At 33.7% G+C, this 144,179-nt stretch overlaps 4 protein-coding genes across 7 annotated transcripts; 2 read left to right on the plus strand and 2 right to left on the minus strand.

Moving 5' to 3' along the window:
• Positions 1–25,796: 25,796 nt before the first annotated feature.
• On the minus strand, positions 25,797–28,907 carry LOC128176330 (uncharacterized). The gene is made up of 4 exons (XM_052842581.1): positions 28,575–28,907; positions 28,216–28,431; positions 27,491–27,697; positions 25,797–27,175 (listed from the first exon to the last, which is right to left on the minus strand). The coding sequence occupies exons 1-4, from the start codon at positions 28,854–28,856 to the stop codon at positions 26,987–26,989; spliced, it is 894 nt and encodes a 297-aa protein (XP_052698541.1). The 5' UTR covers positions 28,857–28,907; the 3' UTR covers positions 25,797–26,986.
• A 2,220-nt stretch (positions 28,908–31,127) lies between these two features.
• LOC128178653 (inactive polypeptide N-acetylgalactosaminyltransferase-like protein 5) lies at positions 31,128–40,160 on the plus strand. Its single transcript, XM_052845918.1, has 14 exons — positions 31,128–31,424; positions 33,088–33,233; positions 33,549–33,650; positions 33,923–33,993; positions 34,101–34,178; positions 34,695–34,816; positions 35,325–35,412; positions 35,910–35,991; positions 36,528–36,631; positions 36,756–36,879; positions 37,210–37,302; positions 37,562–37,775; positions 39,178–39,294; positions 39,628–40,160. The coding sequence occupies exons 1-14, from the start codon at positions 31,278–31,280 to the stop codon at positions 39,784–39,786; spliced, it is 1,647 nt and encodes a 548-aa protein (XP_052701878.1). The 5' UTR covers positions 31,128–31,277; the 3' UTR covers positions 39,787–40,160.
• A 5,772-nt stretch (positions 40,161–45,932) lies between these two features.
• On the minus strand, positions 45,933–77,930 carry LOC128176168 (estrogen receptor beta-like). Of its 4 annotated transcripts, none has more exons than XM_052842275.1 (10): positions 77,863–77,930; positions 69,245–70,225; positions 65,107–65,333; positions 64,274–64,384; positions 60,598–60,711; positions 56,457–56,581; positions 55,690–55,870; positions 51,653–51,794; positions 51,051–51,181; positions 45,933–49,307 (listed from the first exon to the last, which is right to left on the minus strand). In XM_052842275.1, exons 2-10 carry the CDS (start codon positions 70,168–70,170, stop codon positions 49,030–49,032), a joined length of 2,235 nt encoding a protein of 744 aa, XP_052698235.1. In that variant the 5' UTR covers positions 70,171–70,225; positions 77,863–77,930; the 3' UTR covers positions 45,933–49,029. The 4 variants fall into 4 exon arrangements, with proteins under 4 accessions (XP_052698235.1, XP_052698237.1, XP_052698234.1 ...); XM_052842277.1 differs by lacking the exon at positions 77,863–77,930 and adding an exon at positions 73,941–74,076; XM_052842274.1 differs by lacking the exon at positions 77,863–77,930 and adding an exon at positions 73,739–73,934.
• A 44,827-nt stretch (positions 77,931–122,757) lies between these two features.
• Positions 122,758–133,434, plus strand: LOC128177740 (uncharacterized). Its single transcript, XM_052844572.1, has 2 exons — positions 122,758–122,922; positions 132,967–133,434. Exon 2 carries the CDS (start codon positions 133,085–133,087, stop codon positions 133,430–133,432), a length of 348 nt encoding a protein of 115 aa, XP_052700532.1. The 5' UTR covers positions 122,758–122,922; positions 132,967–133,084; the 3' UTR covers positions 133,433–133,434.
• Positions 133,435–144,179: the final 10,745 nt, after the last annotated feature.

Genomic DNA, 144,179 nt, shown 5'->3' on the forward strand with positions numbered 1-144,179 from the left:
TATCAAACGACCGTACGTAAGCAAATAAAGTAATTACGTCAGCTTAGAAATATTTATTTCTGCAAAGTTTTGTACTATGCATAGTCGAAAACCGAAGGCTTCGCATTTCTTATCATCGGTGAGAACAACAAGACCGACTCTGGGTTTCCAATGATGAGTAAAATGTATCACGGATGTGTTTCCATCCGGTTAAAGGGATTAAAATTTTTACCACAGGGAGATGGAATACCGTAGCATACAGAAAAATTGACACAATTGAGTTTAAGTTACTAGCTACTAAAAGTGTCAGACGTATGGAGAGAGCTATTGGAAGACCACCAAGAACAATAAATCACAGAATTTTTATGTAACAAAATGCAGTCGTATTTTGATGAATGCGATTCGTATGACACCAAAGATAAAAAATGAGGAATAAAAATACGGAATCGGCATTTCATTTGAACTGTAAAATGTTTTAAATTAAATGCACGAAATGGCTACAATTAATTATGAATTATTATGCAAAATCATGCTATTTTCAAATAAAATTTTTATAGCTTTCGTTCTTGTGATTGTATTGATTGCATTTTTTTAAACTATGAAATTTGATTTTTTTTTTAAATTAACACATTTTCAGTCTGTGACAAAATTAAATAGCTTTACAATCAAGTTATGTTTTTTTCCTTTTCATTGTAAAATGGTTGTTTCATATTTTTAATTCAATAGAAAAAAAATTTAATGACGTTGATTTTTTAATACAATTTGTATTGTAGTGGAGATACTATATTGAACTCAACATTGTATTTCTTAGTATGCCACATATTTCGATGTAATGTTTACAAATTGTGCTTGTTGTATTAATGATATCTTTTCCATTGGTCCATGATGCACAAATTAACTATATTTTATTCACAGGATTATATCTGAGAGATTATACTTTACACAGAACTTAAAGTCAACGAAACTCCTACCTTTAATAAGCTACTGTGGTTTCATCAATGTTCGTTGAATACCAATTTCGTAGCTTTTGTTGTTAAGTTGATCCACGAAATCTAATGTTAATCGAAGTGCACTTTCTATTAACATTTTGTATTGATAGGATCATTGACAACGAATTTACGTATCCTTGAAACTGTGAATATCATCGAATCTACGAAAATTGATGGCTACAAATATTTATAAAACCAAAGTAGCACAGTGTCAGTGGGATATAGAAAATGCTATAGAAAATGGCAAGTTCCATTTATAAGGTTTATTTTTTTTTATTAACAGAAATATTTAACTTCATTAGTGTCGTATTTGCAACTGTAATATTATTTCTTTATTCTCTGAAGAAAAAATAAAACACTTTCATAAAAAAAATAGTTCAGCAATTATGTCGGTCTTTCAGTGATAAAATCCTATAACGAAAGAGAAATTTTATATATCTATTAATCTTGCTGTGTCAGTTCTAATGAGAAAAAACAACAATAGAGGAGTAATTATTTTGGGGAAAAAAACGTATGGATGAACTATTTTCTGATTTATTTTTCAAATTATAAGTGAGATAAGCAAATGTATAAGGGATAAAATTCCCGCAATGAAAACAACTATGTTGAATTGAAAAATATATTTTAAAAAGTGCTGCTCGCATTGTAACGTATTTGTTTTTTATGTATCCATACGAAAAATAGAAATGATTTTGAACACTACATCCTGCTATCTTTTTTGTTAGAACAAAAACCTTGCCCTTTTTAAAGTTTAAAACATGTTCAGAAGAAATTGATTAAAAAAGTGTTTTAATACTCCGTTTTGCAATTGAAATCCTGTATCTTTGATATGGTTCATAATTGTGCCGTCTCTTTAGTAGCCACCGTTATTATTTTTGTGTTTTCGTAATAGCGATAACCTGGTTAATCTGTTTGTTACAAATCGGTCTTGTTAACAATTTGGGCATTAGGGTATTGAAAGGATTGATAACACAGAACTGTAAAAAAAAGTCTTGATATGTATTTCGAAAAATCCACAATGCGCAATAACTCTGCAAAGCTTGTCTTGTCTTTTTATTTACCAAATCGTGTACACTGAATTAATCAGTAAAAACAATAACTCTTCTGTGGATCTGTGAGGCAATAGTAGGACACTTCATTTAGATTCTTTTTAACTTATTTGAAGGAATTATATGACTAAAACATATCTTAAAAAAACATAAAACAAAATAAAATCTAAAACTTAATTTATTTGGAAAGATATACAAGTAATAGTGTTTCTGAAAACCCCTTGAGACAAAATGAGTATTACATTTTTAAATCTAAACTTTGAAAATATACAATTTTTTTAAGCAATCATTAGTCTTTTCAACAAAAGTCAATACTGTTTTAAAAAGCGTTGTTACATTGCACAAACTGGTGTCTCCGTTTTATTGCCGTCACAGGTAAGCCAATCCGTCTGGTTTATCTTCCCCTTCTTCCTTTGTTTTTCCTACGTCTCCACTTCTCTCTCAGTTTTCTGAACCCCTTTTTGCCAGCTTCCCAGGCAACTTTTCCAGCAATGAAAGGAAGAATTGCATCCGCGCCTGGAATCATTGCTGCAGTATTCCGGGAAATCAATTCACTTCCGCTCCATTTGTTGGCGAATCTTCCGATGTCCCCAACGAAAGATAAAATCAGAAGTAAAAAGACGGCGTATTCGTGAATCTTCATACTTTTAATCTGTTGTATCAAAATATGTTCTCTTTGCCTGCCCGTCTCTATTCCTCTTTCCTATTCCACTCTCATTTTTATCTCTTTATATAAGCGCCTTTATCCGGATGTCGTTAATAATCGTATATAATTAGAAAGTGCTTTGAATAAATTACAAATGATATGATACTTTATTATGTATACATGTATTAAAATTGTTTTGTAACTCTGTGTTAAAACCACAATTCTGAATAAAAAAAAATTTCAGCCAATATATGTTGTTTACGAAGAATTTCATTAAACAGAGAAAACCCGGTCATATTATCATTGTTTACCTTGTCATTTTTTTTCTCAAAATTATTGTTTGGAGCTTTATGTAATTTTTTAAACTTGAATTTATTTAGTTTTTCTATCTGTAAAAATTTTTAAATATTGTCATTAACGCATGTTTAGATCTAAAGCTATGCACTCAAATAAAGAAACCATCTTTGAACAGCATTGAAAATAAATTTAAATTGTATCTATAAACTCAAGATGTAAATTAATATAAGTCTCGGGAAAATGAACTCTTTGTTGGAGTATGAAACCAGTGTGTTATTTTTAAAACAATTTGAAATTGTTGACGTCATTTTTTGTAAAGGTTTCTCATCTGCCTAAATGTAGAAAACATTTTCTATGCCAAAAGTGAAAGATGGAGATGAAACCTCGGGGAATTGAGGCAATTTGTCGTCTTTGTCATTAAAGAAGTAAATGATTTTGTGGTGATAGCACGGACATCTGCTTCAAAGCACTGGTATAGCGCACTTTGAAAATTACGCACCTTGAAAAATGTTTTCAAAGTGCGCTATACCAGTGCTTTGAAGCAGATGTCCGTGCTATCACCACAAAATCATTTACTTCTTTAATGACAAAGACGACAAATTGCCTCAAAGTGCGCTAATTTTGGGACCAAGTCAACGCACATTGAAAAAAATTTGTTTTGATATCGTTGATATTAACACACTTTGAAAATAAAAATGTTCAGAGTGTGGTCGAAATAATTGATTTCTTTATATACATGTGCAATACACGATTGTTTTCACCTAGTTTAGATCAATATGATATATTTAAGAAAGAACCTATTGTATTCTTATCTAAATTGGTAAACTGTTTTCCGATTATTTTTTCTATTTTCTCACAATCGTACGTAGTTTGACAATTTACACATTAAGAACAACTTGGGAGATGAAAAATGATAAAATTACTTTTACAGAGTGTTTATGAAGATAAATGTACATGTATAACATATTTCAACTGTCCTCAATTGCATGTGCTTATAAACAAGCACGATGTGAAAGAAAAACTACGTTAGTTATATATATAAAAACAATGTGATCTTTTAGCACATCAGTGCGAGAGAAAAAAACCACACTCTAACGCTTACTTTTTAATTAATAATAATTTAATATACTCAGTATTTGTCAAAGTAACTTTTTTAAAGTAACGAACTCGATCATTTGATTTGAATTTGAAAACGGGGTTCATGGGATATTTTCCATTATCACTACACTTAACTTATAACTTCCGTACTTATACATTTACTCCATTTTGCTGACTATCATATGTGTTGGATGGAAAGATGAGAGGTAACGGGCCCTCTTCCTATAGTAAATTAAAGAACGGCTTGCCATTGACCTGTATCTGTGGTTAACTCCACCTCGCTCCGTTCTCAAAGACAGTAAATTAGATTCACAAGTGTTAAGAAATCATCATTCTATCATTAGATTAAAATTGAATTCAAAAATATGTTATTTATACATAAATTTTCAAAGTGCGTTAGGTATCTCGATGGTAAAAAAAATGTTGATGTATCTTCATAATGAAGTAAACGCACTATTTTTTATATTATCCGCAGTACGGAGATTAGCGGAAAATAATTGTCTTGTTGATTCGAGTAGAAAATGGTATCCAATGAAATTCATAGTTACGAGTCACGTGGTGACGAGTGTATGATTGGTGTTTGATTAGCACGAGAAATCCCTTCTAGCTCATCTTCTGACAAAGACGCATCAAATTTCCATCAATAAACATTTTTATTTTTTTATTTTTCTATAATTTAGCAGTTTAGAATTTTCATATTTTTGTCGCAAAGTCCATGCAAGACGGCGCGCATTTGCGACTTTGACATGGTTTGGGACACAGGTTTCCAGAGATTTTTCTATTTAATAGTTATTTTATTTTCTGGTTTTTTTTCTGGCCGGTCACGTCGTCGATGAAAGGATGAAATATTTGTTTAAAAAAGGGTGAGGCAGTGATTTTGTATATTACATTATGTGTAAATGATACATTTTTGATATTGTTCAGCTTAAAAATAAACTTCCGGCTCCCCCTTATGCATTCTGGGCTAGTCGGCATATACATATTTGCTTGTCAATTTTTATAAGAATAGATAAGACCAATAAAATTCCAAGTGCGTTTAGTTGGTCCAAATGTTAACGCACTTTAAAAATAATTCGAAGTGCGTTGGTTTGGTCCCACCTTTAACGCACTTTGATTTTTTTTCAAAGTGCTTTGCCACAAAGCACCATATATTTTAAGTTGTTCATAACTAAATTATATGGCTGTAATAATTAATCAAGACACGAGTATATTAAACTATTTTATTTGTTTACCAAACCAATTACATATTTGTTTATTTAGAAGACTGTTATTATAAAATTTATTGGATTGCGTTTTTAAAGCAAGATTGTCATTTATTTTTTACAAAGTCTATGATACGTCGACATCGCAATGATATTTTATCATACGCCATAAAGAGGTTCGAACTAACTATCAAATAACCACTGTGAAGCATTTCAAAATTCTCTCTCTCTATCTCTCTCTCTCTCTCTCTCTCTCTCTCTCTCTCTCTCTCTCTCTCTCTCTCTCTCTCTCTCTCAATAACACATTTATCCCACTTCTACCCAAACCTGATTTGTATACATTCTTCTAATGTCGTCCTGAATGACAAAGCATCAAAACATGTATCAAATGTAGTGCAACTTATAATCTGAATTTCATCTTTACTCACTTTTAATTAATTAATCAACATTGATTTTGCATCATTCATTTATGATTAAAGGGTCTGAACAAGACAGAGTAGTGGCATGCTGTCTTAACTGTCATGATAAATAACCTATACATGTACTTCTAAACTGACCAATTATCCTCACAACCGAAACCCGGGGATCTTACCTTACCTTACCTGATTTTGAAACGATTGCTATCTTTTCGACTGAGTAATTCATTAACCGGTCAGAAATTCAAATCCTACAATAATTTAAAAAAAATTACGTGTAAGAATAAATGAGAAAAGTATAGAGAAAAAGTCAAAATACATGTATATTCAATCAAAATTAGATTGGATGTCATGATTTTTTTTTTAAATTTTCAAAACTGCTAACCGACAAATCAGCAAAAATGTGCTGCAGCGAGTGAATAGGTAATATATTCATTATTATTTTTAAAAGCCATGAAGTATTTAGAATGTGAGTGACAGTCTTATCTAAAAAAAAATATAGAAGACATTGTCTACAGAACAACTAATTATGATACTTGTATACATATGATTTTTAATAAAAATATAATGGTCATTGTTTATAAATAACAATTATATTTATTCTCAGAGTATATTCAACATATTTATAGTTACCCTATATATATATATATATATATATATATATATATATATATATATATATATATATATATATATATATATATATATATATATATATATATATTACATCTTCTTCGTGATCACAAAGGATGGATAAATATCTATCTACGAGTATAATTTTATACAACATTATATGATGGATTACATTAATTCTTCCTTTGGAAGTAATACATTTCCATAGAATATTTATTTAGCAATGATCTTTTATAGAACATACAAGACATTTCCACGATTAAAAAATGCCACTTTGGCTCGGTTAACGTACCCGGCACAGTTTAATTTACTTTCGGATTATATTTGTTATGAAGCATAAACATTTATATTTCTAAAAATTTTTAAAAGGAGGATTTTTGATGCAAGTTTGAATTTCCATCTGAAATACATGTACATACATGTAAATACATGCATTAAAGTATGTAATTTTTGAAAATAATGATAATCATAAGTCAAATTTATATGATCATGAGATTTACGCACACAACATTAAATCTAAAAAAGAATCCCTTTCAATGAGTAGCATGTTGAAGAATAGTTCAAATATACGAAGTTTAAGGAACACGGTCTTCCCTTCGACCAATGTTTCGACTCCAATTTCCCTGAATTTTCGTAACAGGTCTATTATAATTATTTCTACATTTTAAACATAAATCCATCTAATTGTATATATCACAAAAAAGTCAACACTAAATCGCTGTAAAATCATGTTCACAACGTCTTCATTCCGATAATCTGTTGATTCGTGATGTGGGATACTATTTAACTTTAGGGTATTTTTTAATAAGGGTATTGCAAAAGTTTGATTTAAAAAATAACAATAAAAGCAACAACGGGAAAGAATGACTTTATTCTGAAAGACGTAGTGCTTGAAACTTCCGTTAGAGAATAAGAGTATTTTAAATTTTAATCGAAAAGAAAATACAGTTTATAGCTGAAAAGATTGTACTTATACAATTGAATCATAAGTCTTTTCGCAAATAGTCAATAATGTTTTAAAAGGCGTTGTTACATTTCACAAACTGGTGTCTCCGCTTAATAGCCGTCACAGGTTAGCCAATCCGTCTGGTTTATCTTCCTTTTCTTCTGTTTCTCCTACTTCTCCACTTCTGTTTCAGTTTCCTGAACCCTTTCTTCCCAGCTGCCCAGGCAAGATTTCCAGCAATGATAGGAATAATTGCATCGGCACCTGGAATCAATGCTGCAGAATTCCGGGAAATCAATTCACTTCCGGCCCATTTGTTGACGAATCTCCCAATGTCCCCGACAAAAGATAATATTAGAAGTAAACAGACAGCATATTGGTGAATCTTCATCTTTTTCGTCTGGTATACCGATTGGAATACTTTGTCTGCCTTCTATGTTCTTTATCTATTCGCATTTTTCCCTTTTTATAGCAGTGTCTTCTATCCGGATGTCGTTAAATATCGTATATACTTAAAATGTGCTTTGAATTAATTACGTATGAAATTTTCACTCTTAAAGTCTATATCAAACTGTTTGATAATTTTTTTAAAATAAAAAAACCAAAATAAAAAACCACAAATTCTGATGATTTTTTTCTCTTGCCACTAATATATAATTTCATCAATCCGAGTTATATTCAATTTAAATACTATAATTCAGACATGCTTCTTACACAGGACCGACCCCCCTTAAATAGGGGACATGATTGTTTTTTCAAAACGTTTGTTTAAAGTAGTTTTGTGCGATGAATGTATACATTAGATTATAAATATGTCATAAAAGGAAAATTCAAAGAAAAAAATATGAGTAAAGTCCCGGGGGTCTAGATACTTGGGGTGGGGGATGGAAAAGGGGAGGGGTCGGTCCTGTCCTCAAGCACCTGTGGCTTCTTATGTGAAATGCATATTAAAATGTTCAATTTGATAATGTTTTTTACAAAAACACATCATGAAATAAATTACTGTAAATCAGATCATATTTAATTTTATAACCAATAGTAATTTCAATATCATATAAACAATTATTGCATGCATATCCTCATTTATAAATTGTAGCATTTTCGAGAATTGATGCGTAAATAAACATGATTTTTAATTAGGAAAGGGGCGGATGTTTATCATTTGCAACGGGTTATGATAATAAAAAATTTATTAATGAATTTTAAAGAAATTAATGAGACACGAAACAGGACCCTTTTTGACAGAAAATTAATTACATATTACATGTTTCAATAAAACCAATAAAACCTTATATCAACTCTACATCAATATAACATATTTTAAATGATAAATTAGAGTCGATTATCTTCAACGGTAATTACAAATAGTTTTGACAAAAAGTGTTTTATGCTTACTGAACTTTTCAACATATAAGTTTAAAAAAAAGATTAATCCTCGAAAATGTGGTGCAGTGATTGATTAGGGAATACACTTAATTATCATTTACAAAAAGGACAAGGACAGCGTTTAGACTATGATGTAATGGCTTTTTTTTTTTACAGAGAAGAGAGGTGTTATATTCATGAATAAATATCACTCCCGTTGATTACAATTTTAACAAGCTCGCTAAAATGTTGAAACTTTTAGAAATACTATTACTTTACTTTTGTTGTTCGTAAAATTATAGAATCAACGACAAAAATAAATAATCTACAAAGTTACGGCTTAAATGTGCGAGGTTAACCAATGACTTTCTTTCATAATTTTAAAGATTTTCAATTTTCAGTTTAAAGTTTGCAATGTGCAGTTTTAAATTATTAAAAAGGGCATTGTTCGTACTTGTGAATGCAATTTGCATACAAATACAATATTTTAAATCTCATAGTATGTTAACTTTTTTTTATCATACTTAAAAACTCATGTACCTAATAAGTGCATTCGTACCTAAGATTTTCCTTGATAGCTTTTCTTTACAGGATAATCTTTACAAAATGTTCTTACTGTAAGTGTATCTAGAACAGGATGTTAAAAAGTAAGGTTACAATTAATCAAGAACCTATATAAACGTTTTAAAAATGAGAGTATCTCAAGTAACAGCGTGTAACTAAAGAGCTTAAAGGTATTTTTGTATCTTTTTACTTGAAAGGTGATTTATTTTAGGTAAAATGTAGAAATGTGGGCCGAATAAATTTACATCTTTAAAGAATGGCTCTTCTGATGGTTAGGACCAAACGACACTAAACATCGTCAAACTTTCTGTGCAATAAATGATGCTGCTTCAAACCTCTATATCAAGACGGTGCGAAGCATTTAGAGTTGTGAATGCAGGTCACATTATGGTTGTGTATAGAATGTGTGACCAATTTAGTAAATCATATTTAGACTATCAAACTACCGCACTGTAACGTAAGCAAATAAAGTAGTTGTGTCATTTTAAAAATATTAAATATTTTTGCAAAGTTTTGTACAGTGCATCGTCGTAAACCAACGGTCTCTCTTCTCTTAACAAAGGTGAGAAGAGCAAGACCGACCGTCAGTTTCCAACGATGAGTAAAATGTATCATGGATGTGTTTCCATCCGGTTAAAAGATTCAAACGTTTACCACAGGGGGAGGAGATCCAATGAAATACAGAAAAAGTTAACACGAATGAGTTTGAATTACTAACGACTAAAATTACGTGTCAAACGTATGGAGAGAGCATTGATATGACCATCAAGAATAAGGACTAAAATTGTTTCTTTACGATCAAACATGTTCTATTACCAAACAATGAAAGCCAACGTTTTCTAACTTTTAAAAAAAAATCACAGAATTCGGATGTAACGAAATGCAATCACATTTTGATAAATTAGAAATTTAATGAAACTTATGTTTTAAAATGAGGGATAAAAGTCCGTAATAAGCACATTATTTGAACTGTAAAATCAAGTGTAAAGCAAATGTACGAAGGTCGCTACAATTTTCATACAAAATCATACCATTTTCACATACACCTTTTTTTTTAACTTTTCTTCTTTGTAATTGATTTGATTAAATTTTATTAAACTACAAAATTGAATTTTTATATGAAAATAAGTTAAACTGTGACAAAATCAATTTGAACAGCTTTGAAATCAAATTAAGATTATTTTTTTTCAGTATGAAAAAGACCATCACTGATAAAAAAAATAATTGCATGTATAGTGTGGTAGCCATTGCCCACTCATAAATATATAAATGAATTTGCATATTGTACGATACCTCTGAAAACGTACTAGATATTAATGAATTCACACTTTACGTGCTTCAACAGATATGTTTTACGGATGCCAAATCTATCAAAAATGTATTCAGTAATATTTAGGAAAGTAGGTAAAAGCACACACTTTTCACATGACATAGATTGAACAGATTTCATTCAAGATATCAATGTCTGGCGCTGATTATTCAAAACTTACTTGCACACTGATTTATTACACTAAGCGTGTAATTTTATTCATACACTTACATCAAATTATGGAATAATAATGAATAATGAAAACCAATGGTTTAAATAATATCACATGGTTATTTTTTCATCTTGTAAGCATTTGACTTTTATCGAAAGCAAATTGTGGTAAAAAGAAAATCTGTTTTCCGATCGCTTATCGCGTCCACATATATGAATATATTTAAACATTTCATTCTGTAAATTTATGGAAAATCGGATCATTCCATTTCTTCTGACCCCATTATGTAATTAACCATGGTTCATAGATCACTGTGGGTAGTTCCAAGGATAAAAAACAGAATCCCACACGTCGTCCGTGTTTACCACCTCCTTAAACAATAAAGCGCTTTCTTTGGTTATCCATGTGGGTATGAATGAAGCATACCGATGCAATTTAAAATTCTTAATTTTAGATTTTGAAATTATTAAGAAATCCAGTATAAATCATTCGTTAAATTGAAAACGGCCTGATTATTATGACGTTAGAGATTTAGTTTTGTATCATAGCACCTCCTAAATTTAAAACCATTCATAAACAATAGGTTTTTTTCTTTAGTTTTAGTGTTGGATTTCAAGTCTATTTATGCATGTTTTAAAATGAAAAAAAAAATCATATTGTGAATTTTATATATTTCACATTATTGCAGTATATCAAAGTGTTTGCACAAAATGTAATTTCTCTGACGTACAATTCATACAAAACAGGCAGTTACATGTAACTCAAATGAATCTATTCAATAATTAACTGAGAGAAAAGTATTATTCAAACAATCGTAACATTTCAGGAATGTGGTTGCAGCATGAAAATTCACCACACTTTATAACCGCCATCAACGTCCTTTCTTGTGATTCTTCTTTCTGCGTTCTTCTGCCCGCTTTTGATCTCTCTGCTTCCTTGCCTGTCCTTTCTGGTGCTTATCACTGGTGCTTGGTCGTGAGTTTTTCTTGTGCTCGCTTGGAGGCTTTTTCGATTGTTTTGGTTTTTTTCCTCGTTTGCCCTTCTTCAGAAGTGTTGAGATTATGCGCTTTGCAAACGCATCGGCTCCTGGAATGAACAATGCAGAATTCTGGGAAACCAATTCATTACCGTTAAGTGTGTTGATGAGTTTCCCGATGTCTCCGAAAAACCCAAGGATCAGGAGCAATACGATAATTTGTTCGTGGAGCTTCATATTTATCGTAGTTTTCACACTCTATCAAATATATGCATTCCCCCTCTCTCCTCTCTCTTAATTCATGTGTCTCGCTCATTCTTTATATACTAGTTTCATCTTGCCGAATGTCATAAATAAATTTGTGGTTTTCATTAAATACAGATTTTTTAAAAGGATATTTTTTACATTTCAAATCTGCGTTTGTGTCCCATATTGAGGTTACAAATATGCATGCAAAATAAGTATTGTTTTGTGTTCCAAAACTTTAAGAATTTTTTATTTGTTATTTTTTTTTTGTTAAACGTCCTTCCATAATTAATCTGAAAAGCTCGGTTGTTTGATGTCAATTTTTTTTCTTCAAAGAAATGCTCAAACTAGCTATTACTCTTTACATATTAGAGGTTTGCGAAAATGCAGTTGATTTTAATAGTTTAATAGTACACGTAGTAAAACCTGCTCAGTAAGTATTGTATTAAGTGTAATAATGTTAGAGAAGCAATGTCTCCCAACATCTCTAAGAAAAACAATACTAAAAGTGTTTCTCAACGTCCAAAATAGTTTTCATTAGGCAAACGCACTATTGATATTTTACATATCAAATTGAGACACAACCATTTATTGAATTGTAATTTGTATAGCAGAAACATTATTGAATCATCTAATCCCTTACCAAAATATTGACCTTCTGGCAACACATTCTGGCATTATTGCAGCAATACTGCAGCAACATTCTGGCAACACATTGCGGCAATGTTGCTGCAGTAGCGTTTTTCGTATGCAAATGAGATTGCGGCAATATTGCCAGAAAGATGTTGCCGCAAAAGTTTTGCCGCAACATATTGTTGCGACAACACCTTTCTGGCAATACATTGCGGCAATGTTGCTGCAGTAGCGTTTTTCGTATGCAAATGAGATTGCGGCAATATTGCCAGAAAGATGTTGCCGCAACAACACCTTTCTGGCAATACATTGCGGCAATGTTGCTGCAGTAGCGTTTTTCGTATGCAAATGAGATTGCGGCAATATTGCCAGAAAGATGTTGCCGCAAAAGTTTTGCTGCAACACATTGTTGCGACAACACCTTTCTGGCAATACATTTGCATAAGAAAAATGACATTGCAGAAATATTGGTTAAATGCATTTTCTGTCCTCTGGCATCAATGGTACAATATATGCAATATTTATAAATAATAAATGTATACAGTAAATCAGTCATGTATATTATATTAATCTACAACCAAAATGAAAAAAAATCTTTAATTGCCATTACAGTTTTATTTTTTTAAAGATGCAAAAAGGTTACAACAAGACTTACATTTTGCATTACATTAAATTTGGACTTTTCAAAAATAAAAAATAGTTTGTGATTACACAATATTAAAGAAGTAAAAAAAATATGTAACATGCACAAAATAAGTATTGAATTAAAAATATAATGTATTATATAATATTGTTATATGCAGTAGTATATTCTCACTATATAACTCTATATAAATGAATAGTCAATAATTGTGATATTAGCTCGTCCGAAAAATATTGACCGGTCAATATTTTTTTGGTATTGACCGGTTAGGAATAATATCTAGAGAACACTCCCTCTATTTCAAATAATCGCCTCTGATTTGTTGATTTGTAAACGATGACGTAAATAACCTTTCGCGACTCCAAAACAAGATGACGTCATAACAGACAGTCAGTCAAGGCAAGTAAACCACGAACGCGCAATGCGACGGATTGCTATCATAACGGATATAAGGATTTGCAAATTACTGTGAAAGAAAATCAGGTAGAACATTTGTACATGTATGTTAATTCTTACCGTTACGGTTGGCGGAATATCACCAGTCACCGTTTAATGCGGAGGATATTTTGAAAATGAACTTTGCACAAAATTGAATTCGTAAATTCTTTGTTGAGCTGAGAAAATTACGGCGATCTGTTTTCAATTAATTTCTTAAATTTTGGTTTGTTTCTTCATATAACAAAACAAATGTTGACTGTGTTTTCGGGCAACATTGATTATATAAGCCCCCTTGGGACGAAAATATTGCCCTCCGCTTCGCGTCGGGCAATATTTCGTCCCTCGAGGGCTAATATAATCAATGTTGCCCTCAACCCCAGTCAATATTTGTATAATATTAGAGACCTGAAACTGGAATTTCAACATGCTTATAAAGGACACCAGTTAAAATTAATAATCTTTAAATTTAACACATTTTATAAATACAATAAACACAAATATGATGAATAAATCATGATGAAACTTGACTAAAAGTACTCAGCCAATCAGTGACAATTTATTGCTGCAGAATAACATGTATTGCAGTTTGATTGACACAACGCGCACAGACGGATTGACACAACGCGCACAGACGGATATGGACAAAAGTTCACTGTTTACCGTAAGCAAAGCTCAAACCATGTACCGGTAGTTCACAAGTCCTGCACAACCACTTGCTGTATTACGATTGATCAAGGCATTCGTCCTAGGCATTCCAAATGTCCTTTTTTGACAGTCTTGTGGGCATTCTGATTTCACACATAAACAATCACAAAAACAGCTATCAGAATATCACAACAATATCCACATTGGAATTCAGCACTGTTGTGTATATGTTCCTCTACATATTCTTAAACAAATTATGTCATCATTCTTTTTTGGTTGCCAGTTGCACCATTCATTTAATCTGTAAGGTGACAGCTTTTTTCATGGTTTTCTTCAGGTCTGTGTAACCCAGGGCAGACCTACTGGGAAGATAAATGGATTTCATATAAGCACATTGGCAATTGTTTTCATATTTTAGGCAGTTTCAAGGGGGGTCAGGGGGGTTCAGACCCCCTCCCCCTTCAATTTTTTTTAAATTACATTATAAAATTGCCAAAAATATGCCTCGGACCCCTTCCCCTGGCAAACTCAAATAACCGTCGGACCCCCCCCCCCCCCCCCGAATAAAATTCTAGATCCGCGCATGGTTCTTAAACAGTGTTGAAACCATTGGCGCAGTCTTTCGGTTTATTTTCTTATAACAAACATGTTTAAACTGCCATTCAATGAATATATTTTAATTGCTAAACTTACTTTTAAAAAAACGTGCTCATGCAGATGGTGCTGGGGATGTCAACACTCGATTCGTTCACACAGATTCGTCCTCAGTTCAGCCGTTGATTTATTTTTTACAGATAAACACTCCATTGACAGTGAGGTTTTTTTTAACCTTGTTTACAGATAATTCCCGTATTTCATTCATTTCACCATCTCCAGTGATTGCAGGAGGCTCGATGGCAGACAACATGGCAGCTTCGAATGCGAAAATTGGCGGCTAGCGATTTGATCGACCAATCAGCGCGCGCGAAACTTAACATTGAAACGAAAGTAAAAGTGGAAACAAACAGCATACGAAAATTTTTAATTCAACATGCATCGAGCAGTTTAGATACTCAAATCTAAGTAGACTGATATTTTAACTTAATGAAAAAGAATATACCATTACAAAAGAACAGACAGGTGGGTATTCACGTAAAACATGAGTTTGGGGGGGGGGGGGGGGGATTCAAACTGTCTTTTATAGTGAAACATCGTAATTAACCATGCATAACAGTTATATGCCATTGAAGAGAATATCACTGGATTTTTTTTAATTGAGACTTTCTTAGAATAAGACTTTAATCATAAAATATTTATTAGATTTAATTTTTTCGACTTATTATTATTTTTGGGGGGAAAAACATGTATACAAAAGCAATTCATGCAATTATAATTGACAGATTTAGACTTGTGCTGAATGTGTAAAATTTTATAAGTCTAAATTCTGCTAAAGCTTTTGCAAGCTCGGTAAGCATTATAAATCAGAGGAAAAAAGAAAAGTTTGTGGTAAACTTCTGGCAAATTTTGAAGTGTTATAACTGAAATCATATCTAAATAATTGACAATTTTTTAACCCCCCTCCACTGCTCGGCTTCTCCTTAAATTTTAATTAAAGCAGATTTAAATCAAATATGATGCCTAGCAGTATTGCCAGATCGAATTATATATTATGTATAAATTAGTTCATGATTTAAATGATCAAATACATGTAGATGTTACCAGAAAATTATTTCTGGCAGTATGATACTGAGTGTAGCCAGAATATTACCAGAAGTTGTTGCAGCTAGTGGCAATATTCTAGGTGCATGTTAATATAATTTTTTACAGAAAAAACTCTAATAGTATTGCCAGAATGTTGCCAGAAGTTATTGCCGCTAGCGGCAACACTCCAGCAGTATTGCCAAAATGTTACCAGAAGTTGTTGCAGCTAGCGGCAACATTTCACTAGTCTCAAAATCTGGTTTCTGGTAACAAAAATGTGTTGCTGCAATATTGCCGCAATATTGCGGCATTGTTGCAGCAATAATTTTACTTTGGTAAGGGATTGTATTTGTTTTCAAAAGAAGGACGTTTGTTACTTTTTTATTGTATGCAAAAATTATCTAAATGCAAGAAATAATCTATTTGATTTACTTTTTGGTAGGGTTTAGGAAACCCTTTAATTAACACACATTTGCTACTTTTGGGTAGTAAAAATTTGTATTATAATACAAACTGCTAAAATGATTTTTCAGCTGTTCAAAACTTTATTAAAGAGTCTGGGAGATTAAAAAATAATTTTTTCTTTTGTTATTGTTTTTTTCTATACCGTATATCAACACTATTTACCATATTATCACGATTATTTTATAAATGCATATTTATGAATATAATTATTATAAAGTCTATAATTGTAGGTTTCATGAATTATCACTATGACAATTGTATAAAATACACATATAATCACTAGGAAAAGAACATGTAAGTTGAAAGAATTTGTTTCCAATCATCTTGTGTAATTAACACAGTAAAATATGTTCAAATCAAATCAGTAATGTTAACCAGAATTTTCAACCCTGATATCAACAATTTACGAATTCACGTTAAAAACACAATTTGTTTATATTCTAGTCTGAAAAGGCAACTTGTCGCCTTGAAGAATATACGTGTAAATTTACAACAGGAAAAATAGATAAACTTAAATACTTTTGAAAAGAATGACTAGCACTGGTTTCAGCGTTCAGTGAGTTATCATGCATTATTTACAATCGTCAAATAATGAGTCGGGTTATACTGTTTACTAGTAGTTTATAATGAGTTCCAGCTGTGATAAACTAAAGTTGACATTGTATCATGGATTTTACTTTTATTTATTATCTTTTTCTTCTTAATTTGAGCGCAATTTTAACCAAAATATTTTCATGGGGATCGGATATGATTATTGTTTAAGAACCGCTTTTGAGAGGATCAAGTGTTGATTAATATCACTTACTTACTTGCTTATCTAATTTTACGATTGTCGAAAACTTCAAATGTCTAAGGGTTTCAAATAAATTAAATTTCCTCATCTGTCCTCTTTATATTATCATTTACAGACATTAAAATAGTTGAAAGGGAATTAATTAGCTAGGAAATTTACTTAGGGATTACCCCTGGTATCATGATCTGGGCTTTTTTTCATTTGTCATTTTACACATGTTACAGAATTTTTGTTTTAAAAGCTGTTGAATTTCTTATGTACGTCAGTCGGAATCAGACAGCCGATCTGTATCAAAATTCCTGTCAGATCCATGATAAATCTTGGAACGCTGATTGGACTTTCCTGAGTTAATTTTGTCATTTAGAGGGTCACCATCCAAGCGTCGATTGAGCTGTACAGTTTTCCTTATTGTTGGTCCTATCTTTATGTCTGTAATCGTCCCAAACCTTTCTGTACGGGACATTACTGGAGAGCCTTACTGAAATTTCGTTTTGATTTTTCATATTCTAAATTTTTTTGAAAGACACCTAATAAATGCCAAGATTAAAATGAACATATTGTAATAACAGATAAACATGTCACATAATGCTTAGTGCTCCTCATCGGCACAATATTTTGGAAAACTAGAAAATGAAATATCACAATTTACGCAATCATATCTTCATTTCGAATTAAAACTCGATCAAACTATATTGATGAATAATTAAAATTATATAAATGTTTAACATGTTAATTAATGCCTATGTGACATCGCCGCATCAATTAATTAACATGAAGTTTTACGTTTATAGTTCAAAATTTCAAAGATATTTTTGCCACACAATAGCACCGGTAAATTCTAATATGAAAGAATAGACGATTTTCAAAGAACTGCAAATGTCAATTAATGGAATTTTCTATAACTATCATTTTATTTCTGTGTCATGAATGGTAAACTTGTTTTGGGCACTTGTGAGGCATAGCACCAAATTGCAGAAACATCAAAGTTCATTATAAGTTATTTGTAAAAAAAAAATCGACTATCCCCCTATGCATACATTAAAGAGCAAAACAAAACAACAAAGAAATCTTATAAAAATGAATCTTATACAAATGGTGTGAAGTTAAGCTAGAAAATCAAAAAATCGATCTAAAATTCATACATTATTAACTGACGAGAAATGGTTTACATAAGCATGTTTTTTTTTCTTTAAGGCTCCGATGTGACTGTTGTTTTGACAATTTGAAAAATTAACAATGAAAAACCATAAATTTGTTTTCTGGAACAGGATGTAATTAACCCTGGACATGACGCAATACATTAACATATACAGTTACATAAAACGGCCAAAAAATAATAATGATAAATTTCAGAATTTCTCTTTTTATTTTGTATGTACTTAATCTTCCTATAAGTACTCTTTAATTAAAATTCCTTTCTTGCCAAGAAAAAACCAGTTACATGGGATATACAAATTGGTCATTATTTATGGTAGGGCTACACTGTTTACATTCATTTAGGTCCGCCCCACATTTAAAAGCTATTAAAATACACGAGCGCATATAGGTACATTTTTTCCTCTATACATAAGATTTCTGTTTTTTTCCTTAATGTAATTTGCATCTCCCATATTTTTCTTAATTTAGGCAGATTTTCATTACTGGTTTTTTGATTAATCCTAATGCAATATACATAGGAAATTACCTGACATAGGAAGGAATTTAACTACATGTAATTTTACTTTTAATTAAGAATTCTTTAGACGATGGAGGTAATATTCACAGTCGATGGAAAAAAAACTTCTAAACGACGGTTGTTTTAATTAAATATTAGATATGATATGTGTTTGTCTCGACTTACGGGATGTTAATAAATTCATATGTTGAGGCATTTCATGATTAAGTAACGGCTTCCATAGTTCAATTGAAATGTTATATATTGTAACAAGGGTCGTTGTATAAAAATTTGTCCTGAGTATACATGCATACTCCATTCCACCAGCCTGAAATTCTGAGATGAAGTGTTTCTGAATCAAAGCTGTAGTTGCCTTTTACGGACATTTTTACCCACCTCATTCTGTAAACAAACAAACAAAAATACCCTGAGAATATTTTATTGGGTAACAAAACATTAAAAATAAGACCTCTGGTAAATTTTTCTTGATATTACCCAGTCTCTAGTTACCTAATCATAAAACTGATATTGAAGCACTTTTAAGATATTTTTTTTTTCAAACGCAACCTTCTGTACATGTATGTATGGGATTGGGGGGGGGGGGGGGTATGTGAAGAAGACCCAAAAGGGTCTAGATGAATTCACAGGTGTGCAACAATATTCTACCACAACAAATGGATTAATACAAGAAAATACATGCATTAAAATGATAATTAACGATCTATTTTTTTTATTATGGCAATGGCAATGTTTGCATTGAATCAACTTACATGTACATTTGACATATTTTATGTTTTAATTTATAGTTGTTTTAAAAATAAAGTCGAATGTTTTCTTTAAAAAAAAATTACACTAGCTGCTTGCTTGATTCTGACTATTGTTCTCTGCTTTTGATGTAACACAAACTAATAAAAGATTGTTCATTAAACATGGCTCTCATTGTTATAATTCTTAATAAATATTTAACTGAATTACAAATTTAGAATATTAAACAGAATTAATTTTGAGTTCTAAATGTAAAATTGTCAATCAATTCATAACTGTCGACTTTGTTTTCCTCATAAGATATACTAGGTATGACCTGCGTTTGATGTAAAACAAGCATTGCAATTCGATAATGTCTTGAGAAATTCTGAATCATCATTGATTTTTTAGTTTGGATGGCTCCACGAAATATTTACAAGTCGATATCACAATACATGCAACATAAAAAGTTCGTACAAAGCCGCGAGTCAGGAAATTTTCCCAAGGATTTTCTCCAAGATAGGATGTTGTTCGAGGAAAATTTCACTGAATACAAATATGGCTTACATGTACTACAAGGTTTACACACAATGAGTTTTTAAACAAATGTGTTTTTTTTTATATACGTGTACTTTTAAGTACACGTTAAAAAAGACGTAAACAAAACTCATTTTCATAGACTGAGAACTATAATCTTACTAGTTTCTATTGCATAATCTTAAATTAATTTTATAATTTTTGTAATGAAAGATTTGGAGTCTGATTACAGCATCAAAATGGTAATCTTATTTAATTTTTCCTATTTATACATGTACCTTTTTATTTCTACTTCAAATAATTTCATGATGAAGGTTAGGCATATAAAATTCCAAACTTTCTGTTATTATAATTATGAAATTATATCAATTTACGTTAGCATTTAGTTAATACAACTAGAAATAAGCATGTAGTTCTTCTTAGTATGAGAGAGGTAAGTTTATATAGACTAGTTCGGAAAACAATATATACTCAAATACATTGACAAGTTTTTAGTTCAAAGTTTCAGAGATATTTTGGCCACACATTAGCGTCGGTAAATTCTTAAATGAAAGAATTGGCGATTTTCGAAGAAATGTAATCGTCAAATAAAATTAAAGGAATTTTCAATGACTATCATTTTTTTCTGTGTCATGAAGGGTAAACTTGTTCTTGGCACATATGAAATTTAACCCCAAACTATAGAAACATTGAAGTTTATTGTACGTTAGCTGTAGTACATTTCTATTCACCCTATGCGCACATTAAAGAGCTAAACATAAACATAATAACAATGAATTTGTAATACAAATGGTGTAAAGATACGCTAGAAAATCAAAATAGATGTAAAAGTTCGTACAATGTTAACTGACGAGAAATGGTTTCAATAAGCATGTTTGTTTTCTTTTAAGCTCCTGTGTAATAGTTGTATTCCAATTTTAAAAAATAAACGATGTAAAACCATAAATTTGTTATGTGGAACAAGATATAATTAACTCTGGCCACGACGCAATATATTTACATATACGGAGTAGGTGTGAAATACAGCCCCCATAAAACGGCCAAAAAAATAAAACAAAATTCAGAATTCCCCCTTTTATTTTGCACGTCCTTAATCCTCCTACATGTTCTCTTTAATTAGAATCCCGTTCTCGTCAAGAAAAAACAATCACGTGGGATATACAAATTGGTCATTATTCATGGTAGGGCTACACTGTTTACATTCATTAAGCTCCGCCCCACATTTGAAAGCCATTCAAATACACGAGCGCATTTAGGTACATTTTTCTCCTTTTCTTTTCCTTCATACATAAGCTCTCTGTGTTTATTTTTCTTGACGCTATCTCAAATTCTAACTTAAAATTCTACTACAACAAGGGATTGATATAAAAAAAAAATGATAATAAACGATCCCTTTTTTTTATTATGGCAATGTTTGCATGAAATCAACTTACATTAAACAAATTTTGTGTTCTATTATATAGTTTTTTAAAAGTATTATAGTCGACTAGTTAGAAAAAAAAACCCACTTGCTGCATGCTTGATACTGACTATTGTTCTCTGCTTTTAAATTTGAGATATAACATAAACTAATTAAAGTTCCAAGTTTTTGTCGATTCACCTTCAACAAAAAAATAAATAAATAATTCTAATGTGTGTATTAAAATAGATTGTTGATTAAACATGGCTCTCTCTCTCTCTCTCTCTCTCTCTCTCTCTCTCTCTCTCTCTCTCTCTCTCCTACGTGAATGAGAAACAGGATGTAACAAATGAGACGATGATTAATCATTGTTATTATTCTTTATTAATGTAAAACTGAATTACAAATTTAGAATAATAAACAAAATTTATATTGAGTCCTAAATGTAAAATTGTCGACTTTATTTTCTTCATAAAATACCCTTGGTATGACCTGCGTTTGATGTATTAAAAGCCTTGCAAATCAATAATGTCTTGAGAAATTTTAAAATCATCATTGACTTTGAGTTTAAATGGCTCCATAAGATATTGACAAGTCGATATCAGAATACATGCAACATAAACAATTTTACGAAGCCGCGAGTCAAGAAATTTTCCGAAGGATTTTCCCCAAGATGGGATGATGTTCGAGGTAAATTTCATTGAATACAAATATGGCTTACATGCATACGATTTACACACAGTGTGTTTTTAAATAAATGTGTGGGTTTATTTATATATGTACTTTAACGTATACTTTTAAAAAGACGTCAATCCAGCACCTGTAATTTTTAAAGAATAACATATGTTGTTTTTACTTCAACAAAACTCATTTATATAGACTAAGAATCATAATCTATGTGCATATGCAACTTGATTTTAATTATTTTTGTAATGAAAGATTTAGAGTCTGAATATAGCATCAAAATGATGTAATCACCAAATCAAATTTTATATGATTTTTTTTTATATTTATACACTTATTTTTACTTCAAATAATTTCATTATGAAGGTGATAGATATAAAATTCCCAACTTTCTGTTATTATATTTAGGAAATTATGTTAATTATATTACTCGTCCTGGGCATATATGAAAATAGCATCAAACTATAGAAACATTAAAGGTCATTGTAAGTTAGTACACTCCTATTCACCCAATGCACAGCATAATAACAAAGAAGTTTTATAATCAAAGTACTGAAAGTACTGAAAAGCGCTAACCTAGCTTGGTTCTAAGAAAATTTACTGTGTGCAAGCGTAGGCGGAAATGAGCCTTATTGAAATTTTGGTTTATGTTTAATGAATATCAATTTAAAGTATCGAAGGCCAGATTTCTTTAAATATATGTTACTTTCTTAAGATGATGTGAATTAAAGCTGAACACGACTTGTATATGGATACTTGCCTGAAAAAAGATATGTTAAAATCACAAATTATACCTTTTGAACAGTAATTTATCACAGTTTTTGACATTTTCTTGCAAAGAATCGATTTTATTTTTCTATATTTTAGCTTCTGAATACGCACTATATTTTTTCATCACTGCGTAGCATCCCGTGCTGATATACGTAAGCCCCGCAAACCAATCGTATCTACTCGGCCATTTCCGCCACCCAGATAACTGGTTCCCTATACCTCTTACCAGTTTAAATGATGTATATTTCTGCTCATAGAGGGCAGTTATTCCTTGCACCGGAAATAGGAGTCTAACGACAATAAAGCGCTGAGCTATGCTTAGCGCTTTAAAAATGAAATTGTTGTACAAATGGTGTAAAAATACGGTAGAAAATCAACAGAGATGCAAAAGTTCATACAATGTTAAATGAAGAGAAATGGTTTCAATAAGCATGTTTGTTTTCTCTTTGGCTCCTGTGTGATGGTTGTTTTACAATTTAAAGAATTGACGATGAAAAACCTTTAATTTATTTTGTGGAACAGGATGTAATTAAATCTGGGCACGACGCAATATATTTACATATACGGAGTAGGTGTGAAATACGGCCCCCATAAAACGGCCAAAAAATAATGATAAATTTCAGAATTTCTATTTATTTTGCACGTACTTAATCTTCCTACACGTGCTCTTTAATTAGAATCCCGTTCTCGTCAAGAAAAAACAATAACATGGGAGATATAAATTATTATTTATGGTAGGGCTACACTGTTTACATTCATTTAGCTCCGCCCCACATTTGAAAGCCATTTAAATACACGAGCGCATATAGGTACATTTTTCTCCTTTTCTTTTCCTTCATATATAAGCTTTCTGTGTTTTATTTTTTCTTAATGCTATCTTAAGTTCTAACTTAAAATTCTACTACAACAAGTGGCTTAATATAAGAAAAGATAAAAGATGATGAAAAAAACGATCTATTTTTTATCATGGCAATATTTGCATGAAATTAACTAACAAATTTTGTGTTTTATTTTATTTATTATTAGTAGATAGTAATTGATGGTTATTATTATTATAGTTATTTTAAAGTATTATAGTCTACTGCTTAGATTAAAAAAAAATTTTACACTAGCTGCATGCTTGATACCGAATATTGTTCTCTGTTTTTGAGATATAACCTTTAAAAAGACGTCATTTCAGCAACTTTAATTTTAAAGTTTGTTTTGTAATGAAATAATATATGTTGTTTTTACAACAACTCATTTTTATAGACTGAGAGTTAAAATCTAATTACTAAGTAGTTAACCCTTTGCTTTGTGCATAGGCATCTTGATTCTAATAATTTTTGTAATGAAAGATTTGGAGTCTGATTACAGCATCAAAATGGTAATCTTATTTGATTTTTTATATTTATACATGTACACTTGTTTTTACTTCAAACAATTTCATTTTGAAGGTGATACATAAAAAATTCCAAACTTTCTGTTATTATAATTATGATTTTTTTAAAAATTAATTTACGTAAGCATTTAGTACATACGACTAGATGCATGTAGTTCTTCTTAGTGTGAGGGAACCTAGTTTATATAGACTAGTTCGGAAAACAATATATATTTAAATACATTTAGGTCGTCATGTGAATTTTTATAGCGGTGTCAATGACTTGATAAGACCTTTAGCTCTAATTTAAAATTACATCCTGTTGTTCAAAATCATTGGGAATTCTACGAGTAGGTTGCATCGAGTGGGTGGTCATTTCAATATCTGGATAATGATTTTCCAAACCTATGAGTCATTTATTTAATTAGCATATTCTGTTGACGGGAATTAGATAAGATTCATGAGCGGATCCATCACTTTTTCTCCAGAAAGGAGGGGGGGGGGGGGCGAGGTATATTTATATTTTCCGGGGGAAGAGGAGGCGAGGCATATTTTCACTAATTTTCTATTATTTGTATTAATTCAAAAAATTTGAATCCACGCAAGGAATTATCATTATAACATTAGAAATAAGATAAAGGAATAATATCAAGTGAAAATGTGACAACTAAAAAATATTTATGTTAATGGATCATTAGTTGGGACAAGGAGCCCTGCGTCTGAAGAAATATAGAAATGACTTTAGGACGGTCAGTAAGAAAAGGAATTTCTGATGCAATGATACACTAATGATATTTTTCTTGATAAATGGGGGAATTTTTAAAACCAAATGTTGAAAACAACAGACACCCTACGATCATTGTCAATACATGTATGACCGGGCACCGGACATCACAGAAGCCTGGCAGCGCCACCTTACTGGAGCAATAGCAATATTACATTTCATTCCAGCTGCAGCTTTGAGTCAGGTGTGGCCAAATCGAGGCTGTGGTTGTCTCTGAAAGACACGCGCTTTCAACGTATCTTTCGTGTAGATTTCGAATGAATGAAATTAATTCATTTTGTCACATAACACCTTTTCAATTACTGTGTTTTCTAATAGTGAACTTTTTTTTAATTTCAGCGCTGCTTATCAATTTAATTTTTTAGTTTTGCCATTCGACAGTAGAAATCATATTTTGTCAAAGCGGTGCATAAAATAAGATCTTGGGTGGGCTATTCTTTTACTCAAAATTTGAAAGAAATAAGTTTGGGCTGGGGTATGAAGGAGCTCAAGGTTTTTCACTGTAAGCTTGTTCTTATAAACAGAGAGACCTATTTTGAACTCACACACAAACACACACACACACACACGGATCAACCAGCTATCAATTTCTTTGGATGATGCAGTATATATCCCTGAGCAAAAAATGTGTACTAATTTTGCTCAAATCTAACTTTTATAAAGAAAATAAACCCCAGTCTTTTTTTTTTAATAACACATACTTTAATTTTTTTGTCTTTCTAACAAGACATAATAAACCGATTTATAAAATAAACTGGGTAAAAGGATACTAACAATGCTTCAAATTTTTGATTGTTTACACTGCTACATGTCAATAAGAAATGTAAAGAATAACTTGAGTATATACACATGCAAACATATAAGCAATACCATCATACATTGTGATATAATCACTTATGAATACAAGGCTATATAATAGAAGTAAATGGATTTTTTAAGCCTTAAACTTTGCTCTCCAGTAATAAAAAAAGAAGACACTAATTCAAGGAGCTTGAAAAAAAAACCAACAAAAAATTAATGAGACAGAAATTGCACAAAACATGAAGAATGGTGTAAAAGGAATACCACACTAAAAAAATTATTATATATGGTCTTAAATGTAATACAAAAAATGAAAGAATAAAATTGTTGCTTAAAGAAGCTGAATAGGTAAATAAATACATGTACTCTTACTATATTGACCCATTATTCATCATACTCTTCATGTCTAAAACATGATCTCTGTTAACTGTTACTCTACATCAACTTTAACAACACTACGATGATTTTCTTTGGGGATGGGGTGGGGGTAAATAAATCCTGATGTTATCATGTGTCTCATAAAGACTTTAGCTCTACTATGCTTATCAACTTATGCTTAGATTAACTATCATGTGTGTTATGATGTATGTATGTCATCTGCCAACGTTTTTTTATCATTATCATATAAATATTTCTGTTATTGGATTTAATGATGTATTCTGATATTGTACTGTGCAAGTTTATGTTTGTAATGATCTGCCTTGTATACTGTGTACATGAATTATCAATCTTGCAGTCTATAATGAATGAGATACATGCGCTCCACCAGTCACATATTTTACACATGCTTTTAGTAAATCTATATCAAATGTGTATTGCATTTAGATAATTCGTATTTAGATAGTTTATTCCCTTACATCATCACAAAGAATTTCAGTGTAACATGGAATGTAAGACTTCATGCAATATGCTAACGTTTTCCAAAACTAATGATTTTCTTAAACATACTACCGGTAACACACCAAATAACATGTACATGTAAATTCTGGAGCAAATTTCTTCCCACCCTTTCCCATGTTATCACATACATACAAGCACTCTAGAAAAAAATCAATCCCACATGTCTGCTCAGTTCATTTTCCTTGACCACACAGTGCAGTGAGCCACGGTCCACTGATTTTTTCGAGCAGTTTCCCGGATGAAGAAGGGCATGTCGCAGGACTCCAGTAATGAAAAGCTCGGCCCCAGCTCTTTCTTCAGAGTGGCGAATCCAGTCACCGCCTGGCCATCTTTTTTATATCCTCCGAGCCAAGTTTCCTGTAAACAACAATATATTATTCAGCAGGAAACTTTTCAAGATACTTTAAATCTATGGCTCAATTACAAAAATAGTCTTATAACTGTTAGGTTTCATTTATGGCAACTTGGTTTACTCATACATTATCAGAAATTTACATTTTTTTGTCAGAAACATAAAATGATGGTTTGTTTGAATGTTGGCAGCATGAATTTACTGTATAGTAAGTTTAAATTTCACAGAAAAACAATGATATTTTAGAATCTAGAATCTTATTTTCTTAATAGAGACAGTCAGACCAATACATAAACTGCAGCATGGTACATAACTCTTACTTTATCTGTGAACTCCTCTAGCCATGTATATGGCGACGTAATAATCAGGATTCCTCCTGGTGCCACTAAATCAGACAAACGCCGCAGGAAGTTGTATGGCGCATGTAGACGACAGATCAAATTGGCAGCCAGAACACATCCAAATGACCCAAGGTCATGACGAAGGTCGCAGGCATCTCCTTGCTCAAAAGTACATCTACCTCTCTCCTATTAGCAAAATAACAGTTCATAACTTTTTAATCAACACCACCATAAAAGAAAACCAAACAAATCTCAAAATGAGTCAAACACACAATTTTAAAAAAGCATTTTCCACAAGGTTACATGTAAATGTTTCAGTAATTGTGTAAATTCTCAATTGACTAGGACATGTATTAAACATTCTAGTTGAAAGCCAAAGTGACAATGGAAAAGAAAATAATGTTGATGCAGATTCGAGACAAAAAAAAAAAACAGTCATGCTTCATGTATATACTTCAATAAATGAAGGTTTAGACAAGCGAATTTAAACAAACTCTTCTCCGCTGCATTTCCTTTGAATGTAAAAAGTAATGTGATATTTTGGAGGTCTATATTCTCTTTGCAATTTTGAGTTAGACACAGATGTTTAACTTGTTTTGTTTTTAGCAATATTATGTGGAGGAAAACAATTGTTACGTCAGAAACAAATGCCTGTGATCTCTCTCACTTAATCTACTATGAGCACACTGACTCTAAATTCTTACAATTCCGTCTGACACTTTGGCAATAAGAGGAGTGACAAGGTCCCCTTCCTCTTGTATAAAGTAGACTTTCTCTCCAAGGTCCCTCATGTGTTCGCATGCATCCACAAATGACTGGCTGTAATCAATGCCGATTACTTCCTGGAATTCACAAGCCAGCTCAAACGAAGACCTTCCAACTGCACACCCTATGTCCAGTGCTCTATTCAAAGTTTTCGTCTATAACATGTACAAGCAAAACATTCATTAAACTTGAAAAAAACATCATTATTTATTTCATATGCATGGCATTTAGATACATAAGGTTTGTCTTAGGACTATTATTTTAACTGCATTTATCAGAAGTAAATAGGAATCACAACCTTTCCGAATCCTTTAGTATGTTTCAAACACATATCTGCACATCGTTTAGGAAAATCAAGGGAGTCCTTGGGCCCAAAGTCATATTTCAGAACTTCTTCTTTGGCCCCATAGTGGAAAACCAGGTACTCGTTCAGAAGTTTTTGCGACTCGTACACAGAACTTATGTTGCGCCTCCTTCTCTCGCGCAACCATTTATACGTTGAAAAAATGGCAACTCCTGTCGTGCAGACAAGCGAGCCCATCACGATGTATTTGTGGTCAATTCCCATTACATACGGCATGGTTGCTGAGTCGTTCTTTTTCACTAAAACAATCCTAACGTAAAGTTAATGTAAATAGCCGAGGTGTTCCAAAAATATTTCGGTACCTACTACTTTTGGTACTCGGGTGATTCACTCCGATGACGCAATCGATAAGAGTTCTAAAGAGGAGTCTTGGTAAAATGGGTAGGCAAACCCGGGCCAGGGCAAAATAAAAATTTTACGGATTATCTAAGAAGAAACTTGACTTAATAATTCATATTTAATTCCGTTAAAACACGTGAAATACTAGTTATGAATTAACATAAAGTAATCATTCTGCGATTAATAATTGGTTTTAAGAAAAACCGGGTCATCAAAACCGGATCCAATCACCCGGCACAAACTCAAAAATTCTGAAGTGAGGATATTATGTTAATTAGCTATCACAAATATCGTGACATTGCCAAGAATTTGAAAAAAGTGATTAATAATCATTTTTGGTTGTTACACATTTATTTTTTCATTTTGAAATTAATAAAAACATATATTTAAAGCACTATTTTTATGAATAATAGTTTTTTGTTTATTTATTTATTATTTATAAGATCTTATTGTTTGAAAGAGGGATGCATCATATATATCTCAAGTCGAAAAATAACAGAAATATCACGACTCAGTATTACTAGTACCGGTATATGAATTTACACTCGTTTCATATTCATAAAGAGACGAAACGAGTGTGAATATAAAATGCTACCGAGTCGTAATATTTCTGTTATTTTTCGACTTGAGACATATATGAAGGGTTAATAACGATAATAAATTTTTGAAAAAATAAAGGAAAAAATTGGATAAGGGAAAGGGGGGGGGGTGCACGGTCCTGTCCACAAGCACCTGTGGGTTAGGGTTGTGGTTAGCTAGGGTAAGGGTACATGTATATAATTTGTTTAAGTATAAGTAGGAATTTGGCTTCGGACACATGCGATTGTTTCTGTTAAAAAAAGTTCACCTTATACATGTAGCATACTAGCATAATAATAACATGTACGTTTTAATTATTACACTATGGGTTACATGTAACAAGTAAATGTAGTCAAGGTAAAGGGTTATGGTAACCATTGTCATATAACCGAGGTACATGTAACCAAATAAAATAAGACCCCTTTAAATCAAGAAAATGACTGTCGTCACTGCTACCATAAGTCCCGTCCCCCCCCCCCCCCCCCAAAAAAAACAACCCAAAAAACATACCTGTACATTTAAGAAATAAACAACGTTATTTAGTGAACATGGCGTTATGAATAGCAATTGCTCTGTTGGCATATTCCATGATGCGCGCTAGCGCATCATGGAAAATATGCCAGCAGAGCAGTTGCTATTCATAACGCCATGTTCACTATATAATCGTTGTTTATTACTTATATTTGCATTTTACCACTTGCAAATACCCTGTATTAGCCTAGACCTTGACATTTAGCTATTACATCAAAAGTAAACATTCAGACTGTAATGTATCTTTTTAATTCACATAGATTTGTTAACAGAATCAATGATATGTTATAACAGTAATTCCTTTAAAATGTTATCAAAAACATGTTTTAATATTACATGTAAATACGTCAATTCTAATGGAGTTGGAGAAAAACACATGATGTATCGTATAGTGGTTTAAATCTATAACGTCATTGAAAAGTATATAATATAACGTTACACCTTTATGACGTCATAGTATACTGACAGAGCAATTGCGATTAGGCTATAGAGAAATAATTGCAGCTCCTCCGTATGGGCTTACAGTGGGAAACAACAATAGAAATGCAAATATAACCATTGTAATAAGACCTCCTGCCAAACAGGAAAAGGTCTGTCAACTGTAAATTACGCTCTGTCACTAAGCAGCTAAGAGAAAACAGCTGTAACCATTTCGTAACTGGATGAAATAAAACTATATATAACTGGGTTGTGAAAACAAACGTTTATGTCATTTTATTTGTTACCTTAGTCACTAAATCAGAGTCTTATTACTGGTTAAAAATGAAATGAAGTAAAAAAAAATCAGTGACTTTTTTTTGGACAAACGTGATTTGTTACAGAATAATGAACGTGGAATCAACCTATTTTGAAAAACATTCGTTTAGGGTAAAATATAGATAATGTTACATATCATTGTTTAAGTCTAAATCCACTGTAAGCGTAGAGAGGTGAAAATACGAAGTGAAATTATACAGTACGGTAGCGAAACAATCTGCTACCGTGTTGTCTAGTCCCCCGCGTTATTTTTCGGAATATCCTTTGGAGTCTTTAATGTAAGTATAAGAACCAGTTTAATTGTGTGATGTTGACAACATCTACACGTTGCGAAGTCGCAATGCCGCGAACAGTGAAATTGGAAACCTTGTTATCATATTTATCAGAAAAATCGAGTGACGCCCCACAGAGCATGATGACAATAGGAAAATAATGCGAAAAGTTCGCCGACTTTTGTTCTTTGTTTGCATTGCATTCTTAATTATAAGTGGATTTTACATTTTTAATGGCGTTTTGCAGAGTATTTTTGATGCACGAAATGGCGTACACATCATCACTGAAATCGATCGCTTTGGAGAGGTATTGTACTCGTGGTTTTAATTTTCTGACATTGGCATGATTGTGTTAATCAAGCTTATCCACGGACGTATAGTGTAACGTCCCTGGCATTTCATGCTTTTATGTTAGATATCGTTCAACTTCCTTTTTTTAAAAGCTCACCTGAGCCGAAGACGGAAGTAAACTTGTCTGATTAAATTTTGTCCATTGGCTTTTGTAGACTTATTCTCGTTGTCTTCATTCTAAGCTTTTAACATTAGATCTTCTTCTCTAAAACAGTTGGACTAATTTCAACAGTTCAACTAAACTTGGCACAAAGTATTACTGACGGGGTGATGGGGATTCAAGTTTCTTCAAATAAAGTTCCACAGCCTCTTAAGAGGAGATAATTTTTTATTATTGAAAAGTTGGTATATTTAAAAAAAATCTTCTTCTCAAAAACCATATGGCCAGAAAAGCTGTCTTTTGTGTAGATAGAAGCATCCTTGGGTATTGTGTAAGTTTGTGTTTGCTCAAATCATGATCCCTAGGGCTACAAATTTTTTTATGTAGGAATATATAGAAAACATCTTCAAAAGTCTTAATTCACTAAAATCATATGGCCAGAAAAAGAATAAGAAATGCTTTATGACTTATTCCCAAGAACTGAAAGAAGTAATGGAGCTCATATGAGCTCAAAACATTGCGTGCAATGTTTAACTTAAGAATAATTTGGAGAAATATTTGAAAATCTTTGAAAATCAAATTATGCTCTACCAAACTGTCGAAATATTTTGTATTTTAAACTCTAAATTAGATAGTCTAAAGCTATTGCTCAGGTGAGCAATGTGGCCCCAGGGCCTTTTGTTAAGTTATGCATCACACAACCATTTTGGATGACAGTTATCTGATCAGTACGATTGCTTGTAAAATATTCCTACGTTAGATTGCCTTTCCAAATTTATTTTAATGCTCAACAACAATTGTCCAAGGCGTATTGCACTAAAAAAACACTTATGGTTCAAAATCATTTTCGCTAGGTAAGCAGCTGCATGTATCAGTAATTAAACCTGGAAAATCTCTCTTCAGATGATTCAACCTTCATCTTCTTCTATTTTTTTAAATAGATATGTTGACTTTTTCAGATCAGATGATATGTTGATACAGTACTAACCAGACCCAACCTAACACCAGAGTAGACCCCGAGTAAACCCCAGGTTTACTTTCAGGGCTTACTTGGTGGGGTCTGCCTTTTAAAAATTTGTATTCACTCGGGGTTTACTTTAGGTCCATTTGGGGTTTACTTTGGTTTTTACTCGGGGTTTACTTTTGGGTCCACTTAAAGCACTGAAGTGTGAAGCAGACCAGTTTTTTTATCTTACTATGTTACCGCCTGTAAGCCCCACCTCTTGTATATTCCAATTAAATACACATGTAGGGTTTGCTTTCAAGGGTCTACTTCTAATCAGGGTTTACTCTCTGTGTCCACTCTGGATCTACTCTTTGTTTAGTTGGGTTTACTCTGGGTTAACCCTGGGTCTGCTCTAGCAACCCGAATAATCCCTGAGCAGACCCAAAAGTAAAGCCAAGGTTTAGTAGGGGTCTACTTTCTGTTAGGTTGGGTCTGTTAGTTGTGTACAGGACATATTCTGGACACATACACATGATTCCTTTATATTAAACAAATGAGCAATTTCTTTTTCAGGTTCACTCTATTCCCTTAAGGAACTTCAACCCGGACAATTTTCTTAAAAATTACAGAGAGGAAAGAAACAAGGACTATGGCTATAATGTCAACAAGAGTTTTAACATACCTTGGAACAGAACAGTCGCCGATCAAAGACCACAAAGGTCTAGTTTATAGAGAAATCTCAGTTCATAATTAATTTATAATTAATGTAGGATCTACCATAATTTGTGAGGGTATTTGATTTTATCCAATGTTGGTAGTAGTACCTTCTTTTTTTTTTTTAAACATTAACACCAAAATGAAAAATTGTGAAATAGATCTGCAAAATTTATGGTGTAATCAGACTGAAAACTAAAATTTCTGGAGTCAGGTACTTTTTTTTGAGTTGGTTTGTACAGGACAAACATATAAAATATTAGTTGTTTGATTTTTTTAAAGTTCCACAGATGATATTCATGCATTGCTGCCTTTTTCAGTTGCAAATACGCACTAAGACCTACTAAGGCTCTGCCCACTGCCTCCATTATCATTGTTCTCCAGAATGAGGCTCCGTCTGTTGTACTCAGGATGGTGATGAGGTGTGTGCTGGGTATCTTCAGGGTACAGCGTTTATAACTAAAATTGATATTCTCTTTGCAGAGTTACATAACTTGTATATAACTGTGGTCCATGTGACTTATGGAAATAAAAAGCAATCAAAAATTGAAAATTGGAAATAAGCATAACAAAAATTTTTTTTGTCATGTGTTGGTTATAATGTGTGTGTGTTGTGATAAAAATCATCTAGCTATGTGTACAGTTTAGCTTATTGCTGAATGTATTGAGGCAGCTTCTTTCAATCCTTTTGTAGCATCCTGAGGCAATCGTCACCAAATCTTGTGAAGGAAATTCTTATCATTGATGATGGTGGAAGAGAAACTGGTATGTTTACAGAACCTTAAAAGACCTTCAAGCCTAATTTTCATTTGAAATGTAAACTGTGTTAGAGTGTAACCATGGTAACAATGATCTTGCTTGATTTCTTACAGATTTTTATCACAGATCTCTCTCCACAATTCCTAAAGTGTCTGTTTATGCAGACCATAAGACCATTCCTGAAGGAAATGGTAAATCTTTGTTTTATGAAATTTCTGTTTCTTTTCTACAATACATGCAGATGTATACCAGTACATTTCTATATCTTTTCTGCAAAATTGTAAATTCTTTTTTATGCGAATACTTATGTCTGCTATTCTGCAGTTTTGTATCAAATCGATAGAACATAAGATTCGAAGCTATGAATTTTTGTTATAATATTACTTAGTTTTTAAAAAAGATAAAAGCGTGATTTTTATATCCAGGATGGATTCAAGCAATTTCACGCAGAACCCTCTATTCCTCACAATAATTTTATAGGAATCTACGGTACATGCAGATGTATACATGTATTTTGCTGAACCATGGTGTAGGTCATCATATTAGAATATGATTTGATCAAGTCTTGATTAGGAGAGTAATTGTGGTTCATCAACTTAAAAATTTGTTTTCTCTTATTAAAATATTGCACTAGACCAATGATGCAAAAAAAAAAACCCAAGAAGATCAAGAATCTGGTTGCTTTATGGACTTTGTTTTGGTTATAGGTCCAGTTGCCTCCCTTTTAATCGGAGCAGAAAAAGCTACAGGGGAGGTGTTAGTTCTCATGAATGGAGCAGGGGAGGTAAACAATGGTTGGCTGGAGCCTTTACTGGAGAGAATCCAAGTGGTGAACTATTTGTCATGTTCTCTAATCAATCATTCAATTAATTACACATGTAATTGAGTTATTAATCTGATTACTGTAAAATAAATGATTTCCTTGAGAGATTAATTTTCTGATTTTAGCAAAATACTGAATACATGGTCAATTTCAAATAATATCATTTTTATCTTATCACAAATCCCTTCATTTTAAGTACATTTGCTGGAATAGTTGTAGTATCTTTAATTGATACACTATATGATGAGCTTTTCATAGTTTATATGATATATAAAACCCAAAAGCGAACTTTTTAGAAAATGGAAATGAATTCCCCTGGAATATTTATGCTTTAAAAATAACTGAAGAGTTGAGAATTTAATGCAGTTTCTAATTTTGTCATGATTTGAAATTCTGCATCTTCACTAGTCAAGGGTTTCTGATCCGTGCCACTCCTCACTAACCCGTGGCTAGTGAGAATGGAATTTCTGAGGCTTTAGTTTACAGCTTGTATTGATTAAAACTTTTCCTTCAGAGGAAAAACGTTGTTGTGGGACCTGTCATAGATTACATCAACTCAGAGACATTTAAGTATGAGTTCACCAGCACCAACCAAAGGGCAGGTAAGTCAGTCAGAGCATTAGTTTACATCATTTATTCAGCATAACTTCTCGGGCCTTTTCTACATGCAAAGAACAACCTTAAATGTTTTACATAGACAGCCATGACAACCTCCTTTTTGTTTAAAGTTTGATATAAATACAGATCAGTGTATACTCTCTCTCCCTCCCCCCCTCTCTCTCGCTCGCTCGCTCGCTCGCTCGCTCTCTCTCTCTCTTATTGTCACATTACTCATTTGGTAAAAATATAGTTGGAATGTCAACAAGTACATGACTGTATTGCTTGTCTAATATTTTCTTAGTTGATCATTACTCGTTATAAGGTAAAGAGAGAGGGAGAGGAGGAAGATAGAGAGGAGAGTATACACAATAAACAGTACTTGTAAAATGATTTAGATCCCAGTCCTTTTGAAAATATATCTTCATCAGAAGCCATTGAATATTCCAGGTATTGAAATTGATAAAGTCTTCAAATTTATTTTTTATTCTTCTATTATCAGTTTTTGACTGGGGTTTATCTGTAAAATGGCAACAGCTGACAACTGAAACAGATATGATCTTCAAGAAAACTGAACCTATTGTGTGAGTTGAGTCATATACCGGTATAATTTATATTTTTGCATTTATTACAGATTCAAAAATGAAAGCTTTTCAGCACCAAAATTTATTTATGCCTCAGAATCCATCTTTAACATTATATGTACTAGTTTTAAAAAAATAAAGGATTGATGAAAAAATTGAATTTAAAAGAAGCCAAGTGCTATGAATTAGAAAGAATTTTTTTTTTCAAAATTAATAAAGGTATAATCAAAGTACTGAAAGTACTGTTAAAGGTAAAAAAAAAAACATTCACATTTCAGTCGCAAATCAGAAACCTAAGAAAAGAAATTTGAATAGGACAGGAATAATAATATATCCAGTATTAACTAATTTTAATTTAAAGATGGAAAAAGTTTTGACTCTTTTCTTAAAAATTGATTGAATGAAGAGTTTTGACTATTTTCTTAAAAAAAAAAAAAATTCTGAAAAATTGGTTGAATGAAGAGTTTTGACTCTTTTCTTCAAAAAAATTCTGAAAAATTGATTGAATGAGGATACATGTTGATTTATTTTTTAAGAACACCAGTCTTCGAAGGAAATGTCATGGCTGTTGATAGAAAGCACTTTGAGAGGCTTGGCAAGTTTGATCCTGGTCTGGAAAACTGGGGTGCAGCAAGTCTAGGTAATCAGGTGCTGTGTTTGTAAAACTCTTGCTGAATGTACGCTACAGAGAAACTGGTGACTTGTAATCCTTCAAATTTTATTTCAAACACCACAAGTTTTAATCACTTTGATAAACATTCCAGAGCTGTCTTTGAAATCCTGGATGTGTGGAGGTACGGTTGAAATCCTTTCATGCAGTCATGTGGGCTTCATAAAGAAACACAAGAGATCTGCAACAAAGAAGAGCAACTCTGTCTCTGTTATAAGGTAGAATATATCAATGTAACAGAAAAACGTTCAACACCAATTAAAATAATTTCAAATTTATATAGAGGGAACAAGATGAGAGAAAAAGTTGAGCTGTATAAAAGGTGTCCCCATATATGTACCTGTAAGGTTGTCCCTACAATCATGTTTAGCAATGTTAGATTTACAGAACTTTTTTGCAGTGCTTTTGAAGTATTATAGACAAATAATGTATGAAGTATAACCTCTTTTTCATTTAAATGATTAGAAGTCATGGATGTTTTTTTACTATTTGTTGTTGGATCTTAAGTTTAAAGTAATAGAGCGAGGATTCTTTTTTTTATTTTTCAGGGATTTACGAAGAGTAGCGGAGGTATGGCTGGATGGATATAAAAGATTTTTTTATGCCAACCGTCCTGCAGCGCGGATGACTTCCCATGGCAGGTATATGGCGGTATTTGTGTCAGACACACATGCTCCCAATTGCTTAACTATCTATTAAAAAAGGACAGTTCTAAAATTTTGAAAATAATACTTTTTCAGTCAATACAGCAACTATTTTCCATGTCTCTTGCAACAATGTTTTTTCTTCCTCTGAAATTATGAATAGATGTAGCCTTGTCATGGAACATTTCATATTAGAGGGTGAAATTGGCCAATGATTTTTGTTGAAACTGAAAAAAAGTTTGGTGTTGATCTGTAGTATGGCTGAGAGGAGGAAGATGCGGGGTCAGATGAAATGCCACTCGTTTAAATGGTACCTTGATAACGTCCTCCCGCAGTTAAAGCCCCTGTCTGACGATGACTTTGTTTATGGGCGGATTAGACAAGGGACAGACATGTGTATGGACATTGCTCTTGGACATGTTCCTGTGCTGGCCAGTCTAAGCCAATGTTCCGAGGAGAAAAACTCTCAGGTAAAAAGTGGCCACTGTCTGTTTGTCTGTTGAGTGTTGTTGACAGTGATAGAAACTTTTTCTAAAACCATTACATTGCTGACTTTTATTATAGGGAAAGACAACATGCCATAGCATAGCATATATTTACCTTTTCTAAGGCCATAACACAGGATAAAGCTTCACCATTTTGTCACCTTTGAGTTACCATTCAGTCACATTTCAGTTGACTAAATGGCAGAGCTTTTTCCTGTGTACAAAATTAATTGCTTGGTTGTCAGGCTAATATTTTTAAAAAATAGAGATGGCATGGTGGTGTTTTATTTTCTTGTTATTTCATTAAAAAAAATAGATGCAGGATTTATTCCTTTATTTTTACAAGTTGGAATTCTTATCATAATACAGAAAAAGCGATGTTTTAATGCACATAGATAGTTACCTTACATTGAATGTGACGGTCTTAGATTTATGAGCTAGCTCAAACTAAATGAAGTAAACGAATCATCTTCAGGAAACATCAAAGCTACAAGTTTTGACAGAGCCCTGTGTTAAAGCACAATAAAACACTAAGTATAGTACATTAAGCTGCACAAACTCCCCTTCTATATGCAATTGAAATTGAGCAATGTTCCTGTTCGTATCTAAACTGAAATCATTGCTGTCACAATCGTAACTTGAACACAGCATGTTGTAACTAGATTCAGAGGCCATTGCAATGTTTGCAATTATGTTCTTTATTACATCAAGCATTTTACAGACTTGAGTAAAAGTGCAGTCCTGATTCTGGATATCTTTCCTGGAAATCACAAGCACACTTGAGAAATTTCAATTACAGATAAAAATATGCAATGCGCAATGTTAAATCAGATGGGGGCGGCCTGAGATCTAGGGAATTAAATTTTATTGCTTTACTGGTGTACTTATTATGACACAATACAAGTATTTTTAAGATTTTACTCTTCTGCAAGTGATTGAAAATTAAAAGCGAACAAGACTTGATTTACATGTTCATGAAGATCTTCATGTTAAAGATGAACTTTTGTTGGCAATGTGAATAAAAATGTACATGTATAATGCTTTTTATGAAAATATATTTATCAGGTATTTCAACAAAATACTTGTATTACTATATATATATATGTGCAAGTGAAATGTTTTCTGATGGGAGATAACTCTTGAATGTCTAACAACATAGGAATTTATCACGATTACTAAGGTTCTACTCTTTTGCAGTATATAATACTAATCATATTGTAAAATAAACTGGGAAAATATTACATATCAGCAATTGTTTCATATACATATGTCATTTAATTATCTATCATCTAAAACCTTGGCTAACTGTATGCCCTGCAAAAGAGCAGCTAGTTCCTAGGTAGTACGTGATTGTAATGGTGAAAGGTTTATAATATCTGATTTGTAGGAGTGGACTTGGAAGAAGAAGGGGATGATCAAGAACCATGGAATGTGTCTGACAGCTGACCTAAAGGAGACCCATGGTTATGTCCTAATGCAGTATTGTAACGGGGCTACTTCACAGGTAAAATCTAACATTATACCTTACCTTAACTTAATAACTTATAGAACTGGATAGTACATGTGTATAAAAAATGAATAGTAAAAAAGATGCAAGATCAAGCATAAGTACATTTTCCTTCTTGAAAATATTTTAAGGCTGTCTTATTATTTTGTGGAGCTAGCATAACTAACTACATGTAGCATTTTTTTATGGCAGAAAAAAACCACATTTCAACTGTTAGAAATTAAATGTTAATGAAAAAATTGTAAAATTCTAATGAGGCTTTATACAATCACAAGAATCATTTGTATCCATTTCCATCTTTCTTTAATTTTTCATTTCCCCATGTTTTAGCTGTGGTTCAGACAGAATGATTTGATTGTTCATGAGGTGACCAAGCAGTGTATTGACAGTCACAAGGCAGAGATGGGTCTGGTGTTGTCGGAGTGTGAGGATTTCATCCAGTCTCAGAGGTGGACCTTGCCAAAGGCGGACGACGTGACCAGTCAGTAGTGGAAGGAGAGGAGGGGGGCTGATAATGTGTTAAAAATATGATCAGTCAATACATGTATAGTGGGTTGGGGGGAGGTTACAAAGTGTAAAAGATGTGACCAGCATATACTGTAGATTCCTTATTTTACGCGAGTACCTATTGCCGTGACTCGATTGTTTTGCATCAAATCGTGAGAATATAAAATTGCGAACGCTAATTTTTTATCATAGTTCCTTATAGTTTACGTCTGTCCAAAAAATGAAAGGGAGACTCTCACGATTTTACGTGGATATTAATTCCTTGTGTTTAATTAGGAATGTACAGTAGCGGAAGGGGATGGGGTGACAATGTGTAAAAATATGATTAGTCAATATATGGGGAAGGGGGGGGGTTTACAAGGTGTAAAAGATGTGACCAGTCAAAAAGTGGAGGTTGGAGGGGGGGTTTCATTTGATGCAGAGCATTTTTTTTACTACAAATTGTGATACTGGGATGTGTGTGTGCATGCATGGGTTCAGGAGGATGGGGGAGGGGGTTGGTAGAGGGGGGGGGGTGGTTCTGTATGTATAAGAGAATTTGTGTATGGATGTAGTGTGACTTATTTATATAAAAAAGAATATTTTTTTTCTTCAAATTAATCATGCCTCTTTAGTTTTGTAAAAGATACTCCTCTGCCTGTGCAATAATTTTTAAGAGATCAGGAATTTTTTTAACACTTTCCACCTCACCATTCATTAAAATAGTTTTCAAGATTTCAAATCAAATGTTTAAAAAAATCAAATATGTTGAGAAATAATATTTTAGCATATAACCTGCTTTGTCTGTTTTGCTAAAGATATAATCTGATATTTCATTTACAATGAAATATACAATAATCTTCAATAAAATTTTAACTTTAAAAAGAGAAAATTATTATATTTAATATTTGTTTTGTTATTTTTCCTTATCTTTAAAGGTTTTTTTCTTTAACAAATTTTAATTACTGTACATACAATACAATATGTAGAATTGAAAGGGGTTCCTTTTTAATGTATGTTTTAATTAATTACGGAGAAATCCAGATAATAAAGACATGAACAACAGTATTTATGTTTTTAGAGTTATCTTTCTTTGATCTACAGTCTTAAAAAAAGCTGACGAGGGGATCAGTATCATGTAAATCTACACAGAAACACAATAAAAATCAATTCCAACATGTTATTTATAAATTAATATATTTATAAAGTGATGTGCATGTTTAATGTGACACTGTGTTATAATTTCTTATTGGGATGAGTTCTCTTTACGGGTCGGCCGTGACAAATGAAACTTTAGGCGGGAATGTTGCCATGGTAACATGTGGGAGAAAGAAGAAGCTGTCTTTGAAACAAGTACATTTTTCCGAAAGTTAATTTATACATGTATATTTTTTTAATATCAACAAATCCATCTTCATAATGCGTGATTCCTTATTAAAAATGGGAGGAAATTCCTTAATTAGAATGGGAGGAAATACCTACAAGGTAGAATTTTCTGTACGTGTAAATTTGAAAATTCCTGATGTAAAGGTATGCTGAGTTGCATGACTTCGATCAATATATTGCATAATGTAAATAGACTGAGATGGATATTGCGTTAAAAAATAAAGAATTTGGTTTGACTATTACTACATGAATAATTTTATGAAATAATGTTGATATTGTTTCTTAACGGATTTGTTGCGGTACATACCAGAAATGGGTCTCTGAAAAGAAGAAAATCTATAAACTGATACCCAGAAATAAATTAATTAATTTTTTTATAATTAAAAATCGTCTGTTATTTGCATTGTTCGATGATTTGGTTTTTTGTTTTTTGGTTTTTTTTTTTAGATTTTTTAAGCATATACACTGGTTAGTTTTATTGTGCTGAGAGTGTAAATAGTCCGTTGGTTAAAATATAAATAATTGTATAATGCAATTTTATTGAATGAATAAGGTTTTTAGGTCACCTGAGTCACTCGGGTGACCTATTGCAATTGGTCTTCGTCCGTCGTCGTGCGTCATGCATTAACAATTTTAATTCTTCTTGAAAACTACAAAGCCTATTGTTACCATATTTGGTGTGAATCATCTCTATGGTAAGAGGAATCTAAATTTTGCAATCATGGCTCTACCATCCTTAATATGCAAAAAAAATCAAAGTACTGAAAGTACTAAAAAGCGCTAAGCGGGGAAGAAAGTTTTAAAAATATATCGATTGATATGAAAATACATGTAAAGAATCATATAGTTCGTTATTGAGAAAAATGCACTTAATATGTAAAATTGAAATATAACAATCTGCCTTAAAGCATGTTTAAAAAGAGAATGCTTGATTGAGATCATTTGTAGTAATTTCATAGCTTTGCTAGTTAGTTTTAAACAGATTTCGCTACTGTTTAGCAGAGCTACAGAGTGCATGCTTCTTGTAAAGTGTTTTTTTACTGCGTAATTTGTCCATACTGCACATAAATTAGATCATTAAAAAAATCATATTTGCAAATTAAACGAGGTTAGCTGGTATCACTTTATACAAGTTATTACATATGTGTATTGTAGTATTTCAAGTAACGACAAAAATTCTGCATTTTTATATAAAACATGGTGTTCATAACTGAAAGATATTACAATTAAAAACACTCAAAATCTATTGATGTTGTAGAATTATTTCAATTATTAGTAAACACATAAAACACAACTTAATGCATATACCATCTTTTTTCTCTCGAAATAAATCATCATGATATGGGTTTTGGAGCACCCGTATCTGATATAAAATAATGACATTTAAATGAAACTTATTGTTAATTTAATACTGGTAGAACAAATGCATCTGCATGCAGGATAACTTCAATTTAAATAAGTTCTCCCTACTGCAAAGTTATGATATTTCAAGATTACGTCATCTCCAGGGTACGACCTCTCAGCATCCGCCAGTAGGTGGCGGTATATAGAAAACGCGAAAACGAAAGTGGAAGTAGGTTTAGAAATCTGGCGACAAAAAAGCGCTAAAGCTATGCTTAGCGCTTTAAAAAAGAGGCCAATTTTTCAAAACTCATCTTAACATATGTGAGGAAAGGACTGAATGCATGGTTATCATGTCCATGAAGCCCTCGACCAAAATTGAGAAATTCGTGGCCCCTGGGTCAGGGGTTCGGGATCTAGGGTGGGGCCAATATGGCCATATAGTATAAATACATTAATTATGAAATCTTTTTCTCTACTCCAATACATATATATATTTGTTAAAAACCAAATGCATGGTTATGATGTCCATGAAGTCTTCTACTTAAATTGTGAAATTCATTACCTCCGTGACAGGGGTTAAGACCTTAGGGCAGGGCCGTTATAGTCATATAGTGAAAATGTATTAAATCTTAGAAAATCTCATTCTTTACTCCCACACATGTGGGAAATAAACTGAATGCATGGTTATGATATCCACGAACTCCTCTACCTTAATTGTGAAATTCATGGCCCCTGGGTCGGATTCATGCCGTAGGAGGGGGGGGGGCAATATGGGCATACAGTGTTAATGACCTTTTTCTCTACTTTCACACATCTTTAAGAAAAACAGACGTCATAATGATGTTAACCTTAGGTAGTCCTATACTAAAATTGTAAATTTCATGTCCCCAGCTAAAGTATGGGTTTTGCCTTTATGTGGGGCCAAAATGGATGTATGGTGTTAATGCATACAATGTTTAAAAATTATCCACCCACCTCTAAGGAAAACTGAATTCATAATTCTATAGACCAGGAAGCCCTCTACCAAAATTATACATTTAATGTCCCCAAAGGTAGGGGTTCTGACTCTAGGGCAGGGCCAAAATAGCCATATAGTGTTAATGCATTTAATGTTTTAAAAAATCGTCTTCGATAAAACTGACTGCATATATAAAATGAAAAAAATAAAGCCATCCATCAAAATTTTTAATTTCATGTCTCCCAATGTAGGGATTTGAATCTAGGACGGGACCAAAACACTCATATAATGTATAGGGTAGGGATCTTAATGCAGGGTGCGGCCAAAATGGTCCGTAACGTTACCAATTAAGTTTTTACAATGTACAACTTCACAGCATTTATCAGGGCACCGCATGCCTTAATTTATGCACCACAAAGTAGAAAATTAGAATTTAATGGCTACCAATTTTGTGTTGATCGATTTATGTTCAAGTTACAAAACGAGGAAATTGATAAATTCGTTATAAATAATTAAATTCGCGTTGTTGGTTTGCACCGAATATACTGATGTATAATTAATTGTATGTTTTATCGACTGTCGAACAAATTTTTTTTTCCGGAATACAGATCCGTGTATTTTATGACATGTCCATGAAATTATGGAGAGCATTTGATGCATGTTAACGAAGCAAGAAAAATAAGTGTTTGTGAATACCGCCGTTATGCACTACATATTACATGTACATGTATGTGTAACCTATGAAATTCCCAATTGTTTTTAATTATTTATCCTTTATGATATATATATATATATATATATATATATATATATATATATATATATATATATATATATATATATATATATATATATATATATATTTGATTTCTGTGCTCGAAAAAATTGTATTCATTGATGGCAAAGCTTTTAGCCATTGTTTATAAATACATATATGTATTTTAATACTGAATCAAGTTTATTATTTGCGGAATATGATAAGCGCATCACTGTTTAATTTAATTTATTGTTACTGAAATTTGAGGGGGAAAAGGTTTAAACAAAATCGACCCTGAGTTATTGAAAAGTGTAGAAAAGTGGGTCAATATTGATTGATAAATGCTTGCAGAACACACGGTATGGATTCTTAGTCAAATAAAGGAAAAGCAGAGATTATCGCATGACGTCAAGCACATGCAAATATATTAATGAGTGAGCCAATGTCCTTAACAAAATCTTGTCAGACCCCCCCCCCTTCCCTCCACCTTTATTTTTTTTAAAATGTAACGACATATTTTGCGTGGTTGTTTTAATCAATTTCTACAAACTGCTGCCTAATTAGGCTTATAAATTGTCACCTTATTGGAAGTGCAGGATAAATGGAGTTTTAAGCACACTGACACATTGTGGGCGTAAGAAGATCAAGTTGGATGATTTAAAATAACGACATCGTTGCATTTGATATCGGCAAACATGAGAGAGCCTCGAATTGCGTCATGCAGTAAAAAAATATATTTGATATGCAGAAAATATTGCTATTTTGCACAGAGAGAGAGAGAGAGAGAGAGAGAGAGAGAGAGAGAGAGAGAATTTTAGTAAATACAAATCTAATCATGCATCCATTACAAAGCATGGTCAATGCGTTGTGAAAAAATATAGCCAAGCTGTTTTACATCATTCATCTGTTACAGGAAGTAAACTATGATGAAAGACTGTCGGTCACTGAAAAAAATAATAATTACTCGGTATGTGACAGGAGTAATTACTGGCAGTAAATATTTCAGTGTCTTTAGTTGGTAATTTTTAAACACATTATTTTAAAAGTAGTTTTTTAAAACTTATTTCACAATAATCATTTCTTAAATCACCACTGTTGGATTTTAGTTTCTTGTTTATTTCTGACAGCAAGTGTTGAGATTTATTTACGTGGTATAGAATAAGTGATGATAAAGTAGGAAAAAAAAGCAATGATATTTTTTTTGTAAAAACATTTACATAGCTTATATAGTCATTTTTTTGTCTTAGTTGAGCTTTGTTTGATCCCAAAACCTGTACCTCTTCTCCACGTTTGTGTGTGTGTGTGTGTGTTACATTTACATGTAACTGCATGATGGAAAATCTCTCTCCAGTCAAGGCCAGATGGAAAGACTATACATGTATATATAAGTAAAACATCTGAAGATGAAAATGAAAGCGCTTAATATGTATTACTCTGACTTTGTGTATTTATTCATTTAAGTTTTCTATAATAATTAATATACAGAAACAAAAATTGCATGTAATAAGTCATAGCTTTGAATCACGTAATTTGATTAGAATATTATTGCTCTCTGCCCACCCCCCCCCCCCCCCCCAAAAAAAAAAAAAAAACAGAATTTAATCTGAAACCGCTTTACCATATAAACTTGTTATACATGTATATTAACCCGAATTCATGCCTGGTTGTGCACACCATTGTTTTATAAGATAACATTAGATTGAAAAAGTTGAATTTTTTTTTTATTAAAATACATATTAAACTACAATATGAATTTAGGGGTTATGGATGAATGACACATAGCCAGATCCAATGTCCCTTTATCTAGATAACAGTACATGGTTAAGGTTCTGAACAACCTTCATAACAACAACATAGTATATATATATGTATATATATATATATTTATAATTATATATATATATATAATCTGCACCAATGTCAAGAAAGGGGGCGGGGCTTTGACTGCACCAAGAAACCTTTGCTAAAACTGCGCCTGCATGGAAATGGCCCCCACGACAAAAATGCTAATCAAGAGGACATCAAGAACATAGAGCCAATAATGAAAAGTCTGTTGCACTTATTCTGGGTCGCAAGTGGATATGTACTCTTAAAAACAGACTCCCCCTTTCAACATATTATGTAATGCTTGATCAAAAAACAGGAAAACAATTATCTACCAGAAATGCACGCCTTTTTTCTGTTTTGTCAACCAAATAACCCCCCTATTTTCTTGTTTGTTCATTTTTTTCAGACAATTTACATCTAAGACTTGCAATGCATTAAAGACCCATGGAAAAAAATCCATTAACCTAATTTTTTCATTTTATTTGTGTGCTTTTATTCAAGACAAAAGCTATAAAAAACGCTATCAGACCCCTTATTTAATCCAGTAAAACAATTTTAATGTACTGTACCCCCCCCCCCCCCACCACACATTTTTGGAGAATTTGTCATGCAGGCCAATTCCAAACATGCTCCTTCAAAGCACAGTGACCCCAATTCTACTTTGCCCTATCTAAATGCATAATAACAAATTTAATTCAAAACAAAGCAACCGACTAAGAGAGGACATACAATTTGTACCAGTGAAGTTGACGAAGAAAAATTAAGGAGCTTGAAAAATATTTGCAGCTTCATCTTGCAGAGAATTAAAAATTTTACAAGTGTGCCTCTCATCATATCATAAAAGCAAAAAGTTCATTTTGTAAGCTACAGTAAAACAGTGTTATGCTAGCAAATATCACACTATCAGTGAGTCACTAAATTCATTTTCTCTAGTATTAAAAACATCAAATTGAGGGATATAAAGCTAATTGGGTTTAAAATGAATCCAACTGCTCTGTTCATATGAGATTTTTTTTACTGTAGCTTGAATTTGTAATAGACTGGTTAATGTATGTCTTAACTTTAACAGCAAATTTTCAAGGAATCAGTATATGTATAGACATTATGGTAAAAATACTGAAAAAATATAACACTGTAATTCTGTTTGCAACAATCAAGCAACAACTGAAAATACTTCACTAAAATTTGTTTAGGCTAGAGCATGCAGCTTAAAAATTCTTCCAAGATTTCTAAAATGGTCACTTTTAATACAATAAATACATATAAAAAGATTAATTAAAACCCTGATAAATAAAATTTTAAAGATCATATGACTTTTAGAATGAATATCATTGAAACATTTTAAAAGATATGAATTAATTAGTTTATAATCCCACATCGAAACATTTTCAACATTTTTTTCCACAGTGCATGTCTGACAAAGTATCAATTTATATAATACATAGGCCTACACATATATAAAAATCAAAAGTAACTGAAACTCAAATAGCACTTTTATATAACAACAAACATGATTCATAACAAGAAAAAAATACATAAAACTTGTTATTTTGAAGAGAAAACAATATTTGTCCTTCTCGGCCAATAATTTTCCAGGAGTTAATTTGCGCTGTTTTCCAGATATAATTTTAGAAAGAAATTGAGAATTTTCATGATCTATGGGTATACATACTTTTAATATCCCAGACAAAAATTTCAATTATCTATAATAAAACTCCTAATTTTGATAAAAAAAAAAAAACCCCATAAACTGTTGTTTAAAAAAAACAAATGATTTTTCAATGCATTTACAAAAAGAAATTGAAGTTTCATATATTTTTTTAAAAACAGAAATATTTACATTTGGTGCATGCTTAGAAAAAAAAAGTATTTATTCATAGCCAGTTTTCCATTTAACACTACTACATGTATGTGAATTTAACACAAACAAGTGCATTTATGTACATTGTTAAGGGAATACAAAACACCTGTACCACACCTTAAAGCAGACAAAAGAATTAGCTCAACAAGAAAAGACAACTATGCTCACATTTCACATAGTAACATTAAAAAAAAAAATAAAATTATACACCCATGCAATATCTTTCTATTAAAATGCCCCCAATTGACATGGTGAAGTTCTCTTATCTGTAGCTTTAAGCTACCACAAGGAAAAAACATTCTAATAATATAAATAACAATTTGTTCGCCTAATTGATACATATAGTGCCACGTACATTGAAAAAAAATGTTTAGAGCTGAATGTTTCTGTTCCAGCTTTTTTTTTTCTTCTTTTTTTTTATCAAGAGGACAATTAACATACAATTGAAAAAAAATCCCACTTGCTGGGGATTTTTAAAGTTTGATGAATGAATTTCGTGAAGATGAAGGGATATATGACAAGATAAAAGCAAAAATCTATTTTCTATTTACTTCAATTTAGAAATAAAACCATTGCTTTTTGTTCATAGTGCACCTGGAATCTAAAAATGCAGTATACAATGTATATGTAGACACTGGCTGTAAAAAAAAAAATGCTCTTAAAATTTTGCAATGCACATCCTGAAAATGTTTTGTCATGAATCAATTTCCCTTACCAAACACCCTTAACATTTTTAGTTAAAAATAACAGAAAAAAAAGTTCAGTAGAATCGGATATATATACAATACATTGTAACAATAGAAATTCAGGACATTATACCACATGCAGTATTAAAATTCATTTAAATGTTTGTAGTATTTTTTAAATTGTTGAATTTAAATTACAAACACATTATACATATACATTTTCAACGTTAAATGCATAATTATTCTTTTTTATTTTCTTCTTCTTCTTCTTAAATTTCTCATCCTCTATGTGTACATCAGAAATATCATTGCACGCATCTGCAGCCAAAAGGAGTCAGGATATCACGATATCACGTAGGTCATTTTAGTTACACTAGGATCACCATGGTGATTGAGACAATACACATACACTTTTTTGTTGAAATTTTCAATCTCCCTCATTTGAAGATTTCTTCTCTAAAAAGTCTTGTGCATCTAGCATTTCCTTCAGTAAATCACAAAAAGTCACAACGCCCTCGGACTTGAGTCTCTGAAAGAACGCGATCCCCCGTTCGCCGGCCTGTCGTATATGGGTCAGTAACAGAAGAACTGCTGGTACATGCCGGACATTGTCCGGGTGGTATTTTTGCGCAGTGTCCACAATGGCATCCAGAAGAGACTGTTGCATATTAAAGATCTGATTATAGCTTGCGAGACGTCGCACCTCTGAAAAATTCATATTATAGAAATGTTATAACATAAACATCATATATCATTCATCATAAATATCAGCTTAGGTTGATGTAATTGGGAATTACAGTTGTCAAACTTGAATATTTTTATAAAAAGAAAATTACCGATTGAAACTGTAAAAATATCATATGAAATATTCATATGTAAAAAACTACTTGTTTAGACCCAGAAACTGTAGTTTAAGGTCATGATCTACATTTAGTAAATAAAAGTTGCCTACAAGTTTTTGAAATTTAAGATATAAATTTTTTTCAATGATCCTTCAAAACAATATATAGCTCTGTTTGATAAGGTGTACTGGGGCTTATATGTTTGCTAAACACATTGAAATGAAAAATCACGTTTTGAATTGACAAATTGAATATACTGGTACATGCAGGTATCGGGATTACTTTTCCCATGATTTAATTTAAAATCCCAAGAAATTGTTTCATTTTCTACGTAACAATTTCTTTAAAGCCATAAAGTATGAGAATAGAATAAATAAAATCAATTATGACGTCATAATTTAATTGTTCAGCATCAAAAAGACACTCTGGAATCATTCACTAAATCTTGACTACTTCTATAAATTTGGTTTAAAAAATGTTTTTTCTGGGAAAGTATTTTTTAAAAGTTACTGGTAGATACATCAAATGGTACATCTGGATGGAGTGGACTGTTACATAATGTAATTGAACATTCAGGCTAGGAGCTTATGACAATTTAATGCTTCTATAAACAATAACTTAAGAGGCACTCTCAGTTGTAGCGAATTTTTCAAGGAAAATTACAAATATTTCCATGAAAAAAAATTTTTTTAGTTAAAAGGAAATACGTAACTGCATGGTACATGTATTCCCTCTATTTATTTAATTTTTAAGCTTGCCCCATTAAGCAAAGTGTAACAAAATGTTCATGTGTTGATTTTCTGCAGGACAAACAAAACCTCTGAGCATGCAGTCGATCGAGTTAAAAGAAATCAACATCAGGGTTGACTAATCATTTTCAAGGACACTGTTTAAAATGAGCCTGATGATTCAATTGTAACACAGTAAACAACTGCTGTGACTTATTTTTATGTTACATAATGTAACAAAAAAAAATCTACAATTATAGTCTGAAATTCTGGATATAGCGGGATTTGAATAAAAAAAAAAATCAAATTTCTTTTATCTGTTTATTAGCAATATTAGTTTTTTCTCCTCTAGCATTACATGGTAATAATTTTAAAAGCATATTTCTATTTACATGTGTTTATCTAATATTACAAACTAGAAATCAGCTATGGCAACATATTGAAATGCGTAGGAGTAAAAAACATTCACACAGAATTGATTTTCAGATTACGTCGAATTTTCGGTACCGTAATTATTCTATTAATTAAAAATAGGTGTATACAGGGAAATTTCTTGGAAAAAGAGACCTGCTAGGGGTATTGTGTTTGAATATACATAATGTCTATAGCTATTTTTTCTTTTAAATTCTTCCATCAAATCTCTTTGCACTACCCAAATCAATCGTGAAGTAAGGCGAGATGTTTTTCGGCAACTACCAGGAGAAGCCCTTGTACTAAGATCATTCGATACCCAATCAGAACATGTGTCACAGAGTGCTAAAAGTACATTGCCCCTCATTCATTATTCTCTAATGTGATTGGACGGTCATTAAATGCCGCTTCCTACAGCTTTGTCTTGTCAGGGGTACACACTGAGAGGACTATATGTCGTTAATTACCTGCGTTAACGAGCACCATGGCTTGTAGTAGAAGAAGCTCATCTTTGTGGAGATGGTTTTGCATCATCTGTTCAGAAACCGCTGCCACTTGTTCAAAGATCTCTGTCATTTCTACAGTACTCCAGGAGGACCTGTTCAACACAATCATGAAAATTTATTGATCTGTATTTTATTTTTTTTTCAATCATTTCAAAAGGAAATTTTCAGAAGAATCTTAAAGAAAATTTCATCTTTTCATTTCTTTTTTAAAAAATTGACTTTTTATAAAACTCATTTTTGAAAGAAAAGCAAAATTATGTCATTATATTGATTTGAATAGAGTTAAGTAAAACAAGTGTTCAGGTATTCAATTAGGTGGAAAAAAAACCCCCACAAAAGCTGTTGACAACAGGTAAGTCAGGTGCATGAAGATGAAAATATCATTAAGGTTGTCAGGTACGTTAATATATAAATTTATATAACTAGCATTGTTCTTTCTCCAGAAAATACACAGCTATTCACAATCTACACATTTGTTTTTAAATCACCGGTAATATAATCTCAAACTCTGACACTTTGTGAGAGAGAGGAAGAGGAGAGAGAGAGAGAGAGAGATTGATTACCTGTCTAAAACAAGGTCAGGGGCGAATGCTAGGCTTTTGCCTCCATGTTCAATAGACCTGAATGCGCAGTTTAAAAGTAGGAGCTCCATCCAGCAACACTCGATCAAGTGGACTTGATCACTAAGAGAGAGATCTGTGTAACCTGCCAAGATATTGAATAATAGTTATATAAAATGTTTACATCAGTGAATATTTATTCTTTGAATTAATCATATTAAAAGCTGCTGATTAATTAAGAGAAAAAACATTGCATGATCAAGCTCAGATCTTTCTAAAGGTGAATACGTCATATTGATGTGGTCAAAATGACATCTGAAGAGCATACTGTTTGCTGATGATTTATCAATACACAGTCAAACTTTGTTATCTCGAACTAGATGGGACTGTTTAAAAACTTCGAGATATCCGAATATTCTAGATATCGAGAGTAAAAAACTTAAAAAAAATAAGTAGTTGGGACTTACAAATCACTTGGACATACCCATTGTATTCGAGATATCAGTGTTTGAGATATCGAAGTTCAACTGTAATATGTACTGCTACACCTATAAACACGGTTTAATGGGTTACTTAGGTTATATATATATCTGAGTGTGTGTGTGTGGTTAAAAATGAAATGCATAAGAAAAATTTGTCAAAGTCTGCTGGTATTTAAGTTTGTTGGTAAATCTTCTAATATTAGCCCATTGGGCTTGAACACAAAATTTGGTCATGTAACGTACCAACCAAGTTTATACATTATTTTATAAACTTGTATACCAGCTAGTTTAAAATTCATTTTAGCAAAAGGACAATTATTAATAGGTATATATTAATTACCTATAATATAAAGTTGCAGCAAATGCTGCAATACAGCCATTTATTTAACTAGTAAGATTACCTACTGTCAATCAAAGCTTAATGTACCAAAGAGAACAGGTAATAGAGAAAAGGTTAAACCTTGAAAACCTTTTTAAATTCAAATTTCCTCTCCACTATCCCTTTTATTCACCTTTGTAGATTAGAATCTTTTACTCTTTCATACTGACTTAAACAATATCATCTGGAGTCCTTTTCCATGTTTTCAGATCTAAATCTAACCTTCATTCAAAATACCAAATCATGTCGGAGAGAGATAAAATGTAGAAAGGAAATAGTGACATAACTAGCATTTTAACTGTGCAAGGTTTTGTCGATTGAGGTATTTTCACTGCATCAAGGGCCTGCTGCACAACACCAATAACTGCACATGCTGCGCCATCTTATGCAATTAACTCACAAATTAGATATTCCCAAACGTACCCTATATAGTCCTGTGCTAAATGGACTACAATCGCAATGGTTTGAATTTCCTTGGTGTTTTGATAACTGAAGAGATATAATCAATGGAAACTGTGTCAATTTGACCCCAATAATTTGTACTTGTTACGCAACAGTATCTTATTTAATTTTCTTCTCCACAAATCTCAATTACGCTTTTAACATTTTATGATTCCTTTCACGACATCATGATCACGTAGAAGATATCATCTATCAGACTGGGCAGGAGAACCTTCTTTTTTTTAACAAAGAAAAAGAAAAAAAAATTTTTTTTTAAATGCTAGAGTATGCCCAATTGGACACACTTCTCATGCTTACTTTCCCTGTTTTAAGAAGTTATGTAACATGCCCTGACCCTCCCCTTTTGAAGTGATGTTTTGGTGATATCTGGTGATATCTGGTGATATCTGGCATATCACAATGTTGATCAGCAGTGAGACGCAGCAGTCTTCTTCGAACAACACTAAGACAGGCACATGCACAGCTCTTGATGCAATTACCCTTTACAGAGATTTCTTTTCACAAAACCAGACACCTCGTGTTCTAAATGCATATTTTGACCGCATTTCATCGACTGATGGATACATAAAAGCTTGGGGTCCTAACCCTCCTTCTAAACCTGTAACAAATGAATTTTCCATCAAATTGTCAATTTTCAAGTTCAGTTAGGCATTCCTTTTGTGGCTTTAAATTTGATGAAAGAGCTAGATAGCAGCTATAGCTAAATAATAGGAATACATTTAGCTTCAACGTGAAATTGTTACCATCTTCGCAGATTTCAAATGAATTTCAAAATAAAACTTAATAAGTGCAATTATCATAACCTAACTAGTATTTTACTATCATGAATATCCCCCCCCCCCCAATGCATATATGTGCATTATTCATAAAAATATTAGGATTAATAAAATTTAATATTAATTGGTCACATTCATGTACACTATCATTAGTCAGCAGAAGAATATGATATAGTAGAGTTACTTGTAACTCATCTAGCCCTCTTTCATTCAGGAAAAACAAGTTTGCATGAGTTTGACTGAGTTTCAAGTACCCAACATTATTATTGACAATAATTTTTTCAAAAAGTCATTTTCCTAAATCATTCTTCAACTTCTCTCACAATGCAACACACAGTCAATGTGTCTATATAATTGCATGTAAGTACCTCCACCCCTTTTAAAGGGTCATGAATCATTCATAACAAAATTCTGTTACTTAGCATTATCAGCTTTCAATCATGACAATTTCCTTATTTAACCCTTAGGCTAAAAAAAATAAATAAATGTATGAAGCCGATGGTTTTCTTATTTTTCTTTTTTGTGTTCTTAAAATCTGTTCCCATAGAATAATGACTTCACTTATAAAATTTACATGAATGCATGCAATCACATTTGAAGTTTTGAGATAAAAGATCATAAAATCACCATGTTTCAGCATGCTTTTACACACAAACATTTATCTTCTTGAAAATTTTATTGGACCTAAAACTGAGGTTTAACCTATTTACTTGAAGGATATTTTCATCTGTGTAATTGGAAAACAAATATAAAATCACACTGAGCGTATGTTAATGTTAATGTATAGAACTGCAGTTCGTTATTCAAATATACACAAATATACACATTTAATACCTACAATATATCAAAACCCCCCATTTTTTAAAAATCATATCATATCATAAGCAACATGACTCATTCCCCCCCCCCCCCAAAATGTCCCATTTACCTATATAGGCAGCATTAATGGTAAGTGGGGCATTTAAATAGCTATTCCCTATATCCAAGATCAAATGTCCTTTACAGTACTTTAATTCAGGATTGAAGGACAATATGAATTGCATTTTCAAAATTATACTTGTCATTGACAATAATATGTTTCTATTAATACTGACACAAATTAATATAAATTAATAAAGCCCAGAGTGAACATTAGGAATTTCTACTGAACAAAAATAAATCTTTTAATGACCAAAGGATCCAGTTTCATACATGTAAGAATTTAGGGCATATAACCCATATTTAAGTATACAGTAAAACACGCTTATAACGAAGTCCCAGGGACGGCCAATTTAACTTCGTTATAAGCGTAATTCGTTATATCCGTCAAGTTTACAACATGAAATAGAGACTTGGGGAATGAAATTCACTTCGCTGTAAGCGTCCATTCATTATAAACGTGTTCGCTATAACTGTGTTTTACTGTATTTTGGACAGGATGTTTTTTTATTGCTGTGGGATATCCTGTTCAGAATTTGTGGATGTAAATGTCATTAAAAGCATATGTTATATTGTGACCCGATATTGCATCATAAGTGAATAACTTCCTAGAACTCGTTAATTAGTGAATCTGTTCATAATTACGGTACAAAACTTTGATGTTTCTGACCTGTATTTCAATTATAAAACTATAAAAAGTTTTAGAACAGCTATGTGCTGCATACGTAGACTTTCAATTTTTTTTACCCTGTAAGAATTCATCAAAGAAGTTCAAACATTTTCAATAATGCACATGGTCTCTCCCCAAAATAGGGATATAAAAACATCAATGTGTAGCCTTGGTCAGCATTGAAAATGCATTTTTTGATCCAGCTGATGAAATTCACTTTCTTAACCCTCAGTCCATCAAAGAACTTCAAATACTATTGATGATGAATTATTAGGTTTCTTGCATAAAAGGACAAAACAATGTCATGCATGGTTCTTAATCGGCTTTTGTTGCCTAAAGAATGTTTGGCTCACCTGGGACATTTTTGGCCCAGTTGATGAGGTGGACTAGCTCCCTCTCGGCCAGTTTGACCAGAGAGTTCAGGAGGTGGACCTTTGTGGGTGGCTGCCCATGGTTGTGGTGGCTCTCCAGCACGGGCAGCGCTGCCTTGTTTAGGGCCTGGAGGATAGTCACTGTCTGAGACTTCCTGGCCGACTTCAAATAGAGGCAAAGGTCAAAAAGGTTAAAAAAAAAAACCCACAAGCTCCAAAAAAAAAGAAGACACAATTTAAGATGAAACTGTGCCATAAAGTCATCTGGTTAAAATGTTGACTGCAAGGTCAATAAGAGGTGAACAATTGACAGATAATCTGCCTTTCAGTTAATTACCATTTCAGTCACATTTCACTTGACTAAATGACACTTGCAGTTTCAACCGTGTGAAATTTTATACACATGCAATGTACAACAGCAACTTTAAAGCTATTATTCTGCAATGCTAATTTTCTCTACAATGCTTTTTAAATATAAAAAATCTGTACTTTATTTTGTCTTTGGAAAAAAATCAAATCAGTGAGAATCTTTAAATTTTATATTTATAACTCTTTAACCATTAATTCTTGTATGACAGAAATTTACATGAACGATCGATCTGTAAAGAAGCTAGATTTTTTAAGACGATACCTGCATGCATCTGTATATAATTTTAGTAATATAGGCTAAGCACTTACATTCTCAAACAAATATGAATGATAGCTAGGAAGTTTCAAATACAAAAAATGTCAAAGACAGAAAGGCCTACCTTTGCGGGGTTGGGGCTGCCACTCGTGGAATTAACGGTGTTGTCCGAGGAGTCAGCACGACTCCGTTTGGTGGCCGCTGGCTTGGACATAGAAATGCTACCTTTCCTTTCCTTCCTCTGGCTCCCTGTAAACAAAACAACATCTAGCTAACTTCTGATAAACTGCTTCCGGCGAACATTACTAAGAGTGCAAATCAATAGAACAATAAACGCTTCTATAATTATGCAACACAGTGAGGTTTTTTTTTTTCCTTTAAAAGATGATTAGAAATTCTTTCAATATTATCTGCAAAGGATGAAAATAAAAGTCGTAAATTATCTATTCGAAAAAACTAGCAAAAAAAATGAAAAATAAAGGAAGTACTGCCTTCCTAGGTAACAGTATGTAAACGTGCATGGCCGAAACAGAGTATATTATTTATTTATTCTTAGAAGACGACCGCAAACCAAAACAAACAATAAAACTTAAGAGGTCATTAACAATAAGACATTGCTGTATATTACAGGCAATTATAATTAGGGAAGAAACATCAAAACTTTTAAAAAATACAAAGCCTTAGTTGTTTTGTTGGAGCTCTTTGAGTCTTACGTATATATCTCTCTCTTTGAAACTGTATAGTATCTCTGACACAGTTGCTCTGCTGAATTATAACAATCACTGCGGGGAGCAGAACCAAGGCAAAAAAATATGCAGACTAGCTGTGCACCCAAAAAACGTCTGATGACATTCATCACCCTGCGACTAAATTATATGCTCCGTGAATCCTTAATTATTCCGTACTTTGTAAACCCCTCCTCTTGACTCACTTTTTTTATTTTCCTGGTTAACAAAATTCTCACAGCTGTGCAGTGCTCACTACTGCATACTGAGGGAAGTGTTACTCAAAGTACAACGTACCAGCTCTGCTTAAATTTAACTTTAATAACCACATTACTGTAACTATAAAAATCCCTATCAAGGATGCAGAGAGGGAGCAGAATAGGTACTTCCTACAGAATGACAATTTTCTACCATCATTTTCCTTTGACTAAATACACTCCAAAAAATATTATGTTTGCACTTTCGGTACTTTGAAGATGAAAAGTACAAATTGAAGTAGGTCTCTCTTTTATTACAAGTATAAACTTATCAGAGTGTGAATAAAAAAGTTCAAAATGCTTTAAAATATCTTTAGAATTTGCAGCATATGAAGTACATAATCTGCATTTTTCTGATATATAATGAGGATGACTCTTAAATAGAGATCTATTTACAAAAGTTTGTCCTTGCATGATTATTATCATTTATAAGTTCTAGCTTTCTCTGAAGAAGCTCATGACAAAGAGGTTTAATATTGTCAAAGCTATCTTCAGCATGTTTGATATCTGAGCCATCAAGTATCTGCATATTGATGCAACAAGTAGAATTTATCAACACTATGGCTGATATCAGAATTTACACATTAATCAATATATACAGATTTATCATTATGAGATTATAGGAGATATTCTGATTATGATCAGGATTTTTTACGTAAAAGAGAAAACAAAAAAACGCCCAAAAATGGCAATAATATATATAAATATAAACAATTCTGTAGCAGGAACATTTAGCAATTAATATTCTACTATTACAGTGAAAAAATATATCTTTACCATATAATCATGCATGTCAGATAATTTTTAAGAAATTTAGTTGACGTTATAACGATAACTACCAGTAGTCCGATACCAAGATTTTTGAGATGTGCAATGTAAAAGGATCGACCTAAGTAACAAAATGAACCTGAATCTCCCGAGTATCCTGTGACCTTGACATTGACCTAATTGCTAGACACTAGATGAGACACATTCACCGCCCACTTCATTCCTATAACATATCCAATTTTTGCTGATGCCTCTCACAGACAATAATTGAAAAGGTCATTAGACAGCCATTATTTGCAATCGATCGAACATTGAATGTATCTAAAATAAAAATTTCCCTTTTAAAAAGAACTTAAATCGATAAAAAAGGCTTGGTTTTGTGACCTTGACATATCACTGAAAATCAATGATCTTATGGAGTTTTATGTATGTCTGTTTAAATATTGTAAAACTTGTTCCTTCCACGTATATTGTGAGAAATAAATATCGATAAATTTAAGTAGCCTAAACCACGGACATCAATCAGTAATTGGTTATAATTTTTAATTTGAATGATTTCGTACAACATAGAAATTAAAATTTATTTACTGACCTGCAGCTAAAATTGTACTACTTTAAGCAGAGAACACGATATAGAGCCTAGCTGTGTTTAAAAAATGTAGAACAATAAAGGAAAGATATATCAGTATTAGCCCTTGATAAATAAGAGGGTAATGGAAAATGTCAAGTCTAAATCTCTTCTACGCAATGCACTTTCTATAGACTAATCAAACTGATTTGGTGTTTGAGAGGAGACAAATCCATTGATTTCGCAAAACGTCAAGTTCGGAGACAATCGGTGGCAGATGGTCTAGACTCGCTTTTATAGATTTAGAGCGTTTAATTAATGTTTTTCTGCGTATTTCTGTTCTTCTCATTCTGGCTGACCGCAGTATAAACAGACGACTTAATTTTTTTGGTCAATAAAAGAAACATATCACCCAAAAACACGACTACCATCTAAGGAGGCGTCGAACTAATAAAACGTCGACTTCTGTATCAAAATACGGAAAAGTTTTTGAGAAAGACTCTCCAAAATATAATAATCTTGGTCTTTTTAATGCAGCTACTCCGAGTGATCATTTGTTTTATCTGTCTATTGCTGTCTCGCTATTGCTTTTAGAGGGATGTAATATTCATGAACTTGCATGATGATAAATTTTATACTGGACAATTTTGAATCACTCTCGATCTGTCTCTCTAATGGTTGGAAATTATGAAATGATATACCGGTACAACTCAATGCAACGATAAATATGAAAAGATATGTGTAATCTATGTAAATTACATAAAATGGGCATATAATGTTAATTGATACCAAAAGAGGTGTCTAAATATCATAAAAGCCATAAATAAAAGATATTAGATCAAAATAATGAATTAAATGAAGTAGAAATCAAAGACTTTGACAAACTTTTCTTGGATGCTGAAAATTCCAATTAGAATAGGATCTCCATCAATTACATCAAGAGTAAAAAAAAATATTTAAATTAGGCCACATAAAATTAATATTTAGATTCTCATCCTGAATTGCAAAAAATATGGGGCGGGTGGGTGGATTTTATTTATTATTTTTTTTAAAAACACCTTTTTACCGTTCTAGAAATAACAACTGCTCTATTTTTAATTGTTAATGCTAATACGATCGAGTAACCAAACCCAATTTTAATCTTTAAACTCCATTTTATTTTAACTTAACTGTTAATGCACGAAGCCATTTGTATCCTTATAATAACAATCATGACTGGTATCACCCAAATGGTAAGTTTAGGCAGCCATTAAAATGTTTTGAATTTTTTGAATACCCAGCCTGATTTTTTTTTTCCTGATTTTTTTTTTCAAAATAAAATAAAATGCCAATTTCAGAGGGGTGGGCGGGGATGAGAATCTAAAAATTGATTTTATGTGGCCTTAGTCTAAAGTAACTAACTGTTAAATTATAGAGGCTGGCTGGTCAACAAATTGCCAATCAGATGATCTACTTTGAATTCTAACATATAATACATGTCATTCCTGTATATTCGTTTTTTTTTCATGTGTCACAAAATTGCGAAAATAGGAAAAATGTGTAGCATTTTTAATTTGCGTCAGTCATTTTTTTGTGATTTCAAAAGTTTCTTATAGAAAATGATACAGAATATAATTCATGCGAATTCAATAATTTGTGATTTAAAAGAGATCGCGAAAAAAAGCGAAAAAATAGACCATCACGAAAATTACCGTATATACGGTAATATAATCTAGGCCACAAGTTAAATATTTAGTGAACAGAAGAAAAAAAATCAAAATATTCAAGGATTAAAATAAATAGTGTTACAGTTAATAAATGTCTTCATACAGAGCTTCTTAATCAAAGGAGTGGTTTCAATATTACCAGAATATAGCCTAAAGATGGTAATGAAAATCCAACCCTCCATATAGAGAGCAATTTCATGGAACTCGGTACAAAAATATATATATATATAATTAATGGTACCTTTGTTCATTCCAACTTCATAGCACTTGCGTAATCTGCATGCCTGACAAGACTTCCGTCGGTGTTTGTCAATGGTGCAGGTATTGGTGGCTGGACACACGTAATCTACAGGCCCTGATGAAGAAGAAGAAGAAAAAAAGGAATGAATTGGGAGGGCCGAAAAAACTTGTAAATTAATAATGTAGAGCAGATCGACTACATGGTCTAGCTCCTCTCGTCTGGTTTACAAGTAGTTCGGAGATCTTGCAATGAATATTTCATCAGACAAAGCAGTAGCAAAATAAGCAGGTAAAAAAATATAAAGGCAGCTAGCAAATTCTTCAGTTAATTATAGCGCCACGCCGCTGATCATGAAATTGTTGACAGCACTTTTGCCAATAAAATAATTATAATTAACACCTGTTAACTTGATTCACATTAAAACACAAAAACCAAAATATGTATTGAAAATAAACAAATTTTTCGAGTGCCTTGTAACTTGTAATACAGTAAAAGCAACTGAAAAACTGCACCCACAGTTCAAAAGAGTAAAGGTGGTGGGAGATGAATGCTTATGTGATTATGTAACTTAACCTTTCGCGTCGACATTTAACTGTCGAAAAATTTTTGAACCAGTAATCTTTGGTGCAATCCAAGTTCATGGAGTGAAAATGCATGTCTGGTCACAGAGTTAATGCCTTTATGACATGCAGCACAGTTTATATCTTAATTCACATTGCATATTATGAAGCGTTCCATTTTAGTTTCAACATGTGCATCATCTGATCACTTCCCATTTTATCAGGGACGTATATATACTAATTAACATATACATCCCTGATTTTATATATACTCACATGATGTACATACCAGCGGTATACACAGTGAAAACGTGAGCAAAATTTCTTTCCATTAAAATGTCTCAGTATTTCCTTACCCAATTATGAGCAGGTTACATCACCAAATGTATAATTCATAAATTTTATCAATATTTGAGGAAGAAATATATCAGTGGGGAATTATCACATAAATCAATATATCTCCTGTGGATATATAATCATTCCAATTGAACATGTTGAAGGAAATTTTTCATTTCAGGTTCTATAAATGCTCCACTCCTTTAAGGAATATTGCTACTTCAATTGAGAATTGAACTATGTATTCCAAATGGGGATCCAATGAAATAGGCCAGAAATGCATTCATCAAAACATAAATTTAAACCTACACATCAAGGCCTCGAAATGCTTTGCTGGGTCATTGACCTTATAACACTATCTTTTTAGGTCAGAAGTGTACTTTGCTCGTTTTAAGATTTCTCTTTATAAAAAAAAAATTTCATTATAGGCTACTATCAAACATTCCTTATATATTAATAGCAAGAATTATATTTTTAAAAAACCCAAGAAAAAACAGGAATTTGAACAAGAAATTAAAAAAAAAACCCTGACAAATGTATATATCTTGATATAACGTATATATTTGTTTATTATGCGTCATTTTCTCTTCACACTTAACAGCTTAATCACTAAATGAAAAAAAAAAAAAACAACGCAAAAAAGTCCATTTAGGCCTACCATACAATGAAATGAATAAAAATGGTCTAATTAAATTTTTTTTAACTTGACTGTTTAAATAGTTTTTAAAAATAATTCTTCATAGTACAGACTTACGTGTCTATGGAAAATATACCTCCGAATCAATGTAAACAGTGAATATAAATTCTTCAACACGACGAACAGGAAATGCAGACCTTATGCATGCAGAGAGATATAAACAAACAGTTTAAAACTTCACTTCCTCTGGCTATTCACGCTGGAGATCGGAGACACATCAGATAGGGAGATGGAGAGAGATCAACCTGATTGAAAGAGTTCTAGTTTGACCTGTCTTCGAAATATGTCACAGTGCACAAGGGGGCCCGGTGCAATTTGTAAGGAATCAATAGCTGGAGTTTATAGTTTTGCCGGCCGGTGTGCCTTACATTACACTCTGCATGCCACATCAATTACACAACGCACTGCCCTATATATTTTACGCAGTGATATAGCCCATATCCTTTTAGATTATCATAAAAGCCTTTAGATTACAATAAAAGCCCTCACACTCTAACAACTAGAATTCCATTACTTAGGGGGAATATAATAGTGAAGGAAGACTTTTTTTCTGCTAAACTAGATATATCACCGGTTGTCCCAATTGACCTAGATTATAAATAATGCCCAATCAAAATCCTGTGGCTAAAAATGGAATGATCTATAAAATCACTCATTGATATATCATGGTCTTTTTACTTATCTCTTAATGGGACCTGTCTGCTAAAGGATATTGTCAACTCATCATACTCAACACAGATATAAAGTATGTAAAAGTATTTAGAATTTTTGTTTTTAAAATAAATTGCTTGTTGCTACAGGCTAACATTTTAATGATGATGAAATCCATCTTTTTCCATTGACATCAAAGAAAACAAAATGCATGAAGAGAAAAAAAAATGCTCTTCATTTCAAAACTATCTAAAGGTCTTTGTTCCATTTCCATCTTGAAATTGTGATGGTTTTTTTAACAATTGTCTTATTGATAGCTAGTGGCCTATATATGTCAACTTTGCCAGAAACTTCAGATTGCATTTTCTGCAATTGCAGATCAAATACTGGAAGAGTGGGCGGGTGGTTGGGGGTGTGGGGGTGGGGTTCGAGTTGACCACTATAGGCGATACCAATCCTCTGTGCACACTTTTTTGGGTACGTTATAGGATCCCTTAACCCTCAATCCCCCCCCCCCCCCCCCCAAAAAAAAAGTTTACCATCCAACAGAAAAATCAATTTACCGGTAAAACAAAGGGCATTGCCCTTAACGTACACATGCAGACATTTCATGCACTTGATCTTGAAAGAAAATGACAATAAAAAAAAAAATGAGGTCATGATAGGCCTGCATGAATGTTTAAATCTCAACAACAGAATAATTGAATGTCTGCAGGAGTTCAGAAAATTTTGTCAGAATAATTTAAGACATAAAAAATTCTGATAACAGCAAACAACAAGGTAATACGCAAGGCATTCAAGGATGAATAATTGGAGTAAAAAACACAACAAGAAGCTTTGTACAATGATCAAACGATCTAGACAGAGCGTTATTATTTTTGGAAACAAAAACAATTTTCATGTGTAAAGCGGGGTTAATTGATGTATGAGGTTCATGATATTGCTTTATATTCACTCTTACAATAGTCTTCTTTTTTTAAATTGGGAGTTGTTCGTGGTTTTTTTTTGGGGGGGGGGGGAATGTAAATACTCTGAGTGCAGTATTAATTAGCATCCAAAGCCTGGGCTTGCTCCCAATCTTTTGAGGGAAGGGTGAAGGACAAAGCTATTTAAGTATCAAATTTACATTGCAGATTTTTTTTTTCATAAAAGTACACCCAATGACAAGGGCATGGCAATTTGTCTGGAACAGCAAGACTTCAACATAGAGAGAGAGAGTGGGAAAATGCCTTGAATTATGTAACAGAATAATTTGCAAATACCTTGAGTACACCTTCGTATTAACTATATATTAGTTGACAATATCCTTTGTTGTCCTAATGCAGAATCTTATTTTCATTCCCATTTTTTCTTGTGACAAGCGGTACTTTGAATTTTTTCTTTGATTTTATAAAATTCATATTAAAATAAGTAACTTGAGTCCACGTCTTACCCTGAATGCTTCTTTTGAAGAAGGCTTTGCACCCCTCACATGACCACACCCCATAGTGAAACCCTGACGCGTTGTCACTGCAAACCTGGCACAGTTTATTTGGTCCATGAGCTGAAAAGATGATGCATTTGTATACCATTCAGTACAATGAAGAAACAAGCAATTTATATCAGCACGTGTATTTGTTGCTATAGATTCGATGATCAGAGACCTGCGTAAGCCCATATTCAGTTGTTTAGCGATAATATAGAGTAATTGGTAGGTGTAACGATACAAATGTAGAAAGAATGATGATTGGAAGGTGTCAGACATTATGGTCCGTGGAGAAATCATGTCTGCTGAAGCCCACATAAAAATGAATCAATTGTCGAGAGTCTAAAACCGAGTTTTGCAGACATATATAAAGAGAGAAAGATGAGGAAAATTAATAAATTGGGAGTCTTTAACTTAGATAGCATGTAATTGTTTTGTTTTTTTATTAAGAAGATGTCAAGCATCTCTCTCAAAGGATTGTCTAAGATATTCTTTCTTGTTTTTGTAAATTGAAGTTTTCACACTTCATAAATCAGCTTCTGTTATATGTTATTTGCACTAGAAGAACATGGTTTCTTTTATCAAAATGAGCTTTAAAAGTATGAGAATGGATTCTAAAAATATGAATGCATGAAATGAAAACCAGAAAAATGTCACGATTTACTAAATGCAAGTATGTAAAAGTATGTATACCCAATGTAGTGCACCCACAAATAACTATGCACAGCTTAATTTGAGATAGAAATCTTTGCTTTTTTTTCTTAAAAAAAAAAATCACAAACAAGAAGAATAGCTTGTACCTGAAACTGCACCATGCTTCAGTTTTCTGCCATCAGCAAATGATAGGGAGGGGTCGAGTAGGGGTAGGATCCGCCCATCATGGTCCCGAAACTCCAGGGTAGTGGAGGAGGGAACCTGATTATGCATCATGTAGGGCATGGATAAAAAGCTTCCCTGGGGCACCATTCCAGGGGAGTGGTGGGAACCATGGCTCTCCTCCTTGGGAACCAGTTTCTCAATAGACTCTCTAGAAAAAAAGTAAGGAAAATTAATTAAATATCATTACTTAAGTCTATCAGCTGGCCTGTAACTGATTGACTGAGTCTGGTTTTTTAACCATCTCTCTCTCTTTCTCTCTTTTTCTCTCTCTCTCTCTGACTCATTCTTTCTTTCTCCCTCTCCTCTATTTATTAAACCCAAAGTCATATTTTGTGTGTCAATTTAGAAATAAAATGTGTCTTTGATTGAAAGGGCATGTTTCTTGTCCTTTAACTTTATTAAAATATAGATACATTGTGCAAGATTTATTGGCTTTTGTGAGGGGGAGGGAGATTAGGAGTAAAAAAAACTTGAAATCTAGGGCAACACAGTTATACCCTACCTACATGTCTAACTCCATACATTAATGGCCAATTAAAACAACCTTGCACAAACTGATTTTGCAATAAAACTAGATTCATTCCCCCTCCCCCACTGTATTGCTTACATGTTCATAAGCTAGATCCCTGAGCCTTGATACATCTAGCTCTTTTATAATTAGTCATAAACTAATAAAAAAAACCGGTGTCAAAACCCTTCAGACAAGCCAATCGTTTCAAACACAACCCTGCAACAACTGGCCTTTGTGTCCGTAATTGATAGAAAAATTTGAGCCATATTTCTTAATGTGTTGCCATGGCGATGGTGATTACAGCGATGGGGTCATTCAGTCAGTGGCTTCAGGAAAGAGCATGTGTAGCATGCAAATTCTGTAAAATTCCTTTTCTCCACAGCTAGGGTCAAGCTGACCTTTCGTGAGAAAATTTTGGCCAATGAAAAGAAGATTATCCCCCTGATATTGCAGCTTCTTTCCTTTTCTCCTCCTTTGCCCTTTGAGGTGATTTCAAATAAACTGTTGTTATAAATATTCACTGATTTCCAATCAAAGTGACACTTAACGACCCTTCACACAAATAGATTTTCTGGCTCTTATGTAAATATGTTTTGACATGAATAAATTTTATTGATTCTCTTCAGGAATTGAATGTTCCCATTACTTCAATGCAATGAATTGTGCATGCACTAAAGCGACCTCATTTTATAAAAAAAATGGGGGTGGGGATTAATTAAATTTTACAGCACTCTCCTTCGATAAAATGATTTGAAATTAACACAGTACCATCCTTTCCACCAAAGTTAGGGTTTGCTCTTTTTCTGTCTTTTCAAGAGAGATATTCTCATTTTTTTTTTTTTTTCATTAAAATATAATCATATATTATTATATCACAATTTGTGATACAACTCTCAAGAAAAGAATATCCATAAAAGAAATATCACTTAAAATTACAATTTATTGAGATTTAATCTTTTAGAATTTACACAAACATGTTCCTTGGAACATTTTCAAAATTTAAAACAGAGAAGAGTCTCTGAGAACTCTCTGTTCAATTCCTCTATATCTTCTTTTTTTCTGCCCCCCCTCCCCCTCTCTTTCTCTCCAATATTACTTAAAATTAAATTAGTTGCAGATAGATTAGACTTGTGAAAAACATGTCCAACAAACAGTAATGAATAAAAAAGATCGTATTTCCTTTCCTCATTTCCATCTTTATCTTTTTATTAACCAACAAAATAGTTAATAGATTTTAGATTGAAAGTCATCACCACTCCCCTCCACCCCCCCCCCCCCTTCCCATTTAAAAATGGCCTAATTCATTATTTAAAGTACATCATGAATTATTAATACTTTTTATTAAAAAATAATTTTAATCCTTCAATGACAAGTTTAACCATCCTGTTCCACGTGTTCAAATTCTACTTCTATTTATATCCAAACTGTTTTTGGATCCGCGCCTGGAAGTACCAATACCCCGGGTTAGTCCTGACTACTAACACAGCTGAGACACATACCCCGACATACTCTCCGCTTCGTCCCCCGTCGCCGACGCCGCCGCCGAGGACTCTCTCAGAATTCTACAGACCGTGCCTCCTGGGTCAGACAAGCCCTGAATCACGGTTAGAGCATCCTCGAACTGCTGGTCGTGATATTTTGCTTCCATAGCACATCCATACAAAGAGAGACGACAGGCACACACAATTGTAAAATATCCCTGAGAAAATACATTGGTGAGCTGTGGTGTGATTACATGGATAAAAACAAGGACGAAATGTTGTCTCTTTTTGTTGGTCACTCCAACGTCGATCACAACGATCAAGAGGGGATAGCTGTAGTTTCCTCCCAGAGCCCTACCCTGCCCATAATTCACTCATTTGGTCATCTAATGCTGAATCGATACACAGCCACTTTGCTGACCGCTGGCTAGCCGGCCGCATGACCTCAATAGCACATGTGCACTTTTCGACCGCCGTTGGTCAAACACCACACACAGTGGCCTTCGTGTAAAGGCCGGGGATTTAAATGGCCGTCTCGCCATTGCGAGGTTAAATAAAAAATCTCGTCTGCTATACAAAGGTGGACATGTACTACATGCTACTTAATCTTTTAGTGTGATGAAAACTATTAAATAAAAACGGATAATCAGTAATAAAATTATTGGTTTTTTTTTTCATTTCAGAGATAGACAGTATTATCATGACTCAACATATTTCACATCGGCTTCACGTATTACATGTATAATTGGGACTGACCCCAGATCTAAGAGTTTTTGTTTGTATGTTTTTTTTGGGGGGTGGGGGTGGGGGATGGGGGGTCTGGCAACAAAATGGTAACGAGAGAACCCCTCCTTTTTTATGCAGTTCCTGTAAAATGCGCATTTTTTTCAGGCAAAATTAGTATGCTGTAAACCAAGCAATACATTCTGTTCTGTTGTGATAATTCTCCATACATTCTGCGTATATACGTGACTTATTGGTCTTACTCAGATACACGTGAATGTTTTAACAAGTTATATACAAGAATAGTCATTCTCTACACGGTTTTGCACGTGTATAAGAACGTTATACATTGTAAAGCAGGAAGCTAATATTTTTCACACGCCAATCAGTGACGCACTTTATAATGATCTTGTTTTGAGAACATTGTATAATTATTTCATTAAGATCAATAAATGCTTATTTCATGTAAATATTTTTTTTTATTCCACTAGATTTTTTTTAATTTAATTAAATGGGTTCATTAGATACAGCTGTGTATACATGTACGAATACATTTGGATTAAAAAATATGATACGACAATTAAAAAAAAAAACTACCTGAGGTATTGATATCAATCTTTTTAAATCTTTAAAATCCTTGGATTCACATTTAATTAAGTTGCCGTAATTTATAAGTTATGCATTTTCATCGATAAAACCACCAACCCTTTATCTGGTAATGAAAGAGCGATAACTTCTTTACAAAATAGAAACCTCAAATTCAATTAGAGTTACCTTTCCTGTCATTTGAGATAACTCTCTCTCTCTCTCTCTCTCTCTCTCTCTCTCATATGCATGACTTTCAAAAGCATGATCACATGTTTATGTAAAGAAACAACTGTTATAAAAAATCTCCGACAGGTCTACAAGCCTACTCAAATTGTCGCTAATTATGTAAAATGATATTCATTTGTTCAATTATTGCTGAAACACTTGTTTATCTCTTGAAGACTTTCTTATTAAAAATCAACGCAGAAAGAAAAATAAGTTCCCAACTGGCAAAAAATTACCGTACAGGAAAATGAATGTCAACGTGTAACGCGTTATACATTTACCAACCCAGATATATATTTATATTAAGCATGACATAAACTCCATTTACACTTTTTGCCGATTTTGCGTATTACCTTACCAGCCATATAACCAGTGTTACATTGGTGACCATTGCTTTTTTTTTTACTCAAATATAGAATTTAGGCTCAAATATAACCGACTTTAACCTAAAGATCCTCCTGGCACTTTCAAAAATTTTATATAGAAAATCTTTCAATTATAAAGATTATCGCAATGAAAACGTTTACCTACCTTCGTGACTCGTATCCATTTACGAAGAACGGAAACGATGCAGTTTCTCGATCCGCAGGACTCAGGGGGAATCGTAAGTGGTTATATCGAGGTTCTGTAAGAATCCCAACCAAGTTCTTTCGCGAGTCCAGATCCTTGCGATCTGTCAGCGAGTCGTACGACCCGAGTCCAAAGTGAGCAGAAAGTCTCTGTTCGATGTCTCGATGAACTTGCGAGTCTATGGAACTACGATCAAAGAGTCTGTCTGCACGATTTTGATTTTCCTTCTGAATTTTGGTGGACAAATCGCGAGGCTCCGAGTCAAAGTTGTTCAGATAGTAGGAGCTTTGCAAAGACTGTCCGTACAGATACGAAGGGAAATACGCCGAGTAGGTCGTCGTTGTGGGACTGGTAGGGAAACCCGACATCAAACTAGAGGCCACCATGCTGTTAATCAAACGCTCGCTCCCTCGCACCGAAGTCGCCGCCGTCTGCGGGTTCCCGCTGTTTCCAAAAGGAGGCAGCACGCTTCCCGCCATCGGGGAGATCGGCGAGGAGGCGGTGGGAGGATGTTTCTTGCGCTCCTCGGTAGTGAGGCTGGCCGTCGCGCTAGCGCGGGAATCCTCACGCGAGGGGTCGTCTGATTCGTTGCTAGGAGACAGACTCTGGCATGAACTTCTACCACTGGAACATGATCCGGGCACTCGCTGCTCTTCCTCCACTTTCTTCGTGATCAAGTCCCTCAACAGTTTTAACCCCGACGGACTCTTAATGTCCCCGAAGTCCTTCTCGTTCTCATTCTTCTCGGAAATCACGGACAATTCCGATGAGCAGGATCCGGTCCTCTCCCGCATATCCTCATCATCGCTGGTCGTTCGGATTTCGTCGGTCGACATGAATTGCTCGATAGATGTGGGTCCACTTTTAGGCTTCTTTGGTGGTGGCATATTTGTCAACTGGCAAGTCAACACTTCGATTGTAAGTCAAAGTGCTCAACTTCAACTACAACAAAAGAAAGAGGAATTTCAAATACAATGTCGCTACGAAATTTGTAACCATAACGTGTACTATCTTCATGAACACTTTATATTTAATCAAATCCTCTGAAATTCAATAGGCGTTTTACTTATGCTCATTTATAGTTTGTTTTAAATAATAGCAGACAAATACCAATGCATGTTTTTATTTTTCAAACTATTTAATCTAATCTTCACCTATCCCATTTTACCGTTCAAATAATATTGAATGGTCATCGTATATTTTTTTCCCGCGAGTTACCTCGCTTAGATTAGCCGCCCGTTCTTTGGATCACCACAAACCCATGTATACATCATAATAGAGTAATATTAATGAATGTCAGTGTAAACAAGAAATATTTTGCAATTTGAAAGGAGGATGTTTTTTTTCACGAATTTAATTACTGTCTTGATTAACCACCTGGAAATTCCATATTATAGTAAAATATGGAAGAAAATTCATCCGTTATTCTCAGAAATGATGTTAATGTTCATAGAGGAAAAAGAAGATGAAAATTAGCCTTAGTTACAAAATAATGTAAAACATTCAATATCTGAAAATTCAGTGAATTTTTCAAAATTTCTCTTTTATCATAATATGTACTTAATATCATATACTTTATATAAACACCATACATAAAATCTCTGTACAATACATCTCACAATGAAAATCAGACTGTATCTAATGCAACATTTGATTTTTTACTCAAGAAAAATACCAGAATAAACGCATCATTCGATAGAAAATAATGTTTTTAAACTTAAACTTAAATACGACACAAAAAACCCCTTAAAAGCCGAAAATTGAAACACTTATTTACCTACCAAAAAAATCTCAGAATAAAACATCCTTTACTCGCATCATTTGAAAAATAAAAAAAATGGAAAACGTATTCACTCAGAACTCCATTCACGTCACAAAATAAATCTAAAAGCGAAAATCTAGACCGTCTGTCAAATAAGACACTAGAGTTTCCGGAAGGAAAAAAAAAAGAAGAAGAAATTTGCTTGGGTCACACCGCGATACACGACCGAGTCGCCTCAACAGAGCAGTGAGCGACAAATTAATTACCCAATGTCGGTATGTCCGGTTGTATATATATGTGGCCGCTCTACAAACCGGTTAACCCTACTGACCGTTCATTGTACTTGTAAATACGGTGAGAGAACGCGGGAGACATTTAATGTAGACTGCTTACATACTACATGTACGTATGCAGCGCAGGTTTTTAGGCAGAACTTTAATTTCGCGAAAATATAATTTTTCTCGCGACCGTCTTCGATTTTATTTCCACGTGCTGGCTTGTTTGTCTCAGTCTACAGTTACATGTAAAATGAGATTATACATGTAAATTCTAAATAATTTTTAAGTGTTATATTAAATTTAACATTGAAAAAGTATATGTAGGCATACAAACAATGAGCTTAGTTCTTTAAACACACGTTGGCTTCGGGGTTTAGGGTACGCAAATTACAGGTATGTAAATCAACATTCGCTGAGTAATGATTTTGAGAGAGAGAGAGAGAGAGAGAGAGAGAGAGAGAGAGAGAGAGAGAGAGAGATGTCTCCCAAGCTTAATCTGGTTACTCAATGACCATTAACAGATAAAAGGACTCCTGAGGTTTCTATTTCTGTTGTATAACGTTAACGGATTTGATCCATGCGGTGGTGCGCTGTTAGCAGTGACAACTGGACAGGTTTTATTGAGAAGTAGACCTCGCTCGCCCCCTCTCTCTCTTGGGGGTGTCTATGGACCATCTGATCCTCGGCCGTGTCGATCTCGGTGGGGATGACCCCACATGGCAAATAACTCACATTAACACCTTCTAGCGTGTTCCACAATAAAACTGCCACCAAAGTTTGCCCCGCGTTCTACTGAATACATTTGACAGTAATCTCAGTCAATGTTGTTTAACGGTAATTTGGTGAGAAAGTTCTGATAGTTTTCATTTAATATTGGGTTTTTACATGTAGTACAAAAATTAATTTTCTTTGTTTTAAGTTTATGCTTCTTTTTCTTTGATTCGAAAAAGGAAAAATGGAAATATAATGCCAAACTTTATTAAACATATCCTTGAACATACTTTTTTTTTCTTTCGTGAAATTATATACTTAATGCTAAAATTATTGAAAAAAAGAAGATTTTCTTGTTTCTTGTATAATTATTAGAATTTCCCGTGACGGAATATGTTCGTATCGTCAAAATAAATCTAATAATTAGGTAGGGGTAATGTTTATCTATCATATAAAATACATTTAATTAACGACAAGAACCTATAAGACGGAAGTAAATTAACGTGATTATTCTGTTTTGTCACGTGATTTGCTTTAATGGGTGGGTTGGAGCATGCGCGCGAAAACCGTCCATTTGCAACTTTCCTTTGAAAGTTTCTTACAGAACACTCGTATTCCATGAAAACAAGCAAGCGATAGATATCTTCTATTATTTTTTTTTTTAAAGAAAAAAAATATCAGCAAAAAAAAAACTCCTTTTCACTCCAATTTACTTAATTGGCGCCTTGACAACTGCTGATTTAAAAGCTATTTTATTTCAACAAAATAACGGAAAAAGTATATCCGTATCTCAGTTATTATCATTTTAAAACATATCTGCTTTGCAATTAATTAATAAGTTAATGGATAAATGAACAAATAAATAAATAAATAAGTAAATAAATAAATAAATAAATAAATAAATAAATAAATTAACCAATTCTTTACCAATCTAACAACTATACTTTTTTAACAGCTATACATTAAACTTCTTTTAACCACAACGAAAGTCTTAAAACTTGAACTTCATGATTATGCAGTTTAAATATATTCTTATATTTTTGGAAGCATTCTAATTTTATTTTTTATGAATGAGCGAAAATGAGCTCCTGTCCTATAAAAATTTACACTAAATAAATAAACAAACAAATGAAAAATAAAAAAGAAGTCAAACATCCTTGGGGTTTCCCCCATAGCATTCTATAGGGAAAAACAACCAAGGATGTTTGACTTCTGTTTTATATTTCATTTGCTGATGTATTTGATTTCTTTAAAACTTTTTCGTTTTTTTTTTTTTGTTTAAAATTCGTTTTCATTTTAAATTGCTTTTTTCTTCTTCATGCTTTACTTAATTTAAAATTTTCCAAAAATTATGATAAAAAGAAAGGGATAGAGGTTTAACTCATTTTTAAGTCATAAACATTGTACTACTTTATCAACTTAGGGATCTGCTTAGATTAATTACTGATGAATCTTTACAAATATTAGACTTAAAGCGCTTCCTTTTTAGTAATAAATTAATTTATTCATTAAATAATTTAGATTTTAGGCAAAAAAAAATTTCACATTAATTTTTGAGCCACCATTAAAAACAAAGTTATTGAGTTCATAACATTTTCAGACAAAATAAAATAAAATAAAGGTACTGAAATAAGAAATTAAATACATGTAATATAAAGTATAGTAAAAAAAAACGTCAAGAAATTACTTCTTCGGGAAACTTACTGTCAAAACTTAATATGTAAACTGTCTTCCTGCAGAATGAGTCACAGTTTTCCAAATTAAGCAAATTAAGGAAATGAAACGTCCGCCATGATAAGTTTGCAATACCAGGATGAAAGCTAGAGAAACCCGATAAAGACAACTGGGAAAATCGACCACTAGATTGGTGTCCTGTGATTGCGTCATTGGCATTCACAAATTTTACCTTTGCCACACCTGTGTGCAATCACTGACCAAGTTCTGCAGACTGAAAGGTGTTTGTGTAACCAACACTTGAGCCTAATTTTTTGTGTGGCCAGTCTCGTATTGCCAGACTAGTGCACTTTGACCGTTAATAGAACCTTAACTTTTTTTCTCTCTCTCTACCAGTAGACAGGGTATTGAACCTTACGCAAAATTACGGACCCTTCTCCTTGCTCTGAATGTTTTTATTTCAACCACAAAAGCCAAATGCTTTTGACAAGAGCCAAATAATGGCCTGATATGAATAACGTTTGGTAGTGATCGCCCTGGCTGTGTCAACGGCAGGTCGCCGACTCCCTGCTCTCGGCTCAACGCGAAAGCATGTCTTGGCAAGTTGTAAAACGTGGAAATCCATTAACCGTCCTTCGTCGATTTAACCAGATGATCAGATACAGCGTTAAGATTCCTCAAGATATTCAACAAGTACATGAGAACTGATATCTAACTAATTCAATGTCGAAAATTTGTCTCGCAGATGTTTATAAACTATAGACAAAATGTCCATGCAAGTCCACACTCCGGTTCAGATTTTACACTGTGCCGTATGTGTGTGTATTTATAGCGCCGTGACCGCGCTATGAACTCCTAGTTTACCTTACCCGAACTTATCCTCATTTGACCTAGCGTCGATCGATATATGTGGTCAGATCTGTACGCCGAACTGTTGCTCAACACAATATTTAACGAAAGCCTCGCAAGTCCGTCATTTATAGTCAATATCCATCATATTATCTGATGACTATGAAGAACGCCATTAGGCGGAATGCAGCTCCTGTACTGTAGGTACAGTGCCTACAGGCAGCTGCCGAGATGTGTAGACTTAACGGAAAAAAATGCATGCACGTCTGTTTTCTGTATTGTATAAATTAATACACACAATTAGATTTCAATTGAAATTTAAAAAAAAAATCGTGGTAGGATCAATTCATTAATACCTAATAATATTAAACATAAGTACCAATAAAATGTAATTAAATAGTATTTTTCAAACAAAAGTCAAATGCGAGTTTATTTTATTATAAATAATACATTTTTATTACTATCATGGGTGCAATAAACGACCGTAAACTGGGCACGATTAACAATAATTGTATAGATATTTCGTGAGGTTGGCTGTATATATCCTAGAACTAAATCCTCTTAATATCAGTCGTCATCGAAGACTTAGCGAGGTCAGGTGCGAGCAGTGACCAGTCCGCCTTGTTATACAAGGACTGTCAGACATATGGACTACTGTGCTGGCATTTCCTCACTGTCGACGTCAGAGGAAGATTAACGGCGCGGATGATATTTCTGTCTTGATTTTTGTGGAGAGCCACACCGAAATTGAAAAGCCCCCCCCCCCCTTCCATAACACACGTTGCACATACCATCATCCAGGGGTTATAAAGGTGTGCATAGAAAAAAATGAGAGTATATTCAGTTTTTCATGGACAATTTGAGTGTTAAAAAGATGTTCGTGAAAAAAAAAATTATGTACAACTTAGGTTTAATTGTAACATTCATCATATTTATGTTTTAATTCAAACGATATTTTTACAAATAGACACAATTATAGAGAAAAGAAAAAAATCATATTTGGCAAAATATAATAGGGCGAGTCATAAGACAGTTAATTCTTACTTTTGCTTTTATATCGTTTGACTTCTTGCTAAAAGATTGAATAAAAACAGTATATACATGTACAATTTAAAATTTTATTACATCTAACCACCGTTTTAAAATTGATCAAAACAAGTCGACAAGGACTTTATACCCGGAAACGGAAACATCTAATGGTTTGCTCTGAAAATAATGTGATGAAATGTGAAACGTTAATTTTTAAGTAAAAAAAAAAAGAATTTTTTGTAGATGTATACCTCATTGGCTGACGAGTTTGCTGACAGCGTTGTAAGTAAGACAAAAGAATGGTGAAACTTGGCCACATATTTACACAGTTTATAGGGATTACTAAAAGAAAAGGCTTTTTAATACGATCATGAGATTAAATTTGACAACACATTGTTATCCTGTTCGCTGATAAGAACCATTTCTTCACGGACTTGCACGTGACAGATGCATACGACGGCAAAGTCAACTCTGTCACTTCCGTGACAACAATCTTCAGCCATTTTTTTAACCTTTGAGCCCGGTTTAAATATATTGCATGATTTTAGCTAATCAAACATTTGATATTTTCATTTTCTGATTTTTTTTTGTTGTTGTTGGAGGCTCTGGGGGTGTTTTTATTGAAAAGGACACGACCTGAGTTATGCACTGTTCAACCCTCATGTTGCACTCTCGGATTCGAGATCTCGCGTGAGGAAGCGAATAGCATCCACATTAGCTAAATATGTTACGTCATATTATTCTTTTGGATGTTGAATAAAAAGAGGGGGGGGGGGGGGTATGCAAACTATAAGTTCAAGAAAGATAAGATGTTTGTAATGAAATATAAGTAAGGCGCTCTCTCTCTCTCTCTCTCTCTCTCTCTCTCTCTCTCTCTCTCTCTCTCTCTCTCTCTCTCTCTCTCTCTCTCTCTCTCTCAGTTAAATAAACGTTTTTGCTTGTAGACCTTCTCATTTTTGCAAAATCAGAAATTAATCTGGACTATTTTTAAAGCTAACTAAATACAGGGTGTCCTAGAATATCTGATACCATTTTAAATTTGTATAAATAATATTATATTTGGCCAAAACTTGTAAATTGTGACTCAAATAAAATACAGAACCGTTTCATTTTTTTCTCACAAAAAGTTTGGGGGAAAAAACGTGCTTTTCTTTGAAAATTGCGTCATATTTCTTTGGCTGAAATGAATTTTATTCAAGATGAGCCGGACAAGAGAGTAAGCATTTCCGTTTTAAGACTGCATTATACATATACATGTAGTTATACGAATCATGAAGAAAGAATATTCTGGGGAAAAGCAACCCAACAAGTAACATATTATTCAAATAATGAAAAGATTTGAGAAAATAGGATCTGTACAGTTGCTGTTGAGAGGAGTTTTACTCATCAACTTGATATTGTCATTCATCAAAAAGGACGCCATTTGGAGCACTATCTTTAAATTTATTGTATTTTTTATTAACAATGCTCAATTTGTCAAAACCTTATAAGTATTTGTGAAATTCGTTGAGTGAAAATTTACATCATGTACATTTATAAAAATGCATTTGATTTCTTGTAAAATAAATTTATTCAAAAGTTATTCAAAGAGTAAATAGTATCAGTTATTTTGGGACACCCTGTACATATCTGGAGGTTTACATTGATATGCAAATAGCTCATAACATAAGTAAAGTCAGATTCTAATGATTCATTTGCACATCGTAAAAAAAAAAAAATAAACCTATCCCTACCACATCACACCACTTTCTAATTTTTAAATACAATAAGAACAACTATAAATTATGGTTGATTGTAAAAAAAAAAATAATTAAAAGGAAAGGAAAAGCAATACAAAAAATAATATTAATGAAATAAATATGGGAATAAACAATTTTAACTGTCCTCTGATGCCCTATTCAACTTGGCTGTCGTATGGGAAATATCAGTGACCTGGGAAATATCAGTGACCTTCTGAATTAGGAACGTGATTTGTAGGGCAATACTGGTGCTCGAAGTGATGTTTTGTCAGATAAGGACATTCTACTTTTGCAATTAGATTTAGATTTGCGTTAAAAGTTTGAAGCTGAATTCTAGCCGTGAAAGCATATCTTGACAATATTAGCTAAACTTTTTTTTTTCTTCGCGAGTCGACGTCTGACTTTTAACAAAATTTCCCAATGAACAATTATGATGTTACATGTATCTATCTCTTTTTCTTTTGCTTTGAAAATCTTACATTTAAATTTATTCAGGCAAAGTAATTGCAAAAATTTTAATAATTAAAATATAATTACCTCCTAATGTTCCAGGAATATGAGTCGTCATTTCTTCACAAGTCTGAAAACAGATAAATGAAAATTTCTTATATACGTGCATGCATATGTTAATGCATATGTAAATATATACAAACTTAAGGAGACCTATTTTGCCCATATAAAGAAATGGGCGTGTCTAGACAGCAGACGCAGAAACATACCCGTTTAATTGTAATTTTGAAAACTCAAAATCTGAAAGGTTACTAAGGCAACACAAAAAGGGAAAGACCAATAAGGTTGCAGAAGTGCAAAATTGTTTTTTTTAATGCAGAACATGTATTGTTTATAGACTATAATGTATAAGTATATGAGTGCATTGCGCTTCTGCAAACCTTCACATGTATAGGAACGAGAGAGATATCGAACGATTAAAGCGTTTAGATTACACTGATGCTAGCTTAAGGTTGCATCGAGGTCACATCAAGCATGATTATTTTTTTTTAATCCTTACATGCATGCATTTGCATCATAATCTTAAGAAAAAAAAGAGTTCACTATCAATATGTAAATATCATGTGAAAGATTATATATAGTCACATTTGTTATACATTGATGCACAAATATTGATTTCCTTTTTAATTTCTGATTAAAACCTATACAGTGACAATAGTTAAACTGTATATTAAAAAAGAAGGCGTTTCAAGGGGAAAAAATTAAAACAAAATCATATTGATCTGTACGTGTAAATACGGTTCATTTCTATTTTCATATTTACCAACCTTTCCAAGATAAAGTCCTTAAAAACCCTTTTTAAAGAATTTGCAAAGCAAACATTTTGAAACAAAAGGATGAAAAGAAGTTAAAACCATATATTTTACAGAAAAAAAATCAGCATTTAAAAAGTTCAAAATCGTGGAATGTCGACCGACATCGTGGCCTTGTATTGGCCTAAAGCAATCAAGTCAACAAAAATACTTGTTGGTTAATCAAAAATATACAAATTTGAAGTTGGAAAATGGTTGAGATTCCAATATTTCCTCAACCACCCCCCTCTCCTCCGTGGTCTAAAGCCAAACATATATTCAAAATATTGTTCATACAAAAATACGAAAAAATCGAAACAAAACAACAATATATACTCGCAATATTTTTGATGAAAAAACGAATCAACTTACCGGTCGCGTTCCCATGCAACACAATAAAGAAATAGAAGACGGTGCTATAATATCGGCAAAGAGGACGTTGCCTTATTGTAAACATGCCGCCATGTCCAATGGTTAAATCCAATGGGGAGAAACGAGCAATTGTTTTGTATATACTAACAAACATGTAGTAGAGAGGTTTTTTGCTCCACTCCGCGGATCACATCTATCGCCCCGATAAACCCGGGTCATCGACAGTTCATCTGAGGTGAGCCGCTCTTCACTACAGTGCAAAGGGAGGTATGAAAGCTGTATAGAGAGCTAGAGCGAGAGAAAGACAGAGGGAAAAAATGCCGACCTGCAACGTTCTTTTTGAAGCCTTTGTTGTGACTCAAACAATGTTAAATAAAGGCGTTTCTCTTCCCTCCTTTACCGTTTGCAAGGGCAGAGAAAAAGGGGGTGTAGATAATTTGAGAAGATGTGTGCAGATGCCTGTTGTGCGTGCTTGTTGGGGCGTGACGAGAGTTCGTGTCCTTAAACTAATGCAGGTTGACCTAAATTGAACCCTTGCAAGGGACAGCGAATCGTATATCAATTTACCTGAGTTTAATGAATATACGATAATTATACTCGTATACACACGCGCGTGCTCAAACCCCCGCACATGTCGGTCACAGGTGAAGGGTGAAGAAACATGCATCTATATATTAACTACTGCCTGTACAACAAAGGGCCAGTGAAAGAAAATTCAAGGTGAAACTTGCAGTCAGTGACTGGTGGCTTGGTCTGGGTCAACAGCGATGTATCATCAATATTTCACAGATAGTATTATACATCCCTCACTGTTAATACTGAACTAAGCAAATTAAAAAAAATTAATCTCTGCCTGCCCTTTGCCATTTAACTTTATTACAATTATAAAAACTATGACACGCAAACATTACCCTTTTGCATATTTTGGCAACATGCATCTCTAAACCAAACAACTTAAATTTCCTATCGTGAGACGTTTGTTTAAGCCAATAAAACCCAGTGTACTAATAAGAGCCCCGAAAGCGTCTGAGAAAAAAAGAAGTCTATGGCCGATTCCATGTTAAATGTCACATATATGCTTTCCAATAGTACATGCTTCCCGTCTTTTAAAATTAATATATCTCAATGGCATCGGCCTTTATGCCCTTTCAATACAATGAGGGTTTTTTTTTTATAACGAGCAAGTTAATTGGTGAATGCAATAAATATTTATTTGTACCTTGTATCTCATTTTTGTTAAGGTGTACAGCTGGTTATAACTTGTTTTAAAGGCATTGTCAATTATAGAACCATACATATTTTTCAAATGTTCAAACCAAATATTCATTTCTGGGGCTAGTTGACGATAAAGCATGCATTATTATTGATAACTTCAATTTCCCTTTTTAAATATACATATAGGAATCGAACACATTATATGAATATGTAACTAACTGAAGTATTCACAAACGACATAATTTCTGAGCAATGTTTAAAAAAAATTTAAAAACCTTGTAAATATAATAAAATCACTGGACACATAGCTAGTAGCCACAGCAATTAATTCAAACATGGAAAGAGGTTTTGGTCACGATATTTGAACTTGTGGCACAGAGCGCTTGGGTTAATACAGCAAGGTATAAACACATAGATGGTGTTATACAAATTATGAAGTTCGCTGCCCGATTTCAACGCTTTGATATGGAGGGTCAGGACCTCCAAATGCCCGAAACTACTCACGGCAATCAATAGAATAGCTACAATGACCGGTCAGCGTAGGTCAAATGGAGTTATTTCCCCTATCATGCCAATTACATAAAAATGCCATTAGAGCTGACTAACCGAACTATGGGAATTGCACGTAACGCGCAGGCCCCTCTGGGATTTAGAGTCCGTCCCCCCCCCCCCCTCTTTTTTTTTTACCCTTACATGTACTTTCGACTTCAACCGCCACATTTGCAAGACTCGCATTTCCTGTAAATATCTTGGCTAACAGCAATTTGTCATGCAGAGATAGAAGGTAAAAGTCTCTAACAATGACTATCAAAATAGGGTTTAAAAAAGGAACAAGTGATAAATTCATGGTTAAGATTATAAGGATAAGGATTAGAATAAATGCAAAAACTTGATAAGAAATTGAGTTGATACGACCTTTTTGACTAAGTTTTATAAAAAATAAAGAAGGTTGATTTCGTCAGATGCCTTTTCAAAAAATTGTTCAAGGAGAGAGAGAGAGAGAGAGAGAGAGAGAGAGAGAGAGTACAGGAAATTGGTCGATCCTATTGTAGACAAAGTTGACAAGTTTCACCCGTCGATGCTCGGTCATCTAAGGTCGCTACCACTTACCCCGTGTGACCCCGGCTAAATGCAAACACTCGTTCCGCATCAGCGGAGCTGCTTGTCGTTAATATGAAGGTCTGGTTCCGCGGTGTCAAACTATAAAACATCTAAAACTTCGGTTAAAACGGCATGTTCCGCCCTCCCCCAGGTGATGCACTTCCCACTTTTTTGATGCTGATTCATTTGCCCGTAGGTCTAAATAATGCTCACTATAGACAGGCTGTTTTTCGTGTGATTTTAAACACCCTTGCCATATTTGGATCCCAATTTTTACGCTAACTATGTATGCATGTCACTTGCTGAATTTGAAGCTTTTATAAACTGTAATTTTATATTTTAAAAACAAAATTATTTTAGCATATTTTATTATAAGATGGATAATTATGTGACACTACGGCATGCAAAGAACTGAACATTTTTTGGATTTTTATTTCTTGATTCACGGGTTCACCAACAATTAATGCTTTTATTACCCCCATTTATGATTACAAGTTTTACATCCTTCATAGAATTGCGCAATCATTTGGGACGATTATATAATAACACATATAATAACACAACTGTTCACACCTGGTTTAATGCCCAGGCGTCGGTCGTGGCCCCAGGTCTTCGGTCAGTGACAGAGACAGGTCACGCGGGGCAAGGAGACGGATATATATATACAGCCACTGCAGTCAAGTACAGGCCAAGTTGTATGGTGGTATTGCCAACATGTCGATTTACAAGTCAGACATTGTCTGGCAAAGAAGGAAAACCACATCACGTATGCTTACTCTAAATCTATCTTTCAAGGGGTTGTCTACATGCCTTGGATTGACTCTTCGATCTCTTGATATCAAGATGTGAAAATACATAGTCTGTTTTAGCCTAAATAAATTTGACGCGATTTCTTCCCTATACATGTACCTCTTATCAGTTCACCAGTTAAGGTGGCTCGCTACACCTTGAAATATTTTCTCAAATCAGCAGAAAATTACTTGATTATGATAAATATCATAATGGATAAGAAGTTATTAAGTCTTATAGGCAAAATAAAAATGTGCAATTTTAGATGAAAAATTACATTTTTATTAAAAATTTAATTCTGTGATCATGAACAAAAGCTCCAGGCGGATTCGAACTCATGATCTGCGGTTCAGAAGCCCAATATTTTAACCACTGAGCTACGACGATATACAACCCAAACGAACGATATAAACAGTTAAACAAAACATTTAAATCGCCATCTTGTGACGTAGTGTCTTAAAAAGTATAAGTGTAGGTGTAGTGAGGTACCTTAATTATTCAAAAGTTTTTGTTCCATGTTTTGTTGAATATTATTGATTCCAATATCATGATATAAATGATGTTTTAAATAAAATCAAACTGAAATGTATTTTTGAAAGGAAATCGTATGTATATTTAGAAATACTGTTGTTCTCATTTTCGCTTCTTATGGCTTGTCAGAGTTGTCAAGCGGGCAGGGTCGAAACCCCACCGTGAGAGTGGGAGATCGGTCCTTGGAAAGAGATCGTAAAATACCAAGGCTATGTGTCACATTATGAAGTGTCTCACTATTTTATGTTCATACGGGCCAAACAAAGGCCAAAGTTCTAATTTTATAGTCATAGGCTGGCCTTGTAAATTTGCTGAAAAAAAAACAACTCGAAGGGATCTTAAGCAACAAAATGAAAGAAAAAGCAGCAACGGACACAAAAAATGAAAATAATAATGTACCAACTCGTTAGTTGATTATACAGATAAAGATAAAGTAAGAACGACGTGGAATGTTTTTTGGGAGACATTTTCATTTTAGGATAAGTGGTCAACAAAATTTTAGATATCCCTCTTAAGCAGGTGAAAAAATTCGACCTTGGAATATAGACAAAGTAATTGTCTCCGCAGACTGACTAGTTCGTTTTATAAACTCGAAAATTAAAAGCCCGCGAATGAAATGGATAACTCTTACGCATATCGCATCTTTTAAGTGTAGGTTTACCCACGTTTCCCCGTATCGCTACTGTGTTGTAGCCTGTTACATTGTACCTGTGGTAAAAGTTAAGCCTCTTGGAAGAAAATGTAAACCTTTTCAGACAAATAAAAAAGAAGTTTTTGGCAAATCTTTTGTGTTGCAATTTAAAGCGACAAACAGCTTCCCAAATAAGAAAATTTAAAATGATAATGAATAATTAAATATTTTTTTCTAAGAAACTTATATTGATAAGCCTTACCCTCTCTATTTTTTATAGAAGTAATTATCAGGTTTAATTCAAAACTGAAAAGTGCAACGTAAATATACAAACTAATGAAAAGCTCTATGGATTCCCGACTCTCTAAACTCTGTTCTCCTTTTAATCATTTTCAAATCGTATTTTAAACTGAAAAGTACTACAAACAGCTACTAAATGTAGTAATAAAAGATGATTACGGTATACCTACGATACTGGATTTATCAATTTACTATTGCCGATTGATTTCCAAACTTTTTTATCAATGTCGCCCAAAACGCAACAACCTTTTAGTAACCGTATAACGAATCAAAGGCTGCGCTAGTTCCATGCACGCAATGATCCTAATGCAATATTTAAAATATTTACATTTTCAATTGTCTTTGTCTGTGATAACATTACGAATCAATTTTGAACCCTAAAACCCAATAACTTCATTAAACATGAGTGACACAAAATGGGCGTGTCTTATAGCGTAACGGGAAAACAGTATTGGCTGTGCCGCGTAGTAGCATATGCTACATTTAAAAAATAGAGGTTTTAAAATAATGTTGTTTTAAAGTGTACAGATTTGAAATAATATAAATATATGTAATAGAGAATCATTCTTTGAATATCATGAGGTGATAATTTCAGCCGGAGCGTGGTCAAATCTATCATAAAGCAATTCAGGCTTTATAGGATTTGACCACGCCCCGACCGAAATTATCACCTCATAATACTCAAAGAATGATCCCGTATTACTTCATTAATTCTAGTCTATGCCCATAGACTCTACGTAGTAAACGTAAAGGCTACCACCATGACAAGTACTTGGATGATTTACATCTTTACGGTTCAAGATGCAAATGTCTAAATAGTTATAAAATATAACATCATATTTTTTTTTTTTAGAATTTTTTTTAAAGACATGCGCAAATAGTTGAACCACATCGCACATTCATGTACAAAGAACTTTGTAGATATTTGCATACTTCTACACATGAAGTACATCGTAAAATTGCAAAATAACCGTTATAACAAGTTAATAAGGAGTTACCTAATAAGATGAACTGCCCTCAATTTAACCCGAGTACTGAGTTGACCCCTTTTTTTAAAACTAGGTATATAAAGGGTTTCCTGATCTGAACATCCGTGACGGCGTGATGTAACCGACATCAGGCTGACCGCTTCCTGTTATTTATAAATTGTGGCGTGAACTAAGACACGTCTTAGATTTCGATGCTTTCCATCTACAGATCCGGGTAGATTGATTTATATTTTGTATTTACCATATAGACAAATCCTCTCAAAGCAACAGGCACCATATATATAGGTAGTTTTATTTATTTGTTATATCTAATCTTAGAAATATAATGACACGTGAACCAGTTTGAAAGTACGCCGTCACGGACACTCGGTCAAGTGACACTGAAGGGTAGAGCTTCCGGGTCAAACTAAAATTAAATAGGGTAAAAGTGCAATAAGTCATTTCTTTTTAATTACTATATGTGTCAAGGACACATGAGTTAAGGCAAACTCTTTGCATTGGTCTGGAATGTTATCTTCATGGTACAGTGGATTAATCAAAAGGATTAGATTATTTTTAATACACGTAACCTTGAAAAGGAAATTCGTTCAGATGAAAACAAAAATGTACTAAACTCTTAATGTAAGTAATATGTATTCGTAAAATGTTTAATACGCAAAGCAAATCATGACCGTTATCTCAAATAAAAAAAAAAGCCAAAGAAATGTAATTTTTTCTAACAATGATACCGTTCAGTTTAGATGACATTGTCGCCGGTACACAGGTGATTTTGTGGTCGGTACCTGTAATACCACCATCCTATCATAATAAGCAGTGCATGGTCATAATTAAATGGAAGTTATTGGTTAAAACGTGGGGTTCACAAATCAATATTCATGTATTACAATGTATATGACCGCGGACGTAAAGAGGTCTTAACCTAATTATTAAGCAGAAATACAACGTCAATCCGTACTTAAATATCATTTGATACGCATTAATTAATACACCTAATCTGACTTAATTGCGCCATTGCATTGTGAAAAGCATATTTGTCAAAATTCAAACTCTGATGCATGTCAAGGATAGTCCAAAACAACAACAGTTAATATAATGCTTTTGAACAGTGGTTTATTGCAAATAGTTTTAATCCTGAATTAATAAACGAGATCAATAAATCTATTACTCGACGCGGAGAGAGAGAAAGAAAGAGAGAGAGAGAGAGAGAGAGAGAGAGAGAGAGAGAGAGAGAGAGAATCCCTTTAACACTCGGAAAAAGTTGCTTATTTATCGACCTGACCGATAAAACCTTTTTAAGTAAACACGTGTAAATCTTTTTTAAACGGAGACAAAAGTGGACTAGATGTCATCGCCAGGTCAATCCAAACGCCTCTTGGTAGAGAAATTCCGATCGATAAAACCAAATTATCGAATTTTTGGACAAATGGTACATGTAATAACCGTATATTTAAGGTGGAATAACATACCTGGAAAAAGTCACTCAAATTAATAGAAAAATTTTTGATAATGAAAGATATAATGATAAATAAACTGTACAAATGTCAAATAAGCGAAAAATTTGCAGTTTGGGGATAAAAAAAAATGAATATCTAAAATAATTATTCCGTTAAGTAACAACAAAACCCCCTGCGTGATTCGAACTCGGGATGTACGGATCACAAGTCCGACACTTTATCCACTATGGAGTAAGTTACATGATTCAGTCCATAAAATCCTTTTAATTAAATGAAATGTCGTTCAGATCAGCGGTCAGCCATTTTGTGATGATGTGTTATTCCACCTTAATAGTCAAACAGCCAGTGTCATTTTCTCACCTAAGAATCATTATATGTGGCTTTCAAAGGTGGTTGCCCCCCCCCCCTCCCCCCCCCCCCTCCCGAAGAACTTTGTAGAAAATTTAATATGTGGCAGCTATCTTAACATAAATATTATGTCAAAACCGTCATCTAAGAATTCCATACACACATGTCAAAATACAATATGAAGTTTGACATAAAATCTTTTTTTTCCCATGGTGATTATTTTCTGTTTGCTCTTAATGAAACAAAAATGAAGGAATCAAGTTAAATTAAATCACAACCAACGTAATATCAACTAAATTAATGCAATTTTCTATTGCTTTTGCATCTGTCTTTTGAAGTATTTCAAAAAATTCAAGCACAACCCAACGCGTGTACCATTGTTTTTTTAAAGTGGGGAGGGGGGGGGGGGCACACTTTTCCGAAATCTTGACGAGCAAAGACAAAATTGAATATATAAAAAATTAAAAAAAAAAACTTTTTCGTAACCCTTCAAAATCCTAAACCGGGGGGGGGGGGGGGCTGGTGAGGCGAAGTACCTCAAATTTTTATTTTCGGGTTTATTAGGTTAATTTACCTGTGATTATTTTCCTGTTCCTAAAAATTGGATAGGGGGACTCCTACAAAATACAATTTATTGTATTTCCGGCAAATCTTAAAGACATTACACGTACTCCAAAAACGTTTATTTTTAACATTGTATACGCAGAGCATGAAAAGTATCTTCATGTCAAATTTTGTCCAAAGGAAAAAATTCTGTAATAATCTGTTGAAGATTTATAGTTAGTCTTTCTTGTTCATTTCGCGTGAAAACAAAAATGCATGGTTGGCTTTTATTATTTCATTTGAGAAAAAAATTGAAGAAAACAAACCACAATGGTTGAAAATACGTTAAGTTTGATAAACATATAAATATGCTACAATTAAACAATATATAGGATAAAAACAAATTAGATCAACTCCGAGTTAATAATCACCAAAAATATCAATATATATATATGCATACAAACGGATTTTGTTTAAGAAACAACCATTTATACAAAATACGGTTGAATGTAAATACAATCTCTTTACTTTCACCATTTATATAGATAGTGCAAGAAGCCTATTACCAAAAAGAAAACAGATTGTTTCAATTTTATCCTAGTTTGATGGACTTTTTCAAAGCATGTAGAAAATTTAAATTTCAGTTTATTTTCAGATATAAAATCATGATACTAGTAACTTATAATTTTCCCTTTGTTTATATTTCTATCTATTCACCACATGTTCGCAGATTACCGTCTAAAAATATATTAAATAAAATTATAACTAAATAGAATGATGTGTTGATTAGAAAAAATATCAAAATTATAGTCAATGGATATAGAAAAATACATTCAGATAAAAATGGAGTAAGGGAAACATATCAAATGCAGAACCCTTTAAAGCATTTTTGATGCATGAAATATTCGGACATATTCCCGAAAGTTCAAAATGAAAATTATTTAATTCATAATTTTCATTCAAGCCCCCCCCCCCCCCCCAAGATAAATATTGGATTTTTGTAAACGAGAAGGAGTTACACGTGTAACAATTCTCTCATGACGTTACATAGCTTACTAACCAACTACCAATGTTACCGTTAAATGACGATAATACATAATCTTCTATTACACGTGCATTGGAGCGCGATTTGTTATGGCGACAATTGTGCTTCAAGACCATAAAATGGGGATACAGTCGAAGTAAAAATTTTTGGATTCGCATGAGTCTTATATATGTAAATTCTAAATGCAATAAACCCATAGCCATTTTTTTTTTGCCATGAAATAGAAATCAGTTAATTTAGATTATTTAAATTGTTTTAAAAACAGTTAATTGTAACTTTACAGTCGAAAGACATATACATATATTTTTATAAATAAGCGATGTCGAATTTCAAGTGAACCTTTCATCATCGTTTTACATAAAATTTCCCTTACACAACACCAAAAAAAAAAAATCATAACTGTATGAAGCCATGTTCCTTGAAAAATCAATGTAAATAAAAAATGATGACCACAATGAAAAATAAATAAATAAATAACAAATTAAGAAACTTACATAAAACAAGATGGCTTGTCCCTCATCTCATAGAAAATACCAGGTGACAGCGAACTTCAACGTTGACCCGAAATGACTTTTTTCTCCCTCCGATTTAAAAAAAAATGTTGAAAAGAAAACCTCTTCACGCGAATCGATTGACCACAGTCCGAACGAAAATCGTCTGTCTGTGATGCAGAGACCAAAGATCTTTTAACGACAAACAAAGACTCCCCTCTTGTCTGGAACTAATTGGCTAGCGCGATCTGATTACGAGCATGTAGATGTATGGGCGATATATACTTAAAAGTTGACGTCGGGTCAAGCTGTTGTGTCAGTATGACCCTTTACGCGCTAAACGACTGTGGGTGTTTACATATATAATTATGGACGGCTGCCTGCGCTTTCAACCTGCCACCGACGTTTCATATAAAATCACAAATACCCTGCAAAGTCATTTTGTCACATTTTCTTTTTTTGTAATTATCGACATTTGACTGTATATTGAAATAATAGGTATATTTAGTGACTAGACACTCAAATCCGGAAAAGTATGTCAGAGGATATTTACATTACGGGTTCATTCCGCGGTCATGCCCTAAGTACCTGCTTTTTCATGACGCAGTCACAACAAATCCCGATTCTAGACTCCATAAAAAAGGAAGCCCTCATTTTTTTCAAACAATATTAATATTTACAGTATTAATAACATTATTTGTACATTGGTCGATCAGATTCCGTTTATAGCTTTTAAGAGTCAATCGGAGGTAACTAAAAAAAAAAAATGATATATATGATATCCTCTCCGCGCGAAGAATTTGCCGGTGCTAGTAAATGTCTGATGAGTCTGTGTGTAAGAGGTAATGGCGGGGTCAAATACGTCATTACATCACCCTAGGTCCGGCTCTCTAACGTTATTATATACACAAGGCCGCGATCGATAACGTTTTATGTAATGTCGCCAGGACTATATAGGAAGGAGATTGCTAAACAAGACAGATCGTCCTACCAGGGATGTTCATACATCCCTGGTGCTACCACGTATCAGGCAGAATCACCCTCTATACCTTTTCGCATTTCCTTATACAATGTATATCTGTTTTGACCTATGAATAAAAATAACACGATTTAAAGAAAAAAAACCATCTAAATTTGTGAACACCCCAAATTTTATTTTACACGTGAATGAGTGATTGTCATTTTGTTTTTCGCCTTTAGATTTGTTAAAAAATAAAATTAATCTATTATCACCATTACCTAAATTTTAGAACAGCAAAACATATTTTATATGGTTTGAAATGTATCTTGTTAGTGAACAAGGAAGCTGAAATGACTTAAAACGAGTTTCATTTCGGTAGACTTTTAAGGAATTATTTGCACATACATGCACCATTATAATTTTTTGTTGAAAATTGATTGGCTGAAAAATAATTTAATATCGTAATAAAGAATGTTGCTTAGGTAACAGTAAGACTAACATCAAATACGCATTAATTTGCCTGACGTAACATTTAAAGAGCAATTCTCTGTAAGCACTTAAACTTTATCGGCACGCATAGAAACCGATTTTGTCGAAAATTTTCAAAAATGTAGACCTTATTAAACTATCTAAAAATCACATGTCAAATTATCTATATACTGACCAGTTTCCATGGAAACTCGATTCAAATTTCAATTTTTATCAAAAATTGACCATTTTTACTGCAGAGTTATAAAAAAATAATGCAGCAAGCTCAACGTTTCACAAGCATAGAATTAAAATAATTAAATCTTCGGCTATCAAAAAATGCAAAAAAAAAAAAAAACCAAAAACAAAAAAAAAAAAAAAAAAAAACATGATGGGGAAGCTATCTTTATTGTGGTGAAATAATTAGTTGAAAAATGGTTACATTTTTTGGAAAATGAATTATCTCCCTTTGCAATTTAGACATCTTTTGTGCTGAGAGTTCAAAAAGAGAAGTGTTGAAACAGCATAGTCAACAAAAAGTGTTTTTCCCCCAAAATCTTGAAAATTTTATCTTTATTTTCATTATGACCCATAGATATTGTCACCACACCTCTAATATGGACCACTATTAGTGTTTCTGAAATTCCATCCAATGCCTTATCATGTTTTTATAGTGCAGTTGGACTTAACGAATCTTCAATGTTACTTCAGGTTTGTAGTTTAATTAATATCAGTTATGCATATGAATGACTGATTAACTCATATATAAAAAGAATTTCCCAGTTATAATAAGTACATTGTTCCTCTGGAACTTATTTTATATGTATGTGTTATTAATGTTTCTTTCAATCATAATCTAAATTTGTAAAAATATGAGTTGTTTCCCTTTTATAACTCTTTCCCGGGTTTGATTTTGCTTCCACCACTTTTCGCTTGATATTTCGATAATAATAAACACCTTTGTGCTCAAACTACGTTCATCCACCAATATGAAAAATGTCCAGAATATCTGTTTTGAAATGCCCCCTATATATACCGCTTCAAGTTTCAATACACATCCCAAAATAGAAAGTCTACGGGGATTTTGCGTTACATCAGCCGTTAATAAGCCCGGATAGCGTTGAAAAATTGCGCGAGGTGTCCCGGGTACTTCCGAATGGAGAAAAGATGTAAACAATTCCCATTATAAATCTCCGTAAGATATTTGTTTTCGTTCCTGTAAACTTTTATGATTTGTCAATGAAGATATCTTAGATATTTTTCGATTCATCGATTTCAACTGTACTTCTCTCACAGGGTTGTATTTTTTTTAAAATTAAAAATCATCAAAAAGTGATGGAGGCAATAACTTGGGACGGACCTCCAATCTCTGTATACTATAAAAACAAACTATAAAAATCAATACACACAAAGAAACCCAAACTAATTAAATCTGTAAACAAGGAAAAATGTGGGCAAAAACATAGCTATTACATATAAATTGAATAATATAAAAATTATTTCATTAAAGAAACCCCTCCCTCACCCCAAAAGATTGGAAAATACAGCACACAAAAACACAAATGTATACTTTGTATGACGCTGAATAAAAAGCTTTTAATTCAGGTAAGCTAAAAACATAAGTGTGATAAAATATTCCTTATTTTTTCAAAATTTGGTAATCATTACATAATGAAATAAAACACAAAGACATAAACTGGCTATTATACATTGAATTGAACGAAATTGTTTCTAATGTTTCCATGGTAACGGTTGTCAATATTTCTTACCTAGATTCACTAATTTGTAAACAATTTGTATTACAAACACTCTCAATTATTGCAAATGTAGAATTTCACCTATTTTCTTCTTAAATGATCACAATTTACACATATTTATAAATCATAGTAAGGGTTTTAAAATGTTTGAAAGTTGTAAAATATACACCTTTGTTTCCATGGAAACAACAATTTTGAGGTAACTTCCCCATCATGTTTTGATTGTTTTTGATAACAGAAGTCATTTCAGGATTGGTATCGGTTTGCATCAACCTGTCCACAAGAATTTATAGGGCATCACCAAAAATGCCTCATTTCTAGGTGTTTTACAAAGCCATTAACCAAGTACTTTTAAGCCCTTGGTACAATAAAGAAAAATAAATTCTTTCATTTACTAAATGTATTATTCAATAGTTAAGATGTAATGCTTCGATACTTTGATGAAGATTTATATTTAAACAGAAAAAGTGTGTGTTTCAGTCTAGATCAAGACCATTTTGTCCTAAGAATGATGCGTATGTGTATCCATGGTAACAGAGTTGCCTAGCTACCAACTTTAAGTGTTTTTTTTTTAAAGGTATATGATAATATGCATCATATTAAAATTTGAGAAAAATCGGTGACTATGCGTGCCGAACCTTCTATACAAGTGTTTAAATGCTTACAGAGAATGGCTCTTTATTTTGTAAATTTATAGTTAATGTCAATTTAAAGGTCAAATGATCTTACTTTCTATACCAAATGACAGAAAACTAGAAATAAGACATAAATATAAAAAATAGCTGCCCAATTTATGCTCAAATAATCTGGGTTGGTAAAATTGTAAAAATTGGGTATCTTAAAGGGACTTGATATCAAATTCTTATTTTTTTTTGGTACAATATGGCTTACATATGCATTTTGAATAGTTGACCAAAGTTCGAATGTTAGAAGTCAAATAATATGAGAGAACCAGGGGTCGAGTCTCATATTTGTTTACAAATACTGAAAATATAAGGAATTACCGTTTCTTTGACACAATGACTCGTGGTAAACAAGATAAACTGATTCAATCATTTCATAAATAATATTATCAACAGATAAATCAACATTTGATTGAAAACTAATTAAGCCAATAAAACACATGTGAACAATAACAATTAATACTTGAGATTTGTTAACAAAACAAAGAATTTCAAACTCTGTTTCTTGTCACTCAAGATTTAACGTTCAAATTTTGAGGAGGCATTGACTATACCCATATTAACAAATCTAAACATTAAAAACTGAAAAATAAAATTTAAAATTTCAAGCCCAAATCGTGTCTAAGTCCCTTTAAAGGGGCATGGTCACGATTTTGGTCAAATTTTATTTTTCTGTTTTTATTATTTACAATGCTTTAGGAATGCATTTCTAATGATCAAAAGAATTTTGAGAGTCAATCGTAGAGTTATAAGCAAGATACATGGCTCACAACTCTTTGTAATGTCAACAAGGCTCGTGTCATGTTTTTGTTTACATACGTTAAATATACCAGTAAAAATCTTTTTCAAACTGAGTTGTCTATCTTCTTATTCATTTTAAGCATAAACAAACAGTTCCTAACGTTTAACACATTATTTTTGGTCAAAAACTGTAATTTTCACTTCAACATTCAAAATGTAAACAAAGGCTTTGTTTACAGAGCAAAGAATATTAAGCTCTGCAACTCGCTTATAACTCAACAAATAACACTCAAATTTTGGTTGCATATTGAAAATGCCTTACTGAAGCATTGTAAACATTAAAATCGGAGAAATAGTTTTTGACCATGCCCCTTTAAAGGATGATGTTTACTCGGAATAAAAAATACCATCTATTGATTATTATAAACCTCTAATTGAAGTGCTATTTTTACACTTTTGAAGGATCTTTTTGCAATTAACATATCAGGCACGTAGCATTTTTGCTGGCCCCCACTTTTTTCACAGCAACTAATTTTTTTAAAATTTACATATAATAAATTGAATTATCATGGAGTTGGCCCCAATCCCACTTTTTTGGAGGATGTAAAAAAAATGATATGGAAATAAGGAAATTAGGATTGAAATAGAAGTTATATACTTTGCCCCCCCCCCCCCCCTTCATCCCCGGATAAGGATTTTGAAGATTTTGGGAAAGTCTTATTTTCGTTTTTTTTTTTTTTTGCTTGTCAAGATTTTTTGGATAAGTCTGGCCCCCCACTTTCAAAAACGATGCTACGTGCCTGCATATGTATTGCCAATGAAATAAAAACACCTGAGCTCTGCTGGAGACGTACAAGAAACTGTCATGGCATCAATTGTGTGGCGCACCTAATGCAATACAGCGCCACATACTTGTTAATGCAAAAACAAAACTTTTGCTGTATTCATAACAAGCACGGGGTTGGGATGAAGCTGATCATGAAACAAGAGCACAGTGCAAGATGACAGAGAACAACAGCTCATAGAACATTTGAAAGAATATCTACTCTTTGTTCTAAGCATGCGTAGTTCCAGCAAACAAAACCTTCAAAACAAAACAAAACTCACCCCCTTAAAATATAAAATGGAAAATTAAACCCTCAAAACAAAACAAAAAACCGAACAAAAAACAACAAACAAAAACGAACAAACAAGAAGGTATATGCTATGCGCTAGCGTTAATTCGAAATGGTCTGCGTTTCTGAAAGGTAATGTAATAAAATAAAAAATCACACCCCTCGCGAAAAAAAGCTCACACATGTTTTGGTAGCATAGAACAGTTTTTATAATGATAATCCAATTGCAAGTTTTTACATTATAGCCAGGGGGTGTGCGTCTTCGAACTTTGTCACTAGAATTTTCTCTGCTCTCATATATTGAGCCCGAATACATTTGATTCACTTCCTGTAAGGTCTAATGTCTATTTCTGAGAAAATTGTGCAGAATTTTTAAAGGATTTTTTTCTTATAATTTATCCTTCACGGTTAGTTCATTGCTTAGAGTTGACTATTTGTATCAAGTGCCTATCGCATCTTTACATATCAGAAACTTACAGCTATGATTCAAAAGTATAAAAGTATCTCCCATCTGTCTAATTTTCATGTTATTTTACCTTCCGACGATTTTTAACTTGGAATTTCACTTCGTTACGCCAATAGTTTCACAAAAGTCAAAGCCGGAAGTCTTACATATTACATCCGATTTTCATGAGCTAATATAAGGTACTAAATGTTGCAAACCAATGTCAATATAATCTATTTCTCGAACTATTAATTAATGATAATTATCTTACTAATAGTAACAATCTGCGGAAGGGATATTCTATTGCTCTGTGTATGTGGTTATGTATTTTGTTTTTGCAAGTATTTACTGTGTAAATGTGCACACGTTGACGAGTTTGCAGTTGGAATCATTTACATGAAACTTAAGTTAACGCATGATTTTATTTTTCCTTGATAACTTCAAAGCGGCGTAACTCCATTATATTTGCATCGATTTCGATGCGATTTATTGCAATAAATTTTTATAGATAAAATCAATAAATATCACATCAGCTGGGCTGCAAATGCCTTTTAAGAATTGCAACTAATCGTTTTTAAAGAAGTAACTATCATTATGTAAACCTTAACGATAAAACAGGAAGAGTTTCTAATTTTTCGTAGAATTGAAAATTGCTGTACTTCTTTCTAAAATTCATGAAATGATTTTTAATGATAATCAGTATAGTTAGCCAGCCACATCACACACAATACAACGCTTTTGAGAGTATTCCACTTTTGCAAGAATATTCGCGAAGCAGTAACTTAAATATTGTTCGCATAATTAAAAAAAATACCCCCTACCTAATAATCATATGTATAAACTTGATTTTGACCCCCGTGCGTGCACGGGTTGACATTGCATATGATATCGGACATTTACGAAATAGATACATCAACACACCGTATATTGTTGACATTTGCATGCCTACAATAATGCTATTAGTTTCAATACACTCTGCTGAGTTGGAATAATGTAACTGTGTCTGGGAAAAGGCGTTCACCACAGTTATAATGCCTCCCATATACCGTAACGTAGCAGAAAATTGCAGAATCGCTCCAAAACGATTTTGGAGAAAATTGATAATGTTGCATTGAAAATAACAGTCAAATTGTTCATAACAAACCCTTTTGAAGCTGTAAAAGACTTAACTCACTATGCGTTAAGTCCCTTTATGGAGACGACAGAGTAAGCCAGTCCAGGAAAGATAATTCCTGTTTTAAGGGCCCATGTTATATCCCGTGTAAACCCCTATTGCCCATATTAGGAAATTTCGGTAAGAACATGCGCAAATAATCCGCATTTCGACCTCCTTTTGCTGCTGACGCATAAGACGCATAAACTGATTACTTATACCATATACCGGAATCATCATCGGAAGCATAAGTGCATTATTTTGTGCGCCGTAAATTGCAGATTATTACTATTGGAGGCACTGTAGCTCCCAGGTCGTCCATCCGAATTTTTTCAGACCGGGAGCTACAGACCTGCAGCTGATTATTTTAGAGCTTTTGTTCATCTGCTGAATCCAAATATGAAATTCCTAGCCGAAAAACTATGACTTCAAGACTTGGGAAAAAGAAAGAAGAAATGAAAATAAAGTTAGCAGGTGAAATAAGCAAACTGGATGATATATCCATTACACATGATGGATGGACTAGCATAAACACTGAGAGTTTTTGCACAGTGACTAGCCATTATATTAATAAAAACTGGGAAATGCGCAGTGTTGTACTCGAGACCAAAAAAGTGACTGGAAGTCACACAGCAGAAAACATAAAGAACTCACTGATCGAAACCAAAAATATCTGGAAATTGCCAGAACCTACTGCAGTGACAGACAATGCTGCCAATGAAAGAAAAGCGTTTGATCTACTTGAATGGTGCAGATTTGGTTGCCATGGTCACAGCATCAACTTAATTGTCAAAAATGCCCTGGCCCTACCTGAGTTATCAAAAGTTATTGCCATAGGTAGAAAATTGGTCACCTTCCTTCATCAGAGTTCAAGTGTCACAGATTTACTTATAAGCAAACAACAAATTCTGTTAACTGAAGATCTGAGAGGACACAAACTTATAATGGATTGCCCAACACGATAGAATAGTACATACAGTATGCTTGAGAGATTATTGGAACAAACTCCTGCTATCATGTTGGTTATAAGTGACAGCAGTTGTGCAAAAGCTGCAGCAAATACACCTAAGTTCTTTGCATAAAGTTTTGATGAACTGTCTTTAGTAGAGAGGCTTGCTGCTGCACTCAAACCTTTCATGAAGGCAACACACTGTGTTTGTGGAGACAAGTCACCTACACTTCACAAAATTATACACCTGCTGATAAAACTGTCCAAATGTGTGGAAATAGATTCTGAGGACCCAACTTTGATCAAGAAGATTAAAGAAAAAATGAAGTCAGAACTTCAGAGCAGAACACAAGACAGGGAACTGGCACTAATGGCATGCATGCTCAATCCATTCACTAAAGATCTGGACTTTTTACCCACAGAAGAACGCCTTTGTGCACATCAGCTTCTTTTGAGAATTGCCTTAAATTCAGATGAAAAAGCAGCAAAAAAAATTAAGATTAACAAGGAGAAAGGGATTGATGACAATGACAACGAATTGAATGAAATGCAAAGGGAGCCTGAATTACCCGAACCAGAACTACCTAGAATGATAACAGAAGTTGAACAAGTTGCTGTCCTTAAAAAAAGGACTACAATACGTGGACCATTTGCATGTGTTTCCAACGAAAACGTGAAAGCCTGTAGATTATCAGAGATTCCACCGACTCTAGCCCTCTGCTTTTAACATTGTATTACGTATACATGTATGTATAGCCCTGACTTTTTATCTCAGAATTTAAAGGATTCATACTTTTAAAATAATTTTGATCTATCTATGAATGAAGTTTCCATGTAAAGTATCAGGCATTCGGTGAATTCTACTATTTGCGCACACATTACGATTCGCACTACTTTGTTAACTATGCAGTGACAGCTTTGTGTAAATTAAAAATTTCATATTTTGATGCATTTTTCTTGAGATTCAAACTTTTATAGTGACATAATTAAATGCTTAAAGAAATTAATCGGGAAGTTCTCTAGCCTCGACTACGTTAAGTTACATGTGTATTCGGAAAACAACAAAACATTGCAAATTATGCTATTTGATGCATGTTGTAGTTTCGGCATAACATTAACTTATTTCATAATACTGGTAGTTCATATCACATGCCAATAATTTCTTTAAAAGGAATACTTTGTTTCTGTACTGTTTACCGACAACTTTACAATTACAGCGCCTTTGAACTTATATGTGCATATGGCACGGAATTCCGATCCCGATTCAGATAAATGTGTTAGCCTGGTTCCCTGAGCTACCCATTACGCACAGGAACCAAGCTAGCTCATGCGCAGGCTGAATTTTCCCCATTGCATCCGGTTTAACCTCGCTTATATATTTTCTGCGTGGACCTCAGGGTCCACGCAATCAGAAGATGTGGAAAGTGGACGGACCGTCTGAAGCCAAAAAGTTAAATCTAGGTGATTGTGATGAATTTCTACAAGATATTGTGTGTGTTGGGGAATCTGTTAAACCATTGAGAGATGTCATAGAACAGGAAGTAGGGAGATGCATTGGAGCCTCTCAGTGTGACACAGATTTAACCATACTTCAGTGGTGGAAGAAGAATGAAATTCATTATCCTAGATTGAGTGTTCTCGCAAAGAAGTATCTAGCTATTCCAGCTTCATCTGTGCCAGCTGAGAGAGTATTTAGTTTAGCCAGTCACTTGGTCAACAAGAAAAGAGCTCGTCTCAACCCATCCAACATTGACAATATTATTTTTATGAATAAAAACATGGAGTATTTTTGGTGAACTGACAATTTTGAATAGTGAACACTGAACAGTCTGACTTAGTATTACTGTCAGTAATACTTCAGTAATGTATTTGTTAGTTGTTAGTAAGTTACCAAATCACCATATGAATGACTGAATGTGTCTCAGTTTCAGAATTTCTTTACTTTCTGGATTGTTTAATTAACTTTTAAAAGCTGCTAGTTTTTTTTTATTGTATGTAATTAATAATCAAAGGCCGGAACGGCCATAAAGGCGTCGAGCTGATATTTTCTTTTATATATATTTATAAAATGATATCAATAATTTGAATTTTTGTACTAATAGTCGTATATCAAATAATGATTATTAGAATAAAAATAAGTAAATGAATTATGTTTTGTGTGCTTTAAAAACAAAAATAAGTATATTTCCTTATAAATTAGGTTGTGATGCGGTTATAATACAATAACTCATCATGGTTACAAATATCAAAGAAATTTCAAAGTTCAAAAATAAATTATATTTTCTTTCTGCTTTAAACAGTCTTTGAACAATTTTCAAGGTTCATAATTTGAATACATTTACAGTGTGTCCCTAATTATAATAATAAAACATACTTTTATTTATTTCATTTCCCGTTTGAAACAAGATTACCTATGGTATGGTTGTTTACAAACAAATCCAAAACACGTGCTATTTAAAATGCTCGACCAAACAACTGCATCATCGTGTTTATTTATGGCAGCAAAACCACTAGATACGTTTATCGCTTACATTCATAATTGAGGCCGTGCCCGATAACAAATAAATTTACATTTAAAATTTTATTTCTATCGGGCACGGTCTCCAATTAAAATGTAAGCGATAATCTAAAATAATATTTAGTGAATGTTTACACCTTATTGTATTCATCCGCCATTCTTGATTAGGCAAATTTATACTCATGCAATGAGTTGTCAACAACCAGGGAGGCAAAGTTGGATTTTTTGTACACAATGTAGTTGAATAAATGGAAGAAAAATCGTGTAATACGTTTAATAGTAAAGGGAACATATTTCTTGTTAAAAGGCGGTGCAGAGCATGAATTTTTTGACGATTGCCAATCCAGACGATCGCTAGAAGGCTGCCGAGCATTAGCTCGACGCCTAAATAAATGAAGTTCAGAATACTAAATTTATAGTTCTGAATTACTGTTGATGATAAAATGCAATGTAACCACTAACAAGTGTTTAAGAAAGCAAGAAACTAGTACAACACTAAAGTTTATTTTTAAGTTTTTATTTCAATGATAAATAAGTACATGTAAAGCTTTAAATTTTTAAATACAAAAGTTTTGTGGCAAGAGATCTTAAGTAAATTAAATTACAAAAGGCCAAATAACAAATTAGTTAACTGTATCTTGTTTATTAACATTTATTTGGCATTAAACTAAAAAAATAGTGAAAATTCCGATTATAATCGATAATTAGTTAGTTGTTGGAAACCAATAATCGATTATGAAAATCTCACCGATTCTCATCACTACCAGCAATGCAACAGTAAAGATGCCCAGCGTTCCCGCAGCCAGCTCAGTGTCAGCGACGCAACCAGGGCCCCACTGTGTTGCGTCTGGCTCTCGCCATGCAGCTGCCTTGAGATCCGCGCTCTCCTTTGACCCCGCAGCCAATGTAGTTTCAATGCCGCAATCCTTGCCCTCAAGCGTTGCCTCAGGATCCGCACATGTTCTTGCCTCCGGTGCCATCAAGTACTGCTTCTCGGTCATCTGTATCTAACCCATCCGGGAATGCATCTCCATCCACGCCAGGTAAGCTAACGCTTGCCAATACCTTTCCAAATTATTTTCATGCTACATATCCCCACTTGGCTTCGGGCATTCCCACATCCATCCCAGCGGCTCCTTTAGGTTTCAATACCAGTAATCCTACTCCCCTTGTAAGTGTATCCGATAACCTTGGCCTTCATGTTCCGCATACAACTAAGGAAAAAATATGGGAAAAACAGTAGATCGACTTGATTAAAGTTGTACAATGTGATATTTATTCGGGGGATTAACAAAAAATTGCTATAGTTCAAGGTCAGTTGGTTCTACAACCGAAGCCAAATCAGAACAAAATCATTTCAGTTCAATCATGGACCGATGCATTCTTAATATTCGCCAGTATCAATCTTGCAAAGTACCCTAATGAAGCCCAGGGCATTCTAAAGTACATGCAAATTATACGTTTGGGGGCCAATCGCAGTCCTTCTTCAAATTGGATTGAGTATGATAGGCAATTTAGATTGAAAATGCCCAAGAATACGTCCAACTATTTGGGCTCAGTCGATGCTGAACTCTGGCTATTATAAATGTTATCACAAGCACCAGTGACCACTCAGCCTCCTTCCACTTTGAAATGTTACGATTATAATTTCAGGGGCTCTTGCGCAAAGTACCCTTGTCTATATCAACATTCATGCATGTACTGCCACAAAACTCACCCTCGTATTTATTGAAGGCAGGGAAGACCTCCCCAGACCAATATTACACGGCCGAACTTAACAATTCAACTCATGTCAACAGCGTAATCCCTCTAAAAGTCCCGCCAGACCTAGATTCAAACCACAACTTTCTAGACAGAGATATATGGGGCCTAGGTCATTCTCCAATTAATATTCACAACTTTTAGAAAGGGTTTTACCTGCATTTCACGGGTGTAAGGATTCCATTATTACAAAAAACTTAAAATCAGCAGTTTCTCATAAACCTCAACTCCTAAGTATTATTCAGAAAGAAGTTCATCTGGGACGAATGTCAGGACCATTTTTAAATCAGCCTAAGGCTAATTTAAGGTGTAACCAAAAGGTGTGCTACTAAAGAAAAAATGGTGGCTGGAGGCTTACATGTATAACAAATCGACCAGAACCCGTTGGTAATATTAACTTAAACATTATTAACATTAACGATCGCGAGGCAGTTAAGATTTTGAATGATAATGAAATAATTTAGACCCTCAACACTGTTGTATTAATTTAAGAAATAAACAGGATTTGATCACGTGACCAACCAACTACCAAGTAAACCTTTTAACATTGCTGTTTATTACTTATATTTTTACTCGTTCGAGAAAGACAAATCGTTCAGAACTGTTAAAATTACCGAGATTTTCTGTTTACAGTAGTTCAAGCGCGAGAGATAAGCGCGTGCTATGCTCATTTTGACGCCATGATAAAGTTCATACAGAATATTGAATTTTTTTGCTATTCTATTGGTTCGTATAAGGAAACATATTTGCAGAAGTGAATTTTGTGTAAAATGTCAAATGTAATGCCATTTTCAATCATGAAAGAACGCATTGTATGCATTTTTATTGGCACCTTGTGTAGGAAAATAACCTTCATTTTTTGATTAATGGACAATAAATTTGATATTTCTTCAGAACCAGTAAATAGCTGGTATATGATAAAAAAACCCAATTTCTTGTCATCTGTGCAAAACGTTCGTTTGGTCATCAAATTCGAGTTATTGGACTTCAAATTATATGTAATGATTATGATGTACAGCAAAAAGGTTTCAAGAAAACCTGAAAAATTGATTGTTATTTTGCAAGAATGCAAAAGGAAATGTTTAAAAAGTGTGTCGTAGAATCATAAATCAGGATCGTTTTCTTAATCACTGACTTGGATGTCTAAATTGTGGAACGAGTATGCATGGTGCATGCATAAATGAAAGGTGGTTCCAGTTCATTGATCAACCCTTAATCAAAATTTTAGAGGTATGTTGTAATTATTTTGTGTAATATAAAAGAGAGAAAAAATCCAACAGATTTTAGTATGAACTTAGTATTGACCTCTTTAGTACTGCTCCCAAACCACAAATGTGTTCAGTATTGCTTCCAAGCCACAAATGACTTCAGTACTGTCTCAAAACTACCGATGTCTTTAGTACTGCCCCTCAAACCACCGATATCTTCAATATTGCCTCCAAATCACAGATGTCTCCAGTATAGTTTCAAAAACATTTATTTAGTATTGCCTTCAAACCACCGATGTCCTCAGTATTTCCTCCTGGCCACAATGGTTTTCAGAATAGCATCGAGGCTACTGATTTTTTTGTGTATGATCGCCAAACAACCAAAGTCTTCACTTCCACACCACCGATGTCTGCAGCATCTAAACCACCTAAGCCACCAAGAAAATAAATTTTGTTTATGACTTTAATGAGGTCTTCCAAATTGATCGAATGTCCAGCACTTGAATTATCATACTGGCTTAACCCTCAATCACGAGAGCCTCCAACACAGAAAAGCTTACATAAAATAATTCCAAGATTTCTCCATGATTGATCAGGTCAAATGGTTTTATAAAAACATCTACAGAACTGCCCAAAAGCCAAATATCTAGACTGGTAGCTGCATGTAAATCTTGACCGTTACAGTAGCTGCCAATGGTATGGATATGCACTAAAACATGCGTAAGTCTCATACTTATTGAAACATGATCTAAATGAATTCATCTCACGGGTTCTGCTGCTTATATGGAAAGTATTATATAGTCTTTAAAAATTTTTCAAGATTGATCTTTTGAACAAGGAAATGTTTTACGATGTTACATTTTTATATTCATTTTGACAGATTTTTTCTCTCAAAGAAATAGATGTGCATTAAATAATGAAGCATATAGCCGAAGTAAAAAATAATATCCTCCTTGTCATTTCATCCATGTTACTTTAAAACATCATGATTAACAATTATGTATATATATACATCAATTATGCACGTTAACAAATTATGTATGTCTCTGTATTTTAAGCTTGACACTGCTGATATGTATAACGAGGACCTAAATCAGAAGATTTTTCAACTTCACACAAAGCGCTATAGAGAAAATGTTCTCCTCCATGACACTGAGAAATGGAAACTACTGTAACATTATGGTGCCCTGATTCCGTTTCTTTTAATTCTGTGTTAATGCTTTCGATGTCTTAGTGTTTTGCCTGTGTATCGGTATGATTCCGGTGACGAGTGTGACGTAGCTCTTAACCTGTGTATTATGCTTTTGTTATTTAGGGCCTAAATATTTTCATATAAATAAATAATCTTTCTTATTAGTACCTTTGCCCGTCGGTAGTCATCTCCAGCTTTAAGTAGTTTTTTACGACAGGCAGTGGACTTCCTGTCGTTCTTTGTTTTTCCCACACATGCCTTGGTTGTTTACGTTGCCGCCATTTTTCTTATTCATCTTTCTTGGAATTACACACAGTTCCGAATTCTATTTTTGTAACGAAGTACCTTTTGGCGGATAAATTTAATTTACTTGTTTATATCGATTATAAAATACTTGTAAGTTATTTTTTTTGTGTTTAATAATTAACTTTAAATTGTTTTACTTATTTACTGTACTGTAATATTTTCACGTTAATTCATACGAGACCGAGATTCTCTTACGGGATGGGGATTAACTGTGATTGGATAATCTTTTTAACGGGATGGGATTAACTTATCTTATTTGTTGTAATTTGTCGTCTGCTCTTAGCACTCTATAAATACCCGGGGACACTGAGAAACGGATGCTCTCTCTTTTTTGTTGTGTGTCGGGGAAAGTACACACATATTTTTGCAGCATATTATAAGGTGCGTACTGTTTCAGTATCTAAGTGACTGAAGTACATTTATAGTAATAGGGTTAAATAATTATAATTACTAGTTATAGCGCTAGTTTAATTCATATTTACTAGTTCAGTACTAGTTATTTCGATTTATAGAGAGTTAGGGAATATTTTCGCTGTATACTAGTAGTTGTAACTAGTAGCGGAGATATTAATTCGTATTTTATCGAGAGCCTTTAAGTTTTATTTTGGTCGGGGGATTTTACGTATAGGATATAATTTTGTGTCGGTAATTGTACCGATTTTGCCATCGCCCCAAGGGTTTTCTTTTTGAACGGCGTTGTTATTTGTGACATGTTATTTATGGTTGAATAAATTATAAACTTTACATCGTTTTGTTCTCAACACAAGGCAAGCGTTCCGAGCGTTACAATTTTGGCATCCACGGCGGGATCCGTTTGAAGTTTACGGGTCCTGTGATCGAATCATAACAACGCTCTGTCTTGGTGTTTGAGAAACAATAATTTATTAATTCGTTAAAACAAAGAAATCTAAAATCATCAAAATGGCTGGTCGGAAGAGTAAACGAAACAGACGTGCTTTACAGGAGTCCAGATCTGCGTCACGAATTTCTCGTTCACCCGTTGATTCTGCAATAAAAATAGATACTGTATGTAAAACTATCGATCAAGAGAGCCAAGGCATCATTCAACGTAAGAAAGTCAGCACCTACGTGTATACTAGATATCTCAAACGCAAATAATTTACTTGTGAGTAAATCTGCCTATACTACGGGCGATGGGTCAATTTCATGTACAAATGCCGTCTGAAGTACAGTCTCAGTGGCTGTGAGCACAATTAATCAGCCAGATACCGAAGCCTGCACAATTATGTCAGAGCGTGATCACATAGGCGTACGTAGACCAGCTCATCACACAGCAGTTTTACCTGTGAGCTCAGATACTGTTCCACTTACAGTGAGATCATGATTGTACAGGTCGTCCTGAGATGGTGTTTACAGACACGAGAGTCATGCAGACTGGATCACACCCAGCAATAAACTCTTCTCCATATATGACACCTGCACTTCCTTCCGTGATGCAGACAACTGGTCCTATGTTTAGGTTACCTACCAATACGTATACTTCAGGTCTAACTCAGAGTTCAGTTTTTGTGCCTGCCTCCTCAAACCAACCCCTGTGGTCTGACCAAAGCTTCGCCCCCATAAGTTATAATTCTGCTTCTCGCCTGAGTACAGTTACCAGCAGTGCTGTTACAACAACGTGGTCGCATATCAGATGTCAAAATAACCATTTACCTGTGGACTCATTTACAGGTTAAGTGCCTGTGAGTTCATGTGCAGGTTATGCGGGTAATTTAGCTTGTGCTTCAATGACAAAGTTTGCACAACGTCCCGGCCATGTTGGTTTTCCTACAACCCCTCTTGCAGGTTCTGAACCTGTAATGGCAAGCCAGGACTATACGAGACAAATACCAGTACCGATTATAACTACTTCCGGATTCGTTGGAGTGACAGATCATACTGCATTGGATGCACTCACAGATATAGTACGGCAATTACAAACCACTGTGGAGCGACTGGGAGAAAACGACAAGAGTTCAAAGAGTCAAGCAAGCTCTTACAGCGCCCCCTTACCCCTGAACGTTAGTAGTGACAGCGACACGTCGAAACCTGAGCTCCTACGGAGGCGTCCTAGCAATCACACCCAGGTTAAAATACCCCCTTACACTGGAAAAGAGGACTGGACTGTATGGTTCTGCAGATTTGAAGAAGTATGAGATAGATACAAATGGTCCACTGATGAGAAGCTCGATCAACTGCTCCCTCGGTTACATGATGATGCAGCAGACTTTGTATTTGGTCAGCTTTCCAAGGATACAAGAAACAGCTACAAGAAACTAACCAAAGAACTTACCAATCGATTTCGTGCTGTTGAAACACGACGAACCTACCTTGCTAAATTCAACAAACGAGTTCAAAAGCCTGGTGAGCGGGTGGAGGATTTTGCTGCAGACTTGAAAAGGCTCTATACAAAGGCACACCCAGATAGAGACTCCAAGACTCGAGATGAGGATCTTCTCAGAAATTTTTTAGATGGTTTAGCAGATGGAGATGCTCAGTTTCATGTGGCGTACGTCAAGGATCCTCGTGACATTCACGAAGCTGTGTTACAAGTTACAAATTATGAGGAGGCTGGTCGACACCCATCCCCATAGAGATGTACTAGAGAGACAAAATCTAGAGCTGATACTGATACAGGCTCGGATGACCAACAGGCAACTCAGAAATCAAAAGCAAAGCCTAAAGTTAGAAATACCACTCTTCACAAGGGAGATAACTTTCACAGATCCAAAGACTCTATACAGGCCTTACAGCGACAAATGGGGGAGATCCAGAAATGTCTAGATGCCCTAGTCAAAAACAAGGACTATAACAATCAGCCGGCCGTGCCAAGTGTTATAAGTAGCTCTACTCCTTCAACTGGTGTAACCTAAAATCAAACCACAGTATCAAATGGTCCTATGCACCGAAGTTGTTACTACTGTAAAGGTGGAGACCACTTTATAAGGGAGTGTCCCCTTAGGATTCAGGAGCTGCAGAAATCCACTACTAAGCCTTTAAACCGGAATTAGCTGTCTCTGAGGGTCAAGAGCCGGTTATCCAGAAAACTGACCGACAGACGAACAGTTTAGACCCAACAACATATCATCAAGAATGTTCTTATTTTGTTTCAAATCGTTTACCACATGCTGATGGAGTATATATTGAGGGAAAAATAAATGGGCTGGATGTTCACATAACAGCCGATACTGGTGCATCTCACACTTTCCTGTCTTATAATGTTTATAAAAACCTGGCTGAGACTAACAGGCCTAAACTTAAAGGAAAGTCAAGTTTGCAAGGAGCTGGTTGGTCCTCAATTCATGTCCATGGGAAAGGAATGTTTGGTCTACAGCTTGGTACTTTGTCTTTGGAGAAAGAATTTGTAGTAGCTGACATCCAGGATGAAATGTTACTTGGTGTTGACATTTTACAGAACCTAAGCGAAGAAAAAGCTGATATACTACTCAGTAAAGGAGTGATACGCTTTCAAGGTCATGAAATTCCGTGCATACAGCGAGGTATGCAAGCAGGTATTACTCTCAGGTGTGTGGAGAGGTCTGAGATACCAGGCAACACGGAAGTTATCATACCTATCTTTATACAGAGGGCACATGAGGAGGATACATGTGACGACCTACTGTTTGAGCCTAGTGAAGATTTAATGGAAAGAACATCGTTATTGATGGCACCGTCTTTATTGAATGTCAGAGGGAATATGACTGTTCCCTTTCGCATCCTCAATCCATTCGACGAGACTAAGGTACTTCATCCAGATACAGTTGTGGGTATTGTGGATGAGTTCTTAGGTGTGTTGCGTCGGGTTGAGCAGGTCGACAATCTGACGGAGACACGGAGGTGTTCCAGTGAGTAACCTGGTGATAGAGATTCCAGGTCAGATGTTGTTCCAAAACATTTGATGTCGCTTTATGAGGCTTCCTCACAGTTACCGAGTGAGACTGAAAAGGAAACCTTTACAACATTTTGAAGACAATATCAAGAAACTTTCTCTAAGGACGAATGGGATTTGGGTCAAACAGATTTAATGCAAACATATATGCTGGTGAATGTACCAAATTACAGCCTGTTTACGTGGGCCCATGTGTGGTGGTTAAGGTTCACAGTGAACTAGTATTCGAAATACAGATGGATGCCCGTGGGTTTCGAAAAGTAGTGAATCACAATAAACTACTACCATACCGAGGCGATAAACCACCTAAGTGGGCCAAGAAGCTAGCGTCGACCTTAAAGATTTAATATGCAAAATATGTATTCTTTGTGTTTATACATAGTTGTGATGATAGACTACCTAATAAAACATTTTCTATTCACTTGTCTTGTGAACAAGTCTCAACCAGTACCACTGTTAGAAAAGGGGGGGGGGGGGGGCTTGTTATATTCCATGTATAGAATTTTACCAATATTGTGTTGGTTTCATATTTAATTGTGGACTTGATTCACTTACAGATCTCATAATGGATGTCTCCGCTGGGAAACGTGGTAGAGTGTGGTCCTGTAAGCCCTGTGGGTATAGAGGAGAGAAGCTATCTGTGACCAACCATGTATACCAACGACATTTAACTCTTGAGGATTACCCTTTCTCCTGTCGGCTTTGCCAATTCACCGCTTTTCAGAGGACCAAGTTTGTAAAACATGGGAAATGGTATTTGGAGCATAAGATGCGGGTGGCAGACGGCCCACAGCCTCCAGTGAGCTCATACCTTCAGATGAGAGACAACACCGCCATGCTGGAGGAGATGATGGTGGTGCTGTCTGTGGCGGATTCGTTGAAATTGTACGTTTAAGTTAATATTTAAACCTTTAACTTTAGACAACCTTACGTTTACTTTTAAGGTGCTATTCACAAATAGTTATCGTAAGATTGAAATGTTGACGTAGGTCTAATAAAATCGTAAGTGCACATTTTGGTTACCGAAACTTCACACACGCACTCCGCATTGCAGGAAAAAACGAAAGTAGCAGACGTAAAAATGGATGGCGGATCTAGAAAACCGAAATGTTCCGAGGCAGAAATCGCACTGCTTGTGGAGCAAGTAGAGTAAAAGATGTGCCTTTCGGCAACTAAATAAGACCAAAACTTTGTCTTATATCACAGACAGGTACCGTATAATTAAAAAAAAAATAACCAGAGGAAAATACAAGGATGCTAATGGAAAGATAAATTATTTTATAGAACCTTTATTCTATGTATATAGTGTTGTCACTTTATTGTAACACACAGGAAATATGATTTAGGAAGCGATCATTATTTCAATGTTTATCCAGTTAACACTATTGATAAAGTTTGCTTAGCCGGTCTTGATATTCACAACATAGAAAGACATGGTGTGCGCCTACGTATGCAACAAGATGTATCAAATTTTGATCTTTGTGCACATATACTGTAAGCATAACATTTTTAATAACAATTTCTAAGAAAAAGTGTGGTATTGAAAGCCGTGCTGATTGCGTTAAGGCTTGTTTGCCAGACGCAATTAATAGGTGCTGTTACGTATTTGATATGGTTGTATATATTTATGTTTGAATTTCCCGCTCTCTAAACATGTCACTGGAGTGACGTGTATTACTGCTAATTTTAAATACGCACTCCAGTCCATGCAGTCCAGCTATGTGGACGTGTCTCTTTAGAGACACGTGGCAGTCTCCAAAATTGGAAAACTTCTCCCTACTTTGTACATTTCTGTGTGTTTGTCACCAATTTCAAGGTATTTATTTTTAATTTTTAAGTTACATATGTTTAAATGTTTTGTTTGCTATGTTAGAAAGCACGTGTTCGGATGGAAAATTTTCATTTTAGTACTGCAAAAAAAACCCCTGATAAATTGTTTCAGGTTTATTTTAATGTTTAGGTGGCTCAAAACACCATGAAATATTTTCTCAAATCTGCAGAAAATTTTACTTGGTTATGATAGATATCATAATGGATAAAACGTATTTAAGTCTAATAGGCTCAAAACTTTGCAATTTTGGATAAAATAATTACATTTTTAAAAATTCAATTCAGTTGACATGAACTGGCAGTTCCAGCCACATTCGAACTCATGATATGCGGTTCAGAAGCCCAATGCTTTAACCACTGCGCTACGACGATATACAACCCAAATGGAACGATATAAACAGTTTAACAAAACATTTAAATTGCCATCTTGTGACGTAGTTTCTTAAAAGGTATAAGTGTGATGTAGTGAGGTATCTTAAAGGGGATGATGGTTTACACCAACCTGTATGCCGAATTGTGACTATAGGGAAAAGCCTACCAATTGTTTTCCCATAGAACTCCATACAAACGTTATGACCTCTCAGTAATTTACTATAATCGTGACAGTCCAATTTTTGGTATCATTTAAAACTTCAATTCAAGACCTTTCAGGAAATGACCGAAAAATATAGAATCCCGGGGCGTTTATAGGTCAAATTTGCAGTTGTTTACAACTTACAGAGATCGGCAGTAAATGTCACTCTGCACAAAAAATCAACCCCCACCCCTACAATTTTCCCTAGTGTTGCTATATTCTTTAAAATAGTCCCCCCCCCCTTCCATAAGTTTTACTATAAAATGAGAATTGTCACAAACCTGAATTCAGCTAATCACGTTAACCCTACCCATTCATTCCTTATTACAATTCTATAACTTTTCTCTGGTGTAGACATCCGGGGTTTGGTACTCCATTCCACAACAACGTCGGAGACGACTACGGAGCACCAGACCCGCCATTTTGCGTCCATTTCGGAGATATGTGTATATGTGTGTTGCGGTGTCCTAATTGTCTACGTACCAAGACAATGGTTGTGTCATCTGTCTGTGTGTCTGTCCGGGGTTTGGGTGTAACGTTGCCTGAAATATACCTAGGAGGCAGGACAACGGAAAAGTGACAAAATTGATTGAAATTTCACTTTGTTTTGGATATATGATTCATGACAGGTGCTTTCATTAGCGTCCGCGCTGTCAAAGAAATCAATGGGCGGATCAAACAAAAGATTATACATTTTCTTAATCATCGTGGGATATGGAGAAAATCCAGCATTAAACCTATATTTATAGCTGAAACAACTTAATTTTTGAAGTAAAATTTTTATTACACATAAATCTAACTTGCATTTATTTCTATTAATATTAAGTATTAATGCCATAGGGGGCCACTCTTTTAATAAAGGCAAAGAAGAAGAAAAAAAAGGAAGTGGGTCGCTTAAAGACTCAGCGCCTGCCTAGAGATTGCCCCCCCCTCCCCCATCAGACTTTAAAGATTGGGAGAAGTAGGTCTTGTCTTTTAATTGGCATAATTTATTATATAAATATTGTATCATATATAATGTACTTTATCTTATATATAAGCATTTTTTTATTTAAACGAGTTTCCAGTCTTTATAACATTGATTTACGGAATTTAATGTTTCTTTTACAAATGAACAGGTCTACAATATCTACAGTAGATGTATTTTTCGGTGCTTGTAACTATGGCGTCGTTGGCGTCAAAATCATGTCTTTTTAAATCGCTACAATAAAGATATATATAGGCCTATGCATTATAATATTTCACTATTCTAATTTATGAGTAAAAATTGGAATCTTTTGGTTTTACGTAATATGTGTGTGTAAAAGCATCTATTTTAGATTCTAAAAATGTTAAAACGTTACATGAAAAAGTCCAGCTGAAATGACATTTTTAAACAAAAAAGATGGTTAAAGGGGAAGGAAAGTCAAAAACATAATTTATTTATTCTAATAAAATGGTGTAAATTATCACATGTGGTCATGCTGTTTTGAAAATAAAATACGTAATTAAGCTTTAATGAACGTTTGAAGTTGGAGAAATCATATTTACTGGAGGCAGACATGATGTAGAACTCTTTTGTATTAAAAACCAAAAAAATTAATTATTTTGACGTCACACCATCTATTCCGGTTTGGTTTACATATACAAATGAATGTACATAGTGCTCTGAATATAATTAACGCTGGTTTATACCTTTCTGTTACTCAAATAATCGACTAAACAAAATTGATGTTTTAGTTCACACGTCAATCTAAAGAATAAATACATGTATCATTGTATGCATAAATATATGCATTTTTATAAGTAAATGACAGCTGTTAATTTGCTATCATTCAAAGTTGAAAACGACCTCGATTAAATTTTTATTCCAAGTCAAGTTCTTCTCTAACTGAATAAATGTTACAATTGTAATCGGGATGTTTAAAATTCATTCTTTAAAGCCGGAATTACCATGTCAAAATAACGACGGCAGACATTTTCTATGATACTTGGCATCTGTTGACAATTTCCACATTTACGCGGAGATTTCTCCGACACTAACCTCCGCTTTTAGATTTCAACGAACATGCTCCATTTGACGTTAGTTTGTAGTTTGCAAAGGTAAAAGAACGGTCTCAAATCAATATTGTTTCAAATTTTCCAGAGCTTGTCATTTAGAGCGAATATCATGATGTTATGTTGATAAAACAAACCGGAATAGATGGTGTGACGTCATAGATTAAAGTTCAATGGCAGCCCCCATGGCGGCGGGAAATTTAAATTAAGCGATCGATTTTCTTGATTTATTCATTGTTCCGGGGTTTTTAATGAAATAAATACGATTTACAATTATAGTAGATGATAATTAATTGATTTACTGTACAACATATTTTTAGTTTCCTTCCCCTTTAAAATATGGAATTAATAAATTAAAGGTACTGTGAGCAAGCTCACAAATGATAAATGATGCATGCAGTTAACCCCATAATGTTTGCGTCATCAATGCAACCGAAAGGTATATAACCGACCAAAAGTTGGATGTTTTAGTTCATTTCATTCTTCAAAACATACAATATACACGAGGTGCAATTTCTATATGCCCATACATCCACCTAAAACAAACAAACCACACACACAAGCATCAGAGAAACAAAAGCAGAGTTTGTTCATAAGTAAATGACGGACGTGAGTACTATGTTCACATTGGAGAACCAACCACGAAAGACGACAACAAGAACCATCATGGATGGTAGATTATCGTGCGGAGTTGAAAGCCGTGTACACAGAGCGCATGGAGTTGGAGAGAGAGAAGCTGAAACTTGAGGAAAGGAGAGTAGCTGCTGTGGAAAAGCTACTAAAATTAGGAGATCGTTAATGCTAATCGATCCTTTGTTAATTTATTTAACTGACAATTTTTTTTCACTTATTTCATTTTTTATCTATTTATCAGCATACATGTAATTTGTCAGATCCTTTAGTTCATTTGATGTCATGTTTAGGCTATTGTTTGTAAACATATTTAACATAGAATCCGAAAGCAAATTTTCAAAATGAGATACTGATAAATGCATATGTTGTAGATAGAAAACATTATTCTTATATACTCAGGATTAATTTACCTATATATAACTCCATATGACTCGCTCATTCTTTTTTAAAAATGTTTTAAAAAATGTAGTAAATGAAACAAACATTGCTTGAATAAAAAACAAGCCATATTCAGTACTTATATCAGTAACCGCAAAGAAATATCATGCATAACAATCCTAGAAGAGGCTGCTGTATAGTGATATTAATTTGCTTTATAATTTTAAAAATCTGCATATAATGTTTTAATTGTAAGTAAGATTCTTAAGTCTGAGAATAGTCTCAACTTCCCAATTCTTAGACTCAGTCGCCACCATATAAAAGTTGAGCAAAATAAAAATTATTAAATTGTTTTATCCTCAAACATTTGAGTCTACAAAAAGTAGACTTAAGAATATTCTCAAGCATAACAAAATGGCTGCCATTTTCAAAGGTCGGCGTCGCAGAAGACAACGCGATTCCAATGAGGCGACTTTGTGTATTTTGCGACTTGAGTAATACTCTGGAAAGTCTAGATGAGGAAAAAGTATACGAAAGATACAGATTTTCCCCGGATACCATTCGGTGTATCGTGGATGAAGTCAGCGACATCCTACAATCAGACACTGCCATGTATCGGCCAATTCCCCCGCTGATCCATGTGCTCCCTTTTTTACGATTCATGGCCACACTTGCAACTTGTTGGGGATAGTTTGGCAAGAAGAGAAGTGAAATCCGTTGCAAGAGCCATTTATTGAGGTGTTCTCACACATGATTTAATTTCCGGTAGGTGACATGGCCAGTAAGGTCAGGGAAGGATTTCGACCAATTGCTGGGAATCATCGTGCATACAGTTGAGAAATGGAAGTTGTCGATTTTGCTTCAATAGCACCATAGATATTGTAATAGTAAAAACTTTTGAGACTTCAACTTTTTTCACATTCCGTAATAAAGGTGTTTTAAAAAGCTTGTGCAGACACCAGTCATATTTACACACATCTCCAAAGCTGTTGACTTTTTGCGTTTTTCCCCACTCAAATGAGTTCTGCAAATGGCAGTACCCGAGTAATGGGCGGTGGATCCACGAGAGGTATTTTACAAAATAAAATACTAAAAAGTCTCTTGTAGTTTAATCATCATATATTTTCATTGTTATTTGGTTTACATATAAATATATCCAACACATCAAATTGAGAGTTTTCATACCACTACCACCCTGTAAAAAATGCTTGAACATCATAAAACAACCAACTTTCAGCTCCCCCCTTCTTGAAATAGGTAAGGACATGAAAAAGTACCTTATCTTTTATCGCTATTATTGACTTTGAAATAAAATGTTGAAATAAACTAGATTTTAAACCTTATAGTGAATTTGCAAAAGAAATCAATAAATTTATTTTAGTCTATTTATATGTGTGTTTGTGTGTGTGATTGGGGGTAGGTTCATGCAGGTATTACAAATGCCATAATACCTGATAATTAGTAATCAGTACATACATGTAAGAATGAACACCTTTCTTCAAGTCCATGATTTTATATTTATATATCTCCCTGGGGTCATAGCATTTTGTGTGTGCTTGGGGGGATGTGTAAGACCAAGTGGGGTCAGTGTCTTTATAGACAAATGTTTGTAGCAAAATGAGGCTTTTAATAAACTATACTTATTCACTTAATGGAAGGATGTTAATTATTATCGAGAATCTTACAGCATATAGAAATACTTGTAAATCTGCAATGGAAAGAAATCTTGGCTTGACTCCCAACATGATGTGTACATGTATCACAATACCTGCATTATAATATAGACATTCTTTTTATAGGATTTCCGAAAGTTCTAGGTTGTGTTGATGAAACACAAATAATAATTTCCACACCAATTGCAAATGAAGATGATTTTTTAAACAGAAACGGAGTCTATAGTCTTAATGCTTAGGTACTGTTTTAAATGTATGTTTTGATTTTTATTGAAGCAATTCAGTTACTATTTCATTTTCTGCATTTTTCAATTATTTTCTATCAGTCTTCCACCTTTTCAATATCAGGTCATGCGCTCTTTATGATTTTTATAGAGGTTCGCTCTTCTCTTTTTGGGTAACTATTTTATGTCCTCTTATCTAAAAAATGTGCATTATATATGGATTCTATTTGTATATTTATATTTTACATTGCCAAATAAACCATGTTGAGTAAAATTGTTAAGTGGACTATATTTTGTGGCGGAAGGTTTTCAAAAAGAAAATTTAACAATTTTCATAATTCAATAGTTTAAAGTACTGTTTCTTTAACCTCCAAATTTTCAGTACGAACTAAACTTCCAAATAGTTGGTGTATTACGATATATTCATGTTATGGAATTTTGAACATTTTGTTATTTCTATATCGATATATTTTGGCACATTATACATATTGTAGCTTATATTTCATATAATTCGAGAAAAAGTTAAATCCAATTTTTACTTAAAATTAGCTTATTTCGTGTCTAATCTCAATTTTTTGAGATGTGTTTCCTACTTTTTATACTTTTATGCAAGACATTAAATGTTTGTCTATTTGAATGCAAAGTTTCATAGTCCTTTTGAAATGATTTCAGGCAGGAAGGTGGTCGTCATTTCAACATGATAATTTTTCTACCCCAAAATGAAACTTAATTAAATGCATACATGAGACGTTTTGTATAGTTAAGGCCAAATAGCATCTTCATTAATATGGATATGAGTAGAGAAGGAATTATTTTCTACAATGTAATGCATTTTACTAAATGGCCATATTGGCCCCGCCCTAGGGCCTGAAGCCCTGTCAAGGGGGTCATACAATTTAAAATTTTGGTATAGGGCTTCATGGACATCATAACCATGCATTTAGGTTTTCTCAAATATACCCTATATGCTAGTAGTAAATAAGACATATACAATTTAATTGAGTGGCCATTTTGGCCCCAACCTTAGGTCTGAACCCCTGAAACAAGCGGAATGAATTTCACCACTTTGCTAGAGGGCTTCATGGACATCATAAGTATGCATTCATCATTATTTCTTACATGTGTGAGAGTAGAGAAGATTTTTTAAAATAAAAAAAAATACTCCTTATTTCGCCCCGCCTATAAAACTCTGGCAATAATTTCAAAATTAAGATTCCTCTTTTAATAGGGATGCTTCATACCGCAATGGTAACGATTAGCATTGCAGTTTTCAAGAAGTTAAATTGCAAAGTGACTCAGTGACCTAAAATGGTTACAATTGGCCACGTGGTCATTGGACAAAAGTATTTGTCGCTACCGCCATTTTGTCGTCATCTACGAAAACTTTTGTCCAATGACTGTAGTTTGTAAATGTAAAAGTGTCCATGCACTACGGACGAAAGTCACCTGATCTCATTATATTGAATACTTTAAAACTCTTACCATCTTTTGAGGAATTCCCTCATCCATTTCATTGTAAATGGCTTGTCCAAAGTTCCCAAGATGCAATCTGACACAATATTGACACTCTCCTGTCTAGTCTAACTATAGCCGTTAGCTGCCATGTCTTAAAATGTCGAACGAGTTTCGCTTTCTAAAATCACTCCAACACAGGGCTTTTTCGAAAGCTACAGTCGTGAAGCCTTATTACTGAAATTTTAAGTTCCATTACCATTTTGAAGGCATTTGTGAGAGCTGTCGGGGCATTCAGTCTGTACCTTTTCTTTTTGGGCACAGGATTTACCTACCAATAACACAAAACAAAATGAAAATGCTGAAATTATCTTTGTTTGGTCTTAACCATTCAAATCATATCGCATGATTTTCAAAAAGTAATCTTTGCAATAAGTAAGTTGGCTTCAATTATTTAAAAATCAAAGTACTCATAGTACTGAAAAGCGCTAACCCAGCTTCTGTTTGTAAAAGATATACATGTATGTATATAACATTTTAGTTTCTGTATACGCGATATATTTCCTCATCACTGCGTGGCAGCCCCTGCAATGATGTATGTAAGCTCTGTACATCAAATTCACAGTAGCCCGTACTAGCCCGTGCAGCTCCTGAAACTGGTTCCCTAACCAGTTTAAATGATGTAAACTTCTGTTCATAGGGGGCGGTTATTCCTTGCACCGGAAGTAGAAGTCTAACGACAATAAAGCGCTGAGCTATGCTTAGCGCTTTAATTATACCCGTTTTGATTGCATGGTCGGCTTTTACGTAGTAATAAGTGACGTCATATCGTAGTAAAAGTTTTCAAACGGAATATGCAGCCTCGAAACATACATTGTGAGATACGCGAAGAAAACAAAAGGGATTCGATTCTATGGCTCCAACGATATAGTAACCACCTCGCGATCCTTTCAGTACAGTGTTTAATCAAAGGAGAAAACTATTTATCGTGCCAACGCCGTCCTCGTTCCAAGAAATCACCATTACCCCTAAATACAAACGAATGACATTAAAGGGACCTATACATAATGTGAGCTCAAACCATTAATTTATTTTTTGTTTTTAATGAAAATTTAGAATAGTTAACATTGTCATTTTCAATGCTTCTTTACAGTTTAATTTGTAAACATGGATAACAAATTTATTTCCAATATGAACAACATACTATGGTCTGTCCCAAGATATTTTTGCCGCATATTTTCTTAAATTATTCAATATTTATAAATACCTCTTGGTTCAGACGATGTTCATTCAATAGTATGAAAAAATCCCAAGATTTCCCCTTTGAAACGCCCCCTCTAGCTTGTGGGGTATCAGTACACGGCTAAAAATAAAAAGTCTACGAGGTTTTTCCATTGCCAAGGAGATGAAGACGCCCGGATGATAACGTTGAAAAATTGCGCGAGGTGTCCCGAGTATTTCCGAATGGAGAAAAGATGTCAACATTCCCCATCATAAATCTCCGTAGGAAATCTGTTTTCGTTCCTGTGAATTTTTGCGAGGGAAAAATGATAATGTGTGAATGAAGTTATCTTGGGAATTTTCCCTTTCATCGATTTTAATTGCACTTCAGTCACAGGTATGTGTATTTTTATTAAAAATCGTTCAAATATGCAGCATAAATATCTCGGGACAGACTATAGTTAGTCCCAATGTCTCATGTCTAATAAGGATGTTTATTATACATTTTTAAGATACACCATTTACGTACTCAGTTTTAAATACTCATCTAAACATGAGATCTGTGAGCTGGTTTATAGAACAAAGTCAATTAAAATAATAAACTTAAAATAAACACTTAAATGTCTAAAACTGGAAGGATGATCGGATTATACAGCAAAAACTGTGAGGTAAAGTTTTAAAATACTTAAGACCGGAGTAATGATAAAATCGTAACTCGAAATGAAAGTTGTTGAATAAGGGCACCAGGAGATGACCGAATACCGTTTTAGAGTCCCATGAACAATAAACATGCTTTTAAGAATCGAAAAGCTTGATTTACTGCAAGATTAGAGTCTTATGTGTTGAATAAAACCTTAATTAGACTGCTTTGTAACAGTCGTTGTTCGTCACTTTACAAATCGCCGATAGTATGTTGAAAAAAGATATCACGAATTATATGTCCAATTAGACGGTAAAGGAACACAGTATCAACACAATTTTGGGCATACGTTTAGACATTAATATTATTAAAACATAGCAAAAGTATTGATTACACAAGTACAAAGGTAAAAAAAAATGAAACCCGAATTTTTCGTGACCTAGGAAGAGTTGTTTACATTTCGAGTAGTCTCCCTTTTTATTCAATACAAAGCCTGTACATCGCTAAACCAATAAAATTCTATGATTATTTCACTACAAAGGATATAATACAAAGTATCATATATGTCTGCCAAGTCATTTTTACTTTGTTGTTAGCAATAGTTAGTCTTAAAAATTCAGGTGATGACGAGACCTAAGTAAACATCGGCCATTTTGCGAACTCATTTATGGCCAACTACTGTAGATTGTCGTCCTCTGATGCAATGTCGCTCGCCACAGTTTTGACGTATTTTGAGTAGGCGGGGCGGTTAACGTAGGAATGGTTGGTGGGGTAAACATGGCTGTACGGCGGTACTACTGTTTTGAATAGCCCTACTCATATGCATTTCTTCATGTTTCGAAACTTGATGGCACACAACTTATAAGTTAACCTGTTAGTGGCCGTAACAGACATAATTTGCGAACTATGTTTCTACAAATAGTGTTAGCTACGGGTACCGGTAATTGTATTAAATTTAGACTGTCTGAGGCAGCTAAATAAATGTCATATATATTTGTTGTTGGATTGTGGCCATTCTCCAATACTCAGTATTTTTGTGCATTAGTTATGTTTCATGCAACATGTGATTTCATAAGTCTACTGACTTGTTCATGTGTTTTATTTTACATGGAATAATGTACTTGATAAACTATGACTGTCTGAAGCGGCATAGTGGAATCAGTTCGATTTTGTTAAATCAAGTTATGCAGGTTTTTTAATTATGTAAATAACTGTGTTTTGCTATTCCCCTGCTGTATGACATAATTTTTATTATGCTGCTGTTCAACTTTACTGTACTCAATCATTCATAATCAACATGTATATGTTATCCCGGTAAGGTGATAAACATTTTTCCCCCATTCGTCTCCACTGGATGGGGCACTTGTCTATAACCTGTTGGTTCTCGACAAGTTTGTGGCATGTTTTAATATAGATATAGTAGGGTGTTGCTAAAACGCGGAACGGAACGGAAAGCGAAACGGAACGGAAAATAAAATATTACGTTAGTTGCTTCAAAAGGGTAAGGACTGGTCAGAAACGATTTACTTTGTATCATTTATTCATATCTAATAAATGATTATTAATAAGTGGTTGCCTTATTGATATTCTTATGAATGTCTATCAAATATAACATTGCATTCAATTTGCTTTAGTTGAGTACGAAACGGGAAAATATTAAATGTACACAAATTGTGAAATATTAAGTAAATTAGCGATAACCTTTGACTTATTTTTCTCATATAGTATTGCTGGCCTTAAAGCGTAACGCAGTTAGTAAAGCGTTTAATGAATATTATTTTATTTCAAATATGATGTATATACTTACTTCAATATTGAAGTTTTAGTGTTCTATACAATTTTAAGCCATATAGACAATACAGTAACATTGAGATTAAAAAACAAAACTCTACGACTTACGACATTCATAATTATCTTTACTAAGTCTTGCTGCATTTTCTATTTGCAAACCTGCCCCGCTATTGTAAATATCATTTTACCAAAAATAACATCATTTAATTGCACAAAAAACAGTGTGGACGTCGTGTTATGTCTTGTTTCTTTCTTCCTCTAATATCGGTGTTCGTTGTCTAAAGCCTCTGCTGTTTTAAAATACTAAGTGAAACTAGTATTCTTAGCAATGTACTTTTGTTTACGTATGCCTAGCTGCAATAATGTAGCCCTCTCCGATTTTTTATATCTGATGTTTACTGGAGAGGGCTACAATTCCATAGGATCTCCGTAATGGTGCAAAATTAATTTTTTAATGCGGCTGACTTCGGTCTGAAAAGATTGATTTTATATTTGACTTTCTTTGGATAAAATGATTTTTTAATTCAGATTGAAAAAACTAACCGTATATAAATCAAAACCAGATAAAACACATCAGCATGTTTACCAGTCGTCTTTTTCAGCAGCCATGACAGTTCTCGCGTGATTTTATGGGATTTACGCTTGGAGTTTTGATGGGCTTGATAACGTGAATGTCAGTATAAATAATCGATCTTACCTCGTTCTATCAATGAAACATCATTAAAGGAAATGGTATATAATGGAAAATTCATATTTACCGCGTTAAATATGTTTAAAATAGGGGAATTCCTACATTCAGTTCAAGATCCGCACCTAAATTCTCATTGGTTGTCCCAAAATAAAACCGGTCAAGGTCAGTAAACATGGCGGACAAATTCAACTTGCGTTGTTGACATACACAAAAATAACCGATATATGGACTATATCTGATATTTTTGGATTAATTTATGCCATAGACATCTACAATGTTTGAGTTCAGGTAAGAAATGCAGATGTTATTGTCATTTATATATGATTTGAGACGAAATCGTTGCGGGAGTGAATCACTCCCGCACTTGCACCATTACGGAGATCCTATGGAGTTGTAGCCCTCTCCCAAAAAAAAAAAAAATCGGGAGAGGGCTACATTATTGCAGCTAACGTATGCCTTACTTGGCAGTTGTTCATTCCTGAAGCTACATACACATGATTCGAGTAGAGAGCTCTAGACGTCGTCTGGTTTGGTTATAAATTGGGACTATATAGTCTGTCGATCCCAAAATATTTATGCAGCACATTTGGACAATTATGAAAGAATACTCATACCTGTAGAAGAAGATAAAACGGGAAATATCCAAGAAAACTTCATTTACACATTACCACTTTTTAATCAGAAAAATTCACAGGAACGAAAACAGATTTCCTACGGAGATTTATAATTGGGAATCTCTATTCGGAAGTCGCTCAGAATACCTCGCACAATTTTTCAACGTTATCATCAGGGCTTAATTATGGCTGATGCAATGCAAAATCTCCTTAGACTTTCTATTTTTAGCCGTGTATTGAAACCTGACAAGCTAGAGGGGGCGTTTCAAAAGGAAATCATGGGATTTTTTCATAGTATTGAATTAACATCGTATGAATCAAGAGGTATTAATGAATCTCGAATAATTAAAGGAAATATGCGGCAAAATTATCTTGGGACAAACTATAACCGTGACGAAACGTTAAATTTGTGTTTATCCACGCCAGTTTAATAGGATTGGCATTTTTTGTGATTGATATTAGTCTTTGGTGATAGTTTTAAAAAATATTTAAGATGGTTGAAATGATCATTGAAAAACGACAAGAGGCGTCGGGGTATTGGTGTCGGCCTTGTTTCTACTTTAGATTTGCTGTTTACTTTGTCCTCGACATGGTTTTAAAAATATTAAGCAATCCAAAAAAAAATATTATTTTGATATAATTGTTTTCATCCATAATTGTAACGTCATTTCTTTCGGTAATTAACACTAGTATCAAAATGATCTCAGCAAAAACTCGATCAACCGGAAGGGTATGTGAAATTTAGCTAATTTTCGAGGTTTCAGGTCGCAACCAGAGGTCAAGATCAATGCATTGTTTTTAACTAATTGAAAGTTTAAGTGGATTAAAGTCACGACGACGACAACATACCGTTTTTAAACAAAAATACTTTTTTTGACGTCATAGAGATATTTTATCGTCATAAGTATAAACTTGGAAATACTTTTTATTATCTTTGAAAAATCTTTTTGAACAAAAACTTAAATAGGATGAAATGTATTTATGATTAAAGAATTAGTGTGATTACGTTGAGACACATCAAAAAGGTTTTTGACCAATCGATAATTATTTTGATATGTGAATTAATTATTACTTTACTCAAGCGTCGGTTATTAGCATTTATAAACAAAAAGTTTCCTTAGTCAAACATAAATTGTTTGATTATTAGGGAAGTAATAAAAGATGAAATATCACTATCTGACTATTTCTACAACAATTAAATTGATTTAGTGAAGTTCAACTGCCTGAGATGAATAGGTTTAAGGAAATAATTTATAAACCTGATCCATTTCCTTTCCTGGAACAACTTTGCCGCATATCATTTGCATGTGCAAATTATGTACTCTTAATAGCATTGGACTTTATTGGAAATTATCAATCTAATTTAATTTGAATCACCCCATACTTAACAAGAAATGATACAATATGTTTACTAAATAAATACCATCAAACTATGAACCTGAACTTCTTTCAACTGTACTGTTTGCAGATCAGGATTTAATGCTTAGTGTAACGTATCTTATTTTCTAATGTTCTATTAAGACGCTCAACGATGCAGTGTCAAGATGATAAATACTTCCATTCTAAGATGAAAATCTGTACAGGTTGGTATATAGATGTTTTGTATATTTATTTGTATACTAGATGATTACCCATGCAAGCGCGGGAATTAACACTTTACACATTATGATATTATGCTTAATTTATTGAAACATATTGTTTTTCATTTTTCCTTATCTTATTCTTTAAAATTGAAAGAAAATACAAACAGTGTGTGTATATATTGAGGAGCGGACAGGGATGAAAAATTTAAACTGAAATGGATAATATATATACATGTACGTGGCCTTAATCCTGTTTGTTGCAGCTACCTGAAACAAACCCTTTTTACTGTATTTAATTCAAACCAGTGAATAGGTATTTTGTGTATCTCTCTCTAAATTTGGATATTTAGGTCATTTTAAATATAATTAATTATTTCTATTACTGTCCCAAATAGACTAAGAATTTCAGAGAAAAGACTGTTTTTAAAAAAAACAATCTGGGAGAGGAGGGGGGCACTAAACTTCCCCGTTTTATGCATGCATCATTTCTCCATATAGACATAGGAAACAATAATCTGTTCATTAACGTTTAAAAATTAATGTCTAAGGATTACAACCAATATGTTGTGATATGAAAATGTATGAAATTAAAACACTCTAGGTAATGCATTATTATCCATTTGCATTATTATCCATAAGATGTCGGATTCAAAGTATCTGCCCGATGGTTTGTTCGCCCTACACTATCCGCCATTATGTCAAATAATTTGTGTTTTAATTCCATAATTTTTCATACCACGACAGCTGATTGGTTGTAAATCTTTTTTAACTATTAATGATTAATGAACAGGTTAATGATGTATGCATAAAACGGGGAAGTTAAATGGGAATACCCCCCTCCAGATTGTTTTCCAAAACAGTTTTTAGCTCACCTGAGCTGAAAGCTCAAGTGAGCTATTCTGATCACATTTTGTCTGTCGTCCGTCCGTCTGTCCGTAAACTTTTCACATTTTCAACATCTTCTCATTATGAAATTAATGGAAAATTTCGAGAAATTTTCAAAAATCTTCTTCTCAAGAACCATAAAGCTAGGAAAGCTGAAACTTGTGTGGAAGCATCCTCAGGTAGTGTAGATTCAAAGTTGTGAAATTCATGGTGGGGCCACAATGGGGGGTCGAAGTTTTACATAGGAATATATAGAGTAATTCTTTAAAAATCTTCTTCTCAGAAACAATCAGTCAAGAAAGCTGAAACGTGTATGGAATTATCCTCAAGAAGTGTAGATTCCAAGTTGTGAAAATCATGATCCCTGGGGGTGGGTGGGGCCACAATGGGCGCTCGAAGTTATACATAGTAATATATAGAGTAAATCTTTAAAAATCTTCTTCTCAGAAACTAATCAGCCAGGAAAGCTGAAACTCTTGTGGAAATATCCCCAGGTAGTGTAGATTCCAAGTTGTGAAAATCATAACCCCTGGGGGAAGGGTGGGGCCACAATGGGGGTCGAAGTTTTACATAGGAATATATAGGGTAAATCTTTAAAAATCTTCTTCTCAGAAACTAATCAGCCAGGAAAGCTGAAACTTGTGTGGAAGCATCCTCAGGTAGTGTAGATTCCAAGTTGTGAAAATCATTATCCCTGGGGGTAAGGTGGGGCCACAATTGGGGTCAAAATTTTACATAGGAATATATAGAGTAAATCTTTTAAAATCTTCTTCCAGAAACTAATCAGCTAGGAAAGCTGAAACTTGTGTGGAAGCATCCTCAGGTAGTGTAGATTCCAAGTTGTGAAAAGCATGATCCCTGGGGGTAGGGTGAGGCACAATGGAGGGTCGAAGTTTTACATAGGAATATATAGAGTAAATATTTAAAAATCTTCTTCTCAGAAACTAATCAGCCAGGAAAGCTGAAACTTGTGTGGAAGTATCCTCAGGTAGTGTAGATTCAAAGTTGTGAAAATCATGATCCCTGGGGGTAGGGTGGAGCCACATGGGGGGGGGGGGGGGTGGGGGTTAAAGTTTTACATAGGAATATATAGAGTAAAGTTTTAAAATCTTCTCAGAAACTAATCAGCCAGATGATTCTTTATAATTGTTAAGACTTTGGCTCCAGGACAATTCTTCGGCCTCACAAGAAGGTTCAGAGTTTGATGTAGCTTTATATCCCATACATAAACAATTATTAAGGATCTTTTTGAGAACTGCAATACTCATCATGTGATATGACTATAAAATCATCCTGTTAGAAAAGGGACTAATGATTATAAACAAAAGAATATCCAGGGGGGAAAATGGATTTTATTATACCCCCCGCAAACGAAGTTTGGGGGGGGGGGGTATATAGGAATCACCTTGTCCGCCCGTCCGTTTGTCCGTCTGTCTGTTCAATTCGTGTCCGGTCCATATCTTTCTTATGGAGAAACATTGGAATTTCTTACTTCACACAAAGATTGCTTATGACCTAAGAGTGTGTCATGACCTTGACCCAAGGTCATTTGGGCAAGGTCAAGGTCACTGGCAGAAAAAGTTCAAAATTTGTGTCCGGTCCATATCTTTTTAATGGAGAAACATTGGAATTTCTTACTTCACACAAAGATTGCTTATGACCTAAGAGTGTGTCATGACCTTGACCCGAGGTCATTTGGGCAAGGTCAAGGTCACTGGCAGAAAAAGTTCAAAATTTGTGTCCGGTCCATATCTTTTTAATGGAGAAACATTGGAAGTTCTTACTTCACACAAATATTGCTTATGACCTAAGAGTGTGTCATGACCATGACCTAAGGTCATTTGGGCAAAGTCAAGGTCACTGGCTGAAAAAAATCAAAATTCGTGTCCGGTCCATATCTTTCTTATTGAGAAACATTGGAGGTTCTTACTTCACACAAAGATTGCTTATGACCTGAGGGTGTGTCATGACCTTGACCCAAGGTCATTTGGGCAAGGCCAAGGTCACTGGCTAAAAGTGCAAAATTCATGTCCAGTCCATATCTTTTTAATGGACAAATATTGGAAGCACATCAAGATTGCTTATTACCTGAGGGTGTGTCATGACCTTGACCGAAGGTCAATTGAGGAAGTTCAAGGTCATTGTTTAAAAAAATCGGGCTCAATATACCTATAATTCAAAATATTTGTATTAAATGGCTGCTTGACATTTGGAATTTTGTTTGATTCGAGTCATGTTTGTTAACATAAGGGTGCAACTGTCCTCATGCATTAACATTTAACTTGAACTAAAATGGAATGGAAAGAATAGAAATTGGTTTGTGTACTCATATTAGCATTAACAGTGTTATTAAAAAATAGAGCAGTTGTTATTTATAGAAAATGGACAGTGAAATAGATTCATCCAATATTTTCTATAATAGAAAAAATAAGTGAGTTATGATTTTCTTAGCGGGGGGTATCAATTGTGAGCTAGCTCACAGTACCTCTAGTGTATACAGGATCTACATGTATTATTGTACATTGTCCAGATTGTTTGTATTATGATTTAATCATACCTATTGTTCCTCAGGTTAGCGATATGGCCCATGGGCCTCTTGTTTATCTGAAATACCTATTTGGCACAGTATTAGAAATTATATTGAAAGTTGACCAAAAGAACCAAATACAATTAAAAAAAGTTTATTTTTTTCAGTCAGCTGCAACAAACAGGATTTAGGCCACGTACATGTATGTATTATTCATTATTCAAGATAAGGAAAAAATCGGACAAAGTATTATATTAAAAAACGAACAACAAAAAATGGTTCAACATATTATAAGCATTTATATATTGTATTGTATATTGTATTATATTTGTATATTGTATTGTGTAAAGTGTTAATTCCCGCGCTTGCGCGTGCTATCATCTAGTGATATATACATGTATGTAGACTGATCACAACATATATATCAGTCCATGACATTTGGTGGGCATTTGATAAACTCCATTTTAGGATCTTTCTTTTAGATTGTACGCCTGGTTATTTTGGACCCAACTGTTCGATACCCTGTCGTTATCCTGGGTATGGGTCATGGTGTCAAAAGGAATGTAACTGTAATGTGACAGTCTGCAGCCATGTCAATGGATGCCCTGAATATAACTTAGATGGTACGAATTTGAATTATGATAATTTAAAAACGTTAAGGAAAAGAAACCTATATCCACCCCAACTCTTAGCATTGTGTTAACTCTTTAGCTATCGATTGATGCTATTCAAGTCTCTGATTTTGATAAAAAATTAAAAAAACGATTTATTTTTCTAAAATAAACTATCTTGTGATGGTTTGATCGTGGATATTCTTTCCTACTTTTAGGACATGAGGGTGCAACAAACAGCTATAACCTTCCGATGATCATAGGCCTCTCTGTAGGGTTTGGCATCTTATTGATGATTGTAGCCTTCGTAGTTATCACTACAGCAAATAGAAAGTTTTACACGCGGCATATAAGAGAAAATGCCCATTACGTTGGATCGGTCATGACAGAACAAAGTATAACAAGTACTTTGTACAGACCCGTTGATCTCGCTTGCACTGGTCATTGCAGTGCTGTGGATGCATCGGGCAGCGGTATAAACTGTTAGCAAGTACCATTGGACACAAAATGTGAGGCAATAATTAATGTTGCTGATACAGAAGCTGTTTAATTACGTTATTCAGAAACCTATATTCAACAAATAGGTCGTTGGCATTCGAATTCAATTCAACATCCATAAGAATGAATTCTTTTGTCTTAATTGTAAACAAATAATTCACAAGTATTTTGGATTTTCGTATTTCTTAGGAGAAACAGGTCTGCAGTTGTTTCTTCTTTATTATGTTTAGTTCATATAGGTGTTGACTTGCCCTTGAAGGGGCATGGTCACGATTTTAGTTAAAAAATAATTTTCCGATTTTAAAGCTATACACGCTATAATTTGCGTCAATTTTGAATAAAGGGGAAAATGTATGTGTTTGATTACTAATAAAAATTACCTTTATTCTGTTAATTATAATGCTCAATTCGATCACGTCACAAATATATCAAATATTAAACATTAAAAAATATTTATTTTCCTGCCAGGAAAGTAATGCCTCCTCGTGAATATCAATCTATCACGTGATATCGACAGCTAAATTTAGCCTATCATACCAAAACTGGTGAAGGGTCAACATCTTCATAATTGTGATAGTTTCACAAAGGAAAGGATATTTTCAGTAAAGCATAAATATGTCCGATATACGAGTACAAACAAAAGAAAAAATACAAGCCTGTGAGTAGATATGAATACTTCCTTTAAAAAAATGAAGTAGACCTGTGTTTTTCCCCTATGTGCTATTTATAGATCCTAGAAGTGTTAATGCAGAAGTAAGGGTATCGTGAATGACAAACGTATTTTACTCATTATACATGTATGTATTTCAAATTAACAACTGTTAAGCATATTAAAAATCAAGTTGGATATTTAATTGGGCAAACAATAACGACCACCTAGTTCTCCGCGAACATGCGCATTGAGGTCGGTTTGCTCTTCCTTCATCAATATTCATGAAAAGGTATATTTTCCTGGCAGAAAAATAAACAATTAAAAATCTATATCTTTGTAACAAGATGGAATTCACCCTTGTAATTTACAGATTAAGGATAACTTTTATAAGTAGACAATCACATGCGTTTTCACTGTCATTCAAAATTGACGTAAATTATAGCGTGTGTAGCTTTAATGTTTACAATGTTTCAGAAAGGCATTTTTAATAAGCAACCGAAATTTGATTGTCATTTGTTGAGTTGTAAGCGAGTTACAGAGCTTGAAATTCTTCTCTATGTAAACAAAGCGTTTGTTAACATTTTGAACGTTGAAGTAATAATTTCAGTTTTAAACCTTAAACGAATGTTTTAAACGTTAGGAACTGTTTATCTATGCTTAAAATAAATAAAAAGATAGACAAATAAGCTGGAAAAAGAATTTTTACTGGTATATTGAACCTTTGTAAACAGAAACAGGGCACGAGCCTTGTTTACATGACAAAGAATAGTGAGCCATGTATCTTGCTTGTAACTCTACGGATGACTCAAATTTTATTTGATCATTAGAATTCTTAAGCATTGTTAATAATCAAAACATAGAAATAGAATTTTACCAAAATCGTGACCATGCCCCTTTAACTCATTATTGCATGCGGGCCGGGTATATTATTATACAATTATTTAATGCTTTAGCAGTCAATAGACCAGAATATTTTTCCCGAGGTGCAGGGAACAGCTCTATTGCCCGAGGCCAACGGCCGATGGCAATAGATCATACTGAGCTGTTCCCTGCACCAAGGGAAAAAATTCTGGTCTACTGACTGTTCAAGCGTTAAATAATTGTTTTATTACCTAATTCCTTTTTTAGTTTTCGGGGTTTACAATTTGCATATTGCAGATGATTTTCGTGCCATTATGCAATATTCTAAGATTTTTTTTTCATCTTTTACATGCACAAAACCTGTTCCATGCATTATAACATCTCAATTTAATAGTTTACACAAAGAAGGGGGAATCTTCAACCTATTAGATTTTAAATACATGTAGTCTTTTACCTTATATCAGGCTTTAAAACTATTGATTATTTGATACTCCATTTTGATAACATTGAATTTGGTTTCACCAAGTACTAAAAACAGCGTCTATGTAAAGGAATATACATTCCATGAGAACTATCGAAAGGATGTAACATTAACATACCAGCGTTCTGAAATACGTTGCCGGTCCAATAGATTGCAGTCTATTGACCGGCGGTCCAATAGATCGAAGACTATTGACCGGCGGTCTAATAGATCGCAGTCTATTGACCGGCAGTTCAAAATAGACGCAAATATTTAATATGTAATAAAACAACAAAATCCCTTTGATTAGGTAATAATTTGTGTTATTAAATGATTAAAGATTCCACATTTGTCGTGATAATGGATTTTTGGGTGGCGCAGCAATTTGCATGCCTAGCTATTTACAACATGTTTCCTTGCTTTGTGACTTTGTGTACATTATCTTTATGCTATGTTAAGTGTTTTTTAAAAATTACATTTGTATTTTTTTGGCTGTTTTATTTGTTGTCCTGTGACATGTAAGTTTGTGTTTAACTAGTTATTATGTACCTTAAGTACATTTTGTAAATAAGCCCTGCTAATAAAATTATTATGTGATATTATGTTTAATACAATGGTAGTATTTTATTATACAATTTTTAACCGGGTTTTCCAACGGAAAAATCCGGTTATTAGAATGGTGAAAATGGCGGGCGGGCGGATGGCGGGCGGGCGGTCGGGCGGCTGCCAAAAGGGTACCCTCATTGTACGGATAACTCCTCCTACAGTTTTCAAGATAGGAAGTTTTTCTTTTACAGATCAATTGTACATATATCAGAGGTGTGCATATTGCTAGGATTTTGATTTCCGATAATTTATCGAAAAAATACCAGCTTTTGAACTTAGTCATTTTTTGGCAAAATATTGCATATAGGGTACCCTCATTGTACGGATAACTCCTCCTACAGTTTTCAAGATAGGAAGTTGTTCTTTTGCAGATCAATTGTACATATATCAGAGGTGTGCATATTGCTAGGATTTTGATTTCCGATAATATATCGAAAAAATACTAGCTTTTGAACTTAGTCATTTTTTGGCAAAATATTGCATATAGGGTATCCTCGTTGTACGGATAACTCCTCCTACAGTTTTCAAGATAGGAAGTTGTTGTTTTCCAGATCAAATGTACATATATCAGAGATGTGCATATTGCTAGGATTTTGATTTGTGATAATTTATGAAAAAAATACCAGCTGTTTAACTTAGTCATTTTCTCGCAGAATAATGCATATAGGGTACCCCTATTGTACGGATAACTTCTCCTACAGTTTTCAAGATAGGAAGTTGTTGTTTTGCAGATTAATTGCACATATATAGGAGGAGTGCATATTGCTAGGATTTTGATCTGTGATAATTAATGAGAAAAATATTAGCTGTTGAACTTAGTCATTTTCTTGTAGAATATTGCATATAGGGTACCCCTATTGTACAGATAACTCCTCTTACAGTTTTCAAGATAGGAAGTTGTTGTTTTGCAGATTTATTGTACATATATAAGAGGAATGCAAATTGCTTGGATTTTGATTTCTGATTATTTATTTAAAAAAAAAACCCAGCTGTTGAACTTAATCATTTTCTTGCAAAATATTGCATGTAAAGGACCCCTATTGTATGGTAACTCCTCCTACAGTTTACAAGATAGAGTTTTGAGTAGTTTTATTGTACATATATGTTAAATGAAGAAAAATATCAGCCATTGAATATATTTCTTATTCCTCATTATATTGCACACTTGGTGCTTCAATAATCTTGATAACTCCTCCTGCGGTTTCTAAGATCAAAAGATATTTTGTGTAGACAGGCATAGTGATATTCGTCTTGCCTTGAAAGTTTGATAAGAAACCAAATTTTGACTACGATTATTTCTGGTCGGGATCGGCCTCAAGTAATGTTTATCACACGAGATCATTTAAACGTTTGCCTTGGCCTAAGATGGTCTAAGCTTCTTGATGATCAAGACTATCAATTCAACTGCTCGCCATGCATCCTGCTGCTGCATTTTCCCAGGAGATGACCAGAATGTATATATGGTATTTAGCGTTGCGCTACACTTTGATGTGTGAGTAATTTAATTATGTAGATGTTTATTACGTCTGTAAATCAGAGTAAAAGGTAATTAAGCTGGATCGTGTCTTCGAGGAGGTTGTTTTGAGGTTGTGCAGATCGTGTTTGCATTAAATTCAACAGTAATGATTAATTAAATAAAATACAATAGATATAATACAATATAATAGATAAATATCAATCTGGGTAAATAAAATATTCGGTGTTGAAAAGAAGAAATTTCTGAAGAGGAAGAATTTTCTGAAAAGTGATTAACACATCAGTATTATGGTGAGTAGAATTTAAAATCATGCATGCATCAGCTTTCTGCACCATGCATATAAATTATCAGAACTTCAAATGCCACCAAGTAAAATTTGAGTCTGTTTTTTTTATAATTACTCAATACATGCATTTGAATTTACACAAAAAATTTCAGCTTGGATTAGCAATGTAATTTAACAAAGTGATTAGCATTAGTAAGGTTAAGTAATTCCATTTTTTCCCAGTCTCAAGTTTTGCTAACATTAGTGTGATGCTTAGCATAGAATGTCATTGTTTTAAATTAATGTCTGCATTTTAACCATTGAACATGATGAAAAGGAAATTATTTGCATATTTATATTAAACATTTTTTGCAGAAACAATATAACGATAAAAACAAGTATTGCATTTTCATTGCTATGCATGACACTGCATGGTTATATCTTTTTATGTAGTCAAAATTTCACAATTCCTAAACTGCATCAAAAGATCCTCCCAGTGGTGGTGGCGGTAACATTTACTCACCAAGTCTCCATGCTCATTCTTGTAAATTCTAATATAATAGTAGTGACCTCTTTTTTGTTGCTTTTAATGGAACATTAGTTAGTGAGTAGATGGCTAAAATAACCATGCACTTTTGTGTTGTATGTGTGTTTGTATGTGTTTAATATATAATTATGTGTTTATATATATATATATATATATATATATATATATATATATATATATATATAATTAAGTGAGTTAAAAAGGAGAAATTGAGAGAATCTTTGACCTTCAATGCTTACAGCTAATTTTTTGAAAATTTCATAATTCTGTGAAGAGCTAATACAAAATAGTAAAGATTCTTTTAATTTTGACTAGCATATTAAGTATACTCTGCTGCACTTATAATTACTTTAGAATCATCACTGTTACTAGAGGACCAATGTTTGGGGCTTTTGTGGGAATCCCTTGCCCATGAATTTACATCCTCACAAACATATATACAAGCATTAGTTTAATAATCATTAAGATTACCCCAAACTTGCCACCAACGAAATTACCTCCTCACCAGAAAAATGTTGGCTACTTACCAACATTGACCCACATGTAAAAAATGATTCCAAAGTACCGTATATTAAATCACATGTAGTTGGTATCTCTTTGCTTTTGAAACACTGTCACCTAAGAATCTCTTTTTCAATTTAGGTTTTCTTTGCAGATTCATGATGGAAAAAAATTTAACAGCCATAAGTAATGTGGCGGAGAATATTGTTGCCAAAACTAATCAAATAAAAGGTTGCTTGATCAATGCAAAATTACAAAATTAGCAAGATGATATGGTGAAAAAGACCCTGGATGAAATTTTACAGATGGCAGAACTAATTTCAACTCATGGAAAGACAAGCAAAGAACAATTATCCAAAACTGAAAAATTGGCTAGAGATGGAAAGCTGGAGCTGGCAAGGTTGAAAAAGGAGAATTTTAAGCTTAAAAGAAAGGTTGATGACTATGAGGCAGAAGTGACGGATGAATCCTTTAACAGTCTACCCTCCTCACAGGAACTTCTACCCTCCTCGCAGGAACTTCTACCTTCCTCACAGGAAGATACTCCAGCCAAGAAGCAAAAGATTTCTGATACTGATATGGAGAAAACGTTTGTCCCTACTGATGAAGAAAAGAAATAGGAGCCTCGGAAAAAAAACATTGAAAAAAAAATGACAGTAATATTCAAAAGCTGTCATTGACTGTTCATCTACTTAATCTTTATGTTCTTTAAAAACATGTGTAAATTATACACATTCAGTTATCATGTTCATTTATTGTCATAAACCAAATTTACAAATTAGGTGGGTTTTTTTTACTTGTATCTAATTAAAGTAGAGTAAAATTCTACTGTGTAAATTATAAACATGTCTTTTGGTTGTCACTATTGTTCATAACACTTTTATATGTTTTGATTTATTCAATAAATTTATTGTTTTAGATTGATGAAAGAATAATTTCATACCATGCCAAAGAAAGTTAGAACTAGTGGTGACAGACAGCATAGACAGAAAGAGAAAGAAAGACAGAGAGCGAAAAGGTGTCAATAATGAAGGAAATAGTAATGAATACTAATTCTGAAAAAAAAATCATTTTACAGCCTCCAATGAATAAAATCCATAGTGTGTTACGGAATCTGGTTTGCATCAACACAAGAAATAACTCGACAATAATGACAAATGTCATTTTCTTAATATATACATGTATCTCATAGGTGTGGGTGTTTTTTTCTTCACAGGACTGAAACTTCAAAGGAAGATGAAGCACCTCAATTGAAAAATCTTGCAAAGAAACAGAATGTACAACAATCATCAGAAAATGAACAACCTAACAGAAACTCAAAACAAAATACTACAGACAGAGCTGCAGTTATTGATAAAAGAAAGGGCAAATCAACACACCATTCAAGTGAGCCTGAAATTCTTCCAAAGAAACAAAAGGTTCAGGAATTGTCAGAGAATAAAAAACTAAAGAGAAACCCAGAAAAAAATACTACAGACACTGCTACAGTTAATAATGAAACAAAGCGCAAATTATCACATTCTTCAAATGAACTTGAAAGTTTTCCAAAGAAGCAAAAGTTACAACTGTCAGAAAGTGAAAAACTAAAGAGAAATCAAGATTCTAATGATTGGCTTACAAACTACTTTGATGATCAAAGAAAGAGACAAAAAAAAGAAAAAAGAACACCTTTCAAAGCAGCAGCTTAACAACATTTCCCGCCGTAAACGAAGACAAATGCCAGAATATAGAGACACTGAAAACCTTAAAAGAAATATTTCAAGAAGAGAAAGGCGAAGTAATGCTGAACTATCAGAATGTGAAAACATGGGTAGAAACTTGACGCGAGCCAAAAGACGCTCTATACCTGAGGTTAAACTACAGGAAAACACCAACAGAAGCTTGACTCGAGCCAAAAGACGTTCTATACCTGAGGTTAAATTACAGGAAAACACCAATAGAAATTTGACTCGAACCAAAAGACGCTCTAAACCTGAGATTAAACTACAGGAAAACACCAATAGAAACTTGACTCGAGCCAAAAGACGTTCTATACCTGAGATTAAACTACAGGAAAACATCAATAGAAACTTGACTCGAGCCAAAAGGCGCTCTATACCTGAGATTAAACTACAGGAAAACACCAATAGAAACTTGACTCGAGCCAAAAGGCGTTCTATACCTGAGATTAAACTACAGGAAAACACCAATAGAAACTTGACTCGTGCCAAAAGGCGCTCTATACCTGAGATTAAACTACAGGAAACCACCAATAGAAGCTTGACTCCAGCCAAAAGGCGTTCTTTACCTGAGATTAAACTACAGGAAAACACCAATAGAAACTTGACTCGAGCCAAAAGGCGTTCTATACCTGAGATTAAACTACAGGAAAACACCAATAGAAACTTGATTCGAATCAAGAGACGCAAGATTAATGAGGTGAAAGAAAATGAAAATAAGAAAAGGAAAGAGTGGAGGCATAAGAGTAAAAGAAAAGAAAACAAATCAATCCACAGCAAATACTCCAAGCGAAGAAAGCCGAATAATATTGAAACTCAGATACAAATATTTCGTGACCTATTAAAACGAGGCGATGACTATGTTTGCTCGTGTTGTAAGCAAACATTTTACCAGCATAGTATTTACTTAGTAACAATACCTGCATATTTGAAGAAAGGCATACCTGAGCAATTTCTGAATCAGACTCTTACAGGAACAAAAAGTGTAGGTAATAGTGAATGGATTTGCAAGACATGCTATAAATACATTATGGAGAAGAAAATCCCACCAATGGCTTTCTGTAACGGATTCAAGTATGAAGAGTTACCAGATAATTTAACTGAATTAAATCCAACTCAGACAGAAGAGAGATGTGTAGCTCTGAGGATCCCATTCATGCAGCTTAAGCAACTTGGAGCAGGAAAACAACTAGGTATCTATGGCAACACTGTAAATGTTCCTATGGATCCAACAGATGTTATTTAAATGCTTCCAAGAAGATTTGAAAACACTGCAACTATCCATTTGTTGTTTAAAAGAAGACTTCAGTATAAATCATCAATGCTTCATGAGACTGTTAGACCCAAAGTGATTTATGACCTAGCTAAGTATTTGATTGACAAAAGTGTCCTTTACAAACAGGAAGGTATAAAATTGGACACAAACTGGTTGTCGGAAATTGAAAATGATATCGATTTTGCATCAAAAGAGGATTTAGATACAGTTCAGAACATGCAAAATGATAAAAATGACAAGTCAGTGACTGCATGTCAAAGTCATTCAGAAATTATTACAGATAAAGAGAATGATGATGATGACAGATGGTGTGAAGAAACTGCAGAAGAAACCTCTGGATCTGGTAATAAAGACACTTTATTACAAAACATTGATTTTACAGATGATGGCCGTCATGCTTTACAAATAGCACCTGGTGAAAAGAATCACCCCATCAGTGTATACCTTGATCAGTATTCTGAAGAAAAGGCTTTTCCTGTATTGTTTGCTGGTCAAAAGAGAACAGAAAATGATGAGAGACAAATTCCAGTGACATTCAGTACAATTTGTAAAGTAGAGTTACGAAATGTCGACAGAAGATTTGCAACTTGTGTAGCTAACATCTTCTTCAAACTAAAGATATTGCAGACTCTACAAGTCGAAGACATTGCAACAACAGCTTTAAGAAAAACAACAAATAATTCATATACTGCTGGGCAATTGAAATCTTCTGAGAATATCAACAATTTGTTGCACAATGATGAAGGCTTTACATTTTTGAAATCACTCAGATCATCACCGCCATATTATCAAAGAAAACAAAAAGAATTATTTGCAATGTTACGCCAGTTGGGTTTACCAACTTTTTTTTCAACTTTTTCTGCAGCTGAAACCCACTGGCTTGATTTGCTTGGAATATTAGCTAAGAAAATCCACAAACGTGAATTTACTTATCAAGAGATAGAAAATCTCAATTGGATGGAACGATGTGAACTGATTCAGAAAGATCCCACCACTTGTGCAAGACATTTTCATTATAGAACACAACTCTTCTTGAATAACATTTTAAAATCCGAAAACTGTCCTATAGGCAAAGTTCAAGATTACTACATAAGAGTCGAATTCCAGCAGCGTGGATCCCCACACTTGCACTGTTTATTCTGGATGAAAGATTCTTCTACGTATGGATCTAGTCAGATTGATGACATACTCCAGTTCATTGATTCTCATATATCATGCTCTTCAGATGTATCAGAAGAGGACAAAAAGTTTGTGAAACTACAGAAACACCGACACTCTAAATCGTGTAAAAAAAAGCAAAAAGACTATGTTGCTTTGGTTTCCCAATACCTCCAATGACTGAAACGATGGTTTTGGAGCCATTGCCAACAGATACAGAAAAATCAGATGTTGCGAAACATAAGGTCAATTATGACAAAATCACAAAAGTTCTAGAAACGCTTACAAGTGATGTTGAAATGGACTTTAAAGAAAAAAGTTTTCTTAAAGAGAACAGTGAAAGATACTAGGATAAACTCTTTCAATTTAGATATACTTAGAATATGGCAAGCAAACACTGATATGCAATATGTGATTGATCCATATGCTGTATGTGTTTACATAGCAAGTTACATAATGAAATCACAGAGAGGCATGAGTATGTTGCTACAGAATGCTGTACAGGAAATGAAACAGGGAAATTTGAGTATCAGAGAGAAACTAAGAGTAATTTCCAATAAATTCCTCAATCAATGCGAAATATCAGCACAAGAAGCAATTTATCTCCTATTGCAACTACCTCTAACACAGAGTTCAAGAGATGTGATATTCATTAATACATCCCCACCTGAAAAACGGATAGTAATACTGAAACCAGCCTCAGTACTCAAAGGTCTTCCAGACGACAGATATAACTTGCACAGGACTAATACAAAGGTACTCGGAACGACCCCCATCATTAGAGAATATGACACTTGCACATTTTGCATCTGATTTTGACAGATATACCTATAACAGAAAAGGTCTCAAAGAACCAGTAGAGGAGGTTGACATGATGGACAATAATATTGAAAATATAGTTGCAGGAACTGAAATCCCTTTACCAGATGGAAGTCGACTTGTGAAAAGAAGGACTTCAAAAATAATACGATATGTAAAATATAGTCTGAAAAAAGATCCGGAATTACATTACAGGGAACAGCTTATGTTATTCCATCCTTGGCGAGAAGAACTTTTACTGATGGGAACAAGTTCCTCATTTGAAGAACAGTATAAGAAGTTTGAAAATACAAATGTTGAAGTCAGACAAACCTTCAGTGCTTGTATCAGTGACTGTAATATGGATGAAATAATGGAAAATGTCAGTCAGGAGATTGTCAATGATGAAATGGATAACATAGCACCAACTGCACGTCAAACAGAAGAAGACAGTGAGGAAGCAAGAGAGGACAATATATCATTGCTTCAACCACCAAATGAAACAAGTCGTAATTATGATATTGGACTAGACATTGGATGCCCTGGTAAAACCACCAATGAAATAGTCATTCAAAATAAACTTTCAGATATTGAATATAGAGAATTAGTACGTTCACTAAACAATAAACAAAAAACCTTCTTCTATTACATTTTACATTTAACAAAAACAACTAACAAGCCGTATCATGTTTTCCTGTCAGGAGGAGCTGGAGTCGGCAAAAGTCATGCCCTAAGAGCAGTGTATCAAGCAATTATGCGCTTCTATGACACTGCAAGCGAAAACCCAGATGAACTTAAAGTTGTCATTGGTGCACCAACAGGCAAAGCAGCCTATAATATAAAGGGAAATACTTTACATTCAATATTCAGTATTCCAGCAAGTCATTCCTTGAAAACCTACATGCCTCTTGATCATAGCACACTGAACACGCTCAGATGTCGCTTTATAAAACTCAGACTGCTCATAATTGATGAAATCTCAATGGTGGGGATCCATATGTTTAACTTCATCAATAATAGGCTACAGGAAATATTTTGTACCAAAGAAGCATTTGGTGGGATCTCCTTGCTTCTAGTTGGTGATTTATTTCAGTTACGACCAGTATTGGACCAATGGATATTTACCAGTAGCTCTTCAGACTATGGACCTTTAATGCCTAATGTTTGGACAGAGCAACTCCAATTTTTTGAATTGAAAATGGTCATGCGGCAAAAAGATGATGCAGAATTTGCCCATTTACTTAACAGAGTGAGGGAAGGAGAACAAAATGATGCTGATATACAAACACTACTTCGAAGACTTGTAAATCCTTCAGAACATTTAGATCTGAGCAAGTTCATTCATTTGTATAGTTCGAATGCACTTGTAGATCAACACAATGAAACGGCCTTGGCGAACATAGATGGCCCAATGTATATTTCCGAAGCATCAGATTACACTTTGGGAGAAGCCTCTGCAAATGTCAAATCTACTGTATTGGAAATTGCTAAAAGTCAACCTCCACAAAAAACCCAAAATTTGCTGACAGAATTGCAACTTAAAGTTAGTGCTCATTACATGATGATACAAAATGTGGACATAAAAGATGGTTTAACAAATGGAGCATCTTGCCAACTCATGCATGTGGAGCTTTCTAACAATAAACCCATACTGCTCTGGGTTTTATTCTCTGACCAAGAAGACATTGGATCAGATGCCAGAAAGGAATACAGACACCTTTATAAAAGCAACATTAACCGTACTTGGACGCCGGTGCATTTCCTTACCAGACAGTTTCAAGTTGGAAAGTATAAAACTGTACATGTTAAGAGAAAACAGTTTCCATTAAAACCTGCAGCAGCATCTACTGTTCACAAATGTCAAGGAATTTCTCTGTCAAATGCAGTTATATCATTTAAGGGGCGTATCCAAAGCCACATGGTTTATGTAGCTTTTAGTCGAGTTACATCTTTGCAAGGACTCCATCTTTTAGATTTTGATCACAAGAAAATTACTATAGACAAGACAGTAAGCGCTGAAATATCCAAACTCCGAAGTCATTGTCAAATAGTTTATAAGCAGTTGCCTTCCACAAAGTCAAACATCTCAATTGTGTGCCACAATGCTAGATCACTTCACAAACATATTGATGAGTACAGAAATGATGCTCGCCTCCAACAAATAGATTTCATCTTTATACTGGAGACATGGGCTCAACGCTGTGATCCTTTGGAATATTACAGACTTCAGGGATTTCATTCTATTCCAATCAACACACTCCTCATAGACCACATTGTGGAATATTTGTCTACATAAAAAATGACAAATCTATTGACAATTATCAGTTCATTCAGGCAAAGGGAATGGAAGGAATAAAGATTACTCTACAGAATGCAGATAAACCTTTGATAATTACATGTGTGTATTGCCATCCAACTGCTAATATTGACACCATATGTGAAAAACTTAACTCTATAATCTCACCTGTGAACACCAATATTTTGATTGGTGACTTCAATATTGACCAGTGGAAACAAACACTGCAGCTTAAAAACTCCTTTCTACTACAAATAATCTTCAGCTTGAGTCAGTTCACTCTCAGGAGACAACAAACTACCATTCCTGCATTGATCACTCTCATATAACTAAGCACCACAATTATGAATATGGACTGTTAGAATGCTATTGGAGTGATCACAAATTACAGTACCTCTTTATTTAAGGTATGTAGGTATGTGCAATAAATGATAAAATAAGAAAAAAAAAATTTCCGTTTTAATATAAATCTTGTGTTGAGAACCCCAACAGTTCCATCTAATGGCTATGGCACTTGCACGACAGCATCTTTAGGTCTCCTGTTTTAAAACACTAGATTAAAGGTCATGATCTCACAAACCAAAGCCGCCGCCCCCCCCCCCCAAAAAAAAAGAGTGGTGATACTATTTTACCCTTGTGTGTCTGTCATTCTGGCAAATGCTGTTCACACAAAAGAAAACCCGGTTTGCTGTCACATTGACAGCTTTCCTCTTGTATTTTATTGTTTTATTTAATTGTGACTGGTGTAACATACAGTTTGATAGCGGACAATACCGCTTCGTTTACAATGGCATTTGTAATAAAATGCTCTTTTCAATTCAACACGTTGTTAATGTTGTCTTTCAAATTGGCAAAAAACAGAGCAGCGTAGACTCTGGTTGAAAAAATTATTATAGGTTATATGATAGAAACATGGACGATGGTATAATTTGCGAGTTAACGAAATTATTAGCCGAGCTCTGCTGTAAGCAGAGCCCGGCTCTAGGCAGGCAAATCGCCAATGTTACTATAAATAGCACAACTTCAAAAGTAAACAAAAAACCAAACAGCGTCAAAGTAAACGCTTCCGCTTTACCAAATAGTTACACAAAGAGCCACGCTTTGTCAAAAGTGCTGACATTTTGTTTTTGTTTCTTTAAATTCGAGAGAATTGTCTATCTTTTTTAGTTTTCTTATAAATAACGTGGTCACACTTTTTGCTGAGCTTTGACATAAAGGAACTAAGAGTTGTTGTGTACCAAGCGGGGTAACTATCTAGGAATGTTTCTCGTGGTTTCAGCCACAGACTGTTATTTTCCGACGTAAGTTCCACCTAACATTTCTGGAAGAATGCTACTTGGTGACAAAGAGGTGCGTCGTCATTTTTTAACCATACAGACTCTAATATTTCCTTTAACATTCGATAATCAATTCTCACTAGTTCATCCACCCCTGCGAATGTTAATGTCATTTAAATTTTAGACCACGTGGTTTTATTTGATCCTTTCAATTTCGCAGTAAAAATCGTGCCTCGTGTTTATAGTCTATTTCATAGAATCTAGGTATTTTTAATCAAATATAAAATCTGGGGGTTTATTGATTTTAAACTTTATCTTCATTAATTGTTGGATAAAATGTGTTCTAGAAATAAATGGGACAATACAAAAAAAATAGTTTTTGTCTGCTGTTGCAACAATTAACATGCTTTAGTAGAGATCCCCCATAGGATTGATTTTCGATCTGCGCCTGACCTAGGAATAGCATCAATAGTGAAACAGACTATACTATTTTATGCAGAATGCATTTATGTAAAATAGCGATGGCCGAGTTAAATATCGGTTCCCAGGCCTATGAAATGGACATTCACCTTTATTTTTGTCGAAGGGGGGGGGGGATATAGCCGAAAGAAACGTTTTGTACTTCTACCGATCCGAAAAATGGAATTAGATTTGTAAAAAGGAAGCCAAGGATGACACCCCTGCGAATGTGTTCGGAATGTGTAATATATCGTTGCTAAATATGTAATAAATCCAGAGGTGCTCGAATGAAAGTTCACGAGACTTCATCGAAATTTGTTCAGTTCCTGTGAAATTTCGAGTGGAAGTATAAGTGTTCGGATAATATTCTCAAAATACGTGAGTACTGGTCGTTTTTCATATCATATCCTACTATGGTTTATGTTAAAAATGAAATCTTTTAAGATGTATGTCTTAAAAATTCACCGTTCATCGGTTATTTATATTAAACAAAAATATTCAGAACAGAGTTATCGTTCGTGTTCAACCACGTGTAGAGTGGTTGAAAATATAAACATTGGGTTGCTTAATAAAATCAAATGTTTGATGCTTGTGGTGTGCAATACCATGTTTTTAGAAAAATAATGGGTGTCTTTTTTGCATAAAAACCTACTATATTAAGCCATTTTCAAGGAACATTTTTTTCTTTCGGGTATTTACACAAAGCGCTACTACTCTTTCAAGCATCGTCTGCAAAATGGCGAATAAATACCATACCTTGTCGGAAATAATAGAAAAAAGTTTTAATGTGGTACCAACCATGATAGGGTATCAATAAATCACAAAGTTCTCAGGGACTACCTAAGAGAAAAAAATCAATACTTTGATTTCAACACTTCGACGCCTATCGATTAAGCAAAGTTTTACATTTGTATGTCACTTCTACTTAGACTTCGAAGTTGACGGAGAACTGTGCAAATGCTCATCCCTATATAATACAAGGTAGGGATAAAATCGCCATTTAAAATTCCCGCCCTTCCTGAAGACCTATTACATTATAAAAGAATATTCATGCACTGAATTTATTTTGATTAAAATTTGCACTCATGATACTTATAAATGAACAGATTTTTAATTTTAGTATGATTATTTTAAACATTCATTTGAATTATTTAATCCACCATTTTCATCTGTTTTGTTTGCATGTACATGTACCACCTTCTTTAACAAGGCCGGGTCTGCCATAGATTTTTGAATGAAATTTTTTAAATGAATTTCTACTGATATCATTATTTTAAAATAAAAAAATAAGACATTTACCACACCGTTTTTTTTAAGGGGTCATCTCAAAGTTTGTTAATTTTTAACATAGGACCCTATGGGATTTTGCTTGAAATGTATCAATTTTGCACAGTTTTTTAAAACTTCTGCCCTAGAGATTTCTTTTTCTGTTCTACATATTAAAGTTATTGCTAAAAGGCATCAAATGGTCAAATAAAAAAAAACCTTTTACCTCCTGATTTGTTCCAGGGGTCTAATCAAAGTTGGTTTTTGTATGCCAAATTTCCCAGGTTGTCAGATAATGGCTATTTTTTATTTCACAAAGACGGAAGTTGTGATCTTTATAGTATTATTAAAACATTCAGACATATTTTAGTAATAAATAAATATATAACATCGCATATTAAGGGTCATCCATATAAAATACATGGTTACTGTCTTGAAATATATGAATTAAGCTATATTTAGGCGGGTTAAGTAAACGTGACAGAGGGCTAGGCTTGCTGAACCCTCTACATGTTTTCGACCCGAGCCCAAATATAGCTTATTCTTCGAGACATTTGTGTTTATTCTACAATATAATATCAATTTTACGCATCAAACGAGCTATTTTCAACAGATTTCGCTGAATATCTGCAGTTGAAACTATCACGCCATGGCGTCAATAAAGCAAAACGATGACGTCACAATACAAATGAAACACTGCGCGAAAGCGTGCGTACTCGTTCTGTACTTGGCCTCGTTAATTCAGTTTTAATCTCACCTGCCCTGAATATACATGCACTTGTTGTCACATCGAGCACAAGCCTAAGTGCGATGATTCTAAATAAGCAGAATAGTGCTAAATTTTCATTATCTTCTATACTCATGTTGTTAAAAAATACTAAATGTATGATTATCATATGAAGCCCTCTACTGAATTTGTGAAATATTGTGAAATTCATAACCTAAGGTTAGGGTTTCAGGTCCTCGAATGGGACCGATATGGACATATTAGTGAAAATCTATTAAATCTTAGAAAATCTTTTTTTCTACTCCCATTAATAATTATAAACAAGTTCCCTTACCGATTTTAAATTATAAATATGGAGATGGCCACATAAAGAACGGATATATCCTCAATAA

The sequence above is a fragment of the Crassostrea angulata genome, chromosome 3 (assembly GCF_025612915.1).
Source record: "Crassostrea angulata isolate pt1a10 chromosome 3, ASM2561291v2, whole genome shotgun sequence".
In the NCBI taxonomy this organism is placed as follows: Eukaryota; Metazoa; Mollusca; class Bivalvia; order Ostreida; family Ostreidae; genus Magallana; species Magallana angulata.

Bases quoted from the DNA above. Each gene is read 5' to 3' on its own strand.
- LOC128177740 (XM_052844572.1), top strand. From the start codon at position 133,085: ATGGTGAAAAAGACCCTGGATGAAATTTTACAGATGGCAGAACTAATT.
- LOC128176330 (XM_052842581.1), bottom strand. From the start codon at position 28,856: ATGCCGTATGTAATGGGAATTGACCACAAATACATCGTGATGGGCTCG. The intron at 28,432-28,574 runs GTTGTGATTCCT...TACATGTTATAG, and splicing joins ATACTAAAGGATTCGGAAAG to ACGAAAACTTTGAATAGAGC. The intron at 27,698-28,215 runs GTAAGAATTTAG...TTTTGCTAATAG, and splicing joins CCAAAGTGTCAGACGGAATT to GAGAGAGGTAGATGTACTTT.
- LOC128176168 (XM_052842275.1), bottom strand. From the start codon at position 70,170: ATGCCACCACCAAAGAAGCCTAAAAGTGGACCCACATCTATCGAGCAA. The intron at 65,334-69,244 runs GTAGGTAAACGT...CTTTTTTTCTAG, and splicing joins AATGGATACGAGTCACGAAG to AGAGTCTATTGAGAAACTGG. The intron at 60,712-64,273 runs GTAAGACGTGGA...CTTCTTCATCAG, and splicing joins CTTCAAAAGAAGCATTCAGG to GGCCTGTAGATTACGTGTGT.
- LOC128178653 (XM_052845918.1), top strand. From the start codon at position 31,278: ATGCGAAAAGTTCGCCGACTTTTGTTCTTTGTTTGCATTGCATTCTTA. The intron at 37,776-39,177 runs GTAAAAAGTGGC...TCTGATTTGTAG, and splicing joins CCGAGGAGAAAAACTCTCAG to GAGTGGACTTGGAAGAAGAA. The intron at 39,295-39,627 runs GTAAAATCTAAC...CCCATGTTTTAG, and splicing joins GTAACGGGGCTACTTCACAG to CTGTGGTTCAGACAGAATGA.